At 34.2% G+C, this 122,660-nt stretch overlaps 1 protein-coding gene and 2 long non-coding RNA genes across 5 annotated transcripts; 1 reads left to right on the top strand and 2 right to left on the bottom strand.

Moving 5' to 3' along the window:
* Nucleotides 1-7,970: 7,970 nt before the first annotated feature.
* LOC145270929 (uncharacterized) lies at nt 7,971-25,256 on the top strand. Its single transcript, XR_013865623.1, has 2 exons — nt 7,971-8,809; nt 21,883-25,256. It is a non-coding gene; the product is annotated as an uncharacterized LOC145270929 (long non-coding RNA).
* Nucleotides 16,071-75,773, bottom strand: LOC145270928 (uncharacterized). 2 transcript variants are annotated; one of them, XR_013865622.1, is made up of 4 exons: nt 75,476-75,773; nt 69,098-69,192; nt 65,107-65,192; nt 16,071-16,832 (listed from the first exon to the last, which is right to left on the bottom strand). It is a non-coding gene; the product is annotated as an uncharacterized LOC145270928 (long non-coding RNA). The 2 variants fall into 2 exon arrangements; XR_013865621.1 differs by lacking the exon at nt 69,098-69,192.
* A 13,046-nt stretch (nt 75,774-88,819) lies between these two features.
* On the bottom strand, nt 88,820-112,915 carry LOC145271372 (uncharacterized). Of its 2 annotated transcripts, none has more exons than XM_080126913.1 (2): nt 112,620-112,915; nt 88,820-96,580 (listed from the first exon to the last, which is right to left on the bottom strand). In XM_080126913.1, exons 1-2 carry the CDS (start codon nt 112,648-112,650, stop codon nt 95,268-95,270), a joined length of 1,344 nt encoding a protein of 447 aa, XP_079983039.1. In that variant the 5' UTR covers nt 112,651-112,915; the 3' UTR covers nt 88,820-95,267. The 2 variants fall into 2 exon arrangements, with proteins under 2 accessions (XP_079983039.1, XP_079983040.1); XM_080126914.1 differs by lacking the exon at nt 112,620-112,915 and adding an exon at nt 112,128-112,459.
* Nucleotides 112,916-122,660: the final 9,745 nt, after the last annotated feature.

The raw sequence follows: 122,660 nt of genomic DNA, 5'->3' as shown, positions 1-122,660 counted from the left end.
ATCTGATACTATAGAGGACACATCCTTTTTAAACATGGAATGGAGAGGGAGATCAGATATGAATGTACGCCATAGAGTATCGGTATACAGTACGGTGGAGAGGTACATCTGTAGATTTATTATATTTCATTTTTATCTTAACTGATACGACGCAGTGGTCGGAGGATCCCAGAGGAGATAGAACGGAACATGAGCATAGCTCATGGGAAGTGGATAGAAAAAGGTCTAGGAGGCTTGCGAACTGACCTGTACTATCGGGCACACAGGTGGGCTCGTGGACAATCTGAGAGAGGTCATAGGCAATGGCAAAATCATGACAGAACCTCCCCTCCTCATCAGTCTTATTTGAGTGGCTCAGCCATTCCACATTATGGACATTGAAGTCACTGCAAATGTGAATGTTAGCTGAGGGATAAGCAGACAGGTTGTGGTCAATTTTTTCTGATATACTCTTAAAGACAGTAACTCCACTGTTGTGGGGGCGATAGAGGGCAAATATAAATGCGGTGGTGTAAGCAAGTGCAACCCGGAAGCACATATAAGGTAGATTAGGGTCTTCTCTGGAGATATCCCTGCCACATGGGAAGCCATCTTTAATGTAGGCACATATTCCATGCCCATAGCGATCTTGGGGGTCAGATTTAGATGTTAGGTTAGAGTATCCTTTAATTATGAACTCATCTAGGGAGGTGGTCGGCCCTATTCCAGTTTCGCTTAGAAAGAATATGTCAGGTTTCGTCTCCTGTAATTGGGTTTCAACCTCTGGAAGGTTAGAACATAGACCCCTGATGTTGGAGAAGGAGATATGGTAGTAGGGGTCTACGTAGGAGGATGGGGTTCTAGATTTATTCATGTTTTCTTTTTTGAGATATTTCATGTTGAGGATTTTAGGGTTTGTGGAACAGGTAAGCATACTTGGTTAAAGCAGAACAGAGAGAGAAAGTAAGAGAGGAAAGACAGGAATTTTTTTTTTGTAGCACATGATAAGGTAAAGCCGTAACAATTACCCACTAGTATGGCATCGAGAGGCCCCACCAGAGACTACTGCATGGTCCAGAATCCATTCACCAAATGGCAATACAGCAGCCCCAGTACTTTGCACCTGCTGATAGGACAGCCTCCTTAGTGGTTATTCCAAGGTTCGGGTCCCTGACTATGAGGCGGTTAACATCAGCCCAGATGAAAATGTTTACCTCCAGCACCCTTACTAGTGACATGGCCGCAAGGACAAACATAGAGACAGAAAATTTCCGACATCTCAGACTACTGTTCACGAAGTACTACCAACCTGGGAAGCAGCTTTTTCTTCACCCTTTGTCAGAAACATCACTCATTAGAAATGAGGACTGAGGGACAAAAAAGGAGAAGCGAGAGTTACTGGAGCTGCTGATAACACATCTACTGCATTATCTACTCTCTATGATAGGGATGGTCAGCTGACCGGTTTCGCCCTCACTTTCCACAAGCTGGATCAAGGGATTTGCTTTGGTACTTGTACAGTTTAATCAAGACATTAAAAAAATGAAAATATCGAAAAAAGGTTATAGTGTACGTATCCGTTTTGGACTGAAGATCTCAAAAAAAAAAATTTTAGAAATATATTTCTGAGTAAAACTCCCTTGTCAATATTTTATAATTTTTTCTCCTTTTCTTCGTTAAGTTGAGGAAAGTTGAATGTAGAGTCCACGTGATGTTAACTATGGTGGTTTTACAATGTCGGGTAGGTAGCGCATGGCCACGCGATTTGAAAATCTGGGCAGTTTTTTTTTTTAATCCGTTAGAAGCGTTGACTGAAACTTAATATCACGGCAAAGAAAAAAGACAAAAAAAAAACATAAATGATTAACAAGGGAGTGTTACTCCGAAATATATTTCTTAAAATTAAACACTTGTTTATTTTAGTAATTTTGCGTCGCAATTTTGGTTTCAAACGTATTTTATTTTTCAAATTTCAGTCAACGCTTTGATATGAATTATTTTATGTCAGCATTAAAAAAATGAAAATATCGAAAAAAGGTTATATTGTACGTATCCATTTTGGACTGAAGATCTCAAAAAATATTGTACGTATCCATTTTGGACTGAAGATCTCAAAAAAAAAATTTTTAGAAATATATTTCTGAGTAAAACTCCCTTGTCAATATTTTATAATTTTTTCTCCTTTTCTTCGTTAAGTTGAGGAAAGTTGAATGTAGAGTCCACGTGATGTTAACTATGGTGGTTTTACAATGTCGGGTAGGTTGAAAATCTGGGCAGTTTTTTTTTTTTAATCCGTTAGAAGCGTTCACTGAAACTTAATATCACGGCAAAGAAAAAAAACAAAAAAAAAAACATAAATGATTGACAAGGGAGTGTTACTCCGAAATATATTTCTTAAAATTAAACACTTGTTTATTTTAGTAACTTCGCGTTGCAATTTTGGTTTCAAACGTATTTTATTTTTCAAATTTCAGTCAACGCTTTGATATGAATTATTTTATGTCAATTTATGCTCTCTGTTAAAGGCAAGAAATGAGACGATCACAAAACAACAAACTCATAACAGACTTTATTTATTTATTTATTTTTTTTTATTACACTTTCACCCCAAACAAGGCACGTTGCCACTTTGGTGTAGGGGGCTACTATCAGGAACCTAAGTTGCAGGGGTACTATGTAGGGAGTTTAGTAGCAAGATGTTTGTTCACATTACACTTGAACTTCTGCATGTTAGTACAGTTGGGGAAGCAGGAAACCGGAAGAGAATTCCAAAGTCTTGCAGTTCTGAGGAAGAAGCAATTAGAGTAAAAGGCTTTCTTACATCTAGGGATCTCTAATGTGAAGGGGTGGGACTTTGCTGCTTGTTGGGTTTGTTGGAGGTTGTTTCGTCGAGGGGGTACGAGGACTTGTAGCTCGTCAGAGCATTCACCATTAAAATACTTGTAAAACAGGCAGAGGGATGAATCATTACGTCCGGCTGAAGTTTAGATGATAGTTCGGGGCCTATTAGGCTGACAACTCTCTTTTGGACCCTGTCCAGGAGCGAGAGACTAGTAGCAGATGCACTGCTTGTTGGGTTTGTCGGAGGTTGTTTCGTTGAGGGGGTACAAGGACTTGTAGTTCGTCAGAGCATTCACCATTAAAATACTTGTAGAACAGACAGAGGGATGCAACATTACGTCGGTGGGACAGAGGCTGAAGCTTAGATGACAGTTCAGGACCTATTAGGTTGACAACTCTCTTTCGAACCCTGTCCAGGAGCGAGAGACTAGTAGCAGATGCACCAGCTCAAATGTGACAGCAGTACTCCATACACGGGCGAATGGTGGCTTTGTTGAGGTACAGGATACTTTCAGACATAAGTAACTTTCTAGCACGATAGAGAGAGCCCATTTTCTTTGCAGCAGCCTTAGCAATAATCTCGATGTATTTATTCCAACTCATGTTTCCTGTGAACGTTAAGCCAAGGAGCTTGAGCAAAGTGCTCTCAGGTAAAATATCTCTAGCCCTAGCTATTGGTGGTTGGTAAGGTTTCATGTAATTATTAAAGGAAACAAGCTTTGTCTTGGCAGCATTGAACGTTACCATCCATTTTTGACCCAATTCCACTACAGACTGAAGATCTTCCTCTCGGGTTTTGGCCATTACTTTAGATATGTGCTCATTCATTTTCCCCACGTGCCTGCTATAGAGTGTGGTCGCCATTTTGCGTCCAACTTTGGAGTGGGTAGTTTGCTTCTATGAGCCGTAGTTAGTACATTTTTGCATTCTGCAATGTTGTCGAAGTCCGTTGCAGGTAAAGGATGAAATTAGCCGTATTCCACAAGACCTCATAACCCCAGAGGGTTGGTAGCAACGTAAAAATGCTGCATATTGAAGGCAAAAGGTTAAAAGTCCGTAATGTGGTTGAAGAGATAGCGGTTGCAGGGAAGAGAAAAGGACATCTCCTACAAGGCTACTTACAGCTTCTAACGGATATACAAAAAATAACTACCCAGATTTTCATTGTTTTTTTATCTGAAAACTCCATTTATCAACTACAAAATCTTGTCCCAATTCTGTAGAAGCACTGAATGTTGTTAGAAACAAAGCACACTTTGAAAGTGTTAGATATTGATTTTTTTTTTGATAATCTGATAGATAAGTGACACTTTGATAATAATTCGGTTATAACAAATTAGCAGGTGAAAAATTGCTGTCATCTTGTTTGAATCAAAACGGAAAATTACCTCCCTTTTGAACTCTCCTGTGTCTTACAATCGTTTTCATCAAATTCTATTTTTTATTTTCTTTAATAAATAATGTTCTAGAGGTAATTTTCTGTTTTGATTTTTTTACCTGCTAACACGATTAAGGCGTTTTTTGTTTTCGTTTTTTTTTTTAAATAATTCTCTAAAAAATTCAGGTAATTTCAACTGCTTACTTTGGAAGCTACTATTCGAATTTATTAGAATTGACAAAAAAAAAAATCAGTTGAAACCAGTGTTTTTTATCTGAAAACTCCATTTATCGACTACAAAATCTCATCCCAATTCTGTAGAAGCGCCGAACTAGGAGTATCAGAATTCGCCATTAAAAAAGTAGTGATTAATTAGACTCGCTATCTTTTGAAGCTTATAACAATATAAATAATGTAATTTAAACCCTAATTTCCTTTTCAATAAAACGAGCAAAAACCAAACTTTAAAAATAATAAAAGGTTTTAGCGAAAAATATACAATATTTTTTTAAAAATCGGTTTTCTTTAAAAAAGATTTCACAAAATTCAACGAATTTTAACTTTATCTAAATATAATAAATATATATAAATTAAAAAAAATCACTTACCTATATAAAATACTAATTAATGGATGCTTTCATTCTTCATTTATGAGAATTTGTCCACATTCATATTTTATATTCCATGTACTTTTTAAATAAAATAATTTTTTAAACAACTATTTGAAAAGACTGCCATTATGTAAGCATTAGCCGGTGTTTCTTCCTGTTTTGAAATACGGATGGATAAAAGGACTATAAAACGTAAAAACAACACATATGTATGAGCCGTCAAGCCTTGTGTGTGAAGAAATATGTGTCATCGTAGATGAAAAATGATCACATTTTACTTATCAGTTTTTGCCTTAAAAAAAAAAACGCTCAACAATTTTTTTTTTCTTCTCTCAAAGAAATACATGAATTTTTGATTTAATATATTTGATATCTTCTTTATGGAGTGAATTTTTTATTTTTTTAAATATCTAAAAAAAAACAAAACAACATTGAATGAAATAGAAAAATTGTCGTAATGGTATGAAATGTTCTGGACAATATAACAAGATTATAAGGTTTCACTTACAAAAATCAACGTAGTTTTTAAAAAAAAAAGGTTTTAAACTTTGGACTTTACAGGTCAATTTGCAAATAACTATTCTTTTTTTTTGTTTGTTTTAAATTAGATTATTTTATTTATTGATCTTTTATCAATTTGTGATATATGAATTTGAGGTGAGAAAATTAATTATTTTCATTTTAATTTTGATAGATTTTTAAAGTTTAAAAATTGAAAAATATTTAACTCGTAAAATTCAATTGAGTACTCGTTGGGCGTTGAGTTCCATGGCGACCAGCAGAAAAATTTAATGGGTAAATGTTTACTTTAACTACATCAGAACACCGACCAATAAATTTTGATTTGTTTAGGTTTTCAGGGTCGCTGAGAACGAATCTGATATTCAAACCCGTCGCAAATTTACCGTTTGCATGGTATTAACCCTAGAACCCTCGCACTATTTTGTGCCAACTCACCGCCATCGTTTATGCTATTCTTACATGATGCGTTCACGTATGGACGCGCGTAGTAAGGTGACTTGTCACATCGCGGAAGAATTTTTAAGCAGACATTTAAAATAACAAAGTTTTCAAAAACAAAATGTGGTTCATTTTTTTGTTACATAGTTTTTGATGCGTTTTTTAATTGATCAAATTAAGTTTTCACGAGCGGTCTACAAAAGCATTTTTATTTTATTTTTGGAGGGGGGGGGTTTAATTATAAAACTTGTACAACATTTAACAGGTGCTTCGGCAGATTAATTTACCGTTTTTCCGTAAGTAACACGCCGACATACACCGAGCAGAAGAACTGTTTAATTTTTCACAAAAGTTTTGTTTACATTGAGGGTAGGGCAGGACGGTGGAGGGGCATCATGTAAGAATAGCACAAACGATGGTGGTGAGTTGGCACAAAATAGTGCGAGGGTTCAGGGGTAAATACCATGCAAACGGTAAATTTGTGACGGGTTTGAATATCAGATTTGTTGTTAGCAACCCCGAAAACCAAAAAAAAAAAGAACAAATTTTATTGGTCGGTGTTCTAGGTGTGTCAGAAATTTCATGAAAATAGTGAATAATTCCACCCCATCTTTCCAAGCTTATAACTCCTCGAAAAATGTAATTCAAGCCCTATTTTTTTTTTCAATTAAAGGAGCAAGGACCAAGGTTTCATTAAAAAAAAAACAACGTGTTTTTTTTTTTAAAAAAAGGTTTTACGCTTCGAACTTTACAGGTAAATTTCTAAAAAAACACTTCTTTTTTTTGTTTTAAATTTGAATATATTATTTATTGACCTTTTCTCTTCAATTTGTGATATATAAGACTTTGGTAGATAAATTAATTATTTACTTTTTAGTAGACATTTCAAAATGGGAGGCGTGAATTATTCGACCCCCTGTCTTTCCAAGCTTATAACTCCTCAAAAACTGTAATTCAAGCCCTATTTCTTTTTCAATTAAAGGAGCAAGGATCAAGGTTCCATTAAAAAAAAAAAAAAGAAAAAACAAGTAACGTGGTTTTAAAAAAAAGGTTTTAAACTTCAAACTTTACAGGTAAAATTCTAAAAAACACTACGTTTTTTTTTGTTTTAAATTTGAATATATTATTTATTGACCTTTTCTCTTCAATTTGTGAGTAAATTAATTATTTACTTTTCGGTGAGTAAATTAATTATTTAACTTTTAATAGAAACTTGAAAATGGAGGGGGGCGTGAATTAAAAAAAAACGTTTGTCTAAAATATTATATTTATTGGAAAGAGCATAAAATTTCACATTGACCCTGAAAATATCGTAAAAATAGAATCAATAGAAAAATGTTGATAGATTTTTAAAGTTTAAAAATTGAAAAATATTGAGTTCGGAAAATTCATTACTGTTTAAAAAAAAAAAATTTCTATTACTTTTAAAACAACTTTAATAGTTTATTTTGGAAGTATAATCCATAAAGAAAATAAATAACCCACTTTTAACAGAGAAATTACGAGATTTTTATATTTTATTTGCAGTTTCGTGTTAGGGGTGTCAAAAATTCTGATACACCTATCGGTGTTCTGTTGTAGTTTAAGTAAACATTTACCCATTAAATTTTTCTGATGGACGCCATGGAACTCAACGACCAAGGAGTACCTTCAATTGATTTCATTACGTAAAAAAATGGCTGCATGAACGCGGGCGTGCATTTTGTAAACATTTTGTAACCACTGTTTTTTTTTTTAAATAAAAAAAAAATATTTCTGTTACTTTTAAAACAACTTTAATAGTTTATTTTGGAAGTATAATCCATAAAGAAAATAAACAACCCACTTTTAAAAGAGAAATTACAAATTTTTTATATTTTATTTGCAGTTTCGTGTTAGGGGTGTAAAAAATTCCCCCAAAATTCTGACACACCTAATACCGAAACGTTGTGTTAGAAACAGACAACACCTTTGATAGTGTTAAACACTGATTTTTTTTTTTTTTTTTTTTTTTTTTTTTGATAATCTGGCAAATTAGTGACCATTAAAAAAAATGAACAAAAATACAAAAAAAAAAAAAAAATACAGAGAGGGGGTTACCTCTTTCATCCATGCGTCAAAACATTTTCTAAATTTTCCTTGTAGTCAATTTAAAAGAAAAAAAGATAATGCACTATTACCTCCCCTTAGATAACTCTCCAAAAAAAAGGAGATTCTGCCTTTAAAAATATGTTTAAATCCCACGTTATACTGTTCTTCTTTCACACAAAAAAAATATTATTTCAGACAAACTTTCTTAACACGTCTTATATTATGAATGCGTCCTAACGACAATTTCTTACCATCCTAAATATTAAACCAAATCTTAAAAAAAAGAGATTTGACTTCAAAATATTTTGTTTATTTATTGAACCCCCCCCCTTCCTTTCCTATCAAAAAACAAAACATTTTATCAGCAAAGAATATGTCGCCACTAAGTAGTATCTGTTCTTGAATTTGTCGTTGGTCAATGTAAGGGAACCCCTTCATACGTAATACGCATTCGCATTACTATTTATTTGGAAACTGCCAGAGTTCCCCCTTTTTGGGGGGAGCTGGTTTCCCCTCACATTAAAAACGACCTTGTGTCTAATTTGCTTTCGTGGAGAAGCAAATAAATAAAACGTCTAGGGTGCTGTTGCAGAGAGTGATCCGCGCTATTTTTTAAATCGTATTTTCACGTTTAATTAAAGTTTTATATGTTTGTTTTTTTTATTCAATTGTAAGGTTAAAGTACAGAATAGGTACAAAACACCCTCCCCTCCCCATGTTAAGAATGGCTTTTTAAATAATAACGTTATTATTTCAGCACGGATCACTCTCTGCATGAGTACCACGTCTAGGAACGAAGTGTAGTATCTGTTCTCAGAGGATGAGAAATCCTTTTAGACTGAGGCAATTTTAATTTTTGGTTTCTATCCCGGGGGCCCATTTTTTCCCCCGCATTAGAAAGTGACCTTGTGTCTAACTCTGCCCTCGTGGGGAGGTCAGTAGATAGGTATAAAGAATACGTCATAAAAACGTAAGTATATTTTTCAAATCATTCTTTTCACTGATTGGTAAATTTTTACATTATGTCCACCGCCACAATTTTCTTTAAAATGACTTTTCCGGGGGTTTTGACTATGTTGAATAAGAAAATCGCATTTAAATTTTGCAGAGACAAATAGTTTTCGAAATATAAAGACCTGTAATTCACTGGCCGACATGTTTGTGCACGTGCGCGATAAACAAATCTAGGTAAATTTTTACATTAATCCATCTCACCGTTTATATTCGAAAGCCGTTCTTTACATGGGGGGGGAGGGGTATTCAACATGAGGAGGTATGAAGTGTTTATTTTGAAAGCCGTTCTTAACATGAAATTACTCAAGGAAGAGAAAAATGTTGTAATTGTTTTGGTTTACACGTATGCACATTACTGATTTGTTTTTTTTATTTTTTATTTTTTACAAGGAGTTCATCATTTATCAAGGCCCAATGGCCACTCGGGGATAAGGGTTATTGTGTGTACAGTAATCAATGGGATAGTGTAGCAATAGTATTGGAGAATTGATAAGGTGTCATTACTTGGGGGGGGGGCTGTTCATCAGGAATTTATTTGTGTTGGACTTGAAGACATCCAGGTTGAAGTCGGGAGGGAAACAGGCAAGCGGAACAGAGTTCCACAAGCATGCAGTTCTAAGAAAGAAGCTTTGTTCATGGAATCTACGTTTTGATTTAGGCACAGATAAGGAGTGGGGAAAATTATTGACGGTGGTTTCAGCTAGTCGGGTGTTTTTTGAAAAAGATTGGCGAGGGGGGACCAGAGAATGGAGCTCAGACGAGCACTTGCCATGGAAATAACGATAGAACAAAGACATGCTCGCTACGTCTCTTCTGTGGGAGAGAGGTTGCAGGGTAGAGAAAAGGGCATCCCCCACCAAGCCACGAAGTCTATTTTGTACTCTGTCAAGGCAGGATAGGCTGTTTTTAGCAGCTCCTGCCCAGATGTGGCAGCAGTACTCCATCTTTGGACGTACTTGGCTCTTATATAGATAGAGAATTGCATCAGTAGTGAGATATCTTCTGGAGCGGTAGAAGGATCCCACCATTTTCTCAGCGACCTTGGCCACAGACTTGATGTATGTGTTCCATGTTCCATTTAAGATTAGGAGTAACTTTTTAAAAACGATAATTAAAACTGAATTTGTTTTTCCTTGACGATTTAATTTTAAGCAAATTCGAAAGATTATAGCGAAAATTTATTTGGTTAGTTTTTTAGTTTACCGACCTCTCGGCATTCACCTTTTGAATCGTCAGCTTGGTACTAGTGCATAATAATAAAAAGTAGAATTTGAAAACGACTGTAAAACACAGAAGAGTTTAGAAGGGAGGTAATTTTCCGTTTTGCTTTAAACAAGATGGCCGCAATTTTTCATGTTTTTTTTATAGTAATATTCAGTAATATTGACTGCATAATTTGGAAGCTAACATTGTAATTTATTAGAATTGACAAAAAAAAAAGAAAATCAGTAGAAACCATTGGTTTTTGTTTTTTATCAACTACAAAATCTTGTCCTAATAGTGTAGAAGTGTCTAGATTTGTTTATCATAATAACATGGCGGACTGAATTACAGTGCATAATGAAGGTCTTTATATCTCGAAAACTACTTGTGTCTGCAAAATTTAAATGAGATTTTCGTATTCAGCATAGTTGAAAACCTATAAAAATCGTCATTTTAAAGAAAAATGTAGAGGTGGACCTAATGTAAAAAAAAATATTCACTGCTCATTATTATATTTTCATTTTGTTTCCTGCTAAGGCATTTATTTTTCAAATTTAACACAAAAAAAAATTGAGTTTTATAAATATTTTCGTTCGATTATTTTCTGATAATTATTTAATTTTATACAGATAAATTCGGCGTTAATTTTTGTCCAGGCTTGTAAAAAAAAAAAAAACAAGAAAAAAAAAAACAATTCTCACAATGTTCGAATAATTTTTGTGCCCTGCTAAAAAATAACGGGGCTTCTACACTATTGGGACCGAAGATGTTGTAGTCGATAAATGGAGTTTTCAGATAAAAAAAACAATGGTTTAAACTGACTATTTTTGGCATTTCTAATAATTTACAATGGTAACTTCGATATGATGCAATCGAAATAACCTACATATTACTTAATTATTAAAAAAAAAACTTTAATCGTGTTAGCAGGTGAAAAATTGCCGCCATCTTGTTTAAATCAAAGCAGAAAATTACCTCTGTTTTTTCAGACAACCCTTTGACTTTCCGACATTTTGGGCTTTCATAAAATCATCATATACACAACATATCGTCTAGCTAAAAGCACTATCAATAATGATGAAGCTCGGCTAGGACCCCTTTTTGTCTGGAATTCTTGGCTCATATTGTCTGGTCCTACTTTGAGGGTTGTTACATTGAATCCTGTATGCTGAAAGCAAATATCGAAGCCGCAGGCAGAAAGAAAAATAGACTCGTGAAATTCTATTCTACAGAATTAATTTCACAAACTTCTGTACAAATAATTTTACAAATATCATTCAGTTCTTAGTAAGTTTTTTTCAAAATCTCAAATCTCTTCACAGACAGTGTCAGACGGACGGAGGAGGAGGAAGAGTCACGTCTCCAGGGAACGGTGGTCTCCACACGATCTGTTCTCCCCCAAAAAGCAATCTGACTAATTTTCGAGCGTATCGACCCGATGTGGGTGGGGTGGAAAGTTTTCCCAGCCAATCAAATCATGCTAAACCCCAAACTGCAGGTGTGCGATTCAACCGCGATCTGAGAGTCAATTCAATATTAAAATCCCATGACCTAAGGTCACCACCCATCATTCAGCCAGTACAATATATCCTTCTAACATCCTCACCTTTCCTGTTGTGGAGTCTTTTCTCATCAAAAAGCAAATATATCTATTTTAACAATAAATTAAAATATATCTATATTTATCCACCCTAAATTCCCAGGGCACCTGCCGTTACCCAGGATCGGTCAAAAGCTATCTTAGCATAGCTATTCAGCCCTGCTCGGGCCTCTGGGGGGGATCTGAAGCCCCCCCCCCCAATTGCTCTCTCAAATTGATTACGTCACAGGGCTGTGCCTTGTTTGGGGTGAAAATGGAATTTAAAAAATGAATTCAGCGGTTATAATATATAAAACTATCAACTGCTGCTCAACTCCCTGTTATCAACATATTTCCTAACACTGAGCGGGTGGTACAGCGGGGGAAAAGGTGGCTGGTTACTTTTAATACATCTAAAACCAAACACCTATCTTTCTTTACATCATCAACGCTCTGATCCCCATCTGGCATCAATTGAAATGGATGGCTCTCGTCTAGGGGAGGCTCCATGTTTTTATAAGCTTCGAGGATTGACCTTTACTCCTGACCTGAAATGGAATACGTACATCAAGTTTCTTGCTAAGGTCTACCGCTCCAGAAGATATCTCACTACTGATGCAATTCTCTATCTATATAAAAGCCAAGTACGTCCAAGGATGGAGTACTGCTGCCACATCTGGGCAGGAGCTGCCAAAAAACAGCCTATCCTGACTTGACAGAGTACAAAATAGACTTCGTGGCTTAGCAGGGGATGCCCTTTTCTCTTCCCTGCAATTTCTCTCCCTCAGAAAAGACATTGCGAGCCTGTCTTTGTTTTATCGTTATTTCCATGGCAAGTGCTCGTCTGAGCTCCAATCTCTGGTCCACGTGGTTTCACGATAAACACCCGTCTAGCTGAAACCACTGTCAAAAATTTTCCCATTCTTTATCTGTGCCTAAATCAAAACGTAGATTCCATGAACAAAGCTTCTTTCTTAGAATGACAATAGAAACCTACAGATAAAACAGGGAAAGGAAGCCGATACCAATGTAGAGGAGATAGTTAGGTGACAACTAGATGCCCGTCGCAGTGGATGGAAGTTGGACGGTTTTAGAGTTGACTGTGAAACAGAAATAGAGACGAACGTAACACCGATAAAACAGGAAGAAGACACACACACACACACACACACACACACACACACACACACACAAGTCCAACAGTCAAATTATATGTGAACATTAGCGTTTGTGTTTTTCCTTTCTTTGTTCCACGATTTATTATATTTCTACTTTTGTGAAACCGCTTGTGTTCCCATCGACAGTCGCCAGCGAGAAAACATCGATCCGGCCATAAGAGGAATAGTTGAACGAAAAAAATCCACGATACACAACGTTGGGAGTCGGAGATCTGACGGGGTAGACACACGTCTGGTCACAATGAAACAATAATCTCAGCTGATAGATTTTCACGCAGTCATTTTTCTGTGGATTTCATCGTAACCCAAACTAAAATTCCTTGCCAACACTCATTTGACAATTAGCGTTACAGCCCTCTGTCAGAGCCCATGCTGCTAACCAGAGAGGTTTTTTTTTTTTTTTACATAGGCATCACCACATTATCAAGGCCAAGAGGCCACTCAAGGATGAGGGTTAAAGAGTGTACATTAGAAATTGGACAATATAGTAATCATTAGTAATGAAAATTTGGTAAATTTGATAAATTATATGGAACGGCTCATCAAGAACTTATTTACGTTAGACTTAAAGACAACCATATTGTAGTCAGCCGGAAAGCAGGAAAACGGAAGACAATTCCACAGGAGTGCAGTTCTAAGAAAGAAGCTCTGTTCATGGAATCTACGTTTAGCTGATAGATTTTCACGCAGTCATTTTTCTGCGGATTTCATCGTAACCTAAACTAAAATTCCTTGCCAACACTCATTTGACAATTAGCGTCACAGCCCTCTGTCAGAGCCCATGCTGCTAACCAGAGAGGTGTAACTTGGTCTACCCTTTGCTTTGACATGCATTAGGATAGCTTCTATTTCCTAACACATTACCCCCTGACCATCCACATGTATTCAAAGACCCTGTCCAATAATGGCACACATTAAAGTCATAGAAATGCTGGCATGACAACACACACAGCTGGATAGTGTCTGATGTATGACCAAGGGGAAAGGAGAGCACAGGAGAAATCTTTGATTTTGTGTTAAGCCACACTAAGAAGAAGAAGAATGTTTTGACCCTTGGCCCATAAGGTTTACATATATGGTTTCCCTGTTAAATATTAGCAAAACAATTTCTCATCTAACTACAACTGTTAAGAATTTCCTTCCATCTCCGTATTGTGCCTAAACGCAAAAAAACATTACCCTACCTAAGTTTCACTATTACAGATCATCGCAGTATTGTTTTGCCATCTACATACACGTATTTTTATTATTGATTCACAAGGTCATCAAAGATCTCTTTTTTATAATAACCTGGAAGCTGAGTGACAACAAGTCTCGCCAGGTGTGTTGTACTCTCCACCTCTTTAGATAGCATTTGCAAATGACTTTATCACAGCAGCCACTTACCATTGCTTTCTCCCTGGCAGCGGCCATTGGACTTCACTGGAATTTGAGTGGCAATACGCTTCCCCAAGATACTACGCTATAATCACAGCCCAAAGGGTCACAACATTACAAACACACAACTGTAACTCATCAGAAGGAAGAATGTCTGAAAGCAATGCACCATATCAAGATTATCAGTTTTTATATATGAGATTATCACAAATCAAATCATAAAAAACACATAACATAATCCAATCATGAATTGTTCAAATGCTACCAGAGAAACTCTAAACATTATAATGTTAGATGAAATATGATTATAATATTAGATGAAAGTCCTTCGTGGAATTAATGGGATTAGAAGGTTAAAAACTTGTGTGACAATAATAAGATTATTTTAAGGTTTGTTTTTTTAAACTGGTGAAGTTCGCCTTATTCAAAAGTCGTATGAGGAAAGTAATTCGTAATGAAAGTAGTCCATTGTTATTAATTAGAAAATGTGTGGAATGGGTGCGTGTGTGCATAAGTGATTTTTGAGGGTCAGAGTGGACCTGGGAGCAATGGCAATTAAACGGTGGCTCCACATTCCCCAAAGCCCGCAAGCTGGTGCCTCACCACTGGATATAGTTTAAGGTCATATCCAGGACCACTCAGCTGCTTTGAGTCTATAAAAGAGGACACCAAAATTGGGACGTTAGTTCGTTTCCTGATAAAGTATTCCGGCTTGAAGCATAAGTTCTTTCACCCCATGTTCAACATTCTTTCTTATCGACCATTCTTAACTCTTTTTTGCGTTTCTTCCTCTGACAAATCTTTGCGCCAATCTCAACATGTCAGCTCTGTCCAAAATCAGAAATCAGACTGCCTTGCATGCAAGAGAAAAGATATCTTCCTCTCTTTCTTTCATGTTCTCTCTCTTCTTCTTTCCACGTTCTCTTTCATACGAATCTGAATGACCTATTTCAGCTACAGAGTTTGATATGCGTTAGTAACTTAACCCTTGAATTCCTCTTGCACTAACAAACCCTCGCAGCACTTGAACTAGGCTTTACTTTGATAAGTAATAGTTATTAGGATAGCTATAGTGAATACAGATTTCCTGGGACACAGCCACCTAACCATCCACATGTATTCAAAAACCTGTTCAACAATGTCATCAAAGTCAAAAAAATGCTGACATAACAATACACAACTGGATAATTTGGATAATCTAGCTCTACCCAAGTTCTACCGTGACTGGTCTTGTCTAACTACCTACCTAACACTTTGCCCTTATCCTTGAGTGGCCTCCGAGCCTTGATAAGTGGTGACCCTCCAAGTAAAAAATGAAAAAACAAAACTTAGACTCATCTGCTTATCTGTTATTTTTCCTATCAAAAACAAAAAAATCTTTGGAGTAGCCATTTAAAACGTCTCCAACACTGTAACATAATTGGCAACCCCACTAGATTAACTGTAACGATTTATTTATAACTAGCCTAGGTGCCCGACGTTGCCCGAGTGTTTGGGGGTGTGTATTGAGCAAAAAATGTATGTATGTATGTATGTCTGCAGAAAACTTTTGACAGAGGCGACAGATTTTCATGAGATCAGTACCATTTTGAAGGTCGGCCCTTCGGACGACAAATATAAAAAAATTGGCTAAAAGCATTAATTCCTTCACCCTCAACTGGGTACTTTTCTACAGGGACAGGTCGCTTTTTTCTGTAGAAAAGTGCAGAGCTAAGAATGAAGAAGTTAATGTTTTTAGCCAATTTTTCAATGTTTGTCGTCCGAAAGATCAACCTTCAAAACGAAACCGATCTCGTGAAAATCCTCGCCTCTATCGAAAGTTTTAGGCAGACATACATACATACATACATACATACATACAAAAAATGTAGCAGGTGGAGGATATTGTCAATTGTATGTATCTCTCATGCATATGTCTCTTTGTATCTATGTATGTAATCACGATACATCTAGTGTCTATATATGGCCATTTCATAATGTCATGTGTGCATAACTAAATGTTGACATACCTTTTTTCTGCCTCTTGCCTTTGTCGCTCATAGTTGCAAAGGGAACTGCATGCACAAAATAACAAGTTGGAGTTTTTTTTTTAATTAATGCTTAGTTTATTTCTTTCTCAGGCTTGGTGGTTCAACATTCTTTCTTATTGGCCGTTCTTAATTCTTTTTTGGGTTCTTTTCTCTGAATCTTTGCACCAATCTTGATGTGTCTGCTCTGTCTAAACTCGGAAACCAGACTGACTTGCATGCGAGAGAAAAGATATGTTTCTCTCTTTCTTTCATGTTCTCTCTCTCTTCTTTCTCTCTTTCTTCTCACGAACCTGAATGACCACCTCTCAATCTCAATGACAGGATGCGCTCAACATTTTTCATGGTGCAAAGCTCACACATAAGCTCCACATGTTCAATCCACTCGATAATGAGCATATCAGCGGCAGCACCACTAAATTTCAAAATCAAACATCAGACATCAAACATCTTTATATCCATAGCCGAAATGTGATATATATATATACATTAGTTCCAAAACATGACTGACATACGCTATGCAAACATGGCAAGCATTTCGATAGTTGGTTTAGTTGTTGTTCGCAGGCGACACATTGGTAAAGTTGCTCGAATTTATTGGAAGCCATTGTCAAACTGAAATAAAACAAAATAGAAAATGCATTAGATTTCACAATTAAACATCGTTTTAGACATTATATAGTTACACACACACAAATATATATATATATTTATATATATATATATATATATATATATATATATATATATAAAATTAGAATACTCAAAAGAATTTTCTAACAGAACAAATTCCCAGAACTAATGTATATCTATCTTTAGGTGATATAAAAAGCCGAAATTTGTTGTTCTGTCTTTTCTGATTTAGTTTCAAGAGTTTTGTTTCGACACTCACTCTCCCAACACGCTGTCTTTCCACTTGCCGGTGGTTCCTTTCTTTTATACCCGTTCAACAAAGTCCCTCGCCTCTCACATGTAAATTTTGCATGACCGTCATACATATAAATGCGACATCGGCATTTTAACTTTTTTTTTTCTTAGAGGAAAAAACATGAAACTCGTGCTATTCAGGTAAGTTATGGTTTTCCCCTTAGTATGTTTTATGTATATATGTATGCCTAAAACGTTTTAGGCATACATATATACACGGATTTTCACGATACCAGTATCGTTTTGAAGCTCGACCCTTTGGACGACAAGGGGCAATTATCAACCCTAGCTACAGAATTTGACATACATCAATAACTTAACCCTTGAACTCATCTTGCACTAACCAACCCTCACTTTCTTTCTTTCTTCCTCCTTCTCTATCTCTCTTTCCTTCTCTTTCCCTTCACTTTCTCCCCTTTCGGTTACTACTACAAGAACACTTGTAAGCCAGATGGACAGTTTTGGCAGCCCCATGGAGGTCACAAACTTTTCCTTTTGATATCTTATTTAATAAATTCTATTTCTCATATTTTTCTCTTTTTGTTTGTTTTCTTCCTTGATGTTTCAGAGTTTAGTAGTAACGGCTAATTGATTAAGAAGAATTACCTTCCACGGGAAGAAATGGATGATAAAATTTCTTCAAATGTTCATATTGAGCTCTTGTTTATCTCTACAGTTAGATAGATAGATAGATAGATAGATAGATTAATAACAAGCAAATACTTTCTTGTAAAGCAAAGAACAAGACACAAAATAAACACATGTCATCTTGCACTAACCAACCCTCACAGCAAAATCAATTTTCAATATGTCTGTGTAACTTAGGATAGTTTTAATTTTATTTTTATTGCAGACTATTATCCTCATCTTTTTTTTTCTTAGTTGTTTCACAACGTTTCGGCCAACTATTCCTCTGGCCTTCATCAGGTTGTAACCATGACAGGATAGGAACTGTGAATCTCCTGAATGCATCCACTGAAATTACTGCCTTCCATAGTTGTCGTCTCACCACGTGTTGGCCAAGTAAGCCTCTGGCCGGCTTTGGGTAGGATTGAAACTGCTATTTTCAGAAAATTCTCACCTGGTACTGTAGAGATTCAATGTCTCTATCACCTGCGCCGTAGAAGAATGGAAAGTGAATATCTTTGCTTGCGTGGTTAATTCTAGGTCTCCATTCTAAGACCCGTCAGCCCCATCCCCGGTAAAGGGGAGACGACCCGTTAAACCATCTGCTCTGCCCAACATCCAAATTCCATCTTCTATATGATGTCCAGCTAACCTGATCACGTGGTAACATACATGTAGATCTAATCAGCTGATAATATTCTTCTGGTAAACTTGTCTATGATATGATTTTATCATATTTTGACAACTTTTTATCAACATTCTTCATATTCATCTCATATTTATCTCTTATGTGTTATTTTCAAGTTCTCTCATAAAGAGATTCACTGAACCTTACAAATATCTTATCCTTGAGTGGCCTATCGGCCTTGATAAGTGGTGACGTTTATGTAAAAAAAAAAAGAAGTCAACTCGATGGAAATTGCTCAATTTGTATGTCACATCTGCTTCAAGATGTGCAAATCTGCGGCGGGAGTGCAGAGTCATCTGAGATGGCATGGACGACAAGATTGGGAGAACTCAATGTGACGGCAATCATCTGGAAGGATGCAGCAATCATCACATCTCTCTCTCTCTCTATATATATATATATATATAAGAGAGAGAGAGAGGGAGAGAGACATATGTAATTATACTGAGTTTGTGAAATTCAATAAATTTTCACATACCAATGAGTTTTAAGCCCAAAAATGGTTGACTTAAAGATTAAGCTACAAAATTATCAAATTTTATAATTGAGCATTAATGTACTGTGTGTGCAAAATCAAGACTTCAAGACAAGGTGTTGATGGCAACGAAAAGTGTATTTCATTTTACGTTACAATTGCTTCCATGTCCAGTTCGACAATTTCAAGCATTATATCGTTTGAAAATTTTCAAAACCAGACTTTATGAATAAGCACACTTTTGGCAATGGAGCATTTTTTGAAGAGAAGGAAGGAAGGGGAACTCCCTAGCTAGAAAGGCATGCGAGAAACATCTAACTTTGTATATACATATATATATATATATATATATATATATCTTTGACTAAATTTTCCAAAATAATCATAATTTTTAAACAAATTACAATGTTACGGTTCTGAATTTTTTAGATGAGGGACGCTTCTTTATATTATTTACATTATCAAGACTACTGTTCTCATTTTGAGTTATCGTGCAAACATTGTACAAATAACACTTGTCGAAAACTTATTTTTGTTTTTCATCGCAATAATGGAAATTCCATATTTTCTTACTGGATGGTGATAGTACACTTTAACTTTAATTGTGATTTGAAAACAGACAACATAAAATCAAACTATTTTGCATTTTGAGGGATGTTAAACGGTTATAGTTGAAAAGATTGGAGTAATTATTTATGATGCTTTCATAAGTGAATGTTTTGAATTTGTGTACAGAAAATCCTAACTTAATTTGGCTAGTATGGGTTTGATTAAAAAATCATTCTAACGTTTCAAAACAACTTTATTAATTATAACTAACTGAATAATAAAATAACTAAATACTTTCACTTACCAAAAATAAAATGTAAATGTGATTAATCCCTCATGGTTAATAGTAGGAACTCTATCATTACGTTTGAAGAACTCAGACCTGCACATTGTCTGGTACAATCGCAGAAACAAAATGCGTTATATTAGAAGAACATGTGTTTATGGATAGTTGAATTATAGATGCAGCATTTAAATGAAATTTGAGTATTATATCTCGTTTCGTTCATAATTTATTTCAGCTGGTAAGACCCTTCTGGTAAATTGTTTAATCCAGGGATGTTGAAAGTTTTTTTAGAAAAAACGAGATTATTTTTTGTTCGATAGATCGAGATGGATAGATACAGAAATAGATATCTAGATCGAGAGATAAATCGCTAATACACATAAATAGATAGATCGATAGACAGATTAATAACAAACAACGACGACAACTACAGGCTGCTGAAAGGGAAGAATGAAAAGAAAGTTCTTTTAAGATCAATCAGTACCATGTCGTCCCCAGATGGATAGCAGTTATCTCAAATAGAGACCGTCAATGCTATATAGCGAGATGTCTGGTGGACAGGAGATGAAAAAGGATAGATGTTGCTAGGCTGGCGGTCCAGATCTGACTGGCTGACGTTCCCTTAAGACTTTTAGGGAGCAGATGAATCAATGCGCCTTGTTAGCTGATTGGTCAGCCTGTGGCCGGAGAACACAGAGGGGGGGCATTGATTCACAAGAGAAAATAGTTCTCTGTGACTGCTACAAAATGTACAGAAAGGATCAATGTTTTATTTGAATTAACAGATTTAGTGACAGCGTTAATGTTTAAGTAGGAGAAAATCGGGATTACTTTTCATTTGGGTCTTAGAAGCAGGGTGTTTAGATATTTGGAAAAAGATGAAAATAATTTAATTCTTGACTGTTAAACAATTGATGAATCATATTTTAAGTTATAAAGTTGATAGACTTGCAGTTATGTTTGAATACTGTGAAGATTTAAAGAGTTTTGTCCCTTGCACCATGTAAGATACAACTGAAGAAGATCAGAGGTGACATCGACGGAAATGTTGTGAGAATCACACTCAAGGTGAGAACACTTGTCTGAATAATCCAAATGACAACGAATCTGAATCTCCAAATTTCAGAAACACAAATATCACTTTCTCTTTATTTGTGGCTGAAAATGACAATCTTTTATTGTTTGTGAACATGAAAATCATAAATCGGAAATAATCTTTTTATTTCTGATCTGAAATGGAACACGTACATAAAGTCTGTTGCCAAGGTCGCTGGAAAGATGGTGGGATCCTTCTATCGCTCCAGAAGATATCTCACTACTGATGCAATTCTCTATCTATATAAAAGCCAAGTACGTCCAAGGATGGAATACTGCTGCCATATCTGGGCAGGAGCTACTAAAAACAGCCTATCCTGCCTTGACAGAGTACAAAATAGACTTCGCAGCTTAGTGGGGGATGTCCTTTTCTCTACCCTGCAACCTCTCTCCCACAGAAGAGACGTTGCGAGCCTATCCTTGTTTTATCATTTTTTCCATGGCAGGTGCTCGTCTGAACTCCAATCTCTGGTCCCCCCTCTCCAATCTTTCATGAAAAACACCCGTCTAGCTGAATCCACTGTAAAAAATTTCCCCCACTCTTTATCTGTGCCTAAATCAAAACGCGGATTCCATGAACAAAGCTTCTTTCTTAGAACTACACGCCTGTGGAACTCTGTTCCATCTGCCTGCTTCCCACTTGACTACAACTTGGATGTCTTCAAATCCAACGTTAACAAATTCCTAATGAACCACCCCTTAAGTAAAACCTTCATTAAATCTCCACACTAACGTACTGTACTTGCAATAACTCTTATCCCTGAGTGGCTTCTGTGTCTTGATAAGTGGTGGCCACCGTGTAAAAAAAAAATTGCAGATAAAATGTCTAGGCCAAAGCAGCCTTTTTTCTGGATAAAAGCCAATAAAAATTTTTTTTACGTGTCTGAATACCCTATATACTAAATTTCAAGTCTGTAGATAAAATATTTGTTGAGTATATAGGTTGAGAAGTGTCCTCACACACGTTCTCACTTTTATAGATATATAAATAATAAAATCATGTTCTATATATTTACAGATAAAATGTCTGGACTGAGAGAAGAGAAAACTTTTTCTTGTACATTTTGTGGATCTACGTTTTTCCAACAAGCACATTTAACACAACACCTGCGCACACACACTGGAGAGAAACCATTTTCCTGTCAAATCTGTGGATCTTCATATTCCAGGAATTCATCTTTGACAAATCACCTGCGTGTACACACTGGTGATAAACCATTTTCATGCGAAACATGTGGGTCATCGTTTTCCGACAAATCAAACTTAACAAAACATGTGCGTGTACACAGCGGAGAGAGACCATTCTCGTGCGGCATATGCGGAATGTCATTCTCGCAATCGTCAATTTTGACTGCACACATGCGCATACACACAAAGGAAAAAACATTCCCCTGTGAAATATGTAAATCTTCATTTTCTGCAAAACCAATCCTCGCTAAACATATGCGTATACACACTAGAAAGAAACCATTTTCTTGCAAAGTATGCGTATCTTCATTTGCCCTAAAATCGCATCTGACAAAACATATGCATATTCACAAGCTTTTATGAGATTTGTAGACATTCTTTTTTGCCCAATGTTTAAAATGAACTTTTTAACCTATAACAGTAATAAAATTATACAGATATATCATACATATGGAATACTGCTGCCACATCTGGGCAGGAGCTGCTAAAAATAGCCTATCCTGCCTTGACAGAGTACAATATAGACTTCGTAGCCCAGTGGGGGATTCCCTTTTCTCTTCTCTGCAACCTCTCTTCCACAGAAGAGACGTTGCAAACCTGTTGTTGTTTTATCGTTATTTCCATGGGAAGTGCTCGTCTGAGCTCCAATCTTTCACAAAAACACCCGTCTAGCTGAAACCACTGTCAGTAATTTTCCCCACTCTTTATCTGTGCCTAAATCAAAATGTAGATTCCATGAACAAAGCTTCTTTCTTAGAACTGCACGCCTGTGGAACTCTGTTTTGTTTGCCTGTTTCCCACCTGATTACAACCTGGATGTCTTCAAGTCCAACATAAACAAATTCCTGATAAACCACCTCATTAAGCAAGACACTTTATTAGATCTCCATTACTAGCAACTACAACGATATTATCCCATTGATTACTGCACATGCACTAACCCTTATCCCCGAGTGGCCTCCGGGCCTTGATAAGTGGAGACTTCTTTGTAAAGAAAAAAATATGTATATATATATATATATATATATATATATCACCTACAAGAAAACTTTTTCTGGAAAAATACTTATATATTGACTATGTAACAATTTTGAAAAAGAATGCTTTGAGATTTGTACATATTCCTTTTCAGAAAAATCCATTTTGACTAAACAAAAGCAAATTATACAAGGTCCTGGATATGACCTTAAACTATATCCGATGGTGAGGCCCAAGCTTGCGGGCTTTGGGGACTGTGGAGCCACCCTTTAATTGCCATTGCTCCCAGGTCCACTCTGACCCAGAATTGTGATAGGGTCCCAACTACAGGTTAAATAGAAACCGACTTGAAAAAAACAAATTCTATTAAAAAAATATTTTTTCAAAATCACTGGATTCAGCATTAAATAACCTGAAAAGGGTTGATATGCCGTAAAACAAAACAAAAAGAACAACCAACAAATTATACAAAGTGCTATAAAACTTTCATAAAGGTCTAAAAGATTTGCAGTAACAAATGCCTTGTCTTGCCTCTCAATCACAATTCTCTGACAATATTTGGTGATGAATCTATAACAGTTCTATAATTACAATCTATGACAAAACATATGCGTATATACAATCTCGAAAAAGAAATGCTGTGAGATTTGTAGATATTCCTTTTTGGAAAAAAAAATCAACATGGGCTAAAGATGAAAATTAAAAAGAATTATAAAAACAAGTTAAGCATGGTCCCCCGTGAGTGCACAGTGAACGAGGCATAAAAAAATGACTAAGTTCAGTATTAGCCCCCCCCCCACACACACACTATTTATCTGCAAAAGTTCCCAGTGCCTTAAAATATTTAAATTTGAGTTCAGCACCATGCAAAACTGCTAAATAGACATACACAGACAATTTTGGACAAATATGGTAAAATAGTGCCAAATAAAAGCATTGCCAGGGCCGCTGCGAAGAAGGTAGGCTCTCTCTACCGTGCTAGAAAACTACTAACACCCGAAAGTATCCTGTACCTCTATAAAGCCACCATTCGCCCATGTATGGAGTATTGCTGTCACATTTGGGCTGGTGCATCTGCTACTAGTCTCTCACTCCTAGACAAGGTTCAAAAGATAGTTGCCAATCTGATAGGCCCTGAACTGGCATCTAAGCTTCAACCTCTGTCCCATCGCATCCCTCTGCCTGTTCTATAAGTATTTTAATGGTGAATGCTCTGGCGAACTGCAAACATTTGTGCCCCTATGACGTAGACACCCTCGACAAACTTGACAGGCAGCTAAATCCCACCCCCACACAGTAGAGATCCCTAGATGTAAAAGATCTTTCTACTCCAGTAGTTTCTTCCCCAGAACCGCTAGACTCTGGAATTCCATTCCAGGCCACTGCTTCCCCAACTGTACTGACATGCAGAAGTTCAAGTGTAACGTGAACCAACATCTTGCTGCCGAAATCCCAACATAGTACCCAATAGTTGTTGCCCCTGATAGTGGCAATGTGCCTTGTTTGAAGTGAAAATGTAATAAAAAAATAAAATTAAAAAAAAAAAATGGAGTGTTTTTATTAGCCCTGAACAGGCCCCTGGGGCACACTCAAGAGTTATCGCGAAGTATAGACAAACAAAATTATGTAGAAATCAGTTAGTTACAACTTTTCAGAAAGTTTTATAAAAATCCAAGGCATCAATTTTTTTTAATAAGCACAAAACGGTCAATTATAGCCATTTTAACCTGGAAGGCATCCTAAGGGAGCAAGCGGAGTTTTCCCAGAAAATCCATTCTGTTACTTTTTTACTCATATCATGTTTAATGTTTGTGCATATCTCCCCTCTTTTGGAAATAGAGTACGATTATGGATATCTCAAGTATCAAATAATCCTTATACACTGTTTGGTTTGGTTTAGTTGTTTTGTTTTACGGCATATCAACCCTTTTTCGGGTTATTTAATGCTGAATCTGGTGATTTTGAAGAACGATTTTTTAATATAGTATATTTTTTTTTTTTTTTTTTTTTTTACAAAGGCATCACCACATTATCAAGGCCCGGAGGCCACTCAAGGATAAGGGTTAAAGAGTGTACAGTAGAAATTGATCAATATAGTAATCATTAGTAATGAAAATTTGGTAAATTTGATAACTTATATGGAACGGCTCATCAAGAACTTATTTACTTTAGACTTGAACACAACCATATTGTAGTCAGCCGGAAAGCAGGAAAACGGAAGACAATTCCACAGGCGTGAAGTTCTAAGAAAGAAGCTTTGTTCATGGAATCTACGTTTAGGTTTAGGCACAGACAAAGAGTGGGGGAAATTATTGATAATGTTAGACGAGTGTTTCTTATGAAAGTTTTGCGAGGGGGGACCATAGATTGAAGCTCAGTTGAACACTTTCCATGAAAATAACGATACATCAGAGACAAACTCGCAACATCTCTTCTGTGAGATAGAGGTTGCAGGGAAGAGAAAAGGACATCTCCTACGAGGCTACGAAGTCTATTTTGAACTCTATCAAGGCAGGACAAGTCCTTTCTAGCAGCTCCTGCCCAGATGTGGCAACAGTATTCCATCCTTGGACGTACCTGGCTCTTATATAGATAGAGAATAGCATCAGCAGTGAGATATCTACCGGATCGATAGAAAGATCCCACCATTTTTCCAGCGGCCTTAGCAACAGATTTGATATACGTGTTCCATTTAAGATCAGGAGTAATGGTCAAGCCCAGAAGCTTGTCGAAACTTGAGGCATCCTGAAGACGAGAGCCATTCATTTCAATTGATGACAAATGTTGATTAGAATGTTGATGATGTAAAGAGAGAAGCTTGGTTTTAGATGCATTAAAAGTAACCAGCTACTCCTTTCCCCATTGTACTATGTGCTCAAGATCAGAGGAGAGAGAATTGGAGAGAACGAGGTCGTTTACTGTCTTAGATGTGGTACCATAAATGGTAGTGTCGTCAGCATAAATGTCTACAAATGATGTAAGGATATGATTTGGAAGATCATTAATGTAGATCAGGAAAAGAGTTGGGCCCAGGATGGATCCCTGAGGGACACCGGCATTAATACTGTGAGCTTCTGATTTTTGCCCCTCAACTATTACTCTTATGAACCTATCAGAAAGAAATGATTTAATAATTGAGAAGACTTTTCCAGCTATACCATAGCTAGCGATCTTATGAAGTAAACCTTTATGCCATACCCTATCAAAGGCTTTAGATATGTCAAGAGCAATTGCCCTAGAAAGATTGCCACCGTCGAGAGATTTGCTAATCCTATGCGATATAACTGTAAGGACATCTGCTGCAGATCTAGCAGAACGGAAACCATATTGAGTGTCACTAAGAAGGTTATTTTTGTTGAGATGGTTGATTACTTCTGTATTTAACACAGATTCTAGCAACTTACTCATGACGCACAGGAGACTTATTGGCCTGTACTGAGAGGGGGATGAGCGATCACCTGAATTCTTAAATACAGGGCATACTGATGAGATTTTCCAGGGAGATGGGAAACTATTCTCCTTAAGACAACGTTTAAACAGTTTTGTAAGTATGGGCGCTAGTTCAGGTTGAAGTTTTTTGAGTACTATAATTGGAATACCATCAGGGCCAGTTGCTTTACTCGAATCAAGGTTTTTGATTAGCTTCGCAACATCACGTACAGATATACGTATATCACATAGCGTGTTTTCTGATACAGGAGGAAATATTGGGGGTTGGCGGTCTTGGTCGCAAAGGGTAGAATTAGCTGCAAAGTTCTTGACAAAGAGTTTGGCTTTGTCTGATGCTGACGAGATTACCTCAGGTCCATTGATAATAGTTGGGATGGAGCACACGCTTCTGTTCAGGATTCTGTTTGCTATTTGCCAAAACTGGTGGGAACCAAGCCACTGCTCAACTACTTTGGACTTAACAGATTGAGCATACAACTCTCTTGCGTTCCTTATTACTTTCTTACAATGGTTGCTGGCAGTCCTGAAAACGGCTTTAGTTTCCATACATCTATTACGTTTGAAGCAGTGGAAAAAGTGATTTCTGTGCGCAATGGCAGCAGCACATTCTGGAGAGAACCATGGCTGGCTGTTAGGTTTTTGCTGAAACTTTTTAGAGGGTATGAAATGGTCAATACCTACAATTAACCATTCAGTCAGGTCTAATACTATAGAGGACACATCCTTTTTAAACATGGAATGCAGAGGTAGATCAGATATAAATGTACGGAAGCTATCCCAGTCAGCCTTAGTGTATCGATATACTGTACGATGGAGAGGTACGTCTGGGGACTTATTACATTTCATTTTTATCTTAATTGATACAACAGAGTGGTCGGAAGATCCAAGAGGCGACAGAACAGAAACTGAACATAGTTCAGGGCAAGTTGTGAGAAAAAGGTCTAGTAGGCTCGCATACTGGCCGTCATTATCGGGCACACGGGTAGGTTCCTGAACAATCTGAGTGAGGTCATAGGCAATGGAGAAATCATGACAGAACCTCCCCTCATCATCGGTCTTGTTTGAGTGGGTCAACCATTCGACGTTGTGAACATTGAAGTCTCCACATACGTGAATGTTAGCTGAAGGATAAGTAGAAAGGACTTGGTCAATTTTCTCAGATATGCTTTGAAAGATAGTAACTCCGCTGTTGTGGGGGCGATAGAGAGTAAATATAAATGCAGTAGTGTGAGCTAAAGCAACCCGGAAGCACATATAGGGTAAGTTAGGATCTTCCCTGGAGATGTCCCTCCCACAAGGAAAGCTATCTTTAATATAGGCACATATTCCATGCCCATGGCGATCTTGGGGGTCAGATTTAGAAGTTAAGTTAGAGTATCCTGTAATTGCAAACTCATCTAGGGAAATAGCCTGTCCAATGCCAGTTTCACTTAAAAATAAAAGGTATGGTTTAGTCTCCTGTAATTGGGTTTCAACCTCTGGAAGGTTAGAACGTAGACCCCTGATGTTGGAGAAGGAGACATGGTAGTAGGGGTCTACGTTGGAAGTTGGAGAACCGGGTTTAATCGTGTATTTTTTCTTGAAACTTGTCATGATGAAATTTTCGAATTTTTAAGTCATTTTCTATTTAACCCATAGTTGGGACCCTAACAGGTACTACCACTCCGGGTCAGGGTGGACCTGGGAGCAATGGCAATTAAAGGATGGCTCCACACTCCCTAAGGCCTGCAAGCTGGGGCCTCACCATCGGATATAGTTTAAGGTCATATCCAGGACCCCTTATACACTGTGAAATTTACTTTATTATGAAAACCAAAGATGGAAGATATAATATATGAGAAATGTTTATAATCGTCTCCTCTTTCAGATCATTTGAAGCCGTAGCAGCAAGTTTTAGTCTCCCCTCCACCAAAGCCAGAGGTTTTGGGGCGGGGGGGGGGGAATATTAGACATTTTGTAATTCACATGCAAAACTAGGAAAACAAATGACTAAGATTAAAATATTGGTGAAGGTACAGTATTTTTCTTCCAACAAGAAATCCTTTAACCACTAAAGGTTTTCGAGGGTGCTGAAAACAAAAACAGTTAAAATCCCAGGAAACAAGTAATTTCAGTGTGACAGAAAAACACGCTTTTTATGAGAGGGCGTGGAAGTCAGCCATCTTTGAATTTTTTTAACACGCCACGGGGAGATAACTCAATTTAAAGCGCCGACACCCCCTCCCAATCTTTAATACTAGCTTTTCTTCTTAAAAATTGAACCTTTTGCTCAATATTAGTACAAATTGTTTTTTCGCTGTAAAAAAAAAATAAATGAATAAAAGACTACTTGATGAAATTAAGTGACATTTTTTGTGCAAAATTTCAAAATATTCCAAGGCGTAGTTATTAAGAAAAGTGCGGACAGATGAATGAACGAAGGGGCAAGGGTGAATTTACAGGTCCACCCTCCCTTTGTCAGAGAACCAAAGTATGAAAAAATGTCCAAAAGGCTTCGTCTAGCCTCTCAATCAGAATTCTCGGACATAATCTATGTACATAAATCTGTAACAGTTATATGATTACAATAGTTTGATTTCTTTATTTCTAAGAACTTATGCTGAAATAAACCGAAAACTAAGAGTAATGATTTTGTGTTTTGCAATTTCTTTATCATTCAAGCATAATCCCAGTACCCTGTATATCAAATTTCGAGTCTGTAGACTTTAAATTGACAGAGTTATTGCGTAGGGAAATGTACACACACAGACACGTTCACTTATATATATATATATATATATATATATATATATATATATATATATATATATATGTATATATAATGTTTAAAGTCCACGTATTCTTCTAGAATAGTGATTGCGGTCACAAAAAGAATCGAAAAAAAATTATTTTCATTTTTTTCTTTTCGATTCTTTTTTGTAACTAAGAGCCGATGACTGTTTGAAATATAAAAACTAAAATATTAAATACAAAAAAAAACATCGTTTTCATGCTTCAAAAAACCCTCATAAACTTGAAATCACTAGATATATCATTCAACAAACACTACCGTGCTTGGATATATGGTTAAGTGGCAGTTTTAGTCATTTAGAACTGCTTTAAAGCTTCACTGCTCACTCATTTTTCGACCAAATTCCAAACAATTATTACAGTTTCCTTCTCAAATACATTGTGAAAAAAAAAGTTTCAATTTCCGTTTAGTAAAACAAAAGGTATGATGAATTTAGTGGTGTTCAAAGTCGTAAAAATTTGTATGCTATGCATTCGTGTGGGGTCAAAAAATAAGACTGAATTTAAACAAAGAACAAGTGAATTTACTGGAAGCCTGCAAAAATTATGGATTACAGTAGAAAAATGCGAGCATGAAAAGTAATATGGTTAAGCTTAAACATGGAAAAGTAAAGGACTAGTTGCTAAAACTGGAAAAGAAAAGGACAAGATATTCTAGTAAAAATATAATAAATTTATAACTTAAAATATTGCAGCATTAAGAATTGATTATATAATGTTATTACAATAGAAAAATGCGAGCATGAAAAGTAATATGGTTAAGCTTAAACATGGAAAAGTAAAGGACTAGTTGCTAAAACTGGAAAAGAAAAGGACAAGATATTCTAGTAAAAATATAATAAATTTATAACTTAAAATATTGGAGCATTAAGAATTGATTATATAATGTTATTACAATAGAAAAATGCGAGCATGAAAAGTAATATGGTTAAGCTTAAACATGGAAAAGTAAAGGACTAGTTGCTAAAACTGGAAAAGAAAAGGACAAGATATTCTAGTAAAAATATAATAAATTTATAACTTAAAATATTGGAGCATTAAGAATTGATTATATAATGTTATTACAATAGAAAAATGCGAGCATGAAAAGTAATATGGTTAAGCTTAAACATGGAAAAGTAAAGGACTAGTTGCTAAAACTGGAAAAGAAAAGGAAAAGATATTCTAGTAAAAATATAATAAATTTATAACTTAAAATATTGCAGCATTAAGAATTGATTATATAATGTTATTACAATAGAAAAATGCGAGCATGAAAAGTAATATGGTTAAGCTTAAACATGGAAAAGTAAAGGACTAGTTGCTAAAACTGGAAAAGAAAAGGAAAAGATATTCTAGTAAAAATATAATAAATTTATAACTTCAAATATTGCAGAATTAAGAATCGATTATATAATGTTATAAATTAAAATAAAAGAATATTAGTCTTTTACTTTTCCATGTTTAAGCTTAACCATATTACTTTTCATGCTTGAATTTTTTCTAGTGTAATTATGTTATCTTATATTGTGCTATGAAATTTCATTAGTCTATACCGAAGAGTTACCTCTGAATAAAAGTAACAGAGAATATATTTTTCCATTCATAAATTCATTTTCTGATATTTAACCTTGATAGAGTTCAAATAGACTTTGTAGCCTCGTAGGGTATGTCCTTTTCTCTTCCCTGCAGCCTCTTTCTCACAGAAGAAATGTTGCGAGTTTATCTCTGCTTTACTGTTATTTTCATGGCAAGTGCTCGGCTGAGCTCCAATCTATGGTCCCCCCTTGCCAAACTTTCACAAGAAACACCCGTCTAGCAGAAATCGCTAAATCACTATCACTAATTTCCCCCACTCTTTATCTGTACTTAAACCTAAACGTAGATTCCATGAGCAAAGCTTCTTTCTTAGAACTGCACGCCTATGGAATTGTCTTCTGTTTTCCTGCTTTCCAGCTAACTACAATATGGTTGTCTTCAAGTCTAACATAAACAAGTTTTTGATGAGCCATTCCATATAAGTTAACAAATTCACCAAATTTCCATTACTAATGATTACTATATTGTTCAATTTCTATTGTACACTCTTTAACCCTTATCCTCGAGTGGCCTCAAGGCCTTGATAAGTGGTGATGCCCATGTAAAAAAAACCATATCACATGAAAGAAAAACATTTTTTTGGTTCTTATTTCATGCGTTAAGATATAAAACCCATAATTCTTTTAGATTTAACGTCTATTTTAAAACTTAAAATAATTTCAATTGAGTTATTTCCCTTTGAACACATACAGCGAATCCATTTATTTTTGCTTTTTAATATAGAATAGCGGGGGTATCTGCCGTTGCCTGGGTGTGTGGAGATGTAGTAAAGAACCCGGGGGGTGGAGAAGGGATTAAAAGTTGTTTTAAAAAAGTGGTATAGTAGAGGGGTTCCATTGTAGGCAGAGAGAGAGAGAGAGAGTGAGGAAACAGGTCCGCTCTTTTTGATGTCTCGCTGGAAAAAGGGAGGAGTTTTTCTCGTCCAGAACGAAGGCAGTTAGAGTTTCTTAGGGGGTAAGGAAGATCCCTGCGCTATGCCTCTGATTGGTCAATATGTGCCATATCGCACAATCAGGGGAGGCACTGACGCACAAGAAAAGAGTTCTATTTGTTTCTGCTACATAACCCCCTGCTTAGGCCGAAAGCCGACAGAGAAGAAGGTAGCAGAACAAATCGCACAAAAAAAAAAGAAATTAAATAAAAATGTCAATTAATTCACGTTATTTTTTTGCTTTTACGAAGAAAAAAAAATGTTCTTAGTTTTCTGTAAAAAGTTGGGATATATTTGCATTTTCTTTTTTCTTTTTCTTTATAAAAAGTTCTTTTTTTGTCGAAAGGAGAGAAACAAAAGTTTCTTTTTGTTTCTGTTAAAAACACATCACATGATTTATAATTTAAACTTTTCAGAATACATGAGATGGTGGGTTCTGTCTGATTATGTTTGTTTCATTATATGATACGGGAGGAACTTTATTAAAAAAGACACCAGAAGACAAGATACATTTAAGCGTGATAAGCCATGGAGCAAGTCCATGTATTTATTTTTACTCACCACAAGGGACGCAACTCTTGTATTGTTTTATATTAAAGAGTTGACCGAAGGGGACATAACTCATAATATGACAGCTACCAGATGTATATCCATATGATCTCGCTTTAAGGTAATTTTCAGCAAAAAGCAAGGTAGCCTTGGTGGAAAGAGGAATTATTTCGTATATGTCGTACAATACCTATCGAGAGTATGTTAAATTGTTTCATATATGTATTTACATTACCTGTCCGAATGTAGGTAAACTTATTTTAGTGTTGTACATTACCCGTCCTTGCGAAGGTAAAATTATTTTATATACATGCTGTAAATTACCTTTCCTAGGGCAGGTACAATTTTTTTCATACATGCATAATACCCGTCCTGGAGTAGGTAAAATATTCTTTTGCTCGAAATAGGAAATGATACATAGACATTAAAAATTCCTCTATCCTAAGAATAAAAAAATTTGTTTAGAATCAACTTCAATTTTCTCATTGTTTATACGGTCACGAGCAATGCCGGGTAGCCCTGTGTTTGCAAAGTCATTTGGTGGTAGTGACGTCAGACAAATTTTAAGGTTCGGATGACTAACACTATATAATGTTGCTCTTTTTTTTTTTTAATATTCAATTTTCGATTTTTCCTTCATTGTGATTGAAGCAATTACACGTCAGGTCTAATACCTACAGTATTTCTCTTTATAATAAACTAGCAAGGGGTACCCGGCATTGCCCGGGTGTTTGGAGGTGTGTGTGGTTTTGGGTAAATCAAAACTCTGGGTTAAAATAAAAAAAATGTTCTGGTAGGTAAGTATGAGGATTGAACCGGAACCCTTGAGGCAAAATTGTAAATTAAAGTGTGAAAAAAAAAACATGCGACGTTAATCATTGCACCACTGCGACATACCAACGGAAATGCATTTGAATTTATTTAATTACTTAGATTTGGCAGGTGCACGTTTTAATGACTTAATGAGGTCAACTGTTGACTGTGGAGTAGCATTTCATTTACTGTGGAACGTGGGGGTAGGGGGAAACCGGAAAAATTCCGCCAGAATTACTTATAGGAAAAGGCTTAATCCACATGCGGCGAGCGAAAACTGTTGAATATTTATCTTCCACAAGTCGAGCAAATTAAATAGACAGGCGAGCTCCGTTGACAACTCTGAGATATTATGATTTACATGTGATATAAAAAGTTTTTAAAAGTTAAACGAAAAAAAAAAAATGATTGCACACAAAAAAAGAATTTTGTTTTTCTTTATTTTCGGTAATCATTCAACGTCAGGATGATTAAAACTTTTTCGAAGAAGATTTTGAAGTATTTAAACCGTCAATGATTAAAATTTAATTTAATATTTTTTTTTTTTTTTTACTACTCTGTAGATTCATTTTGCAAGGTATAATTTGGGGCGCATAATAATTAACATACACAAAACAATGAAAATAGAAAAGGGTTTGTATTGTAAGGGACTAGGATATATAAATACCCCAATCCCGTTACAAAAGAATAATGAAACGAATGGGAATTGAAGGAGACAAAGACTCAATTAATGGATAAGATAAACGTTGTTTATTTGCTGTTGAAAGAAATGAACATTTAAGTTATAACATGTCCGCGCGTATGTAACCAATGTCCGTTGCAGGACTGGTGTTGTAGCAAGAAAAGGGAAATGTGTTTTCATCTCAAGTTCGGGTCACTATTGTTTGTTCGCGCGTGGGAAGAGAAATAAATGTTGTAGGAAAATTGAGAATGGTAGTCCAGCGTATAGACAACGAGTGGATATTAGAGTTGTCATCAGTTAGTAGTCAGTTACGCGAAGGTGTTCTTAGTCGCCAGTAGTAGATGGAGAGAGAAAGAGGGAGAATGTATACATACAGTCATTAGCTCGTGCCCCATACATAGTAGGAAGTGGGCGTGAGGTGCGCGCGCGCCGAAACGGCGGCGGCTTGTTCGCCCAACCTCTCTAGTTGAGAGTTGGTCCTAAAAAGAGGATTAGAAACAGCCTATCTCCATGTTTTATACTCGCTTCTGGAGTGTCTTTTGCGCATGTGTATTTCCTTAGAAAGCGGAAGTGACGTTGTCCATGTGTGTGTTCATGTTCGCGTGTGTGAGTACATGTGTATACGTAAGCGTGTGTGTATATATACGTGAATGTGAGTGTATGTACGCGAACGTGAATATGTGTACCTGTGTGGACGTGGGCGCGTATGTTTGTGTGCGCGTATGTATATGACAGCTTGAAATATGAATGTGTGTTTTGTGTGAGACTTGGAAAGGGCTCGTACAGTATTACTGTACACATAGATTCGAAAAAGTTGTCAAAAACAAATTTATAACAAATAAATGTTATCAAAGGCAAGATAAGTTACTTTTCTGCCAAACTGGATATATTTTTCGTGTTTTTATTCAATGTAACATGTTTATTCAGCTCGAAAACCATAGTGTTTGCCGATGTATTAGAAAATTGGGTTTGTATTACTGTATTCGAAAAAGTTGTTAAAAAACAAATATATAACAAATAAATGTTATCAAAGGTAAGATAAGTTACTTTTCTACCGAACTGGATATATATTTTGTTTTTATTCAATGTAACATGTTTATTCAGCTCGAAAACCATATAGTGTTGTGTTTGCCGATGTATTGGAAAATTCAAGATGGCGTCTGATTCTCTCTTTAACACGGTAAGTTTGGGAAAAGGTGTTATAAATAAAAAACCGGATAAAATACTGTTAAAAACTCGCTCAATATATGTTACCGTGACATAGGTTGACATATATTCGGCGGGTTTTTAATAGTATTTTGTATAGTTTTTTATTTACAACTCCACGGAGATGAAGCCTTCCCCGACCATCAGGTGGTGGATGAGAGCGCACGCGAAGACGAGAGCAGCACAGCACTGTCCCCTTCGTAGAAGCACCCGACGGCGGCGATCACCACCCCCCTGCCGTCTCTGTGATCATGAGATCAGGGGGGAGTGTGGAGAAAGTGGCTACTAAGAATCAAGATGGCGCTCCCATGCGTTTATTTGGAAAAAAGTCTTGTGGAATCTCGGGGAATCTCGGAGAATCTCGTACCCTGATTCCGGAAAATAACGAGAAGAGAAAAGCGGGAAGAGAGACGAGTTTGAGTTACGAAAACGAACGGACGTGTGTAAAAGAAGAGGTAGAAGAGAAGAGTGTGGTGAACGAAACAAACAACGACTCGGTTGAAAGTAGAGTTGTAACGAACACAGTAATACAAACCCTTGTTTTTCTTTATTTTAGGTAATCAGTCATTTCTGTTTATGATTAGGAAAAAATAACAACGTTTAAAGATTCTGCTCCAGATAAAGTGTTCGGGGGTTTTTTTTGTGGGGGGGGGGTCAGAAATTTTGGGAAAAATATTGAATAAATCCATCCCATCTTTCGAAGCTTATAACTCCTCGAAAAATGTAATTCAAGCCCTAATTTTTTTTTTTTCAATTAAAGGAGCAAGGACCAAGGTTTCATTAAAAACAAAAAAACAAAAAAAAAAAAACAACGTGTGTCTTTTTTTAAAAAAAAAAAAAGGTTTTAAACTTTGGACTTTACAGGTAAATTTCTAAAAAACACTACTTATTTGTTTTAAATTTGAATATATTATTTATTGACATTTTCTCTTCAATTTGTGATATATAAAACTTTGGTGAGTAAATTAATTATTATTTTAATAGACATTTCAAAATGGGAGGCATGAAATCATTCGACCCCCTGTCTTTCCAAGCTTATAACTACTCGAAAAATGTAATTCAAGCCCTATTTTATTTTCAATTAAAAGAGCAAGGACCAAGGTTTCATTTAAAATAATAACAAAAGAAAAAACAAACAACGTGGTTTAAAAAAAAAATGTTTTAAACTTCGAACTTTACAGGTAAATTTCTAAAAAACACTAATTTTTTTTGTTTTAAATTTGAATATATTATTTATTGATCTTTTATCTTCAATTTGTGATATATAAAACTTTGGTGAGTAAATTAATTATTAACTTTTTAATAGACACTTGAAAATGGGGGGGCGTGAATTAAAAAAAAAACGTTTGTCTAAAATATTATATTTGGTTTATTGGAAAGAGCATAACATTTCACATTGACCCTGAAAATATCGTAAAAATAGAATCAATAGAAAAATTTTGATAGATTTTTAAAGTTTAAAAATTGAAAAATACTGAACTCGTAAAATTCAACTGATTTCATTACTGTTTTTTAAAAAAATAAAAAAAAATATTTTTATTACTTTTAAAACAACTTTATAAGTTTATTTTGGAAGTATAATCCATAAAGAAAATAAACAACACACTTTTAAAAGAGAAATTACGAGTTTTTTTATATTTTATTCGCAGTTTCGTGTTAGGGGTGTCAAAAATTCCTACAAAAAATTCTGATACACCTAGGGGAGGGGGTCTCTTAAATAAAGGAAGTATTTTTCTTTGGCTAATTGGACAACAACTTCTTGATTAATTGTTGAAATTTTTTTTGTACCAATAATGGTGCATCCCCCCTGTTTACATTTATTATTGTTTATCTGGTTCTTATATATGATTTTTTGTATTTTGTATCCATTATGAGTTTTAGTTTTGGATTTGTACGAAACTCCCTTCAATTTGGAGAAAAGAGAAATGCTAGCTCTGTGATGACGTCACGAGCTCAGCGCGTATTTCGGTCTCTTTTGAAATTCTGCTGCCGAGGAGAGTGAACGTGTTCATTGCCTGGCGCTGAAAATGGAATTTTGAAGAGCCCTCCTTGAAAGAAGTAAACCCGGCAAGAAATTAATACCCGGCTGTGACGAGACAGGCTTCTGGAAATTAACTACGTGGCTGCGGTCCTGCATGTATTTATTTCATTATTATATTACAAGGAGTGGAATTTAAAGAAAATACCTTTTATGTGACAAGGTATTATGGAATTTCCTATCCGGACAAGCGACGAGGTCTTATTCCTGTGATACTTGTGTGTCTACAGTTTTCACACAGGGAAGGGAAATTCTCAAGGAACTTTAAACAAAAAAAAGAAAAAGGCCAATTGTGAGTACGCTCCTAAAATAAATTTCATATGCGAGTGTGAATGGGAAATACTACTATTTTGTATATTCTTGTTGTATTCGTAATGGATACGCACAACTTCTTTATAAGAACCAGCAGTGTTGTTATTTTTTTCTTTATATGTTACTTTTTCATTATATGTTACATTGGTGTTTTAAGTTTAATGCCCGCAAAGGGAAAAATTTGCAACTTATTGTAAATAAAGTTTCTTCTTCGTTTTAAAGCAAGACATTTCTATTTCATTCTTTACCCCCCCTCTTTTGTTTCATGCTTTTTTTTTCAGCTTAGTTACTTTAGGGTCGAATTTATCTGGAAGCAAGATAAATTCCGACATAATTAACAAGTTGTGTTTGTTTTACCATACACATAGATTCGAAAAAGTTGTCAAAAAATAAATATATAACAAATAAATGTTATCAAAGGCAAGATAAGTTACTTTTCTACCTAACTGGATATTTTTTAGTGTTTTTATTTAATGTAACATGTTTATTCAGCTTGAAAAACATACAGTGTTTACCGATGTATTGGAAAATTCAAAATGGCAGCCGACTCTCTCTTTAAGGCGGTAAGTTTGGGAAAAGAAGTTATGAATAAAAACCAGACAAAATACTGTTAGAAACTCGCTCAATATATGTTACTGTGACATAGGCTGACATATATTCGGCGAGTTTTTAACAGTATTTTGACTGGTTTTTTATTTATAACATCTTTTCCCAAACTTACCGTCTCTGAGAGAGAAAGTCGGTCGCCATTTTGAATTTTCCAATATATCGGTAAACACTGTACGTTTCTCGAGCTGAATAAACATGTTACATTAAATAAAAACACTAAAAACATATCCAGTTAGTTAGAAAAGTAACTTATCTTGCCTTTGATAACATTTATTTGTTCTATATTTGTTTTTTCGAATCTATGTGTACAGTAATACAAACCCAAGAAGTTTATTTAATTTTTGTTGTTAGTTCCATTGTAACAGGTTGTTTACTTTTCTTTTGTGTTAATTAATAAGTTTATTTTGTTACTTAACATTATTATATTTTAAGTTTGTTGATTAACTTTGCTAACTTGTTTCCTTTTCGTAAATTGCTTTAGCAATTTCCGGTACTTACCTACAGTAATCGTGTAACATCTTTTTTTTTTTTTCATTTTTACATTCTTTCATGGTTCTACTGATTATTCAGCGTCCCAAATTATATCTTGAAAAATATTCTTATTTTTGCTATGTTTATGCTGGTTATCTCCCTTAATGTGTTGGCGTATATGAGAGAACAGTTCAGTCCACACGTGTTTATAGCTAGTAGTCGCTGGGGCAAAGGAAGCTGATTAAAGGAAAGAAAAAGGGCAGTCTTCAGTTAATGTGTTGGCGTATATGAGTATATGAATGTTCGTTTGGGTACAGCACGTGGAAATAAATGTTGTACTCACGTTCAGCCTTGGCCCAAAGCCTCCCAGCGATGTGTGCTGCTTGGCAGAGCCGTGAGAAAAAAAGAATTGAGAGTTTCAGATGTCGTCTTTTATATACTTGGTCATGTGATTGATAGCTGGCTTGTGATTGGATAAGCCAGGGAGAAAATGGATTTCAAATTTCGTTGAGAGAATTAGCTCCTGCCTGTGATGTAGCAAGTGTCGGCTGCTACAGATACTTGCCTGATATTTTGTCAGGTATGACAATTAAGTACTTTATCCTCAATGTCTTTTCTAGTCTCACACAAACACACACGTTCTCATCTCAAGCCACTTTTCTTATCATACATATACGCGCACACAAACATTTATTCACGTTCACGTACATACACTCACATTCATGTGCATACACACACATGCTAACGTACACACATGTATGCACATATACACGCACATGTACGCACACATGGGCAACGTCACTTCTCCTTAAAGGAAATTCTAGAAGTGTAAGCCATGTTTAGTTTCATAAAAGTTTCAGATGGTTCGCTGTTTTAAACAAGTCTTGAGAGGTGACTTGTTTGCAGTAGACAGAACAGTTTCCGATGGTTTCTTGTTCTAAACAAGTTTTGAGAGGTGACTGATTTGCAGTAGACAGTTCCACAGAGCAAAATATTCTTACCGTGTCGAGACGGGAAGAAGAAAAAAAAAACATGTGAAATTGCTCCAGAAAAGGTTTAATATTTATGAAGCGATTCTGACTTCTGCTACTATGTGTGGGGCAAGAGCCAACTGACAGTACGTACACCTTACATGCTTTCTCTCTCCATCGCCTGGACTGACTATCTCACTCTCTCTACAACAATAGAGTTTCCCTCCTACCAGCTAACAGTGAGAGACGCATGCCAAACTAAACTTGTGCTGTACTCTTTTCTTTTATTTGTTTCTTCACGAAATGAATTCTAGTTTGTTTATTTCAATTTTACGCGTTGTTCATTTCTTTCTCAATTCAATCCATTTTTCCTTTTGTACAACTGGAGGACGTATATAATATACCACCAGTCTGCTACAAAGTCATGAGAAGTAGCTCCTGCCTGTGTTTGTAGCGAGTGTTCGTTGCTACACATTATAACATTTTATATTAAAAGAATGTTTATGCACTATTTTTTTTTAATTAAACATCAGGTGTTCATATTTTTTTTCACATCATGCGTAAAAAGATAACTGTTAAAAATATTTATGAAATATTTTTAAATCTATTTATGAACTATTTCTTTAAATCAAACAAAAAAAAACATATTTTTAAACAAAATCTTGTTGAAAAAAAGTTCATAAATATTTTTTATAAGTTATATTTTTATGTTTGATATGAAAAAAAAATACCAACACCTCAGATGTTTGATTAAAAAAAAAAGTGCATAAATATATTTTTATTATAAAGGTAATTTTGTTGTCCGGCACAATCATGTTGACTTACCGGTTCTCGCCAGATCACCGAAGTTAAGCAACGTTAAGCCTGGCCAGTACCAGATGGGTGACCATTTGGAAAGACCAGGCACTGTATGTATCTTCTGGAAAGGTTGGATGTGGGGCCAGCACCTTCACCCTGAAAAAAGAACTCCTCGTTACAAAACCATCTACAAAGTTGTGGATGGCCTATGCCCCTCCAGGGGCTCGAGGCTATGGATGGGAGTGATGGACAGCTAACTACAATATGGTCATCTTCAAGTCTAATGTAAACAAATTCTCAAGGCTATGGAGGGATTATAATTTTGTTATAAAAGTTCAAATAAAGACTGTATAAATAAAAGAGGGGGGGTGGACCTATAAATTCACCGTTGTCCGTTTGTCTTTCCGCACTTTTCTCAATAACTATGCCTCGAAATTTTTTTGAAATTTTGCACAGACATTAAACATGATATGAGTAAAAAAGTAACAGAACGGATTTTCTGGGAAAACTCAGGTGCCCCCCCCCCTCCGCCCCAGGGGTGCCTTTTGGGTTAATATGGTTAAAATTGACACTTTTGTGCTTATTAAAAAAAAATTGATGTCTTGGATTTTTATAAAACTTTCTTGAAAAATGGTAACTAACTGATTTCTATATAATTTTGTTTGTATATAATTCGTGATAACTCTTGGGTGTGCCCCAGGGACTCTTTTAGGGCTAATAAAAACACTCCGTTTTTGGGATTATTTTACCATATTTGTCCCAAATTTTCTGTGTATGTCTATTTAGCAGTTTTGCATGGTTCTGAACTCAAATTTAAATATGTTAAGGCCTTAGGGACTTTTGAGGCTGGATGGTGGGGGGGAGCAAATGATGGACTTAGTCATGTTTTTTTTTGCATGGTGTAGAACTCAAATTTACATATGTTAAGGCTGTGCCAGTTGACACGGTTAAGATTCGGATTAAAAATTGTTATAAAAATAAATACAATTTAGGCGCGCAGTATGAGTATGATTATGTTGGCACATGAAAAATAAAAAATAACTCCCATGCAAATTCCAGCGTGGCCTTATATATTAAATCGACTCAAAACGAGCGGACGTAGTACAGAGCACTCCACGTGATGTTTCCGTCCAATGGGATTTCTCCAAGGACATTTTTCTAAACTTTTCTTCTTAAACTCGCTGGGAGCCGGTCCAAATAGTATTTAAGCACACACAAACATCAAATCTCTCTCTCGACTGCATTCTCATTCGGACTTTCCACACGTGTTACTATCACTCTTCAATTTTCACCGCTCCGCGCGCTTCATACAATTTCACAGGCGAACATTACCTATTGCCTCTCTTAACATGTTTTAACATATGAACAGTTTAACAAAAAAAAGACATTCTCCTTTTTTTTATATGAACACTTAAAAAGGACTTCTGAACTCATTATAAAGAGAATTATATTTTATTTGTTAATGGTTGGTTTCGGTGAATAAACCTCCGTTTGTTTTGCATGTAAGTCTTCTTTTTATTTTTATTTATTTGTGGAGGAAGTTAGTTCCTAAAAAGGCCTGACGACCCCCACAAGGCCTAAAACTGCACCGTTTATTCATTTTCACCAGGATTTGATGTCCCCTAGGGACTTTTGGAGCTAAATGAGGGTGAGGGCAAATGCTGAACTTAGTCATTTTTTAAGGCCTTATTCATTGTGCATGTTTGAAGTGTTAGTACTTAAAATTTAATTTTAGCAAATATATTTTTTGTTTGCAAAAACAAAATACATTTTCCCTAAAATTAAAAAATAAAATAATAGGTTCATTATATTCTGTGACTGTTAATTAATAAATAATTAATAAATACTAAAAATTAATAAATACGAAAAGTTAATAAATAATTAATAAATACTAAAAATTAATAAATAATTAATAAATACTAAAAGTTTCATTAAAAAATGGTCGATTTCCTGAACTTTGGTGAATCTTTAAATGAAGGAAGGAGTCCAAATGTGAGCAGAAACACACTCAATAAATGATACCGTGACATTTATTGGTTGGGTTTCTATCACCATTTTGTTTTATTTCTTATTTTGAAGAGATTATCGAGTTTTCAAAGAGAGTTTGCATGGGGTAGAACTCAAATCTACATATGTTAAGGCTTAAAAAACTGCACTACTTATGTTTACTGCGTTATAATCACATTGACTGATGTATGTTCATTAACCCTTATCCTCGAGTGGCCTCCGGGCTTTGATAAGCGGTGATTCCTGTGTAAAAAAAAACAAAACATTTTCATCAGGATTTGACGTCCCCTTGGGACTTATGGGGTTAAATAGAGGGGGGGGTAAATGATGGATTTTTTTTTTTGCATTTTGCAGAAATCAAATTTACATATGTTAAGACCTAAAACTGCACCGTTTGTTCATTTTCACCAGGATTTAACGTCCCCTAGGGAATTCTGAGGCTAAATGGGGGAATCGGTGCTGAACTTGGACATTTTTTATGGCTCGTTCACTGTGCACTCACGGGGGACCATGCATGCTTGCTTTCTTTATTTCCTACTTTGGTCATAGTTTAAAACTGATTTTTCCCTCTGATTCTAATGACAGGTGTCTGAAAAAATGGCGTCTCTACTTATTTTATTTGCTTAAAAAAAGAAAAACATTTTATACCGTGTTGGTCATCCATACCTTTAAATTTTTCTGACTTCCCTAAACAAAGAAGTGCAACTTTTAACTAACTTCTCCCTTGATAATCCAAGACTATAAAAGCAACATTTTGGAGCAAGGTATTTTAGGACCACAGACAGGCTCACACCGAAGAGCCCAAGCCACCTAATGTCTGGATGCAAGATCCTTCTAGCCGATGGTCATTACACTGCTCGCCACAACAAAATATGTAGATACTTACGTTGGAAGCTCTCTGGAGAGATGCAACTAGATAAGTCGTCGAACATCTGGGAACATGATCCACCACCGATAACATCAAATGGAAAAGTGACAGTGTTCTACGACAAAGACATACAGGTGGACAGATGCATAAAACACAAGGCCATCAAGCCAGATATAGTAATATGGAACAAGCCTGAAAGGACTGCACTCATTATCGACGTCACAGTTCCAAACGACTTCGGCCTTAATAGAACTGAACGGGAAAAGATAACAAAATATCAGGACCTAAAAAATGATCTAAACACAACATGGTTTCTGAAAGAAATAAAGATTATACCAGTTGTGACAGGAGCAACTGGCCTAATAAAAAAGAACCTTCAAAAATACTTAGAAGCGATCCCTGGAAAACCAAGCTGTAAGGAAATACAGATAGCAGCCATAAAGGGAACAGTGTCTATTCTTAAAAGAGCCCTCGGATATAAATTTAAACTATAATAGAATCAAGTGTTAGCCCCAGGAAGGAGCCCCTTGATCTCTTCAAACTAACAAAAGTAAAATAAAACAAAAAGCCTAACTGAATCATGGACTGCCAAGGTGGTCACTGCGAGCTCGTAGGGAGCCTGGACATTTAAGGGACTTTCTTTCTTATAAGTGAGAAATTTGGTGGGGGGGAATGTTGTGAATATAGATTATCTCCCTTGAATCTATATATATAAAAGCGAAAATTCGGTAAATTTGTTAACTTATATGGAACGTCTCATCAAGAACTTATTTATGTTAGACTTGAAGACAACCATATTGTAGTCAGCTGGAAAGCAGGAAAACGGAAGATAATTCCACAGGTGTGCAGTTCTAAGAAAGAAGCTCTGTTCATGGAATCTACGTTTTTTTTTAATGACAGTGTTCTTGTGTTTTTATTAACAGATATAGTTTAACAAAAGACATATAACGTTTACAACAGACTTTACAACTAAAAGGGACGGATAACAGTTCTTTGGGGGGTTTAAACACCTGACCAATTGAGTAATCATACCTGGTCCATCTTTGCTCTTGTGTCGATGGAAAGCTGCAATAAAGATTCGTCCCAAGTAACCAACAAGTATGTATTTTTCCCCCTTGAATGTTTCACGCTAAACCTAACATTTACCTGATATCTTCCCAGGGGGTTCAGAACCATTACAGCTGGTCAGTCTTATCCATTTTTCTTTCCTTTTAGCTTCCAGCTATCTGGGGGGGGATATTATATCATATTATTATATATTGACAATACTTCCGTTTACCTCCTTTTTTCTCGTTTTTTTCTCTCTTTCCTCTTCATTCCAATACTCTTGATCCACATACATCTGCACGCTCTTTTCCATTTTACTTTCCTTTTAGCTTCCAGCTATCTGGGGGGGAATATTATAGTGAGCCGTTTAGACCTGCCAAACTTGCTTTGTCTACATCGAACACACAGACACAGAACAAGCAATAGAACACACGCATGGAGCGGAGTGCGCGCAGGCAGCACACGGCTTCCGGTGACCTTTGACAATACTTCCGTTTACCTCCTTTTTTCTCATTTTTTTTTTTCGCTTGACACCAAGCCGGACACACATATAAACCACGTGCTTCATAAGCATGCACTCGGAGAGCAACAACAGAAATATGAGGTAGGCTCGCATATTTTTCATATGGACTGTTACCTGTAAGATGCTTACACATGGAGCTACCCAATTATTGCTCTAATGTATAACTTTGTTTGGTTTTAAATAAATAATGTAATTTTATATATATACTGGTATAATGCCTTTCTTTATTGCTAAGTCGTGAACATGCTTTATATAGCCTCGCAACAGTCTCCAACGACGACCAAACTTTATCTTCCTTTTATGACGTCATGAATACATGTAGCACTATAAACATTACTTGATGTTTCTACATCATTTTTTTTACAAAGGAATCACCACTTATCAAGGCTCAAAGGCCACTCAAGGATAAGGGTTAAAGAGTGTACATTGGTCAAAAGGACAATATAGTAATCGTTAAAAGTGGAAATTTAGTAAATTGGATTACTTAAGGGGAACGGAACATCAAGAACTTGTTTACATTGGACTTGAAGACGGCCATATTGTAGTCAGCTGGAAAGCAGGCAAACGGAAGAGAATTCCACGGGTGCATAGTTCTAAGAAAGAAGCTTTGTTCATAAAATCTACGTTTAGGTTTAGGCACAGAAGAGAGTGGGGGTAATTATTGATAGTGTTTTCATCTAGACCAGTGTTTCTTGTGAAAATTTGGAGAGGGGGGGACCATAGACTTAAGCCCGGTCGAACAGCTAGACGATATGTTGTGTATGTGATGACTTTATGAAAGCCCAAAATGTCATTTTTAAAAAATTTTTTGCACATTAATCTTATCGATTACAAACTTAACTTTCACATAAAATTTAAAAAAATAATTGAAAAAAAAAATTTGATGACTTTTATCATCGGGATCAGATTTCAATTATAACGTTCTACTAAATTGAACATGTACTTTGTGACCATCATCAAACAAAAAAAATATGGTGGCAACATTTTTCTTGGTGATGGTCACAAAGTACGTGTTTAATGTTATAATTGAAAACTTTTCATTTTTACAATGGAATTACCACTTGTCAAGGCCAAAATTCCATTCAAGGATAAGGGTAAAAGCGTATACATTGGTCAAAATGACAATATATTAAGCGTTAGAAGTGTAGATTTGGTAAATTGGATTACTTAAGGGAACAGCTCATCAAGAACTTGTTTACATTGGACTTGAAGACGGCCATATTGTAGTCAGCTGGAAAGCAGGTAAACGGAAGAGTTCCACAGGTGTGCAGTTCTAAGAAAGCAGCTTTGTTCATGAAATCTACGTTTAGGTTTAGGCACAGATAAAGAGTGGGGGAAATTAGAGATAGTGTTTTCTGCTACACGGGTGTTTTTTGTGAAAGTTTGGCGAGGGGGAACCATAGATTGGAGTTCAGTCGATCACCTGCCATGAAAATAACGAGGTTTAGGCACATATGACACTATCATTTACCGGAGAGGGTTACTTGGTTGGGGAACATCCTGGAAACGCAACCAGCTCCCCGGGTGTTGGACACAATATCTAACGATAAGCACATGGAAACAGCAACACAACAGGTTGGTATGTTGTCAGCTATAACCGGCTGGCATGAGTTGCTTCTTGTGTCTTCATTGTGTTGTTACAGGCAACATTTCCATCGTCTGCATTACTGGCTGGACCTCATGCTGAAATCAAACGCTTGTACAAAAATAGCAAACAAATGCATTTTTATAAAAAATATATAATTTATTTAAACATTTAACAATGAGGGAGCATATTCAGTCGACCCATTGCGTGCACACCAAACCACTATATCCCATGCATATGGGGTGCAAGCTTCAACTGTTTAAAATAATACAATCATATTTAATTCTCTTTCAATGAAGAAAGAGGATATGTCTCATCGCCCATATTTTGTTTTTTAAAATTATGTCAATATAGCTTATCATTCATTGTGCACTGGATTCATAAACACCTGTCAATCTTTGTGTGCCGACAGTTTCAACATTTAAAAAACGTGTACTCACTGAAATATGTGTGTTTGACTCCACACAAGTGCAGACCAAGTTAGGCACAAGGTTTATTAATGTAGAATTAAATTCTTCACTAGTTTGCAGTTTGGAGACGGAAGTGTCTTTGAGATAAGTGATTCCTATACTAATTCGCACTTTTTATTTTTAGATTCAAATGTTAATAACTACATTTTATTTCAGTATTTAATTTATGTATTTCTGTTGTATTAAATGCTAGGCACAAGGTTTATTAATGTAAAAAACGTGTACTCACTGAAATGTGTGTGTTTGCCTTCACACAAGTGCAGACCAAGTTAGGCACAAGGTTTATTAATGTAGAAGTCTCCAGCTTTCCCAAAAGGGGCGCTCTCTATTGCGCCACACAGAGATAAAGAGTGGGGGAAATTATTGATATTGTTTACAGCCAGACAAGTGTTTCTCGTGAATGTTTGGTGAGGGGGGGCATAGATTGGAGCTCAGGTGAGCACTTGCCATGAAAATAACAATAAAGCAGAGACAAGTTCGCAATGTCTCTTCTGTGAGAAAGAGGTTTCAGGGAAGAGAAAAGGGCATACCCTTACTAGACTACAAAGTCTATTCTGAACTCTGTCAAGGCAGGATAAGGTCTTTCTAGCAGCTCCTGCCCAGAAGTGACAGCAATACACCATCTTATCTATAATGTTTATCTCGAAATTAATTATCAGTTTGATAACATCCCAAAATTATTGTCAATAAATATTATCTCCATCCATGCTTCCGTTCAGTCTTGAAAGACAAAGGATACCCTCTGTAGGGGCAGTAGTGCGTGTAATTGTGAGGCACTGAGTCCAGTGGCAAGGAGAAGACCAGGATGACTGGAAACAATGCTGAGATAAGTGGAGAGCCCATACAGCACCTGAAAGTCCCAAATGGTCACCCATTTAGTATTGGCCAGGTTCAACGTTGCTTAACTTTGGTAATTCAGCGGGAACTGATGTGTCAACATAATTATACCATAATATATCTAGTATAGCTGATATTCGAAATACAAGAATAGACGAGCAAATCTTTAGGCATTGCTCTGGAATCAACTGTTTTGGTTGATGTAACTTCTGACCATCTTTAAGTCGAACTTGGGAATTTTTTTCCTACACTTGGGAATTTGTGTTAAACTTTACCAACTACGCTATTTACTAGACCTGTAATATAATTTTTGCTGCCAAGTGTATATATCGAGACAATTCAATTGTAAGTTAGCTATACATCTAAAAGGCAAAATATATATATATATACATGCACATGCATATAGATACATATATATACATATATATATATATATATGTATCTATATATATGTATATATTCGAGTCCTAATAACAGTCAAGCTACATTGAAGAGGGGTAGGACCTCGAAACATGCATGCACGTAGATTTCTGTTTTAAAAATAAATCTATATATATAAAAGGCAAAACATTTTGTGTATATCGCAAAGGCTTCTTTCGCACACGTTCCCGGGGGGGGGGTTACTATACCTTAGAATTGTTTATATACCCCTATATAATAATATCTACAATTTGGAAATGCGTGTAACGTCTAGATTTATTTACAGCGACTTTTACAAAATTATTGCTATTTTGGCTTCTCATGTGTTGATTCGGCTTTTTCGTATAAAAAGCAAAACTAATTCAAAAGCTAACAAGCTGTTCTTGGCATCGCGCCGAGAAAACGTCCACAAGCAATCAGCTTTGATTAACGTGGGGACAAACTCCTCTTATATCAGACAATTGCTAATCAATCTGGACACCCAACATCTGTTGGGGAAAAAACCAGTCAAAGTTGGGAACTGTGTGACTTCTATTTGATTAGGTCAAATAGAAGCAGTCATTGGCTATACTATACTAGATATATTATGGCATAATTATGTTGACGCATCGGTTCCTGCTGGATCACCAAAATTAAGCAATGTTGCTCCACCTGTCAATACTTAAATAAATAAATTTATACATGTTTCTGTTGTATGTCGTGGTTAACGAGCACGGTTTTGTTTTCACACTTTAATTTCCAACTTTGCCTCAAGGGTTTGGGTTCGATCCTCATACTCACCTACCAAAACTGTTTTTTTTAATTTTACCCCCCCTCCACCCCCCCCCGGAGTTTTGATTTACCCAAAACCACACAAACCCTCAAAACACCCGGGCATCACCGGGTACCCCTCCCCCCGCTAGTACTCTTCTAAAGGTTGAAAATTCAAACCTTAAGAGCAAGCAGCACTCAAAATACAAGTGCGAATTATTTAGCACTTTCACTCAGCAATGGCTGACAAATATTTTATAACTACTGTGTTTTATATATATCATTTTAATTGGAATTCATTATTGAGATGAGCATTATTTTTATATTTTAATATATATCATTTTAATTGGAATTCATTATTGAGATGAGCATTATTTTTATATTTTTATATATATCATTTTAATTGGAATTCATTATTGAGATGAGCATTATTTTTATATTTTTATATATATCATTTTAATTGGAATTCATTATTGAGATGAGCATTATTTTTATATTTTTATATATATCATTTTAATTGGAATTCATTATTGAGATGAGCATTATTTTTATATTTTTATATATATCATTTTAATTGGAATTCATTATTGAGATGAGCATTATTTTTATATTTTTATATATATCATTTTAATTGGAATTCATTATTGAGATGAGCATTATTTTTATATTTTTATATATATCATTTTAATTGGAATTCATTATTGAGATGAGCATTATTTTTATATTTTTATATATATCATTTTAATTGGAATTCATTATTGAGATGAGCATTATTTTTATATTTTTATATATATCATTTTAATTGGAATTCATTATTGAGATGAGCATTATTTTTATATTTTTATATATATCATTTTAATTGGAATTCATTATTGAGATGAGCATTATTTTTATATTTTTATATATATCATTTTAATTGGAATTCATTATTGAGATGAGCATTATTTTTATATTTTTATATATATCATTTTAATTGGAATTCATTATTGAGATGAGCATTATTTTTATATTTTTATATATATCATTTTAATTGGAATTCATTATTGAGATGAGTATTATTTTTATATTTTTATATATATCATTTTAATTGGAATTCATTATTGAGATGAGCATTATTTTTATATTTTTATATATATCATTTTAATTGGAATTCATTATTGAGATGAGTATTATTTTTATATTTTTATATATATCATTTTAATTGGAATTCATTATTGAGATGAGCATTATTTTTATATTTTAATATATATCATTTTAATTGGAATTCATTATTGAGATGAGCATTATTTTTATATTTTTATATATATCATTTTAATTGGAATTCATTATTGAGATGAGCATTATTTTTATATTTTTATATATATCATTTTAATTAGAATTCATTATTGAGATGAGTATTATTTTTATATTTTTATATATATCATTTTAATTGGAATTCATTATTGAGATGAGCATTATTTTTATATTTTTATATATATCATTTTAATTGGAATTCATTATTGAGATGAGTATTATTTTTATATTTTTATATATATCATTTTAATTGGAATTCATTATTGAGATGAGCATTATTTTTATATTTTTATATATATCATTTTAATTGGAATTCATTATTGAGATGAGCATTATTTTTATATTTTTATATATATCATTTTAATTGGAATTCATTATTGAGATGAGCATTATTTTTATATTTTTATATATATCATTTTAATTGGAATTCATTATTGAGATGAGCATTATTTTTATATTTTTATATATATCATTTTAATTGGAATTCATTATTGAGATGAGCATTATTTTTATATTTTTATATATATCATTTTAATTGGAATTCATTATTGAGATGAGCATTATTTTTATATTTTTATATATATCATTTTAATTGGAATTCATTATTGAGATGAGCATTATTTTTATATTTTTATATATATCATTTAAATTGGAATTCATTATTGAGATGAGCATTATTTTTATATTTTTATATATATCATTTTAATTGGAATTCATTATTGAGATGAGCATTATTTTTATATTTTTATATATATCATTTTAATTGGAATTCATTATTGAGATGAGTATTATTTTTATATTTTTATATATATCATTTTAATTGGAATTCATTATTGAGATGAGCATTATTTTTATATTTTTATATATATCATTTTAATTGGAATTCATTATTGAGATGAGTATTATTTTTATATTTTTATATATATCATTTTAATTGGAATTCATTATTGAGATGAGCATTATTTTTATATTTTAATATATATCATTTTAATTGGAATTCATTATTGAGATGAGCATTATTTTTATATTTTTATATATATCATTTTAATTGGAATTCATTATTGAGATGAGCATTATTTTTATATTTTTATATATATCATTTTAATTAGAATTCATTATTGAGATGAGTATTATTTTTATATTTTTATATATATCATTTTAATTGGAATTCATTATTGAGATGAGCATTATTTTTATATTTTTATATATATCATTTTAATTGGAATTCATTATTGAGATGAGTATTATTTTTATATTTTTATATATATCATTTTAATTGGAATTCATTATTGAGATGAGCATTATTTTTATATTTTTATATATATCATTTTAATTGGAATTCATTATTGAGATGAGCATTATTTTTATATTTTTATATATATCATTTTAATTGGAATTCATTATTGAGATGAGCATTATTTTTATATTTTTATATATATCATTTTAATTGGAATTCATTATTGGGATGAGCATTATTTTTATATTTTTATATATATCATTTTAATTGGAATTCATTATTGAGATGAGCATTATTTGTATATTTTTATATATATCATTTTAATTGGAATTCATTATTGAGATGAGCATTATTTTTATATTTTTATATATATCATTTTAATTGGAATTCATTATTGAGATGAGCATTATTTTTATATTTTTATATATATCATTTTAATTGGAATTCATTATTGAGATGAGCATTATTTTTATATATATCATTTTAATTGGAATTCATTATTGAGATGAGTATTATTTTTATATTTTTATATATATCATTTTAATTGGAATTCATTATTGAGATGAGCATTATTTTTATATTTTTATATATATCATTTTAATTGGAATTCATTATTGAGATGAGCATTATTTTTATATTTTTATATATATCATTTTAATTGGAATTCATTATTGAGATGAGCATTATTTTTATATTTTTATATATATCATTTTAATTGGAATTCATTATTGAGATGAGTATTATTTTTATATTTTTATATATATCATTTTAATTGGAATTCATTATTGAGATGAGCATTATTTTTATATTTTTATATATATCATTTTAATTGGAATTCATTATTGAGATGAGCATTATTTTTATATTTTTATATATATCATTTTAATTGGAATTCATTATTGAGATGAGCATTATTTTTATATTTTTATATATATCATTTTAATTGGAATTCATTATTGAGATGAGCATTATTTTTATATTTTTATATATATCATTTTAATTGGAATTCATTATTGAGATGAGCATTATTTTTATATTTTTATATATATCATTTTAATTGGAATTCATTATTGAGATGAGTATTATTTTTATATTTTTATATATATCATTTTAATTGGAATTCATTATTGAGATGAGCATTATTTTTATATTTTTATATATATCATTTTAATTGGAATTCATTATTGAGATGAGTATTATTTTTATATTTTTATATATATCATTTTAATTGGAATTCATTATTGAGATGAGCATTATTTTTATATTTTTATATATATCATTTTAATTGGAATTCATTATTGAGATGAGCATTATTTTTATATTTTTATATATATCATTTTAATTGGAATTCATTATTGAGATGAGTATTATTTTTATATTTTTATATATATCATTTTAATTGGAATTCATTATTGAGATGAGCATTATTTTTATATTTTAATATATATCATTTTAATTGGAATTCATTATTGAGATGAGAATTATTTTTATATTTTTATATATATCATTTTAATTGGAATTCATTATTGAGATGAGTATTATTTTTATATTTTTATATATATCATTTTAATTGGAATTCATTATTGAGATGAGCATTATTTTTATATTTTTATATATATCATTTTAATTGGAATTCATTATTGGGATGAGCATTATTTTTATATTTTTATATATATCATTTTAATTGGAATTCATTATTGAGATGAGCATTATTTTTATATTTTTATATATATCATTTTAATTGGAATTCATTATTGAGATGAGTATTATTTTTATATTTTTATATATATCATTTTAATTGGAATTCATTATTGAGATGAGCATTATTTTTATATTTTTATATATATCATTTTAATTGGAATTCATTATTGAGATGAGCATTATTTTTATATTTTTATATATATCATTTTAATTGGAATTCATTATTGAGATGAGTATTATTTTTATATTTTTATATATATCATTTTAATTGGAATTCATTATTGAGATGAGCATTATTTTTATATTTTTATATATATCATTTTAATTGGAATTCATTATTGAGATGAGCATTATTTTTATATTTTTATATATATCATTTTAATTGGAATTCATTATTGAGATGAGCATTATTTTTATATTTTTATATATATCATTTTAATTGGAATTCATTATTGAGATGAGCATTATTTTTATATTTTTATATATATCATTTTAATTGGAATTCATTATTGAGATGAGCATTATTTTTATATTTTTATATATATCATTTTAATTGGAATTCATTATTGAGATGAGCATTATTTTTATATTTTTATATATATCATTTTAATTGGAATTCATTATTGAGATGAGCATTATTTTTATATTTTTATATTTTTATATATATCATTTTAATTGGAATTCATTATTGAGATGAGCATTATTTTTATATTTTTATATATATCATTTTAATTGGAATTCATTATTGAGATGAGCATTATTTTTATATTTTTATATATATCATTTTAATTGGAATTCATTATTGAGATGAGTATTATTTTTATATTTTTATATATATATTTTAATTGGAATTCATTATTGAGATGAGCATTATTTTTATATTTTTATATATATCATTTTAATTGGAATTCATTATTGAGATGAGCATTATTTTTATATTTTTATATATATCATTTTAATTGGAATTCATTATTGAGATGAGCATTATTTTTATATTTTTATATATATCATTTTAATTGGAATTCATTATTGAGATGAGTATTATTTTTATATTTTTATATATATCATTTTAATTGGAATTCATTATTGAGATGAGCATTATTTTTATATTTTTATATATATCATTTTAATTGGAATTCATTATTGAGATGAGCATTATTTTTATATTTTTATATATATCATTTTAATTGGAATTCATTATTGAGATGAGCATTATTTTTATATTTTTATATATATCATTTTAATTGGAATTCATTATTGAGATGAGCATTATTTTTATATTTTTATATATATCATTTTAATTGGAATTCATTATTGAGATGAGTATTATTTTTATATTTTTATATATATCATTTTAATTGGAATTCATTATTGAGATGAGCATTATTTTTATATTTTTATATATATCATTTTAATTGGAATTCATTATTGAGATGAGTATTATTTTTATATTTTTATATATATCATTTTAATTGGAATTCATTATTGAGATGAGCATTATTTTTATATTTTTATATATATCATTTTAATTGGAATTCATTATTGAGATGAGCATTATTTTTATATTTTTATATATATCATTTTAATTGGAATTCATTATTGAGATGAGCATTATTTTTATATTTTTATATATATCATTTTAATTGGAATTCATTATTGAGATGAGCATTATTTTTATATTTTTATATATATCATTTTAATTGGAATTCATTATTGAGATGAGCATTATTTTTATATTTTTATATATATCATTTTAATTGGAATTCATTATTGAGATGAGCATTATTTTTATATTTTTATATATATCATTTTAATTGGAATTCATTATTGAGATGAGCATTATTTTTATATTTTTATATATATCATTTTAATTGGAATTCATTATTGAGATGAGCATTATTTTTATATTTTTATATATATCATTTTAATTGGAATTCATTATTGAGATGAGCATTATTTTTATATTTTTATATATATCATTTTAATTGGAATTCATTATTGAGATGAGCATTATTTTTATATTTTTATATATATCATTTTAATTGGAATTCATTATTGAGATGAGCATTATTTTTATATTTTTATATATATCATTTTAATTGGAATTCATTATTGAGATGAGCATTATTTTTATATTTTTATATATATCATTTTAATTGGAATTCATTATTGAGATGAGCATTATTTGTATATTTTTATATATATCATTTTAATTGGAATTCATTATTGAGATGAGCATTATTTGTATATTTTTATATATATCATTTTAATTGGAATTCATTATTGAGATGAGCATTATTTTTATATTTTTATATATATCATTTTAATTGGAATTCATTATTGAGATGAGCATTATTTTTATATTTTTATATATATCATTTTAATTGGAATTCATTATTGAGATGAGCATTATTTTTATATTTTTATATATATCATTTTATTATTATTTATTAACTTATTTATTGCTTGCTGTCATTTCACCACATTCCAGATGAGAATTGTCTGAAGATAGCGGTTTCAATCCTACCCAAAGGTGGCCAGAGGCTTACTTGGCCAAAACGTGGTGAGACGACAACAACTATGGATGGCAGTAATTGCAGTGAATGCAGTTAGGAGATTCGGAGTTCCTATGCGTTGCGGTTACCACCTGACGAAAGCCAGAGGAATAGTTGGCCGAAACGTCGTGAGATCAAAGTGTAGTATCTGTTCTTCAGATGCTGCACTTAAGATAATTTGTACCAGTCAGTGGAGGGGAAGCCCTCTATACTGGGATAATTATTATTTTTGGTAACCAGAGTGCCCCCTTTTTGCCTACTTTTAGGGGAGCTGGTTTTTACCTCACATTAAAAACGGCCTTGTGCCTAATTTGCTCAGTGGGGGAGCAAATAAATACCATCTGTTCTTCAGATGCTGCAAGCTATGACTAGCAAAGACCAGATGTGGGGGCAACCCCACATGCCTGACCTTTAACCAGCTCCCATTTCCCACCTCTCGGGAGTTGGTCCCCTTTTTCCCCTCCCCCTCCCTTCACTCCTCACATTAAAAATCGGCCTTGTGCCTAATTTGCTCGGTAGGGGAGCAAATAAATACCATCTGTTCTTCAGATGCTGCAAGCTATGACTAGCTATGACTAGCAAAGACCAGATGTGGGGGCAACCCCACATGCCTGACCTTTAACTTCAATCCTACCCAAAGGTGGCCAGAGGCTTACTTGGCCAAAACATGGTGAGACGACAACAACTATGGATGGTAACAGTAATTGCTGAGAATGCAGTTAGGAGATTCAGAGTTCCTATCCCGTCGCGGTTACCACTTGACGAAGGCCAGAGGAATAGTTGGCCGAAACGTCATGAAACAACAACTAAAAAGATGAGGACAATAGTTCACAATAAATAAATAACTACTTTTATAATTTTGTTTTTATTTTGCTGCCAAGTGTATATATCGAGACAATGACAAACGTTGATTTTTCTTAGAAATTATATTGAGTGAAAAAAACCTTTGATGATCAACTGTAGCAAACTTATAACAAGAAAACCAACCGAGAGACCTTTTCTAGATTCTAAGGGTTCCTTTATATGCAAGTTTATTTTTTTAATGATTGCTAAGAAAATGAAGATCCACAGCAAAATGGTTTTTTTATTTCACATTAAAATAGTTTGTTTGATCTCCTAGAAAATGAGAATCTACAAGAAAATGTTTCTCTTTTTTATTTCATTTCTCCCAGAGAGCACGTTTTTTTTTTAAATTATTGTCCTATTTTTTTTCATCTTTCTCCTTTTATATTATTTTTGCCATCCTGATATTTGTATCTTTTTCCATCTTATATAAAAATATGTGTGATTTTTATATATTATTTAATTGGAATTCATTATTGACATGAGTATTATTTAATTTAATTATTGCGGACTTTTATTCTCATCTTTATTAGTTGTTGTTTCACGATGTTTCGGCCAACTATTCCTCTGGACTTTGTCAGGTGGTAACCGTGACGAATAGGAACTTTGAATCCAACCTTGATTGCCCTTCGGGGCCTGTGGCGCAGTTGAAAGAGATGTTGAATCCCTACGGTTCCAGATGAGCATTGTCTGAAGAAAGCGGTTTCAATCCTACCCAAAGCCAGCCAGAGGCTTACTTGGCCAAAACGTGGTGAGACGACAACAACTACGGATGGCAGTGATTGCTAAGGATGCAGTTAGGAGATTCGAAGTTCCTATCCATCGCAGTTACCAACTGATGAAGGCCAGAGGAATGGTTGGTCAAAACGTCGTGAAACAACCAAAAAAAATGAGAATAATAGTCCGCAATAAAATAAATTAATATAAATAATACTCATCTCAATAATGAATTCCAATTAAAAATAATATATAAACCCCAAAATGTTTATGCCTTTTAGTGATTGGCCATTCACTTTGTGCGTACCTAATGAAACGTTTTAATAGTTGACTCATGTTTTTTAATAGTTGTTGCGTTTTGTAAACATTGTTACATTTCAAAAAAGTAGTCACACCTTATAAACCGAAACAACTATCAAAACGTGAGTTAAAAGGTTGTTATTTTTTTTTTTTTACAAAGGAGTCACCGCTTATCAAGTCCCGGAAGCCACTCGAGGATCACTGCCATCCGTAGCTGTTCATCAGGTGGTAACCGCAACGATAGGAATTCTTAGCCATCTGTAGTTGATGTAATCTCACCAATACTTTAGGGCCTGTGGCACAGTTGATAGAGACGTTCCAGATGAGCATTTTCAATCCTACCCAAAGACGGTCAGAGGCTTACTTGGCCAAAACGTGGTGAGACAACAATAACTACGGATGGCAGTGATTACTGAGACTGCAGTTGGGAGTTCAAACTTCCTATCCATCACGGTTACCACCTGACGAAGGCCAGAGGAATAGTTGGCCGAAACGTCGTGAAGCAACAACTAATAAAGATGAGAATAATAGTCCGCAATATGTGTGGTTTTATTCCTTCTAGAGACCAGGCTATTTCTAAATCATTTCGTCTTCAGATTGCAGGTTTTATTTTATTTATTCCAGACACCATGCCATAGTTTCTCTCTCGTTTTTATATTATTTCTTCAGAGACCATGTTTTTAAAAATTCTAGTTCTATTTTTTATCGTTTTTCCATTTTGCAATCTCAAGTTTGTATACACATAAGTTTATTATATTTCTTCCAGTGACCATGACATTTCTAAATCATTCTTGTCATCCGTTTATCTTTTTCTGCTTGACTCGATGCACACATTTCATTTTTTATTTTATTCCTTCCAGATACCATGCCAGTTTCTCTCGTATTTATTTTATTTCATCCTATCTTTATATATTTTTTCATATTTCTCCTTTTATTTTTTTTCTTCTAGAGAATCATTCTTGCCATTCTGATATTTTTATATCTTTCCCCATTTTGCTTTCTCCATTTTATATATAAACTAGCAAAAGCACCCGTCGTTGACTGGGTTCAATTGCAAGTCATGTACGCCTTGCAAACGGAATGTACGTTTAAAAGACATTATTTTAAAGGGTCATGATGCCATGAGTCATTGTGGCCATGACAGCTTGTTAGCTTATTTCCGTTTTCCTTTTTCAAGTTTGAGCCTGCCTACTGTGGCTATCTATTTATTTTTTTGTGGTTGCACGGGCACTCACTGCTATTTTGATTGAAAGAAAAGTTTTGATTTATTTATTGGGGGGGTCCAGTGCGCGGGCTGCTGAAACTTCTGTTCTTTTCTGGAAGTTGCTCAATATCATTCAAATTGAATTTCATGTCGACCCAGAGAGTGTTGATATTTATTTCATAGAAATAAGAATTCACATAGTAGAATGGTTGCTTCCAAGCTTGGGTACGCAGGTGTAGATTTAATAAACCATTTCTCTCTGTTCTTTCTGCTTCTAGTTGCTAGTGTATATCCATGCTATTTTGAGTGAAAGAAAAGTTTTTTGATTGATTTATTTTTAGGGGTGGGGGGGAATCCCAGCGCACGGGCTGCCGAAACTTCTGGTTTTTTTTTTTTCCTGGAGGTTGCTCAATATCATTAGTGTAGCAGCTCTATCCAAACTGAATTTCAAATCAAAATTTAAAAAATTCCGCAATGAGTTTCTTGTCAACCTAATAACTGATAATACGCCCTATTCCTCTATGTTTTTATACTAGTTTTCATGCTTACCTTTTTTAGCTAACCATTTGTAGATTTCCGTAGAGTGAGATTGAGTTTGCTTTCGGGTTATGTTAATACTCTCCGTCTAATCTCAGCAGTTTTTTTTGCCAACATTGGTCTTGCGCATAAATGAAATATTTGAAAGTATCAGCTGATAATTCTGCTAGTCTGAAGTTGTTAAAATTCTTGTTTACGATTGAGGCGAATGTTAAATAAGAATTCACAACGGGCACTCACTGCTATTTTGACTGAAAGAAAAGTTTTGATTTATTTATTGGGGAGGGAGGACGTCCAGCACACAGGCTATAATATGCTATGATTGGTTATGAAAAGGAAGGGTTGTAAAGAGATAGCTTCGAATTTGGGGGTATCAAAACCAAAGCAAAATATGATGAAAGTAAAAATAAAATAGATAAACCCCATACTTTATTATACCATACCTGTTCACACTGAAACACTTATCACAATATTCTGTGGATCTATATTAAAAAACCTTGTTAAACTTTGTGACATATTTCCATTCTATGGAGGTCAGGTGCGAACGGACACCCCATAATTTTATTATACCATATTTCTTCAAACTGAAACATAATTATCAAAGTATACTTACGCAAATAGATATGAAAAGTCTTTATTAAAGTTTGTGCCTATTTCCATTCTATGGAGGCCAAGCGCAAACGCAGACTCCACAATTTTATTATACCATCCCTATTTAAGTTAAAACATACTTATCAAAGTGTTCTTATGTACGTCTATATCAAAAACACTTGTAAACATTTTCTTTTAATTTTTAAATTTATTTCCATACTTTGTGGACCAGGCGCGAATGCAGACCCCACAATTTTAATGAACCACCGTTCTGCCAGATCAAACACACCCATTCCTGTGTCTCGATACATCTTCTATCATTATATGTAATCAGTTTTTTTAAAATAGTCAACCACATAGGAGCCTATTCGTAACCAGACACACACATTCAGCTTTATATTATAGATGTGTGGTTTTATTCCTCCTAGAGACCATGCCATTTCTAAATTATTCCATCTTTGATCGAGTGTCTATATGCATGTCTTATTTTTGTAAACTGTTTTTGACTCCTAGTAGGGGGTATGAGACTAATGAATTCACCAATCATTTTTATAACCACCGGCTGTGCTAAACAACCAATGAAAACCTTCCAAAGTTAGTATAAAAATTGTCGACTTTTGGATTCAACCAATTTGCCATTAACTACGTCATGTACTGCATTTGATTCTTGGCCGCCATCTTGGTTACTGCCAATTACACTCAGGATCTGAACTGAACTATTCCACCATCTTTGTTCAATAATGTCTCAACACTTAACAAGTTTATTTTATTTTTTCCAGACACCATGCCATAGTTTCTCAGTTTTATTATATTTCTTCTAGTTTTTAAAAAATTCTTGTTCTATTTTTTTATCGTTTTTTTCATTTTGTTACCCCAATTTCGTAAATGCATACATTTATTATATTTCTTCCAGTGACCATGCCATTTCTAAATCATTCTTTTTATCTTGGAATTGTTTATCTTTTTCCCCATTTTACTTTTTCCATCTTATATAAAAATATGTGGTTTTATTTCTTCTAGAGTCCACACCATTTCTAAATCATTTCATCTTCAGATTGTTTATCATTTTACTTTTTGCTTGACCCAGTGTCTATATGCAGGTTTTATTTTATTTTATTTCTTCCAGACACCATGCCATAGTTTCTCATTTTTATTATGTTTCTTCTAGTTTTTAAAAAATTTTTGTTCTATTTTAATGATTCATGGCCGCTATCTTGGTTACTGCCAATTACACTCAGGATCTGAACTGAACTATTCCACCATCTTTGTTCAATAATATCTCAACACTTAACTTTATTTTATTTTTTCCAGACACCGTGCCATAGTTTCTCATTTTTATTATATTTCTTCTAGTTTTTAAAAATTCTTGTTCTATTTTTTTATCGTTTTTTTCATTTTGATACCTCAATTTTGTAAATGCATACATTTATTATATTTCTTCCAGCGACCATGCCATTTCTAAATCATTCTTATCATCTTGGAATTGTTTATCTTTTTCCCCATTTTGCTTTCTCCATCTTATATAAAAATATGTGTGGTTTTATTTCTTCTAGAGTCCACACCATTTCTAAATCATTTCATCTTCAGATTGTTTATCATTTTACTTTTGGCTTGACCCAGTGTCTATATGCAGGTTTTATTTTATTTTATTTCTTCCAGACACCATGCCATAGTTTCTCATTTTTATTATGTTTCTTCTAGTTTTTAAAAAATTCTTGTTCTATTTTAATGATTCATGGCCGCTATCTTGGTTACTGCCAATTACACTCAGGATCTGAACTGAACTATTCCACCATCTTTGTTCAATAATATCTCAACACTTAACTTTATTTTATTTTTTCCAGACACCGTGCCATAGTTTCTCATTTTTATTATATTTCTTCTAGTTTTTAAAAAATTCTTGTTCTATTTTTTTATCGTTTTTTCATTTTGTTACCTCAATTTTGTAAATACATACATTTGTTATATTTCTTCCAGCGACCATGCCATTTCTAAATCATTCTTGTTATCTTGGAATTGTTCATCTTTTTCCGCTTGACTCAATTCAGCATGCATACGCATGTGCATCGTCAAAGTGGATTTCTTAGAAAATGACGATGCACACATTTCACATGGAAATGCTTTTCCGGCAACGTGTATACGCATGTGATTTGTCAGATGGATTCTCTGAGCAAACGAGAATCCACAAGTCTCACAGCAAAACGGTTTCTCTCCACTGTGCACACGCAAGTGGTTAGTCAAAGTCGATTTGAGAGAAAACGAAGTCTGACAAATTTCACAAGTATAAGGTTTTTCACCAGTGTGTTTTCGAATGTGATTCAATAGATTTATTTTCTGGCCAAATGAAAGCCCGCAAACCTCACAGCTAAACCGTTTTTCACCACTGTGTAAACGCCTATGGGTTGTCAAACGACCTTTTTGAGAAAAGGAAGATCCGCATATTTCACAAGAAAAGGGTTTCTCCCCAGTGTGTACACGCAAGTGTTCAGTCAAGGCTGATTTCTGAGAAAACGCAGATGGACATATATCACAAGTGTATGGCTTTTCACCAGTGTGTACACGCATGTGGTCTGTGAGCGTTTTCTTTTGAGTAAATGATGATAAACATATCTCACATGAAAATGGTTTTTCCTTTGTGTGTAAACGTGTGTGATTTTTCAAACTTGATTTTTCCGAAAACGAACACCCACATATTTCACAGTTAAATGGTTTCTCACCTGTGTGTATGCGAATATGCTGTGTCAAATTTGATTTCTGGGAAAACGAAGACCCACATATTTCACACGAATACGGTTTTGCGCCTGTGTGTATATGCATGTGTTTTCTCATAGTTGATTTGCTAGAAAACGAGGTTCCGCATATCTCGCAAGAAAATGGTTTCAATCCAGTGTGTATACGAAGGTGTTCAATCAAAGTAGATTTCAGAGCAAAAGAAGAATCACATATTTCACATGAAAATGGTTTCTCACCAGTATGTGTTCGCATGTGTGTTGTCAGATTGATTTTCTGTGCAAACGAATGATGACAAATTGAACACGAAAATGGTTTCTCGCCGGTGTGTATACGTGTGTGATTGACCAAATGTGTGTTCTGTGAAAATGAACATCCACAGATTTTACATGAAAATTTATTTTCAAGTTTCCGTTTCATCTTTAGTGTTAAAACCATAAATAGAGCCGATTTTACCAGACCTCTATCTGAGATACAAAGATTTGTTGAGTTAATGTCACCAAATCTGTATCTAAGATACAATGATTTAAGACTGTTCCAGTCAGTTCTCCCTTGCCTTACTAAACGTTGAGTTAATGTTCAAGCCAGAAATAAGGAGCCGACTTTATTAGATTAACAACAAATCTCTATATGAGATAGATTTAAGACTCTTCTAGTAAGTTCGATTTTGCCTTTCAAACGTTAAGTTCAGATTTAAGACTGTTCTAGTAAGTTCGATTTTTCCTTCCAAACGTTAAGTTCAGATTTAAGACTGTTCTAGTAAGTTCGACTTTGCCTTCCAAACGTTAAGTTCAGATTTAAGACTGTTCTAGTAAGTTCGATTTTGCCTTCCAAACGTTAAGTTCAGATTTAAGACTGTTCTAGTAAGTTCGATTTTGCCTTTCAAACGTTAAGTTCAGATTTAAGACTGTTCTAGTAAGTTCGACTTTGCCTTTCAAACGTTAAGTTCAGATTTAAGACTGTCCCAATATGTTTGACTTTTCCTTCCAAACGTTAAGTTAGTAAAATTATGAATAACATTAATTTCGCCACTTACTTATGTTATAGTTTATATTTATTTTGTGTCTAACCAGATTTCAGGACAGGAGTTCATTTTGTCTGGTGAAGTATTCATAACTATTCCATTGTATAAGTTAGTGTCTAAAATCTTATTTGGGCTCCAATTACTTTTACTCAATTTCAATCAGTTATTTTGGATATTTGATTAACATTTACTGACAAACTCAATGAACCATTAGAAAATTTAGATTCTCATTTGTCTAGTTAACATTAAATAATTTATATTTAGTAGACATTACAATTTTTACTGTCTAATTTGACTAAATATATATAAAATTTCTGAGAAAAGGAAGGTTTATATATGAGATATTTCACACAGAAATGATTAGGCTTGAGTGTATATGCAATTGTTTCACATCAAATTTCATTTGGAATCAAATAAATATTTCACATGAAAATACATTTTCTCCGTACCTGTGGTGGTCAACTGAACCATTTCTTGCAAGGACGGGTCACTTTTTGTGTTCAGATTTTTGCAAGTCACGTACGGCTTGCAAACTGAATGTACGTTTAAAAAATATTATTTTAAAGGGTCATGATGACATAAGTCATTGTGGCCATGAGTCATTGTTAGCTTATTTCCGTTTTCCTTTTTCAAGTTTGAGCCTGCCTACTGTGGCTATCTATTTATTTTTTGTGGTTGCACGGGCACTCACTGCTATTTTGATTGAAAGAAAAGTTTTGATTTATTTATTGGGGGGGGGGGGTTCCAGTGCGCGGGCTGCTGAAACTTCTGTTCTTTTCTGGAAGTTACTCAATATCATTCAAACTGAATTTCATGTCGACCCAGAGAGTGTTGATATTTATTTCATAGAAATAAGAATTCACAGAGTACAACAGTTGCTTCAAAGCTTGGGTACACAGGTGTAGATTTAATAAACCATTTCTCTCTGTTCTTTCTGCTTCTAGTTGCTAGTGTATATCCATGCTATTTTGATTGAAAGAAAAGTTTTTTGATTGATTTATTTTTAGGGGTGGGGGGATCCCAGCGCACGGGCTGCCGAAACTTCTGTTTTTTTTTTTTCCTGGAGGTTGCTCAATATCATTAGTGTAGCAGCTCTGTCCAAACTGAATTTCAAATCAAAATTTAAAAAATTCCGCAATGAGTTTCTTGTCAACCTAATAACTGATAATACGCCCTATTCCTCTATGTTTTTATACTAGTTTTCATGCTTACCTTTTTTAGCTAACCATTTGTAGATTTCCGTAGAGTGAGATTGAGTTTGCTTTCGGGTTATGTTAATACTCTCCGTCTAATCTCAGCAGTTTTTTTGCCAACATTGGTCTTGCGCATAAATGAAATATTTGAAAGTATCAGCTGATAATTCTGCTAGTCTGAAGTTGTTAAAATTCTTGTTTACGATTGAGGCGAATGTTAAATAAGAATTCACAACGGTTGCTTACAAGCTTCGGTACGCAGGTGCAGATTCAATAAACCATTGGAAAATTTAGATTATCATTTGTCTATGTTGTTTCTGCTTCTAGTTGCTAGTGTATATCAATGCGTGGATTTACAAGAAAATAAATGTTTTCGTGTCAGTTTTTTAGTTTTAGAAAATGAAAATCTGTATATTTGACAGAAAAAAAATCTTTTATCCCCTCACCTGTTTGTGCATGTATTTATTCAACTTGGATTTCTTTTAAAAAAATAAAGATACACAATCTTTCTCTTCTCTGGTCTCAGGCATATCTGTAAATAAATAAAACAATAATAATATAACTTCAAACAATGTTATTTTTATTACTAAGAAATTAGCAGAACCCATGAAAATTCCCTGGTAATTTAAAATTTTGCAAAACATAAATAAAATGAATAAAAAATAAAATAAAACAAATAATGAATTTTAAACAGTTTTTTTTAGCAAATTTTTTTTAACTCTTTATAAAATCTTAAAAGAATTGATTTAAAAATTTAAAATTTTTTTGTTCAACCCACAACACATTATTTTGTTAAAAGGAACAATAATAAATAATAATCATACCACTAAGCCACTGACAGCTCTTGGCTGCACAATGATGGTATAACCAAGCGTGTGATGTGAAAATTGGAAATAAACCTCTAATGCTCGAAACTAACGCAAAGGAACAGAAAATAAGAAGACAATATGAGAACAAACGCCATCAAATTTTAATTTAGTATAAATACTATGATTTGAAAAGTGTTCCCATGCCATTATTATCATGTGGCATTTATTAGTTAGGCTTAATCTTTTCTTTGTGTGTGTGTGTGTGTGTGTGTGTGTGTGTGTGCGCGTGTGCACGCATGTATGTGCGTGACAGCAATATTCTTCAGAATCTCAGTCTTTTGTGTGGAATACTCAACCACTCTAGATGAATTTTTGCTTAGGAACCCAATAATACTAAGAAGCCAAAAGAAAGATATTTTAACTGGTCAATAAGTGAGATGAAAATTACATTCTTGCCTTGGGAATTATTAAAATGGTCGATTATTATGAGGAAATTATTAAAATGGTCGATTATTATGAGGAAATTATTAAAATGGTCGATTATGAGGAAATTATTAAAATGGTCGATTATTATGAGGAAATTATTAAAATGGTCGATTATTATGAGGAAATTATTAAAATTGTCGATTATTATGAGGAAATTATTAAAATGGTCGATTATGAGGAAATTATTAAAATGGTCGATTATTATGAGGAAATTATTAAAATGGTCGATTATTATGAGGAAATTATTAAAATTGTCGATTATTATGAGGAAATTATTAAAATGGTCGATTATTATGAGGAAATTATTAAAATGGTCGATTATTATGAGGAAATTATTAAAATGGTCGATTATGAGGAAATTATTAAAATGGTCGATTATTATGAGGAAATTATTAAAATGGTCGATTATTATGAGGAAATTATTAAAATTGTCGATTATTATGAGGAAATTATTAAAATGGTCGATTATGAGGAAATTATTAAAATGGTCGATTATTATGAGGAAATTATTAAAATGGTCGATTATTATGAGGAAATTATTAAAATTGTCGATTATTATGAGGAAATTATTAAAATGGTCGATTATTATGAGGAAATTATTAAAATGGTCGATTATTATGAGGAAATTATTAAAATGGTCGATTATGAGGAAATTATTAAAATGGTCGATTATTATGAGGAAATTATTAAAATGGTCGATTATTATGAGGAAACTATTAAAATGGTCGATTATTATGAGGAAACTATTAAAATTGTCGATTATTATGAGGGAATTATTAAAATGGTCGATTATTATGAGGAAATTATTAAAATGGTCGATTATGAGGAAATTATTAAAATGGTCGATTATTATGAGGAAATTATTAAAATGGTCGATTATGAGGAAATTATTAAAATGGTCGATTATTATGAGGAAATTATTAAAATGGTCGATTATTATGAGGAAACTATTAAAATGGTCGATTATTATGAGGAAACTATTAAAATTGTCGATTATTATGAGGAAATTATTAAAATGGTCGATTATTATGAGGAAATTATTAAAATGGTCGATTATGAGGAAATTATTAAAATGGTCGATTATGAGGAAATTATTAAAATGGTCGATTATTATGAGGAAATTATTAAAATGGTCGATTATTATGAGGAAACTATTAAAATGGTCGATTATTATGAGGAAATTATTAAAATGGTCGATTATTATGAGGAAATTATTAAAATGGTCGATTATTATGAGGAAATTATTAAAATGGTCGATTATTATGAGGAAACTATTAAAATTGTCGATTATTATGAGGAAATTATAATAGTCGATTACTATGATTGGTAAAAATATAGTGTTAGATACAAATTCTTTAGATATGTGAAAAATTATTTTAAATAATATTTAATAGTAGTCAGGAATTAAAACTTATGATAATTTAGCATTTATAAAAACTATAATAAAAAATCGTACAATCTCCTCTAAACATGACAGTATGGAATTCATGTATGAGCGTGTTTTGGTTTTATTTTCTGATTACGTTTTTTATAAATAATAACAGGAACAGATGTCAATTCACTTGCACATCATTTTAATCTTAAAAAAAACTATAATAAAAAATCGTACAGTCTCATTTTATGACAGGGCTACGCTGGACGGCCTGCTTGTATAGAAATAAAATGCATCAAGCAAGCTTAAGTACCTTAAAGACTAAATTCAAGCGGAAAACGACTACACATATACACATACATATATATATTCTAGACTACCCGTGACCCGTTGGGTCAGTATGTTATATTATGTTATATTAGCTATGGAATTCATGTATCAGTGTGAATATAGTTTTTTTTTTTACATAACAGAATGAAAAGTATATATGAAAGTATATTAAAATGAAAAAAGAATATCGATAGATTTCTATGAGTCTTTCTGTTTATTATAATTGATTATTTTTTTTAAAAAAATTTAGTTATTGAATTATAATTAGTATAGAAGTAAAATGCATCAAACAAGCTTAAGTACCTTAAAGACTAAATTCAAGCGGAAAACAACTCGACATATACACATACATATATATATATATATATATATACTAGACTACTCGTAACCCGTTGGGTCAGTATGTTATATATGGAATTCATGTATCAGTGTGACACTTGTGAATATACATGTAGTTTTTTTTTTACATAACAGAATGAGAAGTATATATGAAAGTATATTAAAATGAAAAATATCTATACGGAAAAAAAAAATACATGTTAAAAAGAATAATTCTGAAAAATGTTTTTACAGCGTCGTCAGAAACTCACAAATGAAAATGACTAATTCAGCTAAATTTAGAAGTTAAATAAATTTCTTGTAAAAATCTATTGAAAGATGAATATTAGTTTTCTGGGACTATTTCAAAGATAATTTTAAAGTAAAGAAATACACTTGTTTGTGGCCAAAAAATCATAATAGCTTCACTACCCGTTGGCCGTTGGGTCAGTATGTTAGCTATGGAATTCATGTATGAGCGTGACACTTGTGACGTAAAGAAAATAGTTTTTTTTACATGACAGAAACATTTCTATGAAAGTATATTAAAATGAAAAAAGAATATAGATAGATTTCTATGAGTCGTTCTGTTTATTATAATTGATTATTTTTGAAAAAATTTTTTACAGTTATTAAATTATAAGTGGTTGGCTATACTTATAGGTAAATGTGCACTGAACAGATACCATAATACTTATTATAGTTAAATTCAAATTTTGATATATCTGCTTTTTTTTTTACATCGTTCATTTCTGTATTACGTTTAAGTTATTTTAAACCCCACTATTCCCATGTTAAATAATAATTTTGAAACAATAATGTTAATATTTCAGCATTCCAATTGTTCTTTTTTTTTTTTTTGTGATTAAATTATCCAAATAAACAATTGTTAATACTGTCTGCTTTTTTTTTCTTACATCGTTTATTTCTGTATTACGTTTAAGTTATTTGAAATCCCACTCTTCCCATGTTAAATAATAATTTCAAAATAACAATGTTAATATTTCAGTGCACAGGTCATGCACGCATGCGCAACTGGATGTTGTAAACCGGAAAGTGGGTTACATACATCGTTACAAGGTCATTTGAGTTTTATAATTATATATATATACACATACATACATATTAGTGCTGGAACGATCAATCATAATGGGGATCAGGAATCGGAAAAATCAGAATTTTTCAGGGTCTCGGAATCACTGTCATTTGAGTTTTATCTATAAATATAAAAGCGAAAATGTATGTATGTATGTATGTATGTATGTGTGTTCGCTTTTCTGTGTGTCTACAAAAGGCCTCTTTCAGAGAAGTGGTCGGTCGCTTCACAACTTTTTATATCACATACAAATCGTAATATCTCACACTTAAAACGAAGCTCGCCTGTCTATTTAATTTGCTTGATTTCGGGGAGATAAATATTCAAGATTTGTCGCTCGCCGCATGTGGGTTAGTCTTTCTCCTATAACATCTTCGGGGGAAAAAAAGCGTTCAGCAGTAAATGAATACTATCCCACAGTCAAAACTTGACCTCATTTAAAACGGGCACCTGCTAAATCCAACTAATTAAATAAATTCTAATGTGTTTCCGTTAGCATCTCGCGTTGGGGCAATGGTTAACATAGCATTTTTTTTTTTTTCACACTTTAATTTACAACTTTGCCTCAAGGGTTCGGCTAATCAAGAGCCATCCATCACAATTGATGCCAGATGGGGATCAGAGCGTTGATGATGTAAGGATAGGAGTTTGGTTTTGGATGCATTAAAGGTATATATATATATATATATATATATATATATATATATATATATATATATACCTACAAACCCTGGCTTGTACACCCTAATACTTTTTTTCATAATCAATATTTATATGCCTACAAAATGTAAAATACCATGTTTAGATGTTTGAGGGAGTAGTGCATGCAGAACCTCCACATATAATATTGAGCAATTTGTATACCCTTATATGTCATATTCACAATGACACACAATAGTAAGCCATAATGTCATTCTTATTTGCATTGTTGTGTAAATAGCAAAACGTATGTAATAGCCAATATATTTATTTCTCCTTCTGGTTATATAAATCTCAAGTTAAGTAAAGGACTAACTTATCTTGCCTATGAAAAAGTGAAAATAAACACAAATGTATAGAAAATGTTACCAAAGGCAAGATAAATTGATCTTCTACCTACCTCGATCAATTTTTGGTGTTATGTTTATTCTGTTCGAAAAACAAGTAGTGTTGAGTGTTACATATATTTGATAAATTAAAATCAAACATTATCAGGCGCAATTTCTTTAAGCAACGTATCTTTCTGACATTGATATTTTACCTTTGACACAGCCCGTGTAAAGTGTAGTTAAGTTTATAAGCTAACTGGAAATGTATTTTTCAGAATTATTGCAAAAAAGTTTGTCACTGATTAAAATCGTTAGTTCTGACCTCCTCCAGTCCAGCATAGCCGCTGCCGAGCTTGAACTCACTACATGAGTTTGTAGTGTAATTTAAATCTTGTCGGTAGCTGAATACTTGATGTTTCGTCAGGGCTATCAAGGGTATTTTTTACCATGACGCCATCACTAGATGGGGTGCCTACCATGGCTTAAGAGAGTCCCATCTACCCTCGAGAGAGGGATAGACCGCACCAGTTTCTCAACCTGATATTTTACCTCACAGTACATACAGCACCTTGCCATTCCCAAATGGTCACCCATCTGGTACTGGTTAGATTCAATGTTGCTTAACTTCGGTGATCTGGTGAGAACCGGTATGTCAACATAATTGTGCCATACTGACCTCCTGAAATTGCCAAAAGATGTTATTTCATGTTTGGGTCAGTTATACTTCAGCAAGGAAAATGCAAAATTTGTCAGTAGAAGTTGAACATCCTTAGAAACTATTTTCAATGACATCAGTAACAGTGTCTCATATCGTATTTTCTTTGGCAGTGGAGCAATTCTGTTTCTCTTCATTTGTTCACAAAGTACATTCACATGAACTGAATTAACATTTGTCCAGATTAATATTAATAATTTAAATGGTGAAATACCGTTTTTTTGAGGGAGCATAATATTTAGGAATTTGTACACCCTAATACTTCTTTTCATAATCAATATTTATATATATATATATAAATTTATTCGATTGGCAAAATTTTAGAATAATTGTAAAGAAGTAAACCATAGCAGAAATTCAGTTGACTAAAATAAGATGGAAAATGGGGGTGGTTTTCTGTTTTGTACCGAGGACGTACAAAGTTCCACCTGTCTGTCCTCGAAGCACTTGCCATCATTTCCAGCCCCCCTACTTTGTGTAAGCAGAGAAACCTCCGGCTTCAATTAGAATTATTTGGGTAGTCACAGTTTTTTTGGGTTTTTTTAACCTCCTCTCTGCTCTTACTCCATTCCACTACCAAATATTCTAAAAAAATAATAATTTTCAGACTTATATCCTTGAAAAGTTAGTCTGAACAAAAAGCGCTTCGGGTGTATTTTAGCGATCTCGTTTTTAATCGACTTATTTATTTTACTGAATTGTACATTTGTTACATGTAACTTCCCCCATTTTTTTTCTTTTCCTCACCCCATTTTCCATCTTATTTTAGTCAACTGAATTTCCGCTATGGTTCACTTCTTTACAAATATATATAAATATATATATATGCCTACAAACCCTGGCTTCTTTATTTGTGGGTACAAATATTCTTTAAATAATTAGCCAAAACTCAGCAAAATATATTGTATTATGGAATGGGTGAGGATTGTAGAAAAAAAAAAGCTATGTACGTATCAAATTTTAAGGTTGAAAATTCGAATTTTGAATGTGTTTTATTTTTTATCTTTTGTGTTTTGAAATCTGAAATTCGTTGAATATGTTAATAATTATTATCTTTCAGATTAGCAAAAATATATATATATATTTTCATTAATTTTACGAAAAACACTACTTTTAAATCTTTGAAAAAAATAAATTAATAATTTGTGAACAGCCCAATATTGCTAATATACTATTAAAGAGAGAATGATTTGAAGAATCGATACGAAAAAAAACAAACAAAATAAAATCGATCAATAATTGCACATTTTGCTAAAAATATGATAATTTCTCTCAGCAATTTCTTGTTTATGGCCTATGATGGCCCAACCGTGATAGAAGATGCCAAAGTTGTTTTCAACACATATGACACCAAGCATTCTCAAAATGGTCACCCATCTAGTACTGGCCAGTCTCGTCATTGCTTAACTTTGTAGGAAACAAAAATATATATATATATATATATATATAAAGAAAATAGTTGCACACTATTTGAAGACACTTGTTTTGAATAGAAATTTGAATATTTTGAAAACTTTACCCTCAAATCAAAAGTTAAAAATACATGGCCAAATAAAAGTTAAAAATACATGGCCAAATAAAAGTTAAAAATACATGGCCAAATAAAAGTTAAAAATACATGGCCAAATAAAAGTTAAAAATGGCCAAATAAAAGTTAAAAATGGCCAAATAAAAGTTAAAAATGGCCAAATATTGTTTATTTAGTTCCCTAGATGAAAATGCACTGGTGGATCAGCCGAAGACGTATCTTTAAGAAGTTAATTACGGGGAGGTTGAAAATAATTGGAATAATTTGGAATAAGCACCCCCAACCTTCCCATGTTAAGAACGGCTTTCAGAATAAACATCCTTTGCCGGTTGGACAACTAGTGTACATTGACCGTCTTTGGGCGGTCCCCCATTGCACTTTTATCGTTCCCTCTAAGCATCCACACTTAATTTTAAACTATCATTAAATGTTGTTTTTTTTTTTTAAATTTCAAAATACACAAATCTAACCAGGTAAGACATGCCATCAACATACAAAAGTCGGAGTGCATTAGCATCCCAAACCCCAACGACCCCACATTCAGACTCATAGTAGCAAGACAATCATGCCCAACAAGCACACTTAGCAACCTAATAGATATACTATTACAACTCTTCACGAATCTAGTCAGAAGTTTTGTAAGAGATGACACACACTTCCTTAGCTCCCTACCACAAATAGTAGACGATGGGACAATACTAACCACATGCAAATCTATAGAAGGATATAAAAAGTTGGAATTATTTGAGATTCAGGTACTTATGTTTTACATATTTTTGCATATTCTTATAGCAAATCATACTTAATCTTATTTAGACAGAAAAAAATATTTGGTTAAAAACCTTTAAAAAAAAAGTTTCATGTTTTTGTGATCGAGACAAAAATGACGGTGAATGGTGTCATCTTGGAAAATTTTAAATTCTATTAAAAAGTTTTATATTATTCTACTTTCCATATAATGAAATTCAGCTTTTTAACGACTGTCGCAGCACGAGGGAGGAGAAAGCTACTTTGTGTTAAGCGATATACACGCCAGAAATTCTTTTCAAAGTTGAACGAATCGACTTCTTTCATCTCGCAAACGTCGTACTCTTCACAAGCAAGTTCTTTTCAACTGTCGACCGACCAAACAAAAAGAAACGACTCACAATCTTGGTTTCGGCTTGACTTTTATAGCCGTCGGGCGAACCCAATTGTCGCGATAATGCGAGTATCGCTCACAAACGTTTTTCTTTGTAATCTAACGGTCCCAGGTTCGATCCCTGACGCATGCACGCACAACTTATAGTTTTTGTGATTTTTTGCGCATGCTTGTCACAGATCTTTCTGGAAAAAAAATTTCGCAAAAATAATGGATTTTAATAGATTTTAATAGAATAATAGATTTTAATAGAATAATGGATTTTAATAGAATAATAGATTTTAATAGAATAATGGATTTTAATAGATTTTAATAGAATAATGGGTTTTAATAGATTTTAATAGAATAATGGATGTTAATAGATTTTAATAGAATAATGGATTTTAATAGATTTTAATAGAATAATGGATGTTAATAGATTTTAATAGAATAATGGATGTTAATAGATTTTAATAGAATAATGGGTTTTAATAGATTTTAATAGAATAATAGATTTTAATAGAATAATGGATGTTAATAGATTGTTATTTGTTTAAAAAAATTTGGGTGCTAGTGCACTTATTGATCCATGCTATTTTTTAAATAGTATTTTCAAGTTTAATTAAAGTTTAACAATATCGGTTTTTTATTAAATTGTTAAGTGAAAGTACAGAATAGGTACACAACACCCTCCCCTCCCCATAAAACTGCACAAAACCAACCTTACACAGCAATCAACAGGAACCAGAATGGTCTAATATCTGTTGGGTGCTTTTACAGAATTGGGACCAGATTTTGTAGTCGATAAATGGAGTTTTCAGAAAAAAAAGAAACTGATTTTTTTTGTTAATTCTAATAAGTTACAATGGTAGCTTCCAAATTATGCAGTCGAAATTACCTGAATATTACTGAATTATTAAGAAAAAAAAACAACTTTAATCCTGTTAGCAAGTTAAAAATTGCCGCCATCTTGTTTAAAATCGAAACGGAAAATTACCTCCCTTTTGAACTCTCGTGTGTTTTACGATCATTTTCATCAAATTCTATTTTTTATTTTAATAATAATTTTCTACCTGATCGATTTTCGTAATTTTTGGATATAATCGTCTTAAAAATACGAGGAATACGTAGATACCATTGTTTTCATGTAAAATTCAGTTTTACAATTTCCGAAATTTCGTCCCAATAGTGTAGAAGCGCCTACTGTTGATTTTCGTGAAACACCGAGGGGGGGGGAGGTGATTGTTATCGTTGTATTCAAAATAACGAAAATTTGTCCATATTACATGAAAATTTGGTATTTTTTTTACGACCTGCCCCAGCATAGTATAAACACCCCTCCCCATGTTAAGAACGGCTTTCGATGTTGGAATAACCCCCTTCCCATGTTAAGAACGGCTTTCGATGTTGGGAGAGTTATAAGGTTGTGGGGTGTTTATAATACGCTGGGGCACGTCGTAAAAAATTACGTGAAAATTTTAAGGAAAACATCGAATTTAAAAAAAGAATTTAAAAAAAACATACCATTCAACTAAAAAAAAATACATTATCAGGAAATACAAATTTAAGCGGTGAAAATAAATATTTGAAAAATCGGTACTCATGCAGAAAGTGATCCGTGCTAAAATAATAACGTTATTATTAAAAAAGCCATTCTTAACATGGGGAGGGAAGGGTGTTTTGTACCTATTCTGCACTTTAACCTTGTAGTATCTGTTCTTCAGATGCTGCAGTGCTGCAGTCTGCACTTCCATTTCTTGTTCTCTTTCAGTGGAGGATCAGTCAGTCCTTCACGACTGAGACAATTTTTTATTTTTGTACCTTTTCTCCACATTTAAAAAACGATCCTGGTGTCTAACTCTGCCCCGTGGGGAGGCATTGTAAATAGGTACAATTGAATTAAAAAAAAAAAAAAAAAACATATCATAAAATTTTAATTAAACGTGGAAATACGATTTAAAAAATAGCGTCGACGGATCACTCTCTGCATTAGCACCGAAAAATTATACTTACATTTTTATGACGTACTTTTTAGATTGAAGTGTTTTTATAAGAAAAATGAAAACAAGAGGATATTTAAAAAAAAAATGATTTTACGATGAAAATCATTTTTTTACAATAAAATATTTTTTAAAGGTTAATTTTTTTTTTTTTTTTTTTTTTTTTTGCTATTTGGAGTTATAGATTGGCGCGAGGACAAATTCATAAGAATATATATAGAAAGAAAGTGTCATGGCGGAAATCGGAATAATCGTTATTACCCACAATGCAATCGTTACTTCCGCAAGTTTCTTCATGCACTTTGCGTTTGTTTGCTTGTTTGTTTCTTCTTCTTCTTCTTCTTCTTCTTCTTCTTCTTCTCAATGACATGAGACGTCCTAGATGAGTTATCGACCCCTGTTCTTTGAATGCCCTCTATCGGACGTTTTGTGAACCTCAAACATAAACAAGTGTCTTCGAGAACGCAAAAATAACGAAATAAAGAACAAAAAAAATATATATATATGGAAATCAAAACATTTATTGAAACAAAAAATGTATGAAAATATGATTTGGGTTTGTATTACTGTACACATAGATTCGAGAAAGTTGTCAAAAAACAAATATATAACAAATAAATGTTATCAAAGGCAAGATAAGTTACTTTTCTACCAAACTGGATATATTTTTCGTGTTTTTATTCAATGTAACATGTTTATTCAGATAGAAAACCATACAGTGTTTACCGATGTATTGGGACATTCAAGATGGCGTCTGATTCTCTCTTTAACACGGTCAGTTTGGGAAAAAGTGTTATAAATAAAAAACCGGATAAAATACTGTTAAAAACTCGCTCAATATATATTACCGTGACATAGGTTGACATATATTCGGCGGGTTTTTAACAGTATTTTGTATAGTTTTTTATTTATAACACCTTTTCCCAAACTTACGGTGTTAAAGAGGGTGGGAGACGCCATCTTGAGTTTTCGGTAAACACTGTATGTTTTTCGAGCTGAATTGTTACATTGAATAAAAACACGAAAAATATATCCAGTTTGGCAGAAAAGTAACTTATCTTGCTTTTGATAACATTTATTTGTTATATATTTGTTTTTTTGACAACTTTTTCGAATCTATGTGTACAGTAATACAAACCCAAAATATGATTTTAAAGTTTTGGTAAATTTTCAGATTAGGTCCATCTCCATAATTTTCTTTTAAATGACGACTTTTAAAGGTTTTTGACTATGCTGAATACGAAAATCGCATTGAAATTTTGCAGAAATAATTAGTTATCGAGTTATAAAAAGTTGTATTATGCATCATATTCTTAGGCGGCCATCTTGTTTACGCGCGTGCAGTGTGAGTAGATTTGTATATGGCACGCGCGTCAAAAGATGGGTGCCAAAGAATACAATGCATAATACAACTTTTTATATCTCGATAAAAGAGTTTGCGTTACTGCAACAGTCGCTTACCATTGGTTTCTCGTTGGTAGCGATCATTGATCTTTACTCGAATTTGGGTGGCAATAAGCCTCTCCAAGGTCCCAGTCTTTTTTGCACTAATCCAGTGGAGGTCTAGCTAGTGCTTTCTCTCCTTAGTCTTTCCATCCTCCTTGACCCTCCTCACTTATTTGGCGAGGTACTAGTTTATGGAGTCATACACACGTACAAAAGCAAGGGGAGGGGGTACACAGGGCCACATGGGGGTACCTTACAATCGTACCGTTTCTGTTAAGTGTGATTTTCCTTTTTACATCTGTAGCCGTTTCTGTACGTCCAATTTGTGTGGTGTTAGTCTCCATAATAAAAGCTTAATATTTCTGCAGTTTTCATTATTGTCATCCGTTGTATATTCGCAGCCATCCCTCTGATTCAAATCTCTCCCATTCTTTTTCAAAGTTTTTCGGTATTGTTCCTAGTGCTCTTACTATTAGTGCTGTTATGCTAACTTTCTTCATTTTCCAGATCCCTCTAAGCTCTTTAGTTAATAATGATGACAACGAAATGAAGTCTCATTCTAACATTTAATAAACAACTTTATTTGTTATCCTCGTTAGTGGTGTTATTAGAAAAGAGAAACAAGTTAGTAGGTTGAAATGTTCTTGAGTAAAGATAGAATTAATATCTTGCTGGCTCGTTGAAGGAGAGAATAGTTCAGTCCCGTTTACACATGTTTTTTTTTTACAAGGTGGTCACCACTTATCAAGGCCCGGAAGCCACTCAGGGATAAGGGTTATTGCGTGTACAGTACGTTAGTGTTGAGATTTGATAAAGTGTCTTACTTAAGGGGCGGTTCATCAGGAATTTGTCTACATTGGACTTGAAGACATCCAGGTTGTAGTCAGGCGGGAAAGAGGCAGACGGAACAGAGTTCCACAGGCGTGCAGTTCTAAGAAAGAAGCTTTGTTCATGGAATCTACGTTTTAGTTTTGGCACAGATAAGAGTGGGGGAAATTTTGGACTGTGGTTTTAGCTAGACGGGTGTTTTTGAGTAAAGATAGAATATATTGCCGGCTGGTTGAGAAGAGAACAGCTCAGTCCACACATGTTTATAGCTAGTAGTTGCCGGGGCAAAGGAAAGAAAAAGGGCAGTGTTCAGTGTATTAATGTGTTGGCTTGTTGAAGGAGAGAATAGTTCAGTTCCGTTTACACATGTTTATAGGTAGTAGTTGTCGGTATGAAGGAAGACAGTTAAATGAGAAAGAAAGGGCAAAGACTTCAGTGTGTTTATGTTTGTAGGAGTGTGGGTCCAATAGTAGAGACAGGGCAGAGGGTTAGTGTCTCGTGATAAGAAAGAGTATGTGTGTGTGTGTGTGTGTGTGTGTGTGTGTGTGTGTGTGTGATTGTATGTTGTTTGGGTACAGTACGTGGAAATAAATGGCAGTTAGAAGAAAGAGTAGGTGTGTGTGTGTGTGTGTGTGTGTGCGTGTGCGTGTGTGTGTGTGATTGTATGTTGTTTGGGTACAGCACGTGGAAATAAATGGCAGTTAGAAGAAAGAGTAGGTGTGTGTGTGTGTGTGTGTGTGTGTGTGTGTGTGTGTGTGTGTGTGTGTGATTGTATGTTGTTTGGGTACAGCATGTGGAAATAAATGGCAGTTAGAAGAAAGAGTAGGTGTGTGTGTGTGTGTGTGTGTGCGTGTGTGTGTGCGTGTGTGCGTGTGTGTGTGCATGTGTGTGTGTGCGTGTGTGTGTGTGTGTGTGCGCATGTCAGTGTCGGTGTGTGCGTGTATTGTGTATGTTCTTTATCATGACAAAGAATGTTCTTAAGGTATCGCATGTGGAAATAAATGTGAGTTTGAAGAGTTTGAAGAGAGCCGTAGCTAACTTGTTGACCACAAGAGGTTGCTCGTTTTAATAGTACCATTCTCGTCTTCGTAGCTCTTCACCGTTTTAGTTTTGAGTTAAAAAATAAGAGGCTTCACTTTTGGAATGACCCTCATATATACATATACACATATACTTACACATACATATGCACACACACACACACACAAATACACACACACACACACACATAATCTATAAAAGTGAGAATGTGTGCGTGTATGTGAGGACACGTCTCAACCTATATACTTAACAAATGTTTGATCTACAAACTTTATTTGCTATTTTCGTTAGTAGCATGTCCACAAAAGAAATGGCTTAGTAGGTTGAAGTGTTCTTGTGTAAAGATAGAATTAATATATTGCCGGCTCATTAAAGGAGAGAACAGCTGAGTCCACATGTGTTTATAGCTAGTAGTCGCCGGGCAAATAAAGCTGATTAAAGGAGAAAGAAAGGGTGAAGTCTTCAGTGTGTTGATGTGTTGTGTGTGTGTGTGTGTGTGTTCTTTATCATGATAAAGAATGTTCATTTGAGTACCGCACATGGAAACAAATGGGAGTTTGAAAAGAGCCATTGTTAGCTTGTAGTACTCACGTTCAGCCTGGGGCTTTCCCCTCCAGCTTAATGTATGCTGCCAGCTGAACCCAGGAGGAAAGAGAAAGAAAGGTTCGTGATTTCGCCTCTTATATACTCTGTCATATGCATATGCACACACACACACACACAAATACACACACACACAAATACACACACACACATAATCTATAAAAGTGAGAATGTGTGCATGTATGTGAGGACACTTCTCCACCTATATACTTAACGAATTTTTGATCTACAAACTTGAAATTTAATAGATATCGTCAAGGGTATGAGTTCCATATAGAAACGTTGTTTTAATTTGAATAAAATAAAATACGCATCAAGTGTGATTGAAAGCCAAATCATAACGTAATATTAGGAAAATAAACAAATATTTTACTTGTTTGAAATTTATAACATGAATTTATTTCAGAGCTATACTCCATCCTCAGTATGTTGTTTTGTTTCTCCTTTCTTTTTTTCTTTCTTTTTTTCACTTGCAATTGGATATATACGATATTCAAACATGTGGAAAATGTTTTAATCCATTGTCATCCAGAAAAAAAAACGTCTGCTCCCAGGCAGGGTCAGGATGAAAGAGGGTTGAGAGTTTCAGATTTCGCCTTTTATATACTCTGTCATGTGACTGAGAGCTGGCTTATGATTGGACAAGCCAGGAGGAAGTAGATTTCAAATCTCAGATCGTGAGAATTAGCTCCTGCCTGTGATGTAGCGGGTGTCAGCTGCTACAGCTCTCTGCCCAGTTCTGTGTATTTGCTTCGCTTCTCCATCTCCTTGACCTTCACTCTGTGGTCTGCTAGACAACAAAATTTACAAGGACTTTTTCTTCTTGTTAATGATATATGGTCTATAGAGGTTTATCGGGTTTGTATCTAACTCTCTGACTCCATAGAAATAAATAAAAAAAACATATTTTAAGAGTGAATAAAAAAAGGCAACTTTATTTACTATTTGGGAGGTATATAGAGAAGGTTCGTTTTGTAGCAGAAGAGAATGTTTGTGAAATGTGTGTGAGAAAATCAACAGAAAAAATGTTCATTGGGTTATACTTATCGGTTTAGGTGGGAACAAAGTTGGTTTGAATTTACTTCGGTGTCTTCCTTTTCTGGTTTTTGTGAACGAAGCAGTGTTTAGTCATTCAAGGCGTTCGGGCCATAACGTGGGGCCAGTACGTCGTTTTTGACTTTCATAACCTTTTCGGGGCTCCTCCGGCCGCGTGGAAAATCAACCGTCCTTTCTTTTCTTCTTCTTCAAAACCCCAGAAAAAAAAACGCGCCAAAAACCAAACTTCCTTTTTCCACCGGAAGTCCCGCATCTTCCAGTCCACAGTCAATTCTTATTAATCCCCACAGATACTTAGTTCACTTACTTGGATGGATTTATCTGTTTGCATATCCATATTGCATGGGATCTTGTGATTTTTATTTTTTAAGTACTCCTGCCAGTTTGTGTTTGTACCATTTGTCTGAGTGTTTAATACCCAATTGTCAGCATAATTGCCAATGTACTGTCTTACCCACTTGATCGTGCCTGTTTTTATATTTTTATTTTTTACAAAGGAGTCACCACTTATCAAGGCCCAGAGGCCACTCGAGGATAAGGGTTAAAGAGTGTACAGTAGTCAAAGGGACAATATCATATTAATCATCAGAAGTGTAAATTTGGTAAATTGGATTACTTGAGGGGAACGACTAATAAAGAACTTGTTTACATTGGACTTGAAGATGACCATATTGTAGTCAGCTGGAAAGCAGGCAAATGGAACAGAGTTCTATAGGTGTGTAGTTTTAAGTAAGAAGCTTTGTTCATGGAATCTACGTTTAGGTTTAGGCACAAATAAAGAGTAGGGGAAATTATTGAGAGTGTTTTCAGCTAGACGAGTGTTTCTTGGGAATGTTTAAAAATAATGATAAACAGAGACAGGCTCGCAACATCTCTTCTGTGAGAAAGAGGTTGCAGGGAAGAGATGTGGTACTGGTCACTTCAAATTGCAACCTTGCTCATAGGCTCACTCAGGTGCCACAGAGATGGTATGACACTATGAAGAAGGAAGCCGAGCCAGTATCATTATGCACCACCTCTATTGAGGTGGCGGATGAAATCAGGAAGATACCCCACCTCAGTGGACACCCCAGAGTGAAACGGACATCTTATTTTGTGCAAAAGTGCAGTGAAAGCGAGTGTCAAGGAATGCCAAACATGCCAGTCAATCGACCCCACCCTGACGAGGTGGCGGAAAGGTCAGCTGGGAGTAGACACGACTTGGAGCCGACTGGGTATTGACATAACCCACTACGGCAGCCAGCACTTCCTCACCCTGATCGATTGTGGACCGACAAGGTTCACAATCTGGTGCCCGTTAATAAGACAGGATTCCTCCAGTGTCATCCATGAATTGGAGCCCATATTTTATGAAAGGGGCCACCTGAAGAAATCCTCACAGCCAATGACATGGCCTTCTGCAGTGGGGAGTTCAAACGTTTCGTAGACAAGAGGGGGATCCAACTCAGACACAGATGTGCATGTGTACTAAGTGGCAACAGCATAGCAGAGCGGTGCCATCGAAGCGTGAAGATGATCGCGGCAAAAAAACAATGCACGATCGCAGAGGCGATCTATAGATATAATGCAACACCAAAGGATGGCATGACTGCTACAAGCGCACACACCAATGCGATCCATTGCTATCGAGTGCGCATCAAGGACATTGACGCCTGTCTGCCTGATTGACAGGAAACCCAAAGGCTGTATGAGTTAGGGGACACTGTCTGGGTGAAGCCTCCCAATAATCGATGCACCAACAGCTTTCAAAGTGGGCGAATCACTGGCATCATCAGTGAGCAAGCCATACTAGTCGATGGTACCCCACACCATGCGAAGGATATCTGGCCTGCCCTAAATATGAACCAGTTGGCGAGTAATGGTGAATCATCCAACGATGACCTGTGGATCCAACCTATTCCTCGTGATGGTAAAACTGCGACCCCCAACGCTGATGCCGATAGTTCCAGTACCCCTTCTGGAAGCTCCATTGAAGATGAAGAAGTCCAGCCTGATGGTGTGACTGTACGCCCTAACGCTGATGCAATGGTTCTGATGCTAAGCAGGTTCGTCGGGGATAAGTACGTCGAGGGCGTACAAGTGAAACGAGTCTACCAGAACACATTTCATTAAAATATTTGTAAAACATGCGATGCAACATTGTGGTGATGAGATAGGGGCTAGAGCTTAGTTGACAAAGTGGGACCGATTAGATTGACAACTCTTTTTTGGACTTTATCTAAGAGGGGGAGGGTTAGGGTTAGGGTTAGCTCAGATGTGTCAACAATACTCCATGCATGAGTGAATGGTGGCCTTGTAGAGGTACAGGATACTCTCAGGTGTGAGTAGTCTTCTAGCTCGATAGAAGAAACCCACCTTCTTTGCAGCAGCCTTTGCAATGTCCTCTTTGTATTTGTTCCAGTTCATATATACCTTCTAGTTCTTCTGGTGAGGATTCAAAGGGTAGTATCTGATCTGTCTAAAGATGTGTAGAGTTGAATGCAATAATCAAAGAAGAAAGCACCTGCGTGTGTGTGTGTCGTGCGGTTATGCAACTTACCTTTGGATGGGATCTGAGAGAGAGAGAAATTAAAGATGGCAGCCATGGATCTCATCTTCCACTACACGCATATGCAAATGGCATGGGATCAGTTTTCTAATAAAATGGCTGTTGGCAGATGTGGTCGGGAGAAGATGTGCACACACACACACACACACACACACACACACACACACGCACACGCACCCACACACACAAGCACACACAAATACACACACGCACACACACATACATGACGAATTCTAGCTGAACTTTTGCGTATTGCATTTATTTTATTTTGTTTTGCTGTTTACCAGCTCATTTAACTGCAATAGCTATGTTGGCTTCTTTGTATTGACGTTCTAATCGAACTTAAAATCACTGCAAATCATTTCTTCATTTGCATATTTTAATCTTAAACATTAATCAGAAATGACATATCCAGGGAATTTATTGTCGAGCACAAATATCAGCTGACGTAATATTGTAAACAAACACAGACAGAATTTGATGAACGACATAATCATTATTATTGGTTTTTTTTCAAATTAGTTGACACAGGCAAATTATCCTCATAATATACAATATTCAATAGAGGATTGATTCTATAATAATACATATGCAATCTGCATAAATTAAAATAGCATGTTTAAGCGTATTGAATGACCGGGCAACGCTGGTTAACAGATCCTGCTAGTATATAATAATCAATAGAGGATTGATTCTATAATAATACATATGCAATCTGCATAAATTAAAATAGCATGTTTAAGCGTATTGTATGACCGGGCAACGCTGGTTAACAGATCCTGCTAGTATATAATAATCAATAGAGGATTGATTCTATAATAATACATATGCAATCTGCATAAATTAAAATAGCATGTTTAAGCGTATTGTATGACCGGGCAACGCTGGTTAACAGGTCCTGGTAGTATATAATAATCAATAGAGGATTGATTCTATAATAATACATATGCAATCTGCATAAATTAAAATATCATGTTTAAGCGTATTGTATGACCGGGCAACGCTGGTTAACAGATCCTGCTAGTATATAATAATCAATAGAGGATTGATTCTATAATAATACATATGCAATCTGCATAAATTAAAATATCATGTTTAAGCGTATTGTATGACCGGGCAACGCTGGTTAACAGATCCTGCTAGTATATAATAATCAATAGAGGATTGATTCTATAATAATACATATGCAATCTGCATAAATTAAAATAGCATGTTTAAGCGTATTGTACGACCGGGCAACGACGGTTAACAGGTCCTGCTAGTATATAATAATCAATAGAGGATTAATTCTATAATAATACATATGCAATCTGCATAAATTAAAATATCAAGTTTAAGCGTATTGTACGACCGGGCAACGACGGTTAACAGGTCCTGCTAGTATATAATAATCAATAGAGGATTAATTCTATAATAATACATATGCAATCTGCATAAATTAAAATATCAAGTTTAAGCGTATTGTACGACCGGGCAACGACGGTTAACAGGTCCTGCTAGTATATAATAATCAATAGAGGATTAATTCTATAATAATACATATGCAATCTGCATAAATTAAAATATCAAATTTAAGCGTATTGTACGACCGGGCAACGACGGTTAACAGGTCCTGCTAGTATATAATAATCAATAGAGGATTGATTCTATGATAATACATATGCAATCTGCATAAATTAAAATATCAAGTTTAAGCGTATTGTACGACCGGGCAACGACGGTTAACAGGTCCTGCTAGTATATAATAATCAATAGAGGATTGATTCTATAATAATATGTACGCAATCTGCATAAATTAAAATATCATGTTTAAGCATATTATATGACCGGGCAACACCGGTTAACAGGTCCTGCTAGTATATAATTATCAATAGAGGATTGATTCTATAATAATATATATGCAATCTGCATAAATTAAAATATCATGTTTAAACGTATTGTATGACCGGGCAATGCCGGTTAACAGGTCCTGCTAGTATACAATAATCAATAGAGGATTGATTCTATAATAATACATATGCAATCTGCATTAATTAAAATACGAGGGGCGTGCAATAAGTAATACCCCTGACCCACTTCCTGTTGTCTGATCTAGCTGAAATTTTGCATGTGCAATGATTTATATCTCTACGGATTATGTGGCAAATTACAGCTCTGAACTAATTGTGGTTTCTGTTTTACAGGTGTTTGAACTGAGTCAGGTGTGAAATGGAGCCTGTTGAATGTTGAGCAGTGATATGGTTTTTGTATTTGAAAGGACGCACGCAACAGGAGACTTTTGATGAAATGAAAGAAACTTATGGTGATAATGCCCCATCATATGACCTTGTAAAACGCTGGCATCGTGAATTCAAACATGGCCGGAAGTCAGTGGAAACAGTTCCCAGAACAGGTCGCCCCCCCCTTCTGCCATTGATGAGGCATCTGTCCGTCAAGTTGAGGCTTCATTTTGGAAGATCGGTGCATTACTATTCACCAAATAGCCCAAGATGTCAAGATTAGTACAGGGTCTGTGGAAACTATCATTCATGACCATTTGCATATGCATAAGGTGTCTGCCAGATGGATTCCCAGGTTGCTCACACCATTCCAGAAGCAAGAATGCGTCGTGCTCGAGGATGAATTTGGAGATGTGCCAAGAAGATGAGTCAAAGTTTTTCAAAAGACTGATTACACAGGATGAAACCTGGGTCCATCACTATGATCCAGAGACCAAAGCTCAGTCAATGCAGGGGAAGCACTTGGACTCACCACCTCCAAAGGAGGCAAGGGTGCAGCCCTCCGCTGGTAAGGTCATGCTCACAGTCTTCTGGAACCAGGATGGAGTAGTGATGACAGATTTCTGGCAAAGTGTACCACAATTACAGGAGCCTATTATGCTTCACTTTTGAGGAAATTAAGGGAAGCTATGAAAATCAAGAGGCGAGACAAGATCAGCAAAGGTACCCTCCTCCTGCAGGACAACGCCCCGGTCCATAACTTGCATGTCACAAGATCAGAAGCACGGGCGTGGGGTTATGAAATCCTTCTCCATCCTCCCTACTCGCCTGACCTTGCATCCTCTGACTTTCACCTCTTCCCACCCATGAAGTTGTTTTGGAAAGGAAAGCGTTTCCCAGATGATACAGCCTTGATTTCTGAAGTCACGTCGTGGTTGGAGGAGCAACCTGGGGTGTTCTACAAAAACACTGCATCAAACGATGAGAGAAATGCATAACTCTGGGTGGTTTCTATGTAGAGAAAGACTAAGCCAAGTTTTGTTGCTCTACTGCTATGGGAATTGGGTCAGGAGCATTACTTATTGCACACCCCTCGTATCATGTTAAAATGTATTATACAACCAGGCATAGTAGCAGGGGAGATTGGGGCTCTGGTTGGATCAATGCTGGGTTTACGTATCTGGGCAGCAACGTGGTTTCCACTGAGAGAGATGTTGAAGTTCGCATTTCGAAGGCATGGGCTGCATTGGATGGGTTGTGTTCAGTATGGATTTCGGGACTGGCTGACAGACTGAGGTGGTGGTTCTTCAGGGAAGTGGTGGGATCTGTCCTTGTTTACAGTGCTGCAACCTGGACACTCACGAGGGGATTGGAAGGAAGGCTGGACAGCACATGCACCCGTGTGCTACGAACGGTGTTAAATGTATCTTGGCAAAATCGTCCCATGAGGCAACGGCTTTGTGGCAGCCTGCCTGCCATATCTAATACCATCAGGGAAAGATGCCTGCGATTTGCTGGTCATTGCCTGAGGAGCAGGCATGAATTGGTAAGTGATGTATTGCTATGGACTCTACGACATGGATGTGCAAGCAGAGGACGACCTGGATCCACGTACATCCAGCAGGTAGCATACGACGCCAACTGTAAGCCTGGGGGTCTGGGGTGTGGGGGACGGGGAACTCTGGAGAGGAAGAGTCACATTGGTCCGGGCAAGGAGCCCATCATGATGACAACCCGGATTCATTATAAGAAATTTTTTCGACTCAATAACAAACGTAAACTTTTACTATGAACAAAAGATGATTTATTTCACCAGATTAATAGTGCACATGAGTGCATGGGGAAATATCAGCAGCAGCAAAGAATAACTGGCTGCAAAGAGATTAGCAGCAGCAGTAGTCGAAAAAAAGGCATATGCATATTAGAAAGTGTGCGAGAGAATAAAAAAGAAAAAAGGAAGAAAAAATGCACCACATAATCAAAGAGAAAAGTCAATGCGGAAGGAAATGGACATGAAAAGCAAAGATGAGAATGGGCCGGCTGTATCCAGCTTGTGGTCGGAAGAAAAACAAACGCGTGCCAGGCTAAAATGGACAGGTGGCAGTAAGAGACTTTTTAAGGGATGCTGAAAGTAAAAAAAGAATAAAAACGTTTTGTTAAAAAAGAATGCTGACTCAGATTATTTATTTCTTATTTTTTTTATTTTTATGAATTAATGAAGTGAAGTGTAACGATCACGTTACGTTACAAAACTTACGTTGCAAAACTGTTTCTTCTGCTGCTGCTGATAACGATATTGATAATGATAATGCTGTTTCTTCTTTCACAATGCGTTTTTTCTGCTACTGCTGATGTTGATGATGATGTTGTTTTTTTTCATGGTGCTGTTGATAATATTGATGATGATGATGATTCTTCTGCTGCTACTGTTGATGATATTGATGATGTTTCTTCTGCTGATGATATTGCTGATGATGATATTGATGATGATGTTTTTCTGCTGATGATATTGCTGATGATGATATTGATGATGATGTTTTTCTGCTGATGATATTGCTGATGATGATATTGATGATGATGTTTTTCTGCTGATGATATTGCTGATGATGATAATATTGATATTGATGCCATTTTTTCTTTCATGATGCTGTTGATGATGATGATGATGATGATGCCGTTTCTGCTGCTGCTGATATTGATGATGATGCTGTTTTTTCCTTTCATAATGCTGTTGATATTGATGATGCTGTTTCTTCTGCTGCTAGTGATGATGATATTGATGATGATGCTGTTTCTTCTGCTAATGATATTGATAATGATGATGATGTTTCTTCTTTCACAATATGTTTTTTTTTGCTGCTACTGCTGCTGATGATGATGCCGTTTTTTCCTTTCATGATACATTTTCTTCTGCTGCTGATGTTGATGCTGATAATGATACTGTTTCTTCTTTCATTCTTTCATTTTTCCCCACATGTTCATATACATATGTTGGTGCAGCAGCAATTCAATGTTTTCTACCACGTCAGAAAAGTAACATTTATAGATGAACAACTAGGTGTATCAGAATTTGGGCGGAATTTTTGACACCCCTAACACGAAACTGCGAATAAAATATAAAAAAACTTGTAATTTCTCTGTTAAGAATGGGTTGTTTATTTTCTTTATGGATCATACTTCCAAAATAAACTATTAAAGTTTTTTGAAACATAATAGAAATATTATTTTTTTATATGTATGTATATATATACATATGTATATATATATATACATATGTCTGTATATATATATATATATATATATGATTGCAACGTCTTGTCAGACGAGTGCCACTTCCTCAGACACTTAAAGTCCATGAGCTCAAAAATGACTTTTTTTTAGTCCTACCGGTGAATTCACATGCTCAAGCATGCATGACACTGAAGACGGTCATTGAGATTAATTATTAGTTGCTTCCCGCATTTCAAGCCTCCACTCATCACAACTTTTCCATCGCCGCAGGACCATTTTTATGGACAAATGCCTGAGGGAGTATCTATACAAAGATGATGTTACAGAGTCTTAGCTTTGTATGACAGCTAAGTCTCTCTCTCGGTTCAAAATGTTGAGATCCAGCAAGATAGCCAGCAACAAGTTAAACTGCAGACCAACTTAATGCGGGGTACTGGTCTCCCACTTTATGGTTTTTTAAATCAGAGATTTGCTTCTCCTAGAAAGGTTGCCTTCACCACGGCTTATAGGAGCCCTCTCCACCCCAACACACACATACATACAAACACACAAGGTGCTATTTGGCCGTTGACCGCCCAAAAATATATATATATATACATATATATATATATATATATATATACACACATTTACTATTTTATATTTAGTAAAACATTTTTTTGAGTAACAGTAATGGAAAATCGACATAGTTTCTTGAATAAATAAAGATTACAACACGCATTTTTGTATGTGAAAGAAAGGCTTTTTTTGCTGGGGTTCTCTTTTATATACCCCGTAGATGATAATATCTATGATTTGCAAAGGGACGTCGTGTCTAGATTTGTTTGGATCCACTTTTATAAAATTCATGCTATTTCTCTGTGTCGTGTGTTTGTTCGGCTTTTTAGTGTAAATTAAATTGAAACCTTGGCTTTCATGCCTGGGAAATCCAGAAAACAAATCAGCTTTGATCAATATGGTGAAAACCTCGCCAATCTTTTACGAAAAACACCCGTCTAGCTGAATCTACTGTCAGTAATTTTTCCCACTCTTTATCTATGTCTAAATCAAAACGTAGATTCCATGAACAAAGCTTCTTTCTTAGAACTGCACGCCTGTAGAACTCTGTTCCATCTGCCTGCTTCCCACCTGACTACAACCTGGATGCCTTCAAGTCCAACGTAAACAAATTCCTGATGAACTGCCCCCTTAAGTAGACACTTTATTAAATATCCACACTAACGTACTGTACTTACAATAACCCTTATCCCTGAGTGGCTTCCGGCCCTCGATAAGTTGTGTAAAAAATTTAAAAATATATTTTTAAAAAAACCGTCATATCAGACAATTGCTTTTCATTTGGACACCCCCATTTTTTATGGGGAGCTGATCCCCCCCCCCCAAACAACAACTTGGGGGAAAAACTGCCTCGCAGCAAAACTTAACTGCGGAATTGATGTTTGACCTCATTAAATTTACACATCTGTCAATTCACTTTTCAATCATTAAATTTCATCTGTTCTCATTCCCTACCTTCATAGCATCGAGGTAAGTCATCACGCTTTTTTTTTTTCGCTTTTGCCTCAAGGATCCGGGTTCAAGCCTACCTCCCTCCCCAAAACTTTTTTTTTCAAACACCTGGGCAACACCGGGAACTCCCCCCCCCCCCGCTAAGAAGTTTTTTTTGTCTTTTTTTCTTTTTGTCTTTTTTTTTCCATCACGTTCATTGTTTCGTCTTTTGTTTTTGTTTTTCCAATTTTTTGAAGAAGTTTTAACATTTTTTTTTAAATATTTAAACAGAGTTATTACTTCGCTTTGTTTTGATTCCCCCCCCACACACACACACCTCTAAACACCCGGGCACTCCTGCTAGTCTATAAATCTCAAACATCTGTTAGTTAGTGTGTATGTTTGTATATCTCACTAAAACTTTCAACACACGCGACCAACACTGACAAAATTGGTATTGTTTCAAAGCGCAATCTTTTGGCTGACAAATATCCAAAAATTCTTTCAGTCAACTTCGCCATTTTTTTTTCCGCAAAGTCATCATATGCTTTGAAATGACTAAGCTTAATTTGAACGGCGTCGACATTGTATGTCAGTGCGTTAAACTGCTCGATCACTTTTTTTTTCCACTTCTTTTTTCGCTTAGTGTTGTATAGAATATGTTCTTGAGTTGTTGCTATTTACTGATGTTTTTTTTTATTTTTTCTTTGTTAGGGAAAGTAGTTTCGTCACTGTCATGAATTCTGACATCACTCATTACCCTTTCCCCCACAATTCCTTATTTACCATTGTTGCACTTTTGTCTTCACGTTGTCTCAACAATCGCTTACAATTAATTTCTTGCTGGCATCAGCCATTGGTATTCTCTACATTTGGGAGGCAAAAGCCTCTACACTCTCCCAGTGGAGGTCTGGTCAGTGCTCTGCATCCTCGGTCATCCCAAACCCTTCACAACTTTTTTGTGTGATGCTAACCAGTTGTAGATCCCGTCATTTTTTCTCTGTGTGGGGTGGTGGTGGTAGTACTTTGCAGTTTCGGTTTTCTTGGTTCCCTGTGGTCATGTTCCTTCTGTTTTTGTTTGATTTATAAGACCGATTACAAATATACAAACCCTGCCACATCTTTTTGCTCCCAGCCCATAACCCCACATTCCCTTTTTTCTTATTTTCTATATTTTATGATAAATTTTTCAGGTAGTGCTGAATGATGCCGTCAGCATTGATTGGGTGAAAGGAGGGATAAGCAAAATGACATTGAAACTTTAATCCACTTGAGGCATACTCGGAGTTTCGAGCTTGCCTGTCTGCTTGCTACCTTTTTTTGTGCTTGCACGGGTACTCGCTGCTATTTTCATTTTTTTTAAGGGGATTTGGTTAATTTTTGTTTGTTTGAAACATTTTTTTAGGGCTCTGTTGCTCAATAAAAATTTCTCCACACCCAGGCAACGCCGGGTATCCCCACTAGTAAAATATACAGTCGTTTCCAAAACTAAGGGGCAAAATTTTAAAACCTAGTATTCGTTAGAAATAACAACTGTGAAAAGCTGAAATTTTCACAACTGGTAGTCGTTATCATCCATAATAACATACTAAAATTTGAATTATTTGCAAAGGATAGAAAATGAATTATAACAATTATTTAGTTTCAAAATAGGAACGTCCAAAAGTAAGGGACAAAATTGAGATAAACAATGTAAACAGTATGCTATATTCAAATGGCGGAAATTTTTTTAGATAGTGAAGGGGAGGCGAGAATTATAAATTCAGATGTACAAATTTCAATTTTTTTAAAACTGGTGCATGGTATCATACAGAGGGTGGCTATTCATGAACAAAACTAAGTATTATAGTGGTATTTAAATATAGCTTTATTGAGATCAGTCATTTTCCTGCCTCCTCACCAAAGGTGAGCTTAATCTGGGTGTAGCCATTGAATGCCTAAAGAGCATTCATGACTGTTATTTACCACTCCCCTCAGTAAAAAAAAAAAAAATTTGAGTAAATATAAATTAATCTCAAAAAGAAATTGAATAAAATTTTTCATACAGATTTTGGATTTCTGTAAAAGATAGAAATTCCCGTAGGAACGTCCAAAAGTAAGGGACAAAATTGAAAGAAAAAAACAATGTAAACAATATGCTATATTCAAATTTTTTGATTTCCTCTAAAGAATAAGCCTTACTTAGTCATTTGTAAACGTTGCATAATCATTCTTGCACGGGTACTCGTTGCTATTTTCATTTTTTTTAAGGGGGTTTGGTTAATTTTTGTTTGTTTGAAACAGTTTTTAGGGCTCCGTTGCTCAATAAAAAAACTCTCCACACCCAGGCAACGCCGGGTATCCCCACTAGTAAAATATACAGTCGTTTCCAAAACTAAGGGGCAAAATTTTAAAACCTAGTATTTGTTAGAAATAACAACTGTGGAAAGCTGAAATTTTCACAACTGGTAGTCGTTATCACCCATGATTAAATTTGAATCATTTGCAAAGGATAGAAAAAGAATTATAACAATTATTTATTTATTTTCAAAATAGGAGCGTCCAAAAGTAAGGGGCAAAATTGAAAGAAAAAACAATATGCTATATTCAAATTTTTTAATTTCCTCTAAAAAAAAAAAGCCTTACTTAGTGATTTGTAAACGTTGCATAATTCTTTTTCTATCCTTGATTCAAATCAAGGTACCCCCTATTTGATTCTACCACTTGAACTCTATATGAGATACATAGATATTCAACAATGAAGTTCCGTAGATAACACTCATATCATTTCTCGAGCCAGTATTTGCATTTGTAGCCCTGAACCATTTTATTAGAATATAAATATTCACATACTTTTTTTTTTTACATGCAGGTCACCACTTATCAAGGCCCGAAGGACACTCAGGGATACGGGTTATTGCGTGTACAGTAATCAATGAGATAGTATTGTAGTAATCATTAGTATTAGGGGGCGGTTTGTCAGGAGTTTGTTTATGTTGGACTTGAAGACGTCCAAGTTGTAGTCAGGTGGGAAACAAGCAAGCGGCAGAGAGTTCCACTGGCGTGCAGTTCTAAGAAAGAAGCTTTGTTCATGGAATCTACGTTTGGATTTAGGCACAGATAGAGAGTGGGGAAAATTATTGAGAGTAGTTTCAGCCAGACAGGTGTTTCTCGTGAAAGATTGGCAAGGAGGACGAGGGATTGAAGCTCAGACGAGCACTTGCCATGGAAATAACGATAAAACAAAGACATGCTCACAACATCTCTTCTGTGGGAGAGAGGTTGCAGGGAAGAAAAAAGGGCATCCCCCACTAAACCACGAACTCTATTTTGTACTCTGTCAAGGCAGGATAGGCTGTTTTTAGTAGCTCTTGCCTAGATATGGCAGCAGTACTCCATCCTTGGACGTACTTGGCTTTTATACAGATAGAGAATTTCATCAGTAGTGAGATATCTTCTGGAGTGGTAGAAGGATCTCACTATTTTCCCAGCGTCCCTGGCAACAGATTTGATGTATGTGTTCCATATATAGATCAGGAGTAAAGGTAAAACCCAGAAGCTTGTCAAAACATGGAGCCTCCCCAAGATGAGAGCCATCCATTTCAATTGATGCCAGTGTTGATGATGTAAAGATAGAAGCTTGGTTTTAGATGCATTAAAAGAATATAACGTTTTTTGTTTTTGTTTTATTTTTAATTCAGTCAGAGTTCCCAGAAATCAAGGGGCCCACTATGAGATACATAGATATTCGAATGTTCCATTAAAGTTCTTTTTCTCTCAAACACTCGGAACATAAATTTCCTCTCCCCAAATGAGATGCTGCAAAAGAAATTCTTCCACGCGAAAGTCCACCATAATAAGCTCTAGCAATATTTCTCTAACTTTATTTCATGATTCCCCGAGTTTGTATCTTCCCACGAGTTTGCAACCTCTTCTCTAGTTTTCTTACATCTTTGCTATATGCGTCTCTTAAAGCTTCTAGAACGCAACGTAACTCAAACTCTTCTCCACTTAATCTGGAAAAATCTTTAGATATAACAAAGTAGTGCTCTTACTTATGTAAGTACTTTACATAAAAAAGGTTAATAATATGTTATTTTTAACATTACTTTGTATATTTGAAAATCCTAAACTGGATGTAAAACTATATGAAAATGTTCATGTTGCTTAACAAAATATTTTTCATTGTCTGCAAAATATACGATCATAGTCCTCAGTTTTAGAAATGGAGTCTGTAATTCGTGACAAATTTTATCTGTAGTCCAAAAGTTGTTGACAGAAATTGGACAATGAATCAAATTCAGATCACAAACCAAATCTCCCGGACATAAATCAAGACCATCAGAATTTATTGAATCGACTTTTGATGGGTCAGTAAAAACAAAAAAAAATGGAAATCTGAATAAACTGTGCATTTGATACTTAATGATAAGGTCAAAGTGTATTGTGATATGAAAAAGAGAAATACAATAATTTTATGTTATGATTAATTTCCATTAATATTATTTACACAACTTATTTCTGAACAACTATGTGGTTAAAATAGTAAAAGCGTTACCCTCTAAATTTGCTTTCGTTGTAAAAGACGAGCTGCATATTTTAACAATGGTAGGGATTTTCTCGGGTGTGACTTCTCATATGTATCACCAAATTTGACTTTTCAGAACAAGAATATTGACAAAAGTAATAAGAATAGGGCCTTTTACCCTTATTTTAGTGAGTCCAACCAAGAGATCTTTTCAGGATTCTAGCCGTCCCTTTCAGTGCAATTGTTTGAGTTCTGGTATGTGACTTTAAGTGCGATTCACAGTAAAAGAATGGCCACATTCTTTGTAAGAATACGGCTTTTTGCTTTTTTGTTTTATTTTGCTTCAGTCCAAGTTCTCAGAAATCAAGGGGCCCACGACCTGGGGCTAACACTTGAAGTCTATATGAGATACGCAGATATTCGAATATTCCATAAAATTTTTTATCTCTCAAACACCAAGTAAAGAAATTGAGAACATAATTTTCCTCTCCCCAATTAACCATTTTTATACGTTATAGCATATCTTTTGTTTTGGTCTCTTGATCTTACTGGATTCCAGGACAAGAATTTATCTAGTCTACTGGAGTATCCAGTTTCGTGCTATTACTTGAGGTAACATCACTCTGAGAAGGTGCACCATTCCTCGTAGAAGCTAATCTGGGTTTGCCATAGTGAGGAGATCTTATTTGGGCAGTGAATATGAAATGTGATTTTGAATATTTGGTCAGGGTGTACTTCTATTGAAAAGTATCCTCATGCCAGTTTGTTCTGACAAACCCCTGTACAGAGAGAGCTTAAACACTCGAGGATAGTGTCTAGTAGGCATTCAAGTTCTCTCTTATGACTGACCAGTATGTATAAGTATGTGAGTTTTCAAATTTGCTTTCAGAGAAAATGAAGATCCGCAAATCTGACAACAAAATGGTTTTTCCCCAGTGTGTTTACGCATGTGTATTTTCAAGTTTCCTTTCAGAGAAAATGAGGATCCACAAATTTGACAAGAAAATGGCTTCTTCCCAGTATGGTCATACATGTGTTGCTTCAAACTTTCTTTTCGAGAAAACGACAACTGGCATAGTTCACAAGAGTAAGGTTTTTCTCCTGTGTGTACACGGACGTGTCTTTCCAAAACTTCTTGACGAGAAAACGAAGATCCACACGTTTCACAAGAAAATGGCATTTGCCCCGTGTGCTTATACATGTGTTCTTTCAAACGTCCAATCTGCGAAAAAGAAGATCCACATAGTTCACAAGAAATCTGTTTCTCCACATTGTGTATACGGATATGCGTGTTGAGATTTGATTTCCGAGAAAATGAACGCCCACATATTTCGCAGGAAAACGGCTTCTCGCCAGTGTGTATGATCGTATGCTTTTTCAAATTTGCTTTTGTCGAAAAAGTAGATCCACATGTATCACAAGGAAACGGCTTCTTCCCAGTGTGCTTATACATGTGCTGCTTTAAACTTTCGTTTCGAGAAAATGACAATTCACATAGTTTGCAATGGAATGATTTCTCCCCACTATGTAGACGGACATGTGCTTTGAAATTTGATTTTGTTGAAAACGAACGCCCACATGTCTCACAGGAATATGGTTTCTCTCCAGTGTGTACGGTCATATGATTTTTCAAACTTGTTTTTGTAGAAAATGAGGACTTGCATCTATCATAAGAAAACGGTTTCGTTCCAGTGTGATTATACATGTGTCGTTTCAAACTTTCGTTTCGATAAAATGACATTTTGCATATTTCACAAGAGAATGGCTTCTCCCCGCTGTGTAGACGGATATGTACATTCAAACTTGATTTCATAGAAAACGAACGGCCACATGTGTCACAGGAGTATGGTTTCTCTCCAGTGTGTACAGTCATATGAGCTTTCACGTGCGAGCGATGGGAAAATGAAGATTTGCAGATGTCACATGAAAATGGTTTGCTTCCGTTGTGCTTGTACATGTGTTGCTTCAATTCCGCTTTCTGATAAAATGAACGTCCACACGTTTCACACGAAAATCGCTTATCCCCAGCGTGTATGCGGACATGAGTGTTCAGATTTGACTTTGTAGAAAACGAACGCGCACATGTTTCGCAGGGAAATGTCTTTTTACGTTTCTCTTTTTTCCCATCTTTTGTGCGCGACGTCATTGTTTCTGTAAAAAATAGAAAAAAAAACGCAATTTGATCATTCTCATAACAAAAGTAATGTTTAAATAAACTACAATACATGGTGAATCTTTATGTTCTGCGGGAAAATAACAAGATTTAACAATAGTCAAAGAGTCATGCAGTGACATGAATCAAACTCCGTGACCGATCAAATTGCACCAGAAGGTATGAAAACGATGACCAGATCATATGTGTCGAGGGCTCAGGTTTGAATAAATAGAGTTAATTTTTATGAGTTTGTTCTTAGACGCTGAAGAAACAAGATGGAGTAAACATGCCCAAGTAATCTACATATAAAATTTCAAGTGTTTAGAACCAAAATTGGCGGAGGAGTTTGGTAGAGTTTTCAAAGGTAAAATCGTTGAACTTTGACACCTTGACAGCCAAATTTGTTGCCGAAAATCGATTAAAAAGATTAAAAAGATTTTCTTCAAATCTCAATAACCCTTATGTTAAATCTCGGGTCTGTAGACTGAAAATTGACAGAGTAGTTTGGTAGGGAAATGTACACACACAGACTCACACACTCATACACTTTTATAGATATGTGGATTGGTGATTGGTTTTGTTTGGTACAGCATGCCAAGCATTTTCGGGGAATTTAATGCCGAATCCAGTAAATTTGGAGAAAATATTGTAAGGCTTCATATACATTATATATTCAAATATTTGGTTCGGTTGATTATATATATATATATATATATATATATATATATATATATATATATATTATATAATTTAAAGGAGATTAGAACAATAGTCTAAAGAGCTGAGTGTATTTTAATGTAACAGTGAAATTACTAGTTTAATTAAAATACAGGAAAGAGAAAGTGCTCGTTGTAATTTAGATATATAATAAGCTCGATAGTTAAATGTCCTAGAGCTAATTCAATATTAAGTAATGTGATTGATAATTTAAAATTTAAAAATCAAATTATAATTAAATTAAAAATCCGTTTCATAAAAAGGAACAACAACAAAATCAATTATCTGTACGATCGTTTCGGAAAACAATGCTTTTTATTGTGGTATACATCAAGTTACATACAATAATTACATATAGTTTTTTAATAAGCAAGGTCTCCTCGTCAGCAAATTTTGAAGGGTTTTTTATTGAATTTAAAAGACACCATAAATAAACCTAGCATTAAAAGTAAGGCAGATGAATCTTTTAATTTTTCGCTTTTTGTAATCAGGAACTATGGTTAAAATACTCATTTAGATGTTTGCTATAGCTTTTTATCTTATTATTTATTATATATATATACATACATATATATATATATATATATATATATAGAGAGAGAGAGAGAGAGAGAGAGTGAGAGAGAGAGGTGAAGGTTTTGAAATCAAGTTGTCATTCACTCCAGTTTTTGTTGTGAATAAAAAATAATATAAAATAATAAAAAAAAAAACAACCATTCGTCTTGGGTTCCTATCCTGCATGCATTTTTGTTGAACAGAATGAAGACGCTACCAGTATTGATCGGTTGTGATCCTTAGAAGCCAGAAAGATTTCTCTAACAATTTCTTTCCTCCCTGCTTTCTGCTAACTTGTCGAAATTTAAATGTAATGTGGACAAACATGTTGCTGTTCAACTCCCCAGTTCCCTGTTAGACACGATTCCAAATAGTAACCCCCTCATGTTCCAAGTGGTAATCTGCTCTGTTTGGGGGTGAGGAGGAGTGAAAAACAAAAATTATCTCTATTTTCTTTCAGACTACCCGGATCAGCGTCGGTTATTTTAAAGCGAGGATCCCCGATCAATATGAAGTGGGCAAATTTCTTCCTTTCTTCTATGACACGGATTCAGCTCAGTTTTACGGGATCCCGTCGTACGAATATCCTGGATTAGTGAAGGTTCGTAAATTTGTAACGTCGCTGTAACATTCTGCTGTTACTTCCTTAGCTAGTCCTTACATTGTTAGATTTTGTAACGAGACAGTTTTATTTAATGTCACATGTTTATTCAGCTCAAAAAACATACAGTGTTTACCGACTATATGTCAGCCTATGTCACGGTATCGAGTTGTTATATTATAAACCCTTTTTCTAAGAATTCAAAACACAACAACCATTGGTGTAAGCAACAGTCCGTTTTTTATTTCTCCTGTTGTGCTTGCTTATGGTAGATAGAGAGAGAGAGTGGGAGAGCGACAGAGAGAATTATCGTGGCGTCAACTCGGTTGACAATCAAATCTCCAACTGCAGTCTTTTTCCTTCTGTCACTTTTTCTTGTCAATCTTTTCAAAACATCCACGTAACCAGATTCCTTTCTGTTACAATTTTCATAATAATAACAAGGTTTGTTTATATTTGTGAGAAATATTGAAACAATTCCCGTTTAGCTTGTCAATTTCTGACATTTCATCCGCAGACGCGTGCCATATTTTAATTCATGAACATACATATATGTATATACACCTATATATACTAGCATGTCAACCCGGCTCAGACCGGGTCATTCGTGTAATACAAGTAAGTCTTCATGTGTATTATTCTATGTTCTAACACACACGCAATTGTTTTGAATAAATATTGTGATAAAAGATATGTTTGTATGTCGGTGCTTGTGGAAAAGGCATGCTCCCAGTTACGGATCCATATCGAGGCAGTGATTGAGGCTGAAGGCAGCTACATTGAATAGATGTCGGCTCTACTAAATAATCAAGTTACTGGAATTAATTTTTTCAATAAAAGTTTTAAAATAAAGTTCTATTGTTGTTTTCTTTAGGGCGACAATTGTATCGCTCCACCATGCTGGGCCCATAACCTGTTTTTGCTGGGCCCATAACCTGTTAAGTGTTGAGACATTTTTATTGTTCCACCCTGTATATATTATTTTGCTTCTTTAAAACACAATCAAAATGCATTCTTCTCCTCATAATTTTTCTCTATGAAGTTATTACTAGAGCTAGGACAACAGCATATTCCATTCATTGTTTTGACTTTCGAGTGTGTATCCGTTGATATCTTATATGCTTTTATATAGAGTGATGTCGTTATTGGTTGATTAACTGTGTCTAACTGTGTCGGATATATACTCAAGAGTCAAATCAATGATAAGAAGATTCTGTCGTCATAGCCCTAGTTATTACTAGGGGTATGACAACAGAATATTCTTTTCATTATTTTGATTCTCGAGTATATATCAGTTAATATTTTATACGTTTTTAGATAGAGTGAAGTGGTTCTCAATTGATTAACTGTCTTGGATATATACTCGAGAGTCAAAACAATAAAAAGTATACAGGGTGACCCAAAAAACGGGCCCCGACTCTAATTAGACCCCATTTCTTAGTGTTTTGTCTAAATGAAATGAAACTTTGGTCACAACTAGTTTATTATATTCAAAACATCACATCAAAAAACACTAGCGTCTTTGGCCTTTTTTCTCCGTTCTACAGCATATGTTCTAGATATACTTTCTATGTTTTCTGTTTTTTTTGGGGGGGATCACCCTGTATGCTGTTGTCATGGCCCTAGTTGTTACATAAGGAGGTGCGCAGTGAAATTAGTCGAAATAATAGACACAAGAGGGAAAACAAATGTACACGTATCCAAAACAATGTCAGAAACGTTCGAAAACGACTTTCAGTCGGCAGTGGAATCTAGCCGTAACTGGATGGTGACATGTGACGCTACTAAGATTTAACAACTATAAAAACCTTCTCAACCACCGATTACCATGACAAATAATATCTAACCTGATAGCTCGTCCTTCAGATAAACATTTATAGCCAACATGAATTGGAACAATTAAAAAGTACACTTAAGACATTGATAAGGTGGCTTCAAAGAAGCGGGCACCCGCTACGTAGCTAGAAAATTACTTTTACCTGAGAGTATCCTATAACTCTACAAAGTTACCATTTCCCCATGAATGGAATATAGTTGCTACATTTGCGCTAGTGCATCTAGTACTAGTTGCTCAGTCTTACGAAAGGTCCAAAAATGTCTCAAATCTAATAGGAAAAGGTCCTGGATATGACCTAAAACTATATCCGTTTTAAGTCCAACTCCCCAATCATATTCCAGCCCTGTCGATGGGGCATTAGAATACGCCGACTGCTCCCTGCAGAGGGTAAAAGTCCCTCAATGGGGGTCCTGGATATGACCTTAAACTATATCCGATGGTGAGGCCCCAGCTTGCAAGCTTTAGGGAGTGTGGAGTCACCCTTTAATTACCATTGCTTCTAGGTCCACTCTGACCCGGAGTGGTAGTACCTGTTAGGGTCCCAACTATGAGTTAAATAGAATCCGACTTGAAAAACAAATATACTCCATTAAAAATCGTTCCTCAAAATAACTAGATTCGACATTAAGCTGGGGTCTCACCACTGGATATAGTTTAAGGTCATATCCAGGACCCCCATTGAGGGACTTTTACCCTCTGCAGGGGGGCAGTCAGCATATTCTAATGCCCCACCGACAGGGCCTTAAGTTAAAGAAAGCTGACCTTTTTTCTTTTTCTTTTTTTTTTTTTACTGCAGAAGAGACTTTCTCTTTTTTATTTCCAATTTTACCAATGGTCTGTATCTAGCCTTTCCGTGAATTTGATTTTTTTTTTTTTGTAATTAATATCGTTGAAGATCGATTAATTGTTGTTGTTTTTGATGCTTTTCTTACCTTTTACAGCATTGCTAACATTTCAATCTCAAAAGACAATGGATACCCCTTGTAAGGGTAGCGGTGCAAACCTCAACCACACCTCTCCTGAATCGACACTGCTGGAGTCTAGTGGCAACAAGTCCAAGACGACTGGAAACAATGCTGAGATGAAAAAAGTTAATATTTAAATATTTGTAGGAGTGCTCAGTTTCTAATCTTTTTTTTTTTACATAGAGGTCACCACTTATCAAGGCCCAGAAGCCACTCGGGGATAAGGGTCATTGCGTGTACAGTAATTAATGGGATAGTATCGTAGTAATCGTTAGTATTTGAGATTTGATAAAGTGTCTTACTTAAGTGGGCGGTTCATCAGAAATTTGTTTATGTTGGACTTGAAGACTTCCAAGTTGTAGTCAGGTGGAAAACAGGCAAATGCAATATTCTAGTAAATCGATCCCCCATTTTAGAACCACTTGACGTTTTCAGGCTAAATTCCAAGAATTTTTTTTTTTTTTAAAGCAGTTTGGGCTAATTTTTTTAGAAAGGGGAAGTCCAGAATGACTAGAAACAATAGATAGGCGGAGAGCACATACAGCACCTGGTACTGGCTAGCCTCATCATTGCTTAACTTGTAGGGGTGCTCTAGTAAATCGATCACCCTTTTTAGAACCTCTCGTTCTTAGGCCAAATTTCTGGAATTTAGCCTAAAAAAGGCCAAACTGCTTTTAAAAACTACTAATAGTTAGTAGTTTGAGCTTTTTAACTACTTATATATAAGGGCAAATTTCACGTGAAATTAAAAAAAAAGCCCAAACCTAACTACTAGTAGTTACTACTAGATTAGCAATTACTACTAGTAGTTAGGTTTGGGCTTTTTTAAAAAAGGCTCCATCCATTTAGCCTTTTTAAAAGTAGTTTGGGCTAGATTACTAGTTACTACTAGTAGTTAGGTTTGGGCATTTTTAGGTCAAATTTATGGAATTTAGCCTTAAAAAGGCCAACCTGTTTTTTTAATATTTTTTTCCATACATTTAGCCTTTTTAAAAGTAGTAGGTTGGGCTTAAGTAGTTAAAAAAAGCCCAAACTACTAAACGTAGTAGTTTGGGCTTTTTTAAGGCCAAATTTCTCGAATTTAGCCTTAAAAAGGCCAAACTGTTTTTTTAAGGCTAAATTCAATACATTTAGCCTTTTTAAAAGTAGTTTGGGCTTTTTTTAATTTCACGTGAAATTTACCCTTATTCGAATATTTTATGCATATTTATGTTTACCTTCAAGTTTTATCACTCGACATTTACAAAGGTTTTGCCCAGACAAATTTTCTGTTTTTCAAAATTCTTTTTTTTTTATACGCAATGTTCAAGTCTCGTCGTCGCTTGACATTTACCATTTTTGAATTAACAGAAAAATTAACAGGAAAACTCTTTGTTATACTTATGTGTGTGCACAGTTTGTAATACAATAAACTGATCCCCCATATTGGAACCATTGAACAAGAACACGCACACTGTCTTTTTAACATAGAGGATTTTTCATTTATACATCTAAGGGCAATAACTAATGTGCACTAGAATACCAACTAAAGACTTACATTTAAAAAAATTGATTTCTATGGGTATTCAAGTCTGTATTGTGTATTGTTTTCATTAGTCGCCATGTTTGTTTTCAAACAATGCTGAGATAAGCAGAGAACACATACAGCACCTGGAATTCCCAAATGGTCACCCATTTTAGTACTGACCTGGTTCAATGTTGCTTAACTTTGTTGATCTAGCAAGAACCGGTGTGTCGACATGATTATGCAACGTTGAACCTGGACAGTACTAAACGGGTGACCATTTGGTACTTCCAGGTGCTGTATGTGCTCTCCGCTTATCTCAGCATTGTTTCCAGTCGTCCTGGACTTCTCCTTGCCACTGGAACCAAACAGTACCGATTCAGGAGAGGTGTGGGGGGGATTACACAACCCTTGCATCACAATTACATGCACAATTGTCCTTACAGGGGGTATCCTTTGTCTTTTGAGACTGAAAGGAGGCAAGGATCGATCAATTATTTACAATTAAGTTTTTTATTCTTGTTTTTTTTTTTTTTTTTAGTTTTTTTTTATTTAGAGTAGGAGTCACCACTTATCAAGGCCCAGAGGCCACTCGAGGATAAGGGTTAATAAGTGTGCAGTAGTCAATGGGACAATATCGTAGTAATCATTAATAGTGGAAATTTGGTAAACTGGATTACTTAAGGGGAACAGCTGATTGAGAACTTGTTTACATTGGACTTGAAGACGACCATATTGTAGTGAGTTGGAAAGCAGGAAGATGGAACAGTTCCAGAGGCGTGCAGTTCTAAGAAAGAAACTCTGTTCATGGAATCTACGTTTAGGTTTAGACATGGATAAAGAGCGGGGGGGGGGGAATTATTGATAGTGGTTTCAGCTAGACAAGTATTTTTCATGAAAGTCAGGCAGGGAGGGACCATAGATTGGAGCTCAGACGAGCACTTGCCATGAAAATAACGATAAAGCAGGGATGTTTATTGTTGTGGGGTACAAAACACCCCTATTTGAGAACTAAGTGGAATCAACCAGTCCTATGAGTACCACTGGTTTCAGAGACTAAATGGAGATATTCATACCAATGTTTAAACGCATGCTACGAACATGTTCCTCTCATACCTCTTCAGTGGCTCCTGTATTCTTTATGATATGTTGAGTCCGGTCAGTACTAAATGGGTGACTATTTAGGACTTCCAGGTGCTGTATGTGCTCTCTGCTTATCTCAGCATTGTTTTCATTCGTACTGGAACCAAACAGTGTTGAGGATTACACAACCCTTGCATCACAATTACATGCGCAGCAGCCCTTACAGGGGGTATCCTTTGTCTTTCGAGACTGAAAGGAGGCATCGAATGAGATTTACTATAGCCTTCTATGTGACTTTATCAGATTTACAATTTTTCCATCTGGGGAAAAATGATATGGTTCAGATTGTAACCGGTTATTTTTCATCTGGACATTTATGAAGACATTATAAACTACCTCTGGACCCAAAATGGTAAAAAATTCCTGCTTTGTTTATTCAGTGTTTATTCAATTAAGGTGTTTTTATTTCCGAGTTTGGGTATGTGTGGGGAGATCATCTACATATTAATAGGATAGTGTGTGTGTGTGTGTTATTTATTTTGTGTGTCACACTTACATCCGAGTGACTGTCGTTTAATTGTTATGGAGTTCCATTTCTTATAATAAATAATTTTACCAAGAATTCTTCATAAGTTTTGGTTTCAATTTCGATTATAGCTGATGGCACTTAAGTCATCTATTTTATTTATAAATAATTTTATCAAGAATTCTTCATAAGCTTTGGTTTTTCAGTTATAGCTGAAGGAATTCAATATATATATATATATATATATATATATATATACGATCAAACAGTTAATAAAACATGTTAAAAAACACTTTGAAATGAGTTAAAAAAAACATATTTAATCTGAAAAGGAAACACTAGATAAGTGGATAGTCCTTAATCCGTGGAGTTTCGAAGAAATGCTTTCCTTCTCATCAGAGGGTAGGAATTAGCAAAATGCGGGATCGGATTTTGCATGCAAAAGTATTTGATGAAACAACAAGTAAGTCAAAGAGGAATTTCAACAGGTCCTGCTAGTAATATAAAATTTATATTGAAATGAAAGAAATGATGGCTTTGAAACTGGGCATGTCAATCATGATCCACCCTTAATTAAACACTTCATCAAATCTCCACACTAACGTAATGTACTTGCAATAACCCTTATCCCCGAGTGGCTTCCGGGCCTTGATAACTGGTGATCACTGTGTAAAAGAAAAAAATGATGGGGCTGTATGTTGAGAATGTTATGAAAAATAATTTAATTTCACCATGACTAATGTTTGTGCAAAATTTCAAAAAATATTCAAGGAGTGATTATTGAGAAAACTGCAAAAAAAACAAATGGACAAACGATTTTGAATTATCATTTTGTTCGACATAAAATGTTGTTAAAATATGTAATAAATCTAGACGTCGTAAAGCATCTATGTATAAACTGTCTGCTTTGTGCCAAGCAATATAAATTTAGTTCTGTCAGATCAGCACCTGCGGTGCTGACTGTGATATCAAGAAGTATTATCTGATCAATTGATGATGCCAAATGAAGCCGTGACGCGCAGTTGGAAAATAATAAAGTGTGAAAAAAAAACGTGACTTGGCAGGTGCCCGTTTTTGACGACTGAATGATGTCAACTTTGAGTGCGGGACAGTGTTTTATTTACCACGAGTCTGTTCGCTTCTTTTTTTTTTTTTACGAAAAAGCTTAATGAATGAGTCCCCTGTGGAAATTCCACAGGGGACTTATGCTTAATGCACATGCGGCAATCGAAAATTGCTGAATATTTATCTTTTGAAAGTCGGGCAAATTAAATAGATAAGCGACCCCAGTTGTTAACTCGTAGATATTATCATTTAGGTGTGATATAAAAAGTTTTAAGAAGTTGTGAGGCGACCTATCGCTTCTCAGAAAAAAGCCTTTCTTGGACATACACGAAAACGCACACACAAACATTTTTGCTTTTATATTTATAGACTAGCGAAGGGTACCCGGCGTTGCCCGGGTGTTTGAAGGTGTGTGTGTGGAAACTCCGGGAGTGGGGGGGGGGGTAAAAAAAAGTAAGTGTGAGGATCGAACCCGAACCCTAGAGGCAAAGTTGTAAATTAAAGTGTGAAAAAAAAATGTGCGACGTTAACCATTGCCCCACCGTGAGATGCTAACGGAAACACGTTTGAATTTATTTAATTACTTGGATTTGGCAGGTGCCCGTTTTAATGAGTTAGTGAGGTCAAGTTTGACTGCGGGATGGTATTCATTTACTGCGGAACGCTTTTTTATATTTTTATTTTCCCAAGATGTTATAGGAAAAAGACTAACCCACATGCGGCGAGCGACAAATGTTGAATATTTATCTTCCCGAAATCGAGCAAATTAAATAGACAGGCGAGCTTCGTTGTTAACTGTGAAATATTACGATTTCTATGTGATGTATTTATACTTGCGTAATATTTGTGTAAAAAGCTTATAGTAAACTATATATATTTATGTGTGTGTATATATATTTGAAAAAAAGCTTTTTGTAGACATACAGAAAAAGCGAAAACACATACATACATACATTTTCGCTTTTATATATATAGATGTCTTCGATAGATTTTGCCACAAAGGTTCTCTTTACAAACTTCTAAGTTATGCAATATCGTTAAATCTGCCCAAGTGTTTATAAATCGTTGGCCGGGTGTTTGTTTTTAAAAAAAAAAAAAAACAAAGCCTTGACGCACAGTTGGAAAATAATAAAGTGTGAAAAAAAAAACGTGCGACGTTTAACGGCAGTGCCCGTTTTTGATGACTTAATGATGTCAACTTTGAGTGCGGGGCATTGTTTTATTTACCGCGAGTCTGTTCGCTTAAATATCGTTAAATCTGATAAACACAATAAAATATTTTACTCGTTCCATTTTACTTTTCGTGCATTGTTTCTACTAGAAATTTATCGATTTTTTTAAAAGATTTTTTTTTTTAATTCAATTTTCACCCCAAACAAGGCACAGTGCCACTTTGAAGCAGGGGGCTACTATCAGGGACTTAATTAGCGGGGTCATTATGAAGGGAGATGAGTAGAAAGATGTTTGTTAACATTACACTTGAACTTCTGCATATCATTGCAGTTGGGAAACTGACTGATACTTTTATTTTCGATCCATGCGTGTTGATTTTTAAAGATAAGAATTCTGCACAGTAGAGATCCCTAGGTGCAAGAAATGATATGCAGAAGTTCAAGTGTAATGTTAACAAACATCTTTCTACTCATCTCCCTTAATAATGACCCTGCTAATTAAGTCCCTGATAGTAGCCCCCTGCTTCAAAGTGGCACTGTGCATATCATTGAAGTTGGGAAAGCAGAATCCCGGAAGGGAGTTCCAAAGACCCGCAGTTCTGGGGAAGAAACTATTGGAGTAAAAGGCTTTCTCGCACCTAGGGATCTCTACTGTGCAGAATTCTTATCTTTAAAAATCAATACGCATGGATCGAAAATAAAAAGTATCAGTCGAAAGGCAGCAAAGTATAAGATAATAATTATTATTTTTCCTTTTATTTTTCATACATTGTTTTTAGAATAGTTAATTGTCCTATTAGTAATTTATCAATTTTGTGCAAAATTCTTATCCTAAACTACAACGAGCATAGATAGATAATAGATGAATCAGTTGAAAGACAAAAAAAAAAAAGAGTTATCCCAGAAATCCGTTTTGGCAAAAAGTTTAGTTTCATCATGACTTATCTTGCCTTTAGTAACATTTATTTGTTATGTGTTTGAATTTTTGGCCCTTTTCTTCGCGGTCCTGGATATGATCTTAAACTATATCTGGTGGTGAGGCCCCAGCTTGCGGGCTTTGGAAAGTGTGGAGCCATCCTTTTTTTTTTTTTTTTTTTTTTTTTTTTTACATAGGCATAACCACTTATCAAGGCGAAGAGACCACTCAAGGACAAGGGTTAAGAGTGTCAATTGGACAATATAGTAATCGTTAATAATGGAAATAGATGAATCAGTTGAAAGACAAAAAAAAAAAAAAAAAAGAGTTATCCCAGAAATCCGTTTTGGCAAAAAGTTTAGTTTGACCATGACTAATATTTGTGCAAAATATTTTTAAAAACCAAGGTGTGGTTATTGGGAAAAGTGAAAACAAAAAAACGTATGAATGGAACTGAATTACTAGGTCGAATCCTTCCTTTGTCAGGGGACCAATAAATTTGGAAGGATTTATTTGTCATGACTTATAACTGTGACACTTCGTAAAACTTATTGATTGATTTCTATTAGTATTTTGTTAATTTTTTCACTTTTGGACCATTATCGACGCTCTGAAAATACTTTTATTTTCTATTCTAATGCATAATGATATACTGGATTATCATTTTGTTCGACATGAAATGTTGTTAAAATATGTAATAAATCCAGACGTCGTAAAGCATCTATGTATAAACTGTCTGCTTTGTGCCAAGCAATATAAATTTAGTTCTGTCAGATCGGCACCTGCGGTGCTGACTGTGATATCAAGAAGTATTATCTAATCAATTGATGATGCCGTTATTCTTAAGGCAATAGTTTTTGATATATACTAGCGGGGGGGGGGTACCCGGCGTTGCCCGAGTGTTTGTAGGTGTGTGTGTTTTTGGGTAAATCGTTGGCAGAGTGTTTGTTTAAAAAAAAAAAAAAATGAAGCCGTGATGCGCAGTTGGAAAATAATATAGTGTGAAAAAAAAACAAAAAAAAAAAACGTGCGACTTGGCCGGTGCCCGTTTTTGATGACTTAATGACGTCAACTTTGAGTGCGGGGCAGTGTTTTATTTACCGCGAGTCTGTTCGCTTCTTTTTTTTTATATGAAAAAGCTTAATGCACATGCGGTGATCGAAAACTGCTGAATATTTATCTTTTGAAAGTCGGGCAAATTAAATAGACAAGCGACCCTGGTTCTTAACTCGTAGATATTATCATTTAGGCGCAATATCCTTCGAGACTGAAGCAATTTAAATTTTGTCCCTATTCTGGGAGCTGAGATTTCTTCACATAAAAAATGATCTTGTGCCAAACTCTAACATGACAAATAGAGACTCTTTGTAACTTACTTAACTCTTAACCACTGACTCCTACTCTAACATGATTGTTTGTAACAATCCAGTATAACCTTCGGATGTGAAAATAGTTTGCTGATAAGTATTTCCTTCTGTCACTTGATCACTTGATCTCGAATGTTTTTAATATCTAATTCCAGTAAAATAATGTCTATATGTTATCTGTCCATGAAAAGTTAATTCACCATTGTTTGTTATATTTATATAAGGTGTGACTGACATACTTTTGTCGGCCATCTTGATGGCGCGTTAAATTTATCTGCTAAAAATTGTTAAAATACACAAAACTTATCCAGGTAAGTAGAAGAGTAATTTATCTTTAGTAACATTTATTTGTTATGTGTTTGAATTTTTTGCCCTTTTCTTCGCAGTCCTGGATATGATCTTAAACTATATCTGATGGGGAGGCCCCAGCTTGCGGGCTTTGGAAAGTGTGGAGCCATCCTTTTTTTTTTTTTACATAGGCATAACCACTTATCAAGGCGCAGAGACCACTCAAGGACAAGGGTTAAGAGTGTCAATTGGACAATATAGTAATCGTTAATAATGGAAATTCAGTAAATTTGTTAACAAGTGGAACGGCTCACCAAGAACTTGTTTACGTTGAACTTGAAGACAACAATATTGTAGTCAGCTGGAAAGCAGAAAAACGGAAGACAATTCCACAGGCATGCAGTTCTAAGAAAGAAGCTTTGTTCATGGAATCTACGTTTAGGTTTAGGCACAGATAAAGAGTGGGGGGAATTATTGATAGTGTTTTCAGTCAGACGAGTGTTTCTTGTGAAAGTTTGGAGAAGGGGGACCATAGATTGGAGCTCAGTCGAACACTTTCAATGAAAATAATGATACAAACTCGCAACATCTCTTCTGTGAGATAGAGGTTGCAGCAAAGACAAAAGGACATCCCCTATGAAGCTACGAAGTCTATTTTGAACTCTATCAAGGCAGGACAAGTCCTTTCTAGCAGCTCCTGCCCAGATGTGGCAACAGTACTCCATCCTTAGACGTACCTGGCTCTTATATAGATAGAGAATTGCATCAGCAGTGAGATATCTACTGGATTAATAGAAAGATCCGACCATTTTTCCAACGGCCTTGGCAACACCCTTTAATTGCCATTGCTCCCAGGTCCTCTCTGACCTGGAGTGGTAGTACCTGTTAGGGTCCCAACTATGGGTTAAATAGAAACCAACTTGAAAATAAAAAAAATATATATATATATTTTATTAAAAAAATTTTCTTCAAAATAACTGGATTCGGCATTAAATAACCTGAAAATAGGCACCGCCAAAAATGGCCAAAAAATCAAGTTGTTGTTTTTTAAAACGAAATTACATTTATTAAAATCCATTATTTCTGAGTAACTTTTTTTTTCCAGAAAGATAAAACCCTGAGTTTTATCATATAGAAAACAGAATAATGTAAAACTTTTTCTACTATTTTTAATTAAATTTTAAATGTTAAATTTTCCCAAAAAGTTAACAATTGACATTTTTTGTCTTGCTCAAAAAACGTACATAAATATTTTTAAAAAAAGGTTTTTGAAATAATTAATCGTCTAACCAAGATTGAGGATGATTTTCTATGAGAATATGCAAAAATATAATAATATAAGTACCTGGATTTCAAATAATTCCACTTATTCATATAGGCAACCAGTTACTTCGCGTCGATCTAGAGTCTAGATCAACAATGTTTACGTTTGTAGTTGATAAAAAGCAAACTATGGAAGACCAAACAGGCCAAAAAAATCTTATTTTTCAGTGACGAAAATTTCAATGTATTATTAACGCTGAGGCTGGCCAGTACCAGATGGGTGACCATTTGTATGAGTTTGGTTTTTAATGTGTATGTGTGTGTGGGCCAGGCTCCCCATAATGGGGGGGGGGGCAATTTAAAGCAGAATGAAAAAAAAATTATTTCAGCGCGTTTGGTCCACCGTAGTCGAAAGGCGGCAAACGGTTTCAAACGGGATCGAAAAAATGATGCTATTTTTAACACAAAGGGCACAATATTTATCGAATTTTTTTTTTGTATCGATTCTTCAAAGCATGCCCAGTTTAATAATGGCCATGCATTATTCGGCTCGCTAAAAAGAAATCGTTAAATTATTTATCAAAGATTTTAAAATGGCTTTTTTCGTATAAATATTAAAAAAAGTTTTTTTTTTATTTTGCTTAACTTAAATTAATTATTTTACTTAACATATTCACCGAATTTCACACTTCAAAACTCAAAAGCGGGATAATTGAATACAATCGAAGTTCTGATATTCAGACGTCAAAATAAGGTATGCAAACATTTTTATTTTTTTTAATCTATAATTCTGTCCCTTGCAACAACACAACATGTTGTGTTCAGTTTCAGATGATTATTTTAAGCATATTTGGAACCCCCTCTAAACAAGGGCGGGGGGTTGTAAGCAAAAAAAAAAAAAATAAATATATATATATATATATAAATATCGTTTATGAAAAAAAAATACATTGTTATAAAGTCCATTCTCCTCTTAATAATCGCTGAAAATTTCGTATTGATCGGATAATTACCTGATTTTTGGTAGATTTTTAAAAAGACGGTCCGTCAAAAAGTACTTACCTGCCCCCCCCCAGTTTTGGCGGTGCCTACCTGAAAAGGGTTGATATGCCGTAAAACGAAAACAACCAAACCTTTTCTTCATTGTTGTCTTCTCTGCTAAATACCCGAAAGTTATTCTGGCTAAAATTCTCAGTAGAAATAAGGGCGCTTCTACACTATTGGGACGAGATTTCGGAAATCGTAAAACTGAATTTCACATGAAAACAATGGTATTCCTCGTATTTTTAAGACGATTATATCCAAAAATCGATAAGGTAGAATATTATTTATTAAAGACAATAAAAAAATAGAATTTGATGAAAACGATTGTAAGACACAGGAGTCAGGACAGTTCAAAAGGTAGGTAATTTTCCGTTTCGCTTTAAACAAGATGGCCGCATTTTTTCACCTGCTAACACCATTAAAGCTTTTTTTTTTTAAATAATTCAAAAGGGAGGTAATTTTCCGTTTCGATTTAAACAAGATGGCCGCATTTTTCACCTGCTAACACCATTAAAGCTTTTTTTTTTTTTTTTTAAATAATTCAAAAGGGAGGTAATTTTCCGTTTCGATTTAAAAAAAAAAAATTCATAGCATATATTTTTTTAAAAGTCGCAAAAGAAATTCAAGTAATGATACTTACTACAGTTTATCGCCGAAAATGGAGACACCATCTTTTTTCGGGCACCTGTCGTCAGAATCAGAGGGAGAAATCCGTATTTTAAACTATGACCGAAGCATGAAATGAAAAAACAAAATTAAACTTGATAATGATTACTTCCGGAAAGAACTAATTACTACGTATTTCAGCGTACTATAAACACTCCCCAACCATCCCATGTTAAGAACGGCTTCCTGAATAAACACCCCTCCATTCTCGAAAGCCGTTCTTAACATAGGGAGGTTGCCTGGTGTTTATACGACACTGGGGTACGTCTTAGTTCTTTCCGGGAGTAATCATTATCGAGTTTAATTTTTTTTTGTTATTTATTTCATGCTTCGCCGAAGCATGAAATTGCTTCGGTCAGAGTTTAAAATACGGGGTTCTCCCTCTGATTCTGACGACAGGTGCCCGAAAAAAAATAGCGTCTCCATTTTCGGCGATAAACTGTAGTAGTATCTACGTAATACTTACTTTTTATAATCTGCTTCACAGAAACGACCATAGGATTTAAAAAATAAAATTTGTCGTTGTCATGCAGTTAAAACGGGTTTAAAATTCAAGATGGCGACTCAAATGCAGGTTCGCAAAAAATAAATAAGTAAAATAAAATAAATAAAATAAAATGGATTTAAAAACAACGTAATTTCTAATCTTTTTGATTACGATGGAAAAAGGGAATATTGGTTTAAGTTTACGTTCCGCATTCCCGTGTTTACAAAGTCATTTGGCAGAAGTAACGTCGGACAATTTTTTAGCTACGGATGACCAAAACTGTATAGAATGTACCTTTTTTTTTTTTTTCTTTTATGCAAATATAAAACTAGAAGTTTTATTGAAACTGTCTTTATTTGAACTTTTATAAGAAAATAACTTTTTTTTTTATTATTATAATAATAATAATATGTGGGTTTGTATTACTGTACACATAGATTCGAAAAAGTTGTCAAAAAACAAATATATAACAAATAAATATTATCAAAGGCAAGATAAGTTACTTTTCTACCAAACTGGATACATTTTTTGTGTTTTTATTCAATGTAACATATTTATTCAGCTCGAAAAACATGCAGTGTTTACCGATGTATTGGAAAATTCAAAATGGCGTACGACACTCTCTTTAACATGATAAGTTTGGGAAAAGGTGTTATAAATATTAAACTAGACAAAATACTATTAAAAAAACACCAAATACATGTCAACTTATGTCACGGTAACATATATTGAGCGAATTTCTAACAGTATTTTGTCTAGCTTATTATTTATAACATCTTTTCCTGAACTTACCGTGTTAAAGAGAGAGTCGGGTGCCATCTTTAATTTTCAATACATCGGTAAACACTGCATGTTTTTCGAGCTTAATAAACATGTTACATTGAATAAAAACACGAAAAATATATCCAGTTAGGTAGAAAAGTAACTTATCTTGCCTTTGATAACATTTATTTGTTATATATTTGTTTTTTGACAACTTTTTCGAGTCTATGTGTACAGTAATACAAACCCTAATATGTTTATAAACTGTTTTTTTTTTATTCATGTAGTTTTTTTTTCTTTTTTTTTTTTTTACTTTTATAATAAAAATATTATAGACTGTTTATTTTTTTAATAGTTATTAACTGTTTTTCCCCAAATAATATGTTTATGAACTGCTTTTTTTTATTATATATAAAACAAAACTAGAGTTAAGTTTGCAGGTTGAAGCAAGTAACGTAGAAAGCAATACAAATGACGACTCAACAAACAAAGGTAGATCAAATAAGAAGTGTATTAGGAAAAGGTATATTTACAGGATATTTACATAATGGTGTCAAATAAGAGAGTCTTTGCTGGAGAAATATATCTGCCTTCGGTGGCTTCTGGTGAACACACACTCAGACTAACTGAGTCTTCCTATTTATGTGTAATTACTATCCACATATGCAAATGAATGTGTGCCACCACAACATTTATAATAAAAGTTATTATGAACTGCTTTCCAAAATCAGGTGTTGGTGATTTTTATAAATAATAAAGTACAAAAATACAACTTTTATAATAAAAGTCAGGTAAACGTCGATATCGGAATACCCTGGCCAAATCACAGCTAAAAAAAAAAAAAAAAAAAAAAAAATCGTCTGCGTCCATCAAACTTAAAAATCGAATCGGACACTCGAAAACAAAATGAAACAAACTTTATTTTTTTATTATTATTATTACCAGAAAAGATGTATTTCTCTTGTAATTATTTTAGTAAGAACGAATTACTATTTCGTTATCTTTCTTACTACAATAAAATTGGCAATTCTTCTATTTGAATAAAATTCACTGAAAATGAAATAAATAACGAAATGGGGATTGTATTACTGTACACATAGATTCGAAAAAGTTGTCAAAAAACAAATATATAACAAATAAATGTTATCAAAGGCAAGATAAGTTACTTTTCTATCTAACTGGATATATTTTTTGCGTTTTTATTCAGTGTAACATGTTTATTCAGCTCGAAAAACATGCAATGTTTACCGATGTATTGGAACGTTTTTTTTTTTTGGTTTTTTTTTACAGCGAAAAAACAATTTGTTATGATACAGGTTCGATTTTTAGGAAGAAAAGTTAGAATTAAAGATGGGGAGGGAGTGTCGGCGCTTTAACTGCAGTTATCTCCCCGTGGCGTGTTTAAAGGATTCCAAGATGACTGACTTCAACGTGCTCTCATAAAAACGTGTTTTTACGCTGTAAATAAATAAATAAATAAATAAATACTCGATCAAATTAGGAATTTTGCGGAGATCTTCAGTTCAAAACGGATACGTAAAATATAACCGTTTTTCGATATTTTCATTTTTTTAATGTCTTCATTAAACTGTACAATCAAAAAAAATGAAAATATCGAAAAAAGTTTAAATTGTACGTATCCGTTATGGAATGAAGTTCTCCGATAAAAAATTCCACTTAATTTCATCAAGTAGTTTTTTTTTTGTTGTTTTTTTTTACAGTGAAAAAACAATTTGCTATGATACCGAGCAAAATGTTCGATTGTTAGGAAGAAAAGCTAGTATTAAAGATGGGGAGGGAGTGTCAGCCCTTAAACTGGAGTTATCTCCCTTTGGCATTTCTAAAATTCAAACAATTTTTTTTTAAATCCAAGATGGCCGCCTTCAACGCGCTCTCATAAAAACGTGTTTTTCCGCTGTAAAAAAAAAAAAAAAAAAAAAAAATACTTGATGGAATTAAGTGAAATTTTTTTTCGGAGAACTTCGTTCCATAACGGATACATACAATTTAAACCTTTGTCGATATTTTCATTTTTTTAATGTCTTGACTAAACTGTACAAGTACCGAATTTTGTGATAAAAGTTCAAATAAAGACTGTTTGAATAAAACTTCTATTTCTATATTTGCTTAAAAAAGGTACATTCTATAGTTATGGTCATCCATGGCTAAAATTTTGTCTGACGTCACTTCCGCCAAAAGTAAACACGGGGATGCGAAGATGAATTTAACTGGAATATTCGGGTTTGTATTACTGTACACATAGATTCGAATAAGTTGTCAAAACAACAAATATATAACAAATAAATGTTATCAAAGGCAAGATAAGTTACTTTTCTACCAAACTGGATATATTTTTCGTGTTTTTATTCAATGTAACATGTTTATTCAGCTCGAAAACCATACAATGTTTACCGATTCGAAAATTCAAGATGGCGTCTGATTCTCTCTTTAACACGGCAAGTTTGGGAAAAGGTGTTATAAATAAAAAACTATACAAAATACTATTAAAAACCCGCCGAATATATGTCAACCTATGTCACGGTAACATATATTGAGCGAGTTTTTAACAGTATTTTATCTGGGTTTTTATTTATAACAACTTTTCCCAAACTTACCGTGTTAAAGAGAGAATCAGACGCCATCTTGAATTTTCCAATACATCGGTAAACACTGTATGTTTTTCGAGCTGAATAAACATGTTACATTGAATAAAAACACGAAAAATATATCCAGTTAGGTAGAAAAGTAACTTATCTTGCCTTTGATAACATTTATTTGTTATATATTTGTTTTTTGACAACTTTTTCGAATCTATGTGTACAGTAATACAAACCCGAATATTCTTTATATATATATATATATATATTTTTTAATCCTATTTAAATAAATGTTTTGTTCGTGAATCAGAAGAAGAGGGGTCCAAAGTCCGCAGCAAACGGTGTCAGAAAAAAAAAAATAGTTTCATGTTTTCGTAATGGGGACTCGTTCCAGGGTGCTTATTCAGATCGGTACTTATGGTGGCATTTAATTAAAGGAAATACAGAAATGTCTGTATGATGTACGTACCGGTCATGGGACGAGGATAAAAAAAAATCCAAAAATCATAGACTTTGATCAAGTATATATAAATTATATATACTATATATATTATTAATATATATATACAGGGTGGGCCAAAATAAGGGTCCTATCTTTAAATTTGAATAACTTCCACAAAATAAAAGTTAAACTCACCAAACTTTATGTGTGTGTAGACTGACCCTTCCAAGATTTTTTTGAAATAAACAAAACAAATTTTGGCCGAAAAACACTTCTTAAAACTTACATTAATTTTTAAAAATAGGACCCTTATTTTGGCCCACCCTGTATATATATATATATATATATATATATATATATATATATATATATATATATATATATATATATATATATATATATACTAGCAATCGGTGCCCGGCGTTGCCCAGGTGTTTTGAAGTGTATGCTGAGGAAAAAAAAAAAGGTCAATTTTTTTAAACTTTGACCCCTATTATGACCTCTTAACATTTATCGTTTAGGGATCTAGTAAAGTTAATAAGTTAGATCCATGTCCAAGGAATCTATATCTAAAATATCACGTGTTCAGACCTTAAATTGTAGGAGGAGTTTGGTAGAGTTCTCAAAGGTCTAATTGTTGAATATTAACCACTTAATCGCCAAATTTCTGTCGAAAACCTATCACATCGATTTTACCAAATCTCAGTACCCTGTATATCAAATTTCGAATCTGTAGGCTTAAAATTGACAGAGTTTTAGCGTAGGGAAATGCACACAGACGCCCAGACACACACAGACACTATCACTTATACATATATATAAACATAAACATCATATATATAAGGATAATAGTACGCCATATATATAACAAAAGACCATTATTTACTGAAGTGGAAGGAAAACCCGGAGGAACTTTACCCAAAAATAAATCTATATTTTTTTGTGTGTATTGATAGTCTGGTACTTATACAGTTTAGTGACGACATTAAAAAATGGAAATATTGAAAAAAAAATTTTATTGTACGTAACTGTTATAGACTGAAGTTCTCCGAAAAAAATTTCACTTCATTTGATCAAGTAGTTTTTTTTTTACAACGAAAAACAATGATTTATCACGGCTACGTCAACGTGGCTATTTTGGAAATGTTATTGCAGGCCCAGGAATTCCCCAAGGGCAGGTAACTGCCGTACATAGCAGAATACCTCCATTTTAGGCCAATCTAGCCCTTTTTCCCCCCACCAGAATGAGATTTTTTTTTTTTTGCGAAGACAGATGCCATTTTTGGGGTGTTTTTTTTTTTTTAATTTGTAACAGAAGTAAATAAACGAAGTTTCGAAGTTATCCATGCGTGTCCAACTGAGCATGTTTCGAAAATAATCTTGTATAAAAATTCTTCAATTCTTCAATTTCTTTGCATATTCAATAGTATTCTTATTTAAAAAAAAAAAAAATACGCAAAAAAATTGCAGATTTAAAAAAAAAAGAAAAAAAACGTAAAAAAATTGCAGATGTGTTGTGCGCATCTCAATATGGCGAGAAAAAAAAGGCTAGATTGCGAAATTTGGCCTAAAATGGAGGTATTCTGCTAGGTACATTTCCAAAATGGCCACGTTGACGTCGTCGTGATAAATAATTGTTTTTTCGCTGTAAGAACAAAACTACTTGATCAAATGAAGTGAAATTTTTTTTCGGAGAACTTCAGTCTATAACAGTTACGTACAATAAATTTTTTTTTCAATATTTCCATTTTTTAATGTCGTCACTAAACTGTATAAGTATCGATAGTCTTATCAACACCCCTTTTTTCTATTTATTTAAAAAGAAAATACAACTTTATACAAATTCCCTATTAGTTTTTTTTTTCGGTTTTCTTATACGATGATCATCTTTATTTAACTATTACGTGTAATTATATTCATACAGATATTCTATATGATTTATATTTGCGTAATATATGCGTAGAAATGAAGAAAATCAAATTTACTGTGTATTCATCGTGTTGCCATAACAACGTGACGTAGCCAAGGACGGTAGTGGACGTGAGTGTGTGTGCGTGTGTGCGCGTGTTTTCTTGCTGTATTGTTTGTAGTAGTAGTAGTACTAATAATCTGTCCAGCGTTTGCTTTCTTGTGTGAATGGCGGACGTTGAGTCGGAGGTTGGATTGTGATGTCTGTAAGTTTCGTATTTTTCTAATTTGTAAATGGCAAGTTAGAAAAAAATTAAACCCTTCCAAGATGGACAATAAATAAGACCAAAATATTTTATAGTAAAGTTAAGAGCGTAAGAACTATACTTTTTTAGGAGATGTGATTATTGGATTAACCAATCAGAAATCGTCTGTGGCACACACATCTCTGTTTTTATAGATATATAGAAGATAGATATAGATAGATAGATATAGATATAGATATAGAAGATAGATATAGAAGATAGATATAATATTATACTGTTGGTAGAAATCCTAACAACAACACAATATGTCATTCCAAAGAGTGCTCAATGCATGAAACAGAGCAATATATTGATTGTAAATCCCCGAAACAGTGTTTCATGGTAAACAACTGATGATCCCTTGAAAAATAAATTATTGGTATTATAGTAAATTCGAGAACTAGTTGAGACAGTAATTTCAGGTGATTAAATGACTTACTGAGTAGATTGTTTTCCAATGAATGAAAAAAAGATGTTTTTTGTATAGTTTTAAAGGTTAAAAACTTCAAAGACTATATATATATATGTGTGTATACATACACACACACACGCGCACACACACATTTAATTATTATAGTAAAAAAATAATTATATATATATATATATATATATATATATATATATATATATATATATATATGCATTTTTTATACAAGAAAATAAAATTTTACTCTGTTTCGATGAAATCTACGAATCGGTGGACAAGAGCAGACATCCCTAATACACATGGAAACTCAAAATAATCACTGATTACCTCTCTTTATTGTGTTCCCTAGAGAAATATGACCTCGTCTGCTATTTATCGGTAAAAGAACGGTAAATTCGTTTGTGTTTGTTAAGAGTCGACAGATCGATTTTTGGGTTTGCATTTCTGTACACATAGATTCGAAAAAGTTGTCAAAAAACAAATATATAACAAATAAATATTATCAAAGGCAAGATAAGTTACTTTTCTACCAAACTGGATATATTTTTCGTGTTTTTATTCAATGTAACATGTTTATTCAGCTCGAAAAACATGCAGTGTGTACCGATGTATTGGAAAATTCAAAATGGCGCCCGACACTCTCTTTAACATGGTAAGTTTGGCAAAAGGTGTTATAAATAATAAACACCGAATATATGTCAACTTATGTCACGGTAACATATAATGAGCGAATTTCTAACAGTATTTTGTCTAGTTTATTATTTATAACATCTTTTCCTGAACTTACCGTGTTAAAGAGAGTGTCGGGCGCCATTTTGAATTTTCCAATACATCAGTAAACACTGTATGCTTTTCGAGCTTAATAAACATGTTACATTGAATAAAAACACGAAAAATATATCCAGTTTGGTAGAAAAGTAACTTATCTTGCCTTTGATAACATTTATTTGTTATATATTTATTTTTTGACAACTTTTTCGAATCTATGTGTACAGTAATACAAACCCCGATTTTTTTAGTGTGTAGTTTGAAGCAAAATCAACAGTTCTCGAAAATAGTAATATATCCGAAAATTACACAAATTCATCAAGGAAAATATTATTTATAATTAAAAGTAATTTTTTATGGAAAATTGGGTGAAATTGCATTTTCCATAGATGTGAACACCTTGAAGATTGCAAATAAAGAGAACGTAATGTTTGGATATATTATTATTTTCATAAAACAAGTGCATTACCAGCAGAACTTCTGTTTACTCGTGCTTTGAATGACCACTTTTTTTTTTACATGGGGGTCACCACTTATCAAGGCCCGAAGGCCACTCAGGGATAAGGGTTATTGCGTGTACAGTAATCAATGAGATAGTATTGTAGTATTGTAGTAATCATTAGTATTGGGGGGGGGGTTGATAGAGTGTCTTACTTAAGGGGGCAGTTTGTCAGGAGTTTGTTTATGTTGGACTTGAAGACGTCCAAGTTGTAGTCAGGTGGGAAACAGGCAAGCGGCAGAGAGTTCCACTGGCGTGCAGTTCTAAGAAAGAAGCTTTGTTCATGGAATATACGTTTTGATTTAGGCACAGATAAAGAGTGGGGAAAATTATGTACAGTAGTTTCAGTCAGACGGGTGTTTCTCGTGAAAGATTGGCGAGGGGGAATGAGGGATTGGAGCTCAGACGAGCACCTGCCATGGAAATAACGATAAAACAAAAACAGGCTCGCAACGTCTACCCTACAAAATTCTGCCATGAGTGGTTGGAACCCGTCAACATGCGTGAGCATTTCGTCAACAACACCGAACACTGAGGACAGGCAACTATTGTTTTCCAGGGAGTGTTACTTGGTTGGGGAAACCAGCTTCCCAGGTGTTAGAAACGTTATCAAATGATAAGCACATAGAAACAGCAACAGGTTGATATGTCGTCGGCCATAACCGGCTGGCATGGGTCACTTCCTGTGTCTTCATTGCGTCATTACAGACAGCATTTCCATCGTCGGCATTAAATGGCAGAAACTGCATGCTGAAATCGAACACTTGTCTAAAATAGCAAACAAATGCATTTTTATAAAAATATAGAATTTATTTTACGTTTAACAATGAGGGAGCATATTTAGTCGTCGACTAATTGCGTACACACAAAAATGCTATATATGCATCATTCACGTACGAGATGCAAGCTCCAACTGATTAAAAACGGTACAATTATATATTATGCAATTCTCTCTCTCTTCATTGAAAGTAAGGGAGTAAAAGAGAAAAATAGAGAAAGAGAGAGAGAGAGAGAGAGAGAGAGAGACCCAGCATACTATGAACACTTCAACGTCCCTATGTTAAGAATGGCTATTGAGGTTGGGGGTCTTTATTCCTGTAGGCGTTCTTAACATGGAGAGGTTGGAGGTGTTTATTCCTAAAGCCATTCTTAACAAGAGGAGGTTAGGAGTGTTTATTCAGAAAGCTGTTCTTAATATCTATATAAAAGCCAAGTACGTCCAAGGATGGAATACTGTTGCCATATCTGGGCAGGAGCTGCCAAAAACAGCCTATCATGCCTTGACAGAGTACAAAATAGACTTCGTGGTTTAGTGGGGGATGCCCTTTTCTCTACCCTGCAACCCCTCTCCCACAGAAGAGACGTTGCGAGCCTATCTTTGTTTTATTGTTATTTTCATGGCAGGTGCTCGTCTGAACTCCAATCCCTGGTCCCCCCTCGCCAATCTTTCACGAAAAACACCCGTCTAGCTGAATCCACTGTGAAAAATTTCCCCCACTCTATATCTGTGCCTAAATCAAAACGCGGATTTCATGAGCAAAGCTTCTTTCTTAGAACTGCACGCCTGTGGAACTCTGTTCCGTCTGCCTACTTTCCTCCGGACTACAACTTGGATGTCTTCAAGTCTAATGTTAACAAATTCCTAATGAACCGCCCCCCTAATTAAACACTTCATAAAATCTCCTCACTAACGTGATGTACTTACAATAACCCTTATCCCTGAGTGGCTTCCGGGCCTTGATAAGTGGTGATCACTGTGTAAAAAAAAAAAAAAAAAAAAAAAAAAAAATAGAGAGTTTAGAGATGTTTATTTCTAAAGCCGTTCTTAACATGGGGAGGTTGGGGGTGTTTATTCCTAAAGTCTTAATCTAGGAGTAATCTAGGAGAGGGTGTTTATAGTACGCTGGGTACTCTTATAAAAAAAATACTAAAAAAATTCAAAGCACCTGTAAACCTTGAAGTCAAAACGAGGCTTGGTTCTTCCAAAGAAGAAGATGCTGCCATTTTTTTTTTTTTTCAGATCCGAAAAAACTGAATTTTTGAGATTAAATAAAAAGCAATAAATCTGGTTGAAACAGATATGTTTTGCTGTTTTAAAATTCAGCTATCCGCATGCAAGGCTGACTTTTCTCGAATGATTTTGACATCGCCAAATGTTTATAAACACCTGTCAGTCAAAGCTGGTTTATATGTTCTGACATTTTCAAAATCACAAAGCACCTGCACGACACGTTTTCACTTCAACACAAGTACAGAACAAGTTAGGCAAAAGGTTTATTAATGTGGAAGCTCCTAGCTCCCCCCTAAAATGG

The sequence above is a fragment of the Euprymna scolopes genome, chromosome 46 (assembly GCF_053919585.1).
Source record: "Euprymna scolopes isolate OS-2025 chromosome 46, ASM5391958v1, whole genome shotgun sequence".
NCBI classification, from domain to species: domain Eukaryota; kingdom Metazoa; phylum Mollusca; class Cephalopoda; order Sepiida; family Sepiolidae; genus Euprymna; species Euprymna scolopes.
Note: the sequence above shows the minus strand (reverse complement) of the source record. Positions and strands in the feature narration are given on the sequence as shown.

Bases quoted from the DNA above. Each gene is read 5' to 3' on its own strand.
- LOC145271372 (XM_080126913.1), bottom strand. From the start codon at position 112,650: ATGGTCGTTTCTGTGAAGCAGATTATAAAAA. The intron at 96,581-112,619 runs GTAAGTATTACG...TATTTTTTACAG, and splicing joins TGTGAAGCAGATTATAAAAA to AAACAATGACGTCGCGCACA.